Source organism: Bubalus bubalis, chromosome 2 (genome assembly GCF_019923935.1).
Source record: "Bubalus bubalis isolate 160015118507 breed Murrah chromosome 2, NDDB_SH_1, whole genome shotgun sequence".
Taxonomy (NCBI): domain Eukaryota; kingdom Metazoa; phylum Chordata; class Mammalia; order Artiodactyla; family Bovidae; genus Bubalus; species Bubalus bubalis.
The window spans coordinates 156198442-156320337 of record NC_059158.1 but is presented as its reverse complement, the minus strand read 5'-3'; the positions used below and the strand labels follow the sequence as shown (position 1 = coordinate 156320337).

Sequence of the window (121896 nt, the reverse complement as noted above, 5' to 3'; positions counted from 1 at the left end):
CCTATCCCCAGCGGCGCCCTCGGATTCTGCCATCCGGCGGTTGGAGTCCCGGCTTCCTCCTTAGAGGGCAGCAGCGGAGCGTCTCGGGGACGCATGCGCCCCAATTTGCGCCCGGGGAATTAAAGAGCGAGAAGAAAAGCCCCAACGAAACCCGCGCCCCAAACAAAACCCAAGTGGAGGAAAGCGCGCGGCTCCGCAGCTCCGGGGCAGCGCAGGCGCCTCCCGCCTCGCTCGCGTCCCCGGCCGCGGCGGGATGCGCACGGACCGGCCCGCGACGCCCCAGCCGCCACTGTCCCCGCACCTGGACGCCGGTCGGGTGGCCGCGCCCCAGTCGCGCTCGCTCGCCGCCGCGGCTCCCCCAGAGTCGCCCGGCGCCGGCGGGGCACCTCGCTCTCCATGGGGCTGAGGGACTGGCTGAGGACCGCGTGCTGCTGCTGCCCCTGCAAGTGCCTGGAGGAGCCCGCCGTGCCGGAGAAGGAGCCTCTGGTCAGGTGGGTGCCGCGCGCGCCCCGGCCGTAATCTGGGGCTCCCTGGCCGCCGCCGGGCACCACGGACTCGGGGTACCTGTGTGCTCCTCTGAGCTGGGGAGGTGCGTTTGTTTTAAGCTCACACGGAGGCACAGACTAAGCTCCTTGGTTCCTTAAAGAAGATCCTGGTCCTTGGGGGTTGTTCCTTGGGTAAAGTTTTTGCCGAAATACACAAATTCTTGGAGGCGCCTGAGACCCAAGAAGATGTGTGTGGGAAACGGCAAGAGCTCGGGTGCAGTTCCCAGGGCAGAGAACTACCGGAGAGAAGTTTGCACAGGGGTCCTATTAAATACAACTGTGATTGTCTGTTTCATAGGCATATTTCAGTGAAATGGGCGACTGAATTTCTTTCACCCAGGAAAAAAGTTATTCAATTTTATTAGGAAGAGAAGACATTTACAGTGACGGAGAGCAAGGAAATATTTTTTACATTAAAGTACATATTTTTCTCAGGGGACACTGGAACGTTGATTCATGACAGATTAAGCTATTAAGTGTGAGGAAATTAATGCACGTTAGCAATGCGCTAAGGGCCTTTGTGAAGGGACCATACAGCACGGCTTTGTTCAGGGCTGTGATTGTAAGCAATTATTTTATATCTTGACTGCTGAAATCAAGGTTTCATTTCGGCATGACTTGGGGGTAGGTAGGTTAGAAACAAAATATTTGAAATGAAATTAGGAAATAGTAGATGAGGCAAAATTTCAGGGTTTCGTAGGCAAAAACATGGAAGCCAGTGTTTCTTATGAAATATGCAACTAATATGATAAAGCTTTCACAACTTTTTAAAAACACGATTTACCTTTTCTTACTCTGTCAAGTCCAAACACTCCCCTTGACTTTTGAAATCTTACATAACCCCTTCCCTCCTGTCCACTCCTGTTTTCCGGTATATTACACGCTGTGCATTCTTTGATTTAATCAAACAGGCATCCTTACTGCTCTAGGAACAATCTAAGCTTCTTATTCCCTCCAAGCTTGTTCGAAGTGGTGACCTTTATTTTTCCTGCCCGTTCTTAAATGCTAGTTTTCAAGTCCCCCTCAGTCAGTCAGTCTTCCATTTTTTCGTCCTTATTCATCTTTCTCGCCTATGACTTAGGGTTTAGAACTTGCTATCTGCTCCTCATGGTTTAGTGAGCACATATATACGTAAACATGTATGTCCTGTTTGTTTTCTGTGTATAATATACACACCATACACAATGTTTTTGTTTGCTCCTGCAATGGTGTTCGCACTTCGATTATTAGATTGTTGTGGGCAGGGAGAAACCCAGTAATCTACCCTTAGTCTTAAAATAGTGGATCATTTCAGTTCCACCACTCAGTCATGTCCGACTCTTTGCGACCCCATGAATCGCAGCACGCCAGGCCTCCCTGTCCATCACCAACTCCCGGAGTTCACTCAGACTCGAAGTCTGGAATTTCAGGCTTGGATTATACCCTCAATTTGTCAATGTTCATAGTAACATGAAATAACAGCCTTCAGCTTGGTCTCATTCTCAGAGCCTTGGGTCTTTCCAATATTCTGTTGGGAATTGCTATTGAAGATAATAGTTTTGGTTGTCTTAAAAAATCTCAACCCTCTCCTGCCTTGGTTTACATTGTAAGTCAGCGAATTTTCAAGTGATTTTAAGGCTTTAGAGTCAGTTGGGGCAGAATAGCATGGTGCTCATGAGCCAGATTGCCTGGGGTTAAATTCCAGCCTGGGTGACCTGGCGCAAGTTATAAAACTTTTTGTGCTTTAATTTCCTCATATGTAAAATGGGAATGATAATAGTATGTGCCTCAGAAGGATGCAGTGTATAGATACCTGCATGTTCTTTCCTGCCCAAATCATTAGAAGGTCTAGATTGAAATCTTTTTTAAATGTGAAATTCAGTGCTTTTTAATACATTCACAGAGCTGTGCAGTCATCAACACTCTTAACTCCGGACATTTTTCATCACTCCAAAAAGAAGCACTATACTCATTGGCAGTCACTTGCTGCCCTCCCCTCCCTGCCCACTCCCTGCCATCCCCCAGGCCCACAGTCAACCACTAATCTACTTTTTGTCTTTAGAGATTTACTTCTTCTGGACATTTTGTATAAACGGAATCCTTCAATGTGTGGCCTTTTGCATCTGACTTCTTTCACTTAGCATAATGTTTTCAAGTTTCATCTATGTTGTAGGTTTATCAGCACTTAACTCTTTTTATCGTTGGATAATAGTCCAGTGTATAGATGTTTTACATTTTATTTATCAATTGATAGATACTTGGGTGATTTCCACTTTTTGGCTTTTAAAATAATGCTTCTGTGAACATTAGTGTACAAATTTTTGTGTGGACGTATGTTTTTGATTCTCTTGGGTATATACCTAGAAGTGGAATTGCTAGGTCACATAGTAAATTTTACATTTTAACTTTCTGAGTTGCTGTCAGGCTGTTTTCCAAAGTGACTGGTTTGAAATCTTGACGTGGTGAAGCCATATGGCCAGATGGTCTTAATTTTTATTTTATTAAGAACTTCATTCTTCATGTCATTTTTTTTCATTTATTAAAAAAAGATTTTATACAGACATTGCCTGCCCTCAACTGAATCCTTTATTCCGTCATAAAACAGTGGTTATCAAGCTTTATTTCATACCCCAAGGCAATAGTGCTGGAAGAGATATGGTTGAAAGGAAGACATTTGTCATTTGTGTCTGTGGTCACCTGCAGTCCTTTCCCAAAACAGACCAGGGAAACTCATTAGTTCAGCAAAACTAGTTTTTAATCTCAGCTCCTATGCCAATATGACATTGCCGCTTGTGGCTTTTAAGGAATATTTATTGATTTATTTAGCTGCGTTGAGTCTTGGTCGGGGCACACAGACTTGGGAGTTGTGGCAATGCATGGGTTTTGCTGCCCCGCAGCATGTGGGATTCCAGTTCCCTGACCAGGAACCCAACTGGTGTCGCCCACATTACAAGGCAAATTTTTAACCCCTAGACCACCAGGAAAGTCCCTGTGTTTTTGATCTTGCTTTGTTTGCTTTTTCTGGAATTTTGTACCTAAAGGGAATGGCTGTCAGTTGTCTGGCCTGCATCTATATTTTTCTCTGTCCCATGAGTTCTTTCTTTGCCCTTTCTCTTGAAGTATGCTGGGGCCTCCCCTGACTATAAATTCATCCCCATGTTGCTGTTTTCTTTAGCTGGCATCCTTTGCTTTCCCTTGTGTCAGGCGTAGATGTCTTTAAAGTGCAGTCAATTGTACCCCCACCTCCTCCTTCACCTCCCACTCATCATGAGATCTGGTTCCTTCCCCTGCATGACTACATAAGAACTCTTCTCTTGAAAGTTACAAGAGATAGAAATCTGCTGTTCTTTTCTCGGTGATACATGGAGTGCCCCTGTGCTGACCGTCCAGGCCTGATTTCCTATTTCCTCCTTCTCGGGCCTCTGATTTCGCATTCTCTCGTCTCTGTGCCTGTGATCCATCTAATCCTGCTGGTTTCCCTTCTGGTGTTGCTGTCAATGGCATAATTGTTAGGTAGACATCTTTTTGTTTGCTCTACTGCGGAAGATTCTACTTGGTTTTTAAGGTCCATTTCAGTTGCCGCCCATATGATGAAGTCTTAGAAAGTCTCCCCAGACAGTTATGGTGTCTCTTTTTTTTCTGTTTACCCCTCAAGTCCCTTACTGCACTCTCCCTGGTATTATTTTACTTGTAAGGTGGGGGCTGTGACCCCTGTCAGACTGTAGATTTTACTCTAGATTGGGGGGGATGACTCTTACTACTTTAGCATCCCCTGTTGTGTCCAGCACAGTCCTCCACGTGGAGTCAGAACTGAATAAATACTTTTTGATTAATAAAAATTATAATAGCTGTTAATTTATGAATTTCTTCCTATGTGTAATTTTAAAATATATATTTGGAACAAAATGTTATAAAGGATAACAGAACAGATACCCACATACCAGCACCCACCTTAAAAAAAAAATTAACAGTAGAGTGGAACCCCCCTGTGTATCCATCCATGACTGCATTGTCCTTGCCCTGCATAAGTAACCTCTACACTGAATCTGTATTTAGCATTCTTAAGCTTATATAAATGGCACATACTATACTGTGCTATTGTATAAGGTTTTTTACATGCATTCTGTCATTTGTTGATATGGGAAAGATTACAAGCCATGCATTCTATCCTCTGTCACTGTGGGAAAGATTGAAGGCAAAAGGAGAAGGGGGTGGCAGAAGATGAGATGGTTAGATAGCATCACTGACTCAGTGGACATTAATTTGAGCAAACTCCAGTTTTTTCCAGTAGTCATCTGTGGATGTGAGTTGGACCACAAAGAAGGCTGAACACTGAAGAATTGATGCTTTTGAACTATGGTGCTGGAGAAGACTCTTGAGAGTCCCTTGAACAGCAAAGGAGATCAAACCAGGATCTAAAGATTGAAATCAACCCTGAATATTCATTGGAAGTCCTGATGCTGAAGCGGAAGCTCCAATACTTTGGCCACCTGATGTGGAGAGCTGACTCATTGGAAAAGACCCTGATGCTGAAAGATTGAGGGCAGGAGGAGAAAGGGGCGACAGAGGGTGGGATGGTTGGATGGCATCATCGACTCAACGGACATGAGTTTGAGCAACCTCTGGGAGATAGTGGACAGGGAAGCCTGGCGTTCTGCAGTTAATTAGTTAATGAGGTCCCAAAGAGTCAGACACGACTTAGCCACTGAACAGCAATAGTGACCAGATAAAATAGGTGTTATTTATTCCCCATTTTATAGGTAAGGAACTCAGGGCTTAGAGTGTTTAAATAATTAGTTCACAGTCACAACTGGTAAGTTGGAGAGTCAGAATTTGAATCCGTGTCTGTTTGACTTCAGAGTTTATTCCTTGCATTGCAGAAAATTCAGAAAGCTACCAAACAGTTTCCAAATTTAACTGATGGTGTTTATATCCTAGACACTGGTAGATGTCACTAGCTTTAGCTCCTGCCCATTGTGACTCTTTGCTCCTTTTCCTTTCTTTTTTGTCCTTCCTTAGTTTAATTCTTCTACCTGGATGCAGGGGCAACCTGACCTTGAGAGCCAAGCCCAGGGGGAGTTAAGAAACCTGAGTCCTTGTCCCAGCTATTAATTGTCTGTGGGACTTTGCGGAAGTCTTGTAACTTCTTTGAATCTTAGTTTCTTCTTCTGTGCAGGGAAGGCATCTGACTTTAAGGTGCAGCCTTGAAGAGCTGTTCCAGGCTTGATGCAGACTGTCTTCTTTCTGTGGCCTTACGTCAGCTGAAATTCTGTTTGACATGGAATACAGGGGCAGCAAGGTTGTGTGTAGTCCTGGGAAGGAGCCTGAAGGCCTACGATGTATGAATCATGACTGTGATCCAGCTGCCAAAGTCGGCTTCACCAGCAAATATGTGAGTAGGCATTTCTAACACCAGGAAGCTTAGAACAAGTCTAGGCTTGGAGAAATGATCCATGGCCGGATGTGGGCTTGACACCAGGCTTCTGTGATAAAAAAGCCAAAGGTTTTATTCAGTCTCACTATTTCCTCATCTTCATCCCAGGTTTAGGAATGAATCATGGAATGTTCATCTTGTCCATCATCTATGTAAATTTTGAAGTTCTGAAAGCCATTCTTCTCCGCACTGTTTTTCTCAAGTAGAGTAAGTAATGATCACAGTGACAACAAAATATCCATATGCTCTGAGGACAGGATGATGATGCAAATGGATCATTTTGGAATGGCTGGATCATTGTTTATTTGTCTGTAAAATAGCGAATGATGTTTTGACCCAAGATTTCATGTTGCTAATTAAAAGAAACAGTGGGGTACCTGTTATTAGGTTCCAGGACTGCTGTGACAAGTTGCCACAAACTTGATAGCTGTATATTAAGGCATATATGTAGAATCTAGAAAAATGGAACAGATGAATCTGTTTGCAGAGTAGGAATAGAGACGTAGACATAGTAAGGAGATGTGTGGACACAGTGGGAGAAGGGGAGGGGGGCATCGTTTGGGAGATTGGGGATGACATATATACACTGCCATGTGTAAAGTAGACAGCTAGTGGGAACTGTAGTATAGCACAGGGAGCTCAGCTTGTTGCTCTGTGATGACCTAGAGGGTGGGATAGGGAGAGTGTGGGAGAGCGGTCCAAGAGGGAGGGGTTATATGTATACTTATAGCTGATGGCAGATGGTGACTGCAGCCATGAAATTAAAAGACGTTTGCTCCTTGGAAGCTATGATCAACCTAGACAGCATATTAAAAAGCAGAGACATTTCTTTGCCGACAAAGATCTGTCTAGTCAAAGCTATGGTTTTTCCAGTAGTCATGTGTGGACGTGAGAGTTGGACTATAAAGAAAGCCGTGCACCGAAGAAGCAATGCTTTTTAACTGTGGTGTTAGAGAAGACTGTTGAGAGTTCCTTGGACTGCAAGGAGATCAAACCAGTCAATCCTAAAGGAAATCAATCCTGAATAGTCATTGGAAGGACTGATGCTGAAGCTGAAACTCCAATACTTTGGCCACCTGATGCGAAGAACTGACTCACTGGAAAAGACCCTCATGCTGGGAAAGATTGAAGGCAGGAGGAGAACGGGTTGACAGAAGATGAGATGGTTGGATGGCATCACTGACTTGACTGGATGGCCATGAGTTTGAGCAAGCTCCGGGAGATAGTGAAGGACAGAGAAGTCTGGCATGCTGCAGTCCGTGGGGTTGTGAAGAGTCGGACACAACTGAGTGACTGAATAACAACAGTACATATTTATTTTGCAGCCAATAATAGGCCCTGCACTCTGTTCTTTGGTGTCTTTTTTTTTGGAAAATAATTTTGGTGAGACTGTATATATCTAAAGAACCCCTGTACTGCCTGGAAAGGAGTTAAGAGTTTGCTGTATTGCCTCTCATTATTTTTTTCTTAACTTTTAAAATCTTGTGTTTGTATATCAAAGACTGAAAATATACAAGCACATATACAGTGTAAAACACAACTACAGGGACTTCCCTGCTGGTCCAGTGGTTAAGACTTTGCCTTCCAATGCTGGGGGTGCAGGTTTAATCCCTAGTTGGGGAGCTAAGATCCCACATGCCTGGTGGCCAAAAACCAAAAACATAAAAAAGAAGCAATATTGAAACAAATTCAATAATGACTTTAAAAATGGTCCACATTAAAAAAAAAAAACAAAAAAAGCAAAAAACTTTTTTAAAAAAAGAACAACTATGAGATGGATACTCCTATAATCACCACCCAAGGCAAGAGATAGCTGTGGGCAACCCCACCCCCCCACTCCTGATTATATCTAGACTTTTGTGATAGTCATTTCCTTGCTTTTCTTGATAGCTTTTCCGCCTATGTATGCACCTTAAAAATGGACTTTAGTTTTGCCTGCTTTTAAACTTTACATACGTAGGATCAAACTGTGTGTGTGCTTGACTTTGTGAGCTCGGCCCCAGCTGGGGCATGCAGTCGGTGGTTCTCACTGCTTGATGGTGTATTCCCACTGATTGGCCCATTCTTCTGTTAGTGGATTTTATAGTGTATTCCCTTTGGTTCACCCATTCTTCTGTTGGTGGACTTTTGGGTGGTTTCCAGTTTGGAGCTATTACACACGGTATAGATTTTAAAGTCAGCACAAAGTGGCAAATTGTTCATTCTTCAGTCACATTGGCCTCCTCCGGTCCTCAGATACACTCTTAGTGCCCTCCCTGCCTAGCGTGTTCTTTCTTCACTTACCTGAGAAACTCCCTCCCTCGATTCAGGTCTCTATTTAAAGTTCTTTTATCAGAAAGATCTTCCCTGACCACACTCTTTCAAACAGTACTTTTCACCCTCACTCTGGCCCTTATTCCTTCAGAGGCTGATCACCACCAGACATGAATATATATGCTTACTGTCTCCTTCCTCTGGAAGACTGAGCCCCACCTTCATGAATTTAAACAGCTCAAAGATGTTAAGAGCTTGTCTGTGAGTCTGGAGAGTGGGATTCCAGCCTCGTTTCTGCCATTCAGAGCCCTTTGATGTTGGGAAGTCAGCATTCATTCATTCAGCAAATTGAGTATCCATTAAGTGTCAGGTCCTGTTCTAAGCACTCCACAAACATCATTGAGCAAAAGAGATACAGATTCTATCCTCAAGGGGCTTTTATTATGGTTTTAGGGGAGCACAACAAACAGTAAACATAGTATTGATAAATAAATCAGAAGGTAAACAAATACAGTCATCCCTAGGTATCTGCAGGGAGTTGATTCCAGAAACCACCATCTGCTCTGCACCTCCCCCAGCCCAGGGATGTAGACCCCATGAATCGAGTCGGGGCAGGAGAGCATGCATGCAGTTTTAAATAGATTGGTCAGAGTAAGCCTCATTGAAGAAGGGATATTTAAACAGTGATATGAAGGAGGGGAGGGAGCGAGGCATGTGGATATAGGGGTCGGGGTGGGGAGGGAGCACTATCATAGGTAGAAGGGTCAGCCAGTGCAAGGGCCTGGAGATGGCCACGTGACTGGTGGGTTCAGGGAACAGCAGAGAGACCAGAGTGGCTGGCATGTCATGTGGGGATTATAGACCACGGTGTGACCTGGGCTTATGTTCTATGTCAGATGGGAGCCCCTGGAGGGTTGTGAGGGAGGGGTGACAGGAATTGATTGACATATTGAAAAGATCACTTTAATTGTGTTAAGAAGAGAATTGGTAGAGACAGTGATTGAAAAAGGTGAAAGTGAAAGAAAGCGTTAGTCGCTCAGTCGTGTCCTACCGACTCTTTGCAAGCCCACGGACTGTAGCCCTCCAGACTTCTCTTGTCCATGGGATTTCTGAGGCAAGAATACTGGAGTGGGTAGCCATTCCCTTCTCCATGGGATCTTCCAGACCTGGAAAAAGGTAGATCAGTGGAAAAAAAAAATTGCAGGAATTCTTCTTTGACCTGAGGAGTGGTACTGGTAGAGATGGGCATTTGTTTAATGTATGGTCAATAGGATTTTCTGTTGGATTAGATGTTGGGAGTGAGAGAGCCAAGGATGACTTGAAGGGTTTGGCCTGAGGAAGGATAGGTTTCCCATCTTCTAGGTGGAGAGACTGTTGGTGGGGAGGTTTGGAGGGAAGGTCAGCGGCTTGGTGCACCATGTTGAACTTGAGCTGTGAACCAGGCATCCTCATGGAGAAGGGAAGAAGGCAGGCCATGCAGGAGTCTGGGACTTAAGAACGTGGTCTGAGCTGGGGATTCAGTTACAGGTTTGAGAATCTTCCTCAAGAAGATGGCATTTAAAGCCATGAGACGAGGAGTTAGTGTAAACAAGGCAGAGACCAAGGGCTGAGTCTAATCTTCCCGAGCCCCAGTGTTTCCTCATCTGGCAGAAAAATCAGGCTTCCCCTGCCTTCTTCACAGACTTCTTGTCAGAACCATCTTCAGGCTTTTAAAGCAGTGAATGAAACCCGTGATGATGTGAGACTCTGTTTCAGCCTTGGGATGGGAAGGCATGAAGGGTGAGAGCATGTCAGGGAGCAAGAGGGGCCAGAAAAGCACCCGGAGTTTTCTTCTTACATATTGAGAAGGTAGATACCTCTGCTGTTGAAGGATGTCATGAGACCAAGTGTTTAAACACTGAGAAAAGTGCCAGAATCCTTGGGACGATGTTTAGACTTGGGGTTCAATCATGTTCAAACATTGGATTAATACTGATGTTTCTAAGCCTGGAGTCTCCCTTAGCCCTATTGGTACTGGAAGAAAAGAATCCCGAGAGGATTGGCCTCACATCCTCAGTGGAGTTGGGGATGGAAGATGAAACTTTGCTTATCTTACCTTCTGGAAGAAAAAGCAGCCTTTGCTTCGTTTCGTGTGTAACTTCAGAGTCACCTCTCAGATGCCCGAAGTTCATAAAATATTTATCATCAGCAGATGGCGGCCAGGGGCAAAACGGGCTCTCTCACTTTCCTCAGAACCTTTAGAGATCATTTCACAGGGGACGGAGGGTGGGAGAATGAAGCTCCGATCCAGTGCCCTCTTCTCCCTGCCGTCTGTCATCCTGGGCTCTGTCCCAGACCCCAGGGCCTTCGCACGGAGTTCTGTTTACACAAAGATCCCACAGGCTTGCGTGCACAGAGGTTCCCGAGCTGCTGCTTTAGTTCGCTTTAGGTTTTTCTTCACTCTGGACTCTCCACACTAAGGGTACAAAGTTTTAAAACAAAGCAGATACTGCCTTGCCTGGGTGATGGAGCAGGATGAAAGGAATGGGGAGCAGGGATCTTGGGAACCAGGCTGGTCTGACAGGTCCTTCTCTATGAGTTCAAGCCCTCGTTCACTTTTACCTTGATTGGTGTTTTCGTGAAATTATTAACTTAATGATTTATTTAGTGGTGTGCCCCCACCTCTCTAGGCCTTCAAAGAAACCAGGTTTGTAACTTGAATAGATAAGAAGAAGGTGGTGGGAGTGAGGTCCAAGTGAGGGAGGCAGCCAGGTGGAGCTAGGGGGCTGCTCTGCAGAGGAGAACAACCGCCCAGATCCCGAGCTTGAGAGCATCACTCGGATGAGAGTCATTGCTCACCCTGGGGCAGAAGCCCTTGGTTCTCTCCCTTGTTTTATATTGTCCCCTGGGGAGAGGATCAGTGACTAGGCAGGCAGAGTCTGAGACTCTGGGGTTGTCAGGGGAGCACTGCTCCTAATTAGGGGATGCTGGAGAGGCACTGCCTGTCTGGAGACATCCAAGCAGGCCAGTGTTGACCTTCCTACACAGCTGCCTTCGGGATTTTAGGTTAAGGATGGGTGGTACTGTTAGATGTTGGCTGGAGTCATGTGTGTGTGTGTGTGTGTGTGTGTGTGTGTGCTTGTGGGGTGGGGAGAAGAGAGAGAAGACAGAGAAATATTGATTAACTGATGGTGAGAGGGTAGGACTGACTGGCCAAGGGGCTTCCCTGGTGGCTCGGTGGTAAAGAATCCACCTGCCAATACAGGAGACGTGGATTTGATCCCTGAGTTGGGAAGATTCCCTGGAGAATAAAATGGCAGCCTGCTCCAGTATTCTTGTCTGGGAAACCCCATGGACAGAGGAGCCTGGCAGGCTATAGTCCATGGGGTTGCAAAGAGAAGAACATGACTTAGCTACTAAACAACAGGGAGAGACTGGCCAAGAAGGCACTTGTCATAATCTTCTCAAAACAAGCCAGGAAATTGTGGCTTACGAAGCCAAAAGTGGCTAGATTATTCAAGGTCAGATGCTGTTTATCACCTTCCCAGGTGGCACAGTGGTAAAGAATCTGCCTGCCAGAGCAGACACAAGAGACTCAGGTTCGATCCCTGGATCAGGAAGATCCCCTGGAGAAGGGATGGCAACCCACTCCAGTATTCTTATCTGGAAATTTCCATTTGACAAAGGAGCCCTGTGGGCTAGAGTCCATGGGGTCGCAGAGAGTCGGATACAATTGAGTGATTAAGCACACACCCATTCAAGTGGATTCTGGCTAATGTCTAAACCTCCTGCATTAGGGAACTTGTAATGAGTTATGTCTGGGATTTCCTTTAGTACATCGGGGTCACAGCTCTGTAACTTTTAAAAGTACTTGTAAAGCAGCTTCTCTGTGCCCGCCCCCATCAGGTGATGTGGGTTGTGAAGAAATACTGAGTACATCCCGGTGACTCAGATGCTGAAGAATCTGCCTGCAATGTAGGAGACCCAGGTTTGATCTCTGGGTTGGGAAGATCCCCTGGAGAAGGAAATGGCAACCTGCTCCAGTATCCTTGCCTGGGAAATCCCATGGACAGATAGCCTGGCGGGCTACAGTCCATAGTTCGCAAAGAGTTGGACTCGACCCAGCAACACTTTCACTTTTCATCCCTACCTTAGAGGAGTGGAACCTTTCAACTTGTTGAGACAAACAAATGAAACAGATTTGGGGAAAAATGAAAGACTGAGTTTCTGGAATGTAACTCAGGTTTCAGGATCTGAGAGGGATGTGTACTGCCCTGGTGAAAACTGTGCCCCCGGGGTTTGGATGCCTTGAGAAGTCCCAGGGGAATTTGCTTCCCAGGGAAGTCGGGAACCACGTCACACCTGGAGTCAGTATCTGAGCCGCTATGTTTGAGGACCCATCCCATCACAGCACTTGGACGCACTCTATGAACTCTATGACTGTGGGTGCTTAGAGATGTCCCATCAAGGACCTTGTGCTGGAGGGTGGGGACCATTCTGTCCCGGGAGAAGTCAAACAACTGTGGAGTCTCGTCCCCATCTGCCAAGTGGGATAGTGTCACTGTCACCTGCCCCCCTGTGACCTCAGATGGTTGTACAGAGGGAGGGATAGAGTGTGGAGGGCCTGGAGTAAAGTGCTGTGTGGTTTTACTGGCCGCAAAATTGTTTGGGCATAAAGACGTTGGAGTTCATGCTCTTCACGCTCTGATGCTGTCCGGTGCCGCCTGCTCTGGAGAATTCCTCTTTGTCCAGCATTCTCGCTCCCTGGGCTCTCCTGCTCTCTGTAGTCTCCTTTTCCATTCCTTTGAGGTCCTTCTTCATTCCCTCCTTTTCCTTCCTCCTCATTCCCAGATGCTTCCTCTGGTCCCCTGGCTTCTGCGGTGATGGAGATGCATGAGCGTTTCTCCCACATCTAGGTTTCCTGCCCTGTCCTTGATCCTAAGCCCAGATCCTGAGTGCTCTCTGCGTGTCCTGCAGGTGTGCAGGTCAGCTGTGGCTCCTCCCGTCCTCCGTAAAGGCATCACCCTCACGTGGTCAGCACTGACTCCCCTCCTCCCACCTCCGTGTCACCCATCTGGGGTCAATAGGGCAGCCATGACTGAGTCTCTGATGCTGCAGGAACCCATGCTTGCTGTTCCCTCCTCTTGTTTCTCAAGCCCGCGCCCTCCTTCACTCGTGCCCCAACCAGTATCTCAAAATGTTTCGAATTAAACGTGGACTGATGTAGCAATAGAATACCACCTTTCCTATGCCCCAAAGGAATCTTCTCTGTAACTCTTACAAATTACAGATTGAACCAGCTGTTGTGGTTGTGCTTGGTTTATGAGCGTCTTCCTCTCTCTGCTGAGCAGCCCTGCTCATCTCCTGCCCCACCGCTCCCCCACAGTGGCCCCGAGGCCCCTGACACTAGGAACTCAAAGACCACGGCAGGAAAGCCACACCTACCCTCTTGTGACCGTTGATTATGACAGCCTCCTAAGCCCTGTTCCTTCTTTATCGAGAGTTGTTGCTGTAAAACTCAGACCTGACAAGGCTCAAAATCGCTTCGATAACTTGTCACCATTCCCAGAACAAAAGTTGAACTCCAGCAGACCCCAAATGTCCTTTTCTTCCTGTCTGTCCATTTCCCTCCTTGGGAGCCTGTGTGGTCAGCCCTGCGTGAACACTTGGGAGTTCCCCCACCCTGCGGACACTTTGAGTTTCCATACGCTGTAGGTGGTGTTCCCTCTGTCAGGAACACCATTCCCTTTGCTTCTCTTCCTGGAGAAAGGCTGTGTAGTCCTCAGGTCTGGGTTAGTATTTACTCCATGTAACCTGTCTTCAACTTCCTTCTCATCACACATAATGTGTCTCTCTTTCTTTGTTCCTACAACTTTCTGTTTGCACCTAAAATTCACTTGCCTCCTTGCATTATAGTCACACCAGCAACAGGGGCAATGCCCTGTTTATTTGTGAGTTTCTAGAGCATCCAGCCCAGTAGCAGTATACAGTTGTTGAATAAATGAATGAATGAATGAGATAGACATGCTTGGTAAAGCTCATATGGGCACCAAGACATCATTTGCCTCCCTGTTTGTTGGCTCATCATTCTTAAAAGGAGTTAGTAGTGAGTCTCTCTGTTCAGCTTTTGCGGTGTCAGGCAGCTAAGGGAAAACAGGGCATTTCTGACAATCTTGTGGCTGATCTGTGTCTTACTCCCTGAAAGTCGCTCCTTCTCTGTAGTTCTGATCGCTCTATCCAGTCTCAGCCCCTGCACTTCTGAACTGGAGAGACTTCAAGAGCACTTTTCAATATCTGTTCAGGTAGCTGGCCTCCTGTAGACCTTGGCTCCAAGCTCCCATCCCCTCTCTGTCCCAGTTTTCATGAGCGGGCCATGGTTGGCTCTCCCAAGCCTGACCCAGACCTCATCACTCAAGTGCTGGAGTCCATCCCTAGCTGGGAGGGTTCCTGTGCTGAACACCAGTTTGGAGATCCAAACTTTGCTTTCTGTTGCAACATCTCCTTAGTGCCAACTTCTGAATATTTCATGTTGGTTTAAGCCTTAACATTACCTTCAGCCCAGTTGTCGGTTACTCTTATCCTTCCTTCCCAGATGCTGTCTGCTTATCAGGCGCCCACTGTCTGTCCTCCTTTGCCATTCCCTCCCATCACACCTGCAGATGTGCTGGCCACCCTGTGGCTGTGGGGCACTGTAGCTCTGCCTCAGACGAGGGCATCACTCACCGTGCAGGTGAAAAGCCAGAGAGCTTCTACCCTCTCCTGCTCCTGGATTATGCGGGTAATACTTATCCTGTCTCACCTGAGTTGCTTCAGTTCCATCTTAATGAATCCCTCAGGTCCACTCTTCACCCCTCTGAAGCATTCTCCACACTGTAGCCAGAGAGATCTTTTTTTTTTTAATTGTGGTAAAAGTCACATAATATAAAGTATACTATGTTAACCATGGTCTTCCCTGATAGCTCAGTTAAAGAATCTGCCTGCAATGCATGAGACCCTGGTTCGATTCCTGGGTCAGGAAGATCTGCTGGAGAAGGGATAGGCTACCCACTCCAGTATTCTTGGGTTTCCCTTGTGGCTCAGCTGGTAAAGAATCTGCCTGCAATGCGGGAGACCTGGGTTTGATCCCTGGGTTGGAAAGATCCCCTGGAGAAGAGACAGGCTACCCACTCCAGTATTTTTGCCTGGAGAATTCCATGGGCTGTACAGTCCATGGGGCTGCAACGAGTTGGACATGACCGAGCGACTTTCACTTTCATGTTAAAGTGAAGTCGTTCAGTCGTGTCCAACTCTTTGTGACCCCATGGACTGTAGCCTATCAGGCTCCTCTGTCCATGGGATTTTCCAGGCAAGAGTGCTGGAGTGGATTGCCATTTCCTTCTTCACGGGATCTTCCCGACCCAGGAATCGAACCCGGGTCTCCCACATTACAGGCAGACGCTTTACCATCTGAGCCACCAGGGAAGCTGTGTTAACTATATCTAACTGTACAGTTCAGTGGCTCTAAGCACATTCACATTGTTGTACAACTCTCACCATCATCCATCTCTCGGATTTTTCACCTTCCTAAAGTGAAACTCTATCCCTATTAAACACTAAGACCCCCTTCCTGCTCCCCACCTCCTCCCACTCCTGGCCCTTCTCATCTACCAATGACTTTCTTTTATTAAAAAAAAAAAAATTATTATTTGGCTGGGCCGGGTCTTAGTTGCAGCATCTGAGATCTAGTTCCCTGACCAAGGATAGAACCTGAATCCCCTGAATTGAGAGTTGGGATTCTTAGCCAGTGGACCACCAGGAAAGTCCCCAGTGTACTTTCTGACTCGATGAATTTGAGTATTCTGTTGTTGTCATTGTTCAGTCGCTGAGTTGTGTCCGACTGTTTTCAGCCCCGTCGACTGCAGCATGCCAGGCTTCTCTGACCTCCACTGTCTCCCAGAGTTTGCTCAAATTCATGTCCTTTGAGTTGGTGATGCTATCTAACCATCTCATCGTCTGCCACCTCCTTTTCCTTTTGCCTCTAGTCTTTCCCAGCATCAGGGTCTTTTCCAATGAGTCGGCTCTCCACATAAGGTGGTTAAAGTACTGGAGCTTCAGCTTCAGCATCAGTCCTTCCAGTGAATATTCAGGATTGGTTTCCTTTAGGATTGACTGGTTTGATCTCCTTGCAGTCCAAGGGACTCTGAAGAGTCTTTTCCAACACCACAGTTCAAAAGCATCAATTCTTTGGTGCTCAGCTTTTTTTATGGTCCAACTCTCACATCCGTACATGACTACTGGAAAGACCATAGCTTTAACTATACTGACCTTTGTTGGCAAAGTAATATCTCTGCTTTTTAATATATTGTCTAGGTTTGTCATAACTTTTCTTCCAAGGAGCAAGTGTCTTTTAATTTCATGGCTGCAGTTACCGTCTGCAGTGATGGAGCCCAAGAAAAGAAAATCTGTCACTGTTTCCACTTTTTCCCCTGTATTTACCATGGAGTGATGGGATCAGATGCCATGTTCTTAGTTTTTTTTTGTGTAAGTTAGAAAAATCTTTAAAGGTGTAATGTTGTTCATGTCACATTGCAGTCCTGCTTTAAAGCCCTTCTGCATCTTACCTAGCTCCTAGGAATAAAGACCACATTTCTAAAGAATGTTAGAAAACACGGCCTACAGAGCCAAGAGTATCTGGCCCCAGCTGTCTCCTCAGCTTCTCTTTCACTCACGAGCCAACAGCCCCCTTCTTTTACTACCTTGGCCCTGCTTCAGTCTACCCCAGGGCCTTTGAACATGCCATTTCCTTTGTTTGGAACTCTGTTTCTTGTCTTTCAGCTTAAAACTCATTTAAATCCCTTTTTCACAACGCCTACCTAATGCCTACCCCCACTGCCTCTAACAGCTCCCTGAATTCCCGCTTTATAGCAGTTACCACTGTTTTTAATTATATTTTCATGTGATCATTCATTACTCTCTGTCCCTCCCTAGACTCCAAGGTCCAAGGATAGGGACCACGTCTGTGTTGTTCACAATTTTATAAGCCCTGTGAGTAATGTGGAGTCAGGGACTTGTACATATTATTAGCGTCAGATGAAGGGGATGACCCCAGCATGACCGACCTGACCAGTCCCACAGAAGTTAACCAGGTCTTTGTATAAGCATGTCCTAGGTATGACACTCTGCCACTCAGCTCCTCGTAAACATAGATACGGCCTCATCAAGGGTAAATCATGACACAAGTGTCAGCATGTGGCTCCTGAAATCCTTACTCAACATCCACTACTGCTTATTGAAAGTATTCAGATGTGCATGTTTATTCCTTAATTTTCTTGTTGTAAGGAATTTGATAGATAATATTAATACAAACCATTGTACTTTGAATTCACTCTTATTTCCTTGAATTCAGAACCAGTAAAAGTTTCATCTCTTTGTATGAATTGTTTGCTCCTTTTAATCACATGAGAATTGTATTCCTCATTGGAATTCCCTTTTTTTTTTTTTGTCTTAGCTGCCAGGGTATTCATGATAAATTTCATGTTTAACATGGTAAAATTACCTCTGCCAGGTATCCTATTTTAGTTGTCCTCTGTTGTTTTAAAAGTGACTTTTAATTGTTCTGTTGTGTTATGCTTCATTATTAAAATCAGTGCAGATTCTTTTGCTTGGAATATATGTTTATATGTTGTGTGTGCATGCTAACTTGCTTTAGTCGTGTCTGACTCTTTGCGACCCTGTGGACTGCATCCCACCAGGCTCCTCTGTCCGTGGGATTTTCCAGGCAAGAATACTGCTGTGCCCTCCTCCAGGGGATCTTCCTGATCCAGGGATCAAACCCCTATCTCTTAGCCTCCTGCATTGGCTGGCAAGTTCTTTATCATTAGCGCCACCGTGCTCCACAACAGGTGAACCCTCCCACCACAGCTATTATATGTTACTGAGAGAGTTCAGTTCAGTTCAGTTCAGTCACTCAGTCGTGTCTGACTCTTTGCCATCCCATGGACTGCAGCACACCAGGCTTCCCTGTCCATCACCAACTCCCGGAGCTTGCTCAGACTCATGTCCATTGAGTCAGTGATGCCATCCAACCACCTCATCCTCTCTCGTCCCTTTCTCCTCCAGCCTTCAATTTTTCCCAGCATCAGGGTCCTTTCCAATGAGTCAGTTCTCCACATCAGGCAGCCAAAGTATTGGAGCTTCAGCTTCAGCATCAGTCCTTCCATTGAATATTCAGGACTGATTTCCTTTAGGATTGACTGGTTTGAGAGTCCAAGGGACTCTCAAAAGTCTTCTCCAACACCACAGTTCAAAAGCATCAATTCTTCAGCACTCAGCTTTCTTAATGGTCCAACTCTCACATCCATACATGACTACTGGAAAAACCATAGCTTTGATTAGATAGACCTTTGTTGGCAAAGTAGTGTCTCTGCTTTTTAATATGCTGTCTAGGTTGGTTATAGCTTTTCTTCCAAGGAGCAAGCATTAAGGAGAGTTAACAGGCAGGTTGATAAGAAGTCCAAGCCTAAGGCCCCTTTAAGGAAGAGATAAACATTTTTTCTTTTTCACATTCTTTTGCCTTAGACAAGTAGGCCTCATAGGCAGCAGTATCTCTTGTTCAAGGACCTGCCTTTTTTTGAGCTTTGGATGTATGTTATGGGAGAAAATCTGGGTAAAAACTTTCACAGCCTTGAGCTCTGAGTTAACCTGTTTCTTCTGGCTAATCTCATGCTGATGTCATCCTAGGACGTATGTTATGGGAAACAGTCTGGACAAAATTCTCACAGCTTTGAGGGTTTTTTTTTTCTGTTCTCAGCAGCTAGCAGAAAAGTATATAATGCCCTGCTAAACTAGTGAGGTGGGTACTCTTTCTACCCACTTCTGATGTCTATGTCAGAAGCTTTCTTTGTCCTGTCACTTTAAATAAAATTGTGCATACAAAGCTCTGAGTGACTGAGACCTGTCTTTGGTCCCAGGGTTAAATCTACTCCTTTGGAGACCACGAATCCAGTGGCACTGTTCACCGTAAGCTATCATTACATTATGTAATACGTAATATATTTTAATTTATATGTTACTTACATGTGGCATATATATATATATATATTTAGTTGATTATTTTGGGTCTTTGTTGCTGCACAGCTTTTCTCTAGTTGTGGAAGTCAGGGGCTGCTCTCTAGTTGTGGTGTGCGGCTCCTCTTGTTGCAGAGCACAGGCTCCATAGTTGTGGCTCTTGGGCTTAGTTGCTTTGTGACATGTGTATCCTCCCAGACCAGAGATTGAACTCATGTCTCCTGCATTGACAGGTGGATTCTTTACCACTGAGCCATCAGGGAAGCCTGATGTATGTATTACATGTAATATGTATTACAAAGCCCTTATACCCCCTTTTCTTATCCCATAGTGGTAGCAATCCATATTCTTCGTTTGGAGCCACGCTGGCCAGGGATGATGAAAAGAATTTGTGGAGCATGCCTCACGATGTGTCCCACACAGAGGCAGACGACGACAGGATCCTGTACAACCTGATTGTCGTTCGTAATCAGCAGGCCAAAGATTCAGAGGTAAGCAGCTTTTGAGATCTTGCTATGTGCAGATGGTAATGCACAGCAAAAGAGCAATGACAGAGAAGAACAGCTTGAAGTAGAGAAAAGAATGAAGCGTGATATGTGTGAAATGAAGGGCAGGTCTTTTAGCAGCATCTAGTCACGAATTATAGCTGGTCTTGGTATACCTGCTTAATACACAGATAAGACTGATTTCTAATTGTTGCTTTAATGATATAAATTACAACTGTATGGAAAAAGCAAGGCAGTGCTGTTCAGATCATGAAGATACTTTATGGTCTTAAATAGCTTAACCAGTCCATGTCTAATCTTTCCAGTTGTTTGGCCAGCTGCAGTTCAGCATTCAAACTGAAGGTTGAAGGGTACTTTGCATTATCCCCAGTTTTGAATTAATGGAGCCTTAATTGTTTTTTTTTTTTTTTTTCTGTTTTATCTTCTTGAATTGTGCTTATTGATCAAATAGTGTGTCTGGCGTATTTGAGATGATTTGTGTAATAAGGCTTGAAATCACTCTTAATGGACTTTTAATCAAAGTTATTGATACAGGAACACTAGACTATTGAAAAGGAGATGACTTCATAAATTAAGAGAAAACAGCAAAAGGGATCATATTTTATTTTCTTTTTTTTTTTTCAAAAGTGGTATTATATACTATAACAATACAGTATAATGTTATATTATAGGTGTTTTTTTTTCATATAATACAGCCTGAGTTTTCTAACCTCTGTGTTCAACTGTTAGTTCTGAGTAGATACCTATATTAGATATGACTTTGTGTGTTCCTTTGTATTTTATAGTAATTGAGAAGAATAGGGAGATTTAAAACGTCAGGCTCTTGTTTTGAAGTAAAGTACCAGAGCGTGTGTGTATGGGGCAGTTATGGCAAGGGAGGTCTGTTTTTTATGTAGGTTTCTTTATATTTTTGATTATTGTTTTTTCTCCAAAACATGCTGTAGCAGGATATGATAACTTTTTTTGGGGGGCCACATGGCTTGTAGGATCTCAGCTCCCCAGCCCAGAGATCAGTCTCCTACCAGCAGCAGTGGAAGTGAGGAGTTGTAACCACTGGACTGCCAGGGAAGTCCCAATAACTTTTAGAAGAGCCACGTGTCCCAGTCCTTTTATTCTGGTGTGACCTGGAGTACCTTACGGGGATAGAGGTAGACTTAGAAGTGAGGAATCACAATTGCCTCTGGTTCTTAAGACCTTGGGGAAGGGTAGCTGAAGAGTCCCCCAGTGGCTTTGATGAGCATCCTTTATTGGCTGTGGGGTCTTGCTGAGGACCACTTCTACAAAATATTGGTCACAGGGCTTAAGTCAAAGACTAGGGGAAGGAAATGGCAACCCACTCTGGTATTCTTGCCTGGAAAATCCCATAGACAGAGGAACTGGCGGGCTACAGGCCATGGAGTCACAAAAGAGTCGGACATGTCTTAGCAACTAAACCACCACCACCAGCATCCTACTAGTGGCCGTGCATCTGCTACCCCCGGCTTCCCTTATCCCCGCTGCAATCCCCTCCTCCACTGGTAACGTTCGAAAGACATCGTACAGGCTGCTTAGGCCAGGAACAGCCGTCCTGGCTGCCCCTCCTAAGCATATGGACGGCAACGCATGCATGACCTAGTTTTTCCTTTAATGGGAAGAGATAGTCCTTACCCTACTGTATTGGGCTGACCAGCTAGGGTTTCTGCTGGTGAGAATGGAACCAGTTCTTTTGTTCCTTTTCTTTCCACACTCTTTTCAAAGCTGTGACTGTAATAGGGAAATGAAACATATAGTACTCCTCTCTCTCTTCCCCCACAGGGTCTCATTCCAACTAGAAAAGGGGCTTGAAGGGTGTTTGCACTGGGCCTGGCAGCTCTCTCAGAGAAGCTCCAGCTTCTCTGCCCTGTTTACCTTTGCTATTGAAGAATAGTGGAGGAGGCAATGTGAGCTGCAAATCGCTCTGAATAAGCACAGCTTCCAAAGAGGCCATTGTGTCATTCTGTGCTGCTCTGGAAGGCCTGTGTGAAGGGCCTTCCAGAAGGCTTGCCTAAGAAGTAAAGTCAAGTTTAACTCTAGAGAAAGAAACCCTGCAACCAGGACAGGCCATCAGGTCAACAACATGAAGATGTGATAATGATGATGAAATGGTGTGAAATGTCTATTCATAGTGCTTCCTTCTTTTTAGGTGTAAAATATATATACAAATATATTCCCTGGTGGCTCAGATGGTAAAGAGTCTGCCGGGAGTGCAGGAGACATGGGTTCAATCCCTTCGTCAGGAAAATCCCCTGGAGAAGGGAATAGCTATACACTCCAGTATTCTTGCCTGGAGAATTCCATGGACAGAGGAACCTGGCAGGCTATAGCTCATGGGATTACAAAGAGTCAAACATGACTGAAGTGACTAACACACTATATCTATGTGTATACATACATATATACACACATATACACATAAAGTGAAAGTCGCTCAGTCATGGCCGACTCTTTGTGACCCCACGGACTATAGAGTCCATGGAATTCTCCAAGCCAGAATACTGGAGTGGGTAGCCTTTCCCTTATCCAGGGGATCTTCCCAATCCAGGGATCAAACCCAGGTCTCCTGCATTGCAGGTGGATTCTTTATCAGCTGAGTCACCAGGGAGGCCCTACACATATAAAGGTGTTTATAAAGTATGTATTTTAAGGTATATGGGTTTCCCTGGTGGCTCAGTGGTAAAGAATCTGCCTGTAATGCAGGAGACCTGGGTTCGATCCCTGGGTCGGGAAGATCCCCGGGAGGAGGGCATGGCAACCCACTCTAGTACTGTAGTCTAGAGAATCCCATGGACAGAGAAGCCTGGAAGGCTGCAGTCCATAGGGTCGCATGGAGTCGGACACAACTGAAGTGACTAAGCAGCAGCAGCATCTGTACATACATACATAATATATGAAAAAGAAGGTGAAAGTGTTAGTTGTCCTGTCGTGTCCAACTCTTTGCGACCCATGGACTGTAGCCCGCCAGGTTCCTCTGTCCATGGAATTCTCCAGGCAAGAATATATATACACGTGGTTAAAAAAAGTTTATTTTCTCCCAAAAGTAAGATATGCATATAAAAGGATTGTTGTTCAGTTGCTAAGTCGTGTCTGACTCTTTGCAACCCTGTGAACTGCAGCACGCCAGGCTTTCCTGTCCTTCACTATCTCCCTGAGTTTGCTCAAACTCACGTCCACTGAGTCAGTGATGCCATCCAACCATCTCATCCTCTGTCGCCCCCTTCTCTTCTTACCCTCAGTCTTTCCCAGCATCATTCTCCACACAGATTGGATCATATATTACATACCATTCTGTACTTTGTTTTTTTTCCATTTAATAATATATTTTGGACATATTTCCATTTCACCAAGTGTAGATTTCCCTTATTGTTTTGAGGGGCTGTCTGTTCTCTTGCATTGATTTCCCATCATTTATTCAGACAGTCCCTGTTGTTATTTAGGTTGATTCAGGTTTTTTGTTGTTAGGAACAGAAGCAATGCCTCAGTGGGTATCCATATATACTTGTATGATCTTTAGTTGCTTTTTCAGGTATAGAATTACTGGATCAAAGAGTACACGTGTATTTAAATTGTAGGAATTGTCTTAGTGCTTCCTTTGTGGAAGAACCTAGGAAAAACACTTCAGGGTGCAGAACTGACTAGCACTGGAAATTCACACAGTGTTTAAGAGGAGCAGCTGCTGATCTCTAGATAGCGTTTGCCTTGCTGAGACTGTGGCTCTGAAGTGCCAGAACTCTGGATTTTTAAGAGAAACTAAAACCCTAAATTTACATATAAAATGTTCAGATTATTAAATGATAGCTCAGATTAAACATGTGTCGGCTAAACAAAATATGTTTATGGGCTATATATTTAATGTTTAAGATACAGACTGCTGCTGCCGAGTCGCTTCAGTCGTGTCTGACTCTGTGCAACCCCATAGATGGCCCGCCAGGCTCCTCTATCCCTAGGATTGTCCAGGCAAGAACACTGGATTGGATTGCCATTTCCTTCTCCAGTGCATGCATGCATGCATGCTAAGTTGCTTCAGTCGTGTCCAACTCTGTGTGAACCCATGGACAGCAGCCCACCAGGCTCCTCTGTCCACGGGATTCTCCAGACAAGAATATAGACTACTACTATTCAATATTATTGTTACTTTGTTCAATAGGATTGAAAAATGAACTAACTGTGAATTTAGAAGGTAGAAGTAGAAAGCTGGTGGTGGGTGTACCTATTGCTTATTTTTTTTTTTCATGCAGGATAAAATTGGCACAAATTTTAATAAAATAGAGCATTTTAGTTTTTTGAGAGAAAAACAGATTCCACCTATTAAGGAATAAGGAACCCTAGATATTTTTGCATGAGGACGATTTAGAAACTCAAGCAAGGCATTAAGGAAAATTGAACATTATGTTTTTCCTTGAGCAGCAATAGCGTGAAAAACCTAGGAATGTCTGTACTTGGAATTCTCTGAAAATTGAAGAGTAATTTCAAAACAGTGTAAGTACATTCCCTTACTGAATCTGGAGCTGGTGGGAGAAGGGCTATGAGTATAGTTAAGGCTAAATTTGCAGTGTTGTCCCAAAGTGGAAAAAAAATCAGAAAAGATGATATATAGGAGGGCAAATAATGAAACATGGCCTGAATTTAAAGTTACTTGCAGTGTCAGAAAATAAAATAGTAACATTATTTAATTCTAACACAATCCACTTTCATTTATGCAAACCTTCAAAAGCTTGAATACAGCAGAAGAACTGACACATTTACAGACCGCCAAGTAGTGGAAAAATTTTGCTCTTGTCTTTAATTTTGGAAAATATTTTATGCTTAACTAAGAAACAATAGGGACTTCCCTGGCGGTCCAGTGTGCTTTGAATGGAAGGGGCATGTGTTCAATCCCTGGTTGGGGGACTAACATCCCACATTTCAAACCACCAAAAAACTTTTTTAAATAGTAAACAACCACAAAATCATGTCAATAAATCATTGTCCTTATGTTCATTCTCATTAACCTAGCTGTATACTTCATATAACACTCTGTATTCTAGGGGGCCTAGTAATGGTTAATGAAATATCATTGCACCTTATTTATTTGTTTTCTATAAATAATTCTAATCATACTGACCCACCCTGCCCTCCAAGATAATAATGAAAACCGTGCCAAGCACTGTTCAGCTGCTTGACATACATTAAGTCCTCTACACAACAGCTGTGAGGTGGATGCCATTGTTACTTCTTTTTGAATCACCTTGTTCAAGGCCACACCATTGAAATGTGGAGCCAGGATCTGAATCTGGACTTTGTGAATCTAGAGACGTAAAATGTAATGAGCACCATGATTGAAGTTGTAAGAGTGTACTAGGTATTGTCTGTGATTCCATGAAGATTTCAGAATGCACGGGCGGAATCTATCCAGAGTCTATTTCTGTGACTTTTTGAAACCAGTGATGTGAAAAGCAGTCTCACATCAGTGGGATGAGAACTGTGTTTGGTTTGGGGATTGTGACCGAAGTTCAGAAAGTGGTCCCTGTCAAAATCCACCTTTCCCACATTATGGATCTACACACTGGTTAAGACTGGTTAAGTACAGCTGGTTAAGACTCCAGCCAAGTGTTTCGGTTTTATTAGTTCCAAGATTCTTCATCTTGTTTAGTGTTCTCTTGTCTTGTTATTTGGTGCCTCTTTCGATGGTTCAGTAATAGATCTTTTAGGAGTTTGTGCATGGCTTTAAGATTTTTACTCTGTTCAAAAATACTTACATTTTTTATTAAGAATGTGAGTGCTGAAAATCAAACCATTGTCATAAATAACAATTAAGGACTATTTTGGTTCAAAATAGGTAATGTTTATTTGGCACAATCGGTGATAGAAGTGCTAGGCTTGTTTTTAAATCTGTTAAATAATTATGCGCTCGGAAACGTACCTCGTTCTGATGATGAACTTCTATCACTGAGTGAAGTAGTGTTTATGCGCTGGCAGGAGCCACGTGAACACCAGATGCTATGTGGCTCAAGGAATCCTGTGAAAACTTGAAAATCTCCCTCTGCTGAGCCCCAGGGAATGGGCTATATGTTATTGTTTTTCAAAACTTTACAGGCAAAAACATAAAATGTTCCTGTTTACAATTTGTTTGTTCTTCCTGTGTATCAGGACTCCCTGCTGGCAGAGTGTTGCCAGGCATGTAAACAGTTCCTATAAAATGTTGAAAAGAGTGACAGATGTTCCCAGGGGTTTGTGTGCAACGTCTGGATTATACGCTCAGCCTGTCATATCCCTGGTACTGAAAGAAAGGACAAAAGAGAGTTAAGTGGAATATCTGGTCAGAGGATGTGAGGAGGTGGAGAGAGGGTTGAGTTGATTGGGTACCAGCCACATCACTTGGAAGCGCTTGGAGCGGGGATGTTCTGGTTGGGCTCTGCATGACTCCCTCCAAGTCTTCACTTGCTGAGTGGGGCTTGCTCTGGTCGGGCCCTCTGACTTCTCTGCAAGTGGGTGAACACTGGCTACAGTTGGTGATAGGACTGTAAGTTTTAAGTCAAGCGTCAAGGAGCAAAATAACAGTGGAAAATGGAAGTGATTCTCTAGATAATTCTGGGCTTCTCAAAAGGCCTCTTTGTTTAGGATGCAGATGATCCAGATTGTTTAATGTAACCATTCTTTTTTTTTTAACTTTTTATTTTGTATTAGGGTATAGCCGATTAATGAACAATGCTGGTAGTTTCAGGTGAACAGTGAAGGGACTCAGCCACACATATGCATATCCATTCTCCCCCAAACTCCCCTCCCATCCAGGCATACAAGCATTCTTTATTTGACTTTGCTAGTGACTGTTTGGGTTAGAGAGGGAGAGAATAAAAACACTCAGGATCTGAGAATCAAGCCGTCTTACCGTCTGTGTTCTAGGTAATAATATTTATGGGGGTTCATGCTGGGTGCTGAGCAGAAGCGCCCTTCTTAATGTGTGTGCTCCAGACAAAAACTCAAGCCTCACAGTAACCCTATGAAGAAGGGGTTTTGACACATAAGATCAGAGACTTTGACCATCTGTCCAAGGCATTGAGAGTGGGGCAATTGGGATGGTAGTTCAGTCTGTGTATATGACCTGGAGATCTCTGAACAGAAACACTTGCTGCCATCTCTCTCTTGAGCTTAGAAAGAGCTTCAGTGGAATCTTTTTGGTCAAAGACAAAGTGAATGGGTGTTAATCAAATGGGTGTTGAAGGGAAGGGAAGTGAAGTCGCTCAGTTGTGTCTGACTCTTTGTGACCCCACAGAATATAGCCCACCAGGCTCCTCAGTTCAGTTCAGTTCAGTTACTCAGTCGTGTCCGACTCTTTGCAACCCCATGAATCACAGCACGCCAGGCCTCCCTGTCCATCACCAGCTCCCGGAGTTCACCCAGACTCATGTCCATCAAGTCAGTGATGCCATCCAGCCATCTCATCCTCTGTCATCCCCTTCTCCTCCTGCCCCCAATCCCTCCCAGCATCAGTCTTTTCCAATGAGTCAACTCTTCTCATGAGGTGGCCAAAATACTGGAGTTTCAGCTTTAGCATCATTCCTTCCAAAGAAATCCCAGGGCTGATCTCCTTTAGGATGGACTGGTTGGATCTCCTTGCAGTCCAAGGGACTCTCAAGAGTCTTCTCCAACACCACAGTTCAAAAGCATCAATTCTTCGGCGCTCAGCTTTCTTCAGAGTCCAACTCTCACATCCATACATGACCACTGGAAAAACCATAGCCTTGACTAGACGAACCTTTGTTGGCAAAGTAATTAGTCTCTGCTTTTGAATATGCTATCTAGGTTGGTCATAACTTTCCTTCCAAGGAGTAAGCGTCTTTTAATTTCATGGCTGCAGTCACCATCTGCAGTGATTTTGGAGCCCCAAAGATAAAGTCTGACACTGTTTCCACTGTTTCTCCATCTATTTCCCATGAAGTGGTGGGACCGGATGCCATGATCTTCGTTTTCTGAATGTTGAGCTTTAAGCCAACTTTTTCACTCTCCACTTTCACTTTCATCAAGAGGCTTTTTAGTTCCTCTTCACTTTCTGCCATAAGGGTGGTGTCATCTGCATATCTGAGGTTATTGAGATTTCTCCGGCAATCTGGATTCCAGCTTGTGTTTCTTCCAGTCCAGCGTTTCTCATGATGTACTCTGCATATAAGTTAAATAAGCAAGGTGACAATATACAGCCTTGACATACTCCTTTTCCTATTTGGAACCAGTCTGTTGTTCCATGTCCAGTTCTAACTATTGCTTCCTGACCTGCATATAGGTTTCTCAAGAGGCAGGTCAGGTGTTCTGGTATTCCCATCTCTTTCAGAATTTTCCACAGTTTATTGTGATACAATTTTCCAGGCAAGAATACTGAAGTGGGTTGCCATTTCCTACTCCAGGGGATCTTCCCAACCCAGGGATCGAACCTGTGTCTCTTGAGTCTCCTACATTAGCAGGTGGATTCTTTACCACTGAGCCAAGTATGCCAGGCCAAAGATAGAAATTGAAACTGCTCTAGATAAGCTGGGATGTATGATCACTTTTTTAAAAAATTGTGGTAAAATATAAATAACATAAAATTTGCCATTTTAACCATATTTAAATGTCAGTTCAGTGGCAACTAAGTACATTCACATTTTTGGGCAGCCATCATCACCATCCACCCCCAGGACTTTTCATCTTCCCAAAGTAGAACTCTATATCCCTTACACGATAACTCCCTCCTACCCTTTCACAGCCCCTGAAACCTGCCTTTCTACTTTCTGTCTCTATGAATGAGACTATACTAGGTACCTCGTATTAAGGGAATCATACAGTATTTGTCTTTTGTGACTGGCTGACTTCACTTCGCCTAAGATCCTCAAAGTTCATCCATGTTGTAGCATGTGTTAGAATTTCCTTCCTTTTTAAAACTGAATAACATTCTATTGTGTGTATAGAATACACATGGACTGTAGCCTACCACACTCCTCCATCCATGGGATTTTCCAGGCAAGAGTACTGGAGTGGGTTGCCATTGCCTTCTCCAGAGGATCTTCCTGACCCAGGGATTGAACCCAGGTCTCCTGCATTGTAGGCAGACGCTTTACCATCTGAGCCACCGCAGAAGTCCTATTGTATGTATAAACCACATTTTGTTTATGCATTCTTCTGTCAGCAGGCATTTGGGTTGCTTCCAACTCTTGGCCAATGTGAGTAATGCTGCTATGAACATGGGTATACAAATATTTGCTGGAGTCCCTGATTTAAATTCTTTTGGGTGCATACCCAGAAGTGGAGTTATTGGATCATAGCATAATTCTGTGTTTAATTTTTGAGGAATCACCATACTCTTTCACAGCGTCTGTACCATTTTATTTTCTCAATAGCAAAGCATGAAAGTTCTAATTTATCCACAGCCTCACCAACACTTGTTAGTAAGATCACCTTTCTTAACCTCCACACTGATCAATGAAACAGCTGATGACTTCAGATTGATCAGTTTTCACATCCAGATAGAGACAGTTGCAGCTGTGGGCCACTCACCACCACTGAATATTAGCATTAGGGTTACAAGCCCAGAAGAAACTGATGTCTTAGCAGAGCCTCCTTCTGAGCCACTTGTCCACGGAAGAGAAATAGAGGATCAGAAGACTGGGAGAGCTCTTTGTATGTGAATTTAGTTCTGTTTTTTCTCCTGAGCATCCACATGCTAACGTGTAATGGCCAGGCCCTCTTTCTATTCCTGTTCCTTAGATTGTCCTTACTGGCCTCCTTTCCTTGGAGCTCCAGAAAGGTAGTAGCTAATACACCTTGGGAGTACTGACAGGTCAGTGACAGAGAAGATGGACAATGCCTTGGGGACCTCCAGGAAGATGCAGTGCCTGGAGGAGAAGGGCAGGGAGCTGTCCATCTCTTTCCATTACTAGAACTTCACTGTCGCAGTAACAAGTGGCTGCATTTTTGGGTTTCCTAAGTTACCGTGCTTGTGCTGGTGAATTTCCAGAAGGCAGACCACATGTTTATTGGTGCTCATGTGCAGGATCATTTGATGATAAGAGTTGTATCTCTCCATTAGTTTTTCTACAACTTGCATAAAGCAATTAGGCCTGAGAAGAAACAGAAACCATAAAGCTGCCTCAGTTGGCTTCAGTTCAGTTCAGGCGCTCAGTTGTGTCCAACTCTTTGTGACCACATGGACTGCAGCACTCCAGGCTTCCCTTTCCATCACTATTTCCCAGAGCTTACTCAAACTTATGTTCATGGAGTCAGTGATGCCATCCAACCATCTCATCCTCTGTCGTCCCCTTCTCCTCCCTTCTTCAATTTTTCCCAGCATCAGGGTCTTTTCCAGTGAGTCAGTTCTTCGCATCAGATGGCCAAAGTATTGGAGTTTCAGCTTCAGCATCAGTCCTTCCAATGAATATTCAGGACTGATTTCCTTTAGGATTGACTGGTTGGATCTCCTTGCAGTCCAAGGGACTCTCAAGAGTCTTCTCAAACACCACAGTTCAAAAGCATCAGTTCTTTGGCACTCAGCTTTCTTTATGGTCCAACTCTCACATCCATACGTGACTCCTAGAAAAACCATAGCTTTGACTAGACGTACCTTTGTTGGCAAGTAATGTCTCTGCTTTTCAATATGCTATCTAGGTTGGACATAACTTTCCTTCCAAGGAGTAAGTGTCTTTTAATTTCATGGCTGCAGTCACCATCTGCAGTGATTTTGGAGTCCAAGAAAATAGTCTCTCACTGTTTCCATTGTTTCCCCATCTATTCGCATGAAGTGATGGGACCAGATGCCAAGATCTTAGTTTTCTGAATGTTGAGCTTTAAGCCAACTTTTTCACTCTCCTCTTTCACTTTCATCAAGAGGTTCTTTAGTTCTTCTTCACTTTCTGCCATAAGGATGGTGTCATCTGCATATCTGAGGTTATTGATATTTCTCCCGGCAATCTTGATTCCAGCTTGTGCTTCACCCAGCCTGGCATTTTGCATGATGTACTCTGCATATAAGTTAAATAAGCAGGGTGACAATATACAGCCTTGACGTACTCCTTTCCCGATTTGGAACCAGTCTGTTGTTCCATGTCCAGTTCTAACTGTTGCTTCTTGACCTGCATTACAGATTTCTCAGGAGGCAGGTGAGGTAGTCTGGTATTCCTGTCTCTTGAAGAATTTTCCACAGTTTGTTGTGATCCAAGTGCCTCAAGTTGTATTTTTTAAAGTTATAGTTAACTAGTTATAAATTTGAAACATGAGGGATTATCAGCAAATTAAGCCTTCAGTGAACTACTTCTGTGATGACTTTGGTTTTTCCTTGAACAATTGAGATCATCAGAAATACCTGCCTGTGTAGAGTCAGGGAGACTCCTCCACAGAATACCTGGATTTTCACAGCAGTTTTTTGATATAGATGAGTTATTTATTTAAAAAAACTGAGAGAGGCTTCCCTGGTGGTTCAGTGGTTAAGACTCTGAGCTCCCCATGCATGGGGCCCCAGGTTCAATCCCTGGTCAGGGAACTAGATCCCACATGTCACAAGTAAAGATCCTGCATGCCACAACTAAGACCCTGTTCAGCCAAAAAAAAAAACAAAACAAAACAAACAGAATGTGAGAGAGAGACCCTAAGAGGTTTTCTTTTCCTGATAGCATCCCAGAAATGGGCTTGTGACTCAGGGTTCGATGCCCTTCCCTCTGGGGAGGAGAAGAAGAGCTACAAGATCTGAGGATTTAGGGCAGATAGCTATATGATTGTCTCTGTTCTATATTTTAAATGGGAGCAAAAATAATCATGTGGTAAAATAAGTCTATGGCCCTAGAACTTTATACAGAAGATTGTAAAACACTTTCCAGCTTATTTCCCTCTTCAAAAAATACCAGTGTGTCTAATTTTTCAAGGTATCTGCTATTTAGGGTTTGTTTCAACAAAATTCTGCCTAATGTGTCTAACCTATTTATTGGTTAATTTTATTAAAAACAATGTGTCTAATGTTCAGTTAGGCAAGCTTGATTTCAGATGAGTACTTTCGGTTCTTCATATCCCTGAGAGTCAAGTATTTTCTAGTCTTGATGTTTATTTAGTGTTAACAATGCAGAAAACTCCTTTATGCTCTTCCTGCGTCTCCTTCCTCTCAACTCAATACAAGGACAAACTGATTTCTATTTGCCATGCAGTTAGAATTTCTGCTTTCATCAAAGTAAGGACCCACTTTCAATTTCACAACTGTTCTTAGGTCAACATGATGGGCATGTACGCCAGGGGGCCTGGTTGCTTGCTCATGCAAATCTCACAGGCTTATGATACCCTGGGTGTGTCACTTCCGCCCCAGATCTAGTGATCAGCTTTGCAGGTCTGTGCACTTGATTTTCTCAGGGCACACAGAGCTGTTTCAACTTAGGGGGCATATTATTCAGAGAAACAGAAGCAGGAGGATGTGTGTGTGTGTATCTATATCTCTATATCTGTGTATTTACCCCTATATCTATTTCTCTCTACTTCTCTATTTTATTGTCTCTATCATTCTATCATATTTACCTATTTATTTACATTTTTTTGTTTAAAGGAAATGGTTCACACAATTGTGGAGGCTTGGTGAGTCAGCATCTGATGGGGGAGGCTGGAGATTTAGGGGTAGTTGCAATTCAAGTTCAAAGGCAGAATTCCTTCCTGCAGAGAGGAGGGTAATCTTTGTTTTAATCACTACCTTCAAGTGATTAGGTAGGGCCCACCCACATTGAGCTTCCTTCCTTAGCTGATAAAGAATCAGGCTGCAATGTGGGAGGCCTGGGTTCAGTCCCTGGGTTGGGAAGATCCCCTGGAGAAGGGAAAGGCTACCCATTCCAGTAGATTCTGGCCTGGAGAATTCCATGGACTGTATAGTCCATGTGGTTGCAGAGTCAGACACGACTGAGCGACTTTGACTTCACCCACATTATAGAGAGTAACCTGCTTTACTCCCAGTATGATAATTTAAATATTAATCTCTTACACAAAATACCTTCAGAGAAACAGCCAGAATATTTGACCAAATATCTGGGCACTGTGACTCAGCCAACTTGCCACACAGATGAACCATCATCGAGGATTTTACTAACACTAACCAAATTTGCAAGAGACTGCCATGTAAACCCGAATGTATGTAACCATTTGATGGGCCATAAAGCTGACTAATCTGTCCAGCCTCTCCCATATAATGAAGTACGTAAAGGAAACTAGTGACCACACTGGAAGGTGCCTGGGGAAGAGGGATCGGAGACCAGCGGTGCTGACATCAGTGGAGCACTTGCTGTGCACCCAGTGCTGCTCTCAGTACGTGACATTGTGCTCGAGCTCGGTCACTAAGTCGTGTCTGACTCTTCAACTCCGTGGACTGCAGCTCGACAGGCTCCTCCGTCCATAGGATTTCCCAGGCAGGAATACTGGAGTGGGTTGCCGTTTTCTTCTCCAGGCCAAGCCAAGTCAAGTTGCTCAGTCGTGCCCAACTCTTTGCGATCCCATGGACTGTAGCCTACCAGGCTCCTCCGTCCATGGAATTTTCCAGGCAAGAGTACTGGAGTGGGTTGCCATTTCCTTCTTCAGGGGTACTTCCCGGACCTGGGATTGAACCTCCTGTGTGTCTTTACAACTGAGTCTCCAGGGAAGCCATCCATATACCGTGTTGACAGCTGTTGTCCTCCAGATGTGATAACCTAGAACTTTCACCCCCGGTATAAAGTTATTCCTCTGATTTGGTTAGGACACCTGGCCCCTTGATGGTGGTGGATAGAGGTTTCTGAACATCACCTCCAGGTGATTGTAGCTTCAAGAACTGAACATAAGCAGGGATTTGGGAGGGCAGGCAATAGGATATGGCATCAAGGGAGATCCAGAATAATGTAATATTAGATGAATCTAGGCTGCCATCTATGGGGTCACACAGAGTTGGACACGACTGAAGTGACTTAGCAGCAGCAGCAGCAGCAGACTGAGAGCAGGGGCTGCTTGTTTAGTCACTAAGTCATGTCCAAGTCTTTGCAACCCCACAGATTGTAGCCCTCTAGGCTTCTCTATCCATGGGATTCTCCAGGCAGGAATACTGGAGTGGATTGCCATTTCCTTCTCCAGAGATCAAGGGAGATATTTCAGATATTTTAAACTGAAGAGGCTAGGCAGATACCCAACAGAGCCAGCAGATTAGTAATGGAAGGTAAGATCTCTAGACATTTCAGTTCCAGTGAAATAATCTATGTAGAATTATTGCAGATATGATTTAATGCATTGCCAAGGCTCGGCAAGTCCTCCCTATCCCATTTTCTCCCATAGAACCCCTTGACTCTTTTCTCAGTCCAATAGTGATGTCATGTGTGTTGCCTATGGACAGCTACACTTCTAAAATGGAAGACACATTCATTTTCTTAATTTGTTGTTTAATATATAAAGCTGGACTGAGAGCATAGAAATTGAGGAGGCTGTTGAGCTTTGAGGAATCTCTGCCTAAACAGACTGTGGCAGCCTTCAGCAAAGTATATGTTTTCCTCTTGGCAGAAAGGAGAGAGCCCAGGGGAAGTGGTGGCCTCTGAGTGGTATCCCTTGTGATCAAAATAGCTCCTTACTTCCTCATCAGTCCTTTTGGCCCCATTCATTGGCTTGAAATTCTTTTAAGGTGGAGTAGCCTAAGTATCAAATCCAAGTTACATCAACTCACTGGGCAGTTCTGCTGTTGGCAGTCCATCCTGTACATATTCTTTTACCGTTAAACAAAGATACGTGTTCTTTGCAGTAGTATTTTGAAAAGTAAACATCTGAAATAAAAATCTTTGATGGTTAAAAAATAATGAGGTTTAAAAAAAAAAAGAAAGCAGTGCTGTGATGAGCCAGTTTGAAGCTTGAGGCAAAAAGAAAGGTCAGTTATACTGTTTGTATTGAAAAATGTTATTATTTGTTCATTGTGTATTTTTTTGTTATTTAAAAAAATATTGCATTAAAATATTTATCTTGAGAAATAATGACGTAGGATTTACAGATCCTGGCTTGGAAAGATAGTTATGATCTATTGCCAAGTGGGTATGTATAATGAAAGGTTGTTGTTGAATCATGCGAATACACCGGGATTCTTGGCCCCCGGAGGAGAAGAATTCAATCCGGGGCCAGAGACGAGGCTTGATCGCTCAGAGCTTTTGTGTAATAAAGTTTTATTAAAGCATAAAGGAGATAGAGAAAGCTTCTGACATAGGCATCAGAAGGGGGCAGAAAGAGCACCCCCCTGCTAGTCTTCAGCTGGATGTTATATAGTCACTAGCAGTCTGTTAATGAAAGAAAGGAATGTCTTATAATTCAGAATAGCACCAGGCCCCTCGCCCATAAGATGCATTTTGGGATAATCTTGGGCCATAAAATAATTAACTTGAATCTTAAAGAAGGGCAGACCACCATACAAATAGTTTCATTTACATAGATTAGGGGAACAATATCTGAGTATAACAAACTGGTTTGTCAAGTAGGTTTTGGGCCAAGAGGCAGAACCGACTTGGAGACAGAGTTTGGGGTAAAGGCGTAGTACATTAGCATAGCTTAAGACAAACATTTCCATAAGAAAAAGGCATTGGTTATCTCTAGGCTCAAGAATAGCTAACTTCAGGTGAAACCAGGTGTCATTATGGCAACACAGTATTTTAAGAGAAACCTCTCTTTAAATTTGTATAGAGAAGGAAAAAAATATTGCTAGTTTGTTTCCTCCTGCTGCTTAAGAGAGATAAAAATGTCTGACACTTGCAGGCTATTTCCTCCATTTGGATACCCTTGGCCTTCCTGCCTGTTACCCTCTCAATAATATGTAGAAAAATGTCCCATTTGTATAAAAGTATATGTATGCTAATATATAACTAACAACTTCTTCGTAGGAAGGTCACCTATGAACTTTTTTTAAGTCTTGGTGACCTCTGGGGAGTAGAAGTGGGTGGAAAAAAGGATACATTCTCTTTGAATTCCATGATCTTCTGTACTGTCTGACGGCAGTGCATGCATGTGTGTTGCTTCTGTATACGTCTACTTGGTATAAAATAATTATTTCACAGCACACTTTGTGGAGGCTACTTCCCTGGGTCTTTCTGTCTTGTTTTAGTGTGGGTATGTTGAAGACAGGGGAAGAAGTGGGAAGAAGGAGAGAGAGAGGAAGGGAGAGAGACAAGAGATTAGAAGAGAAAATGAGAGAGCGCTTAGGAGGAACTGGAGCACGCTTTGAGGAATCCTGCCGGAATGGAGGGCAGAATGTGCATGAAGCTGTCAGTTGGTATTTATCTTTTTAACATTCTAAGATTCATCTGATAAAGCAGGCTCTTTCTCTGGAGCTTACCTCCCCTCCAACTGCCTGTGAATTCACATGGTAATTAACAGAGCTGTGGTTGTCCGCTGCCTCCCCACCCCCACCTTCTCCACTACCCCTCCCCCGCCGCTTCTTTTGATTGGTCTTGCTAGTCTTAGAGTAACTGAAAATGGCTCTTAATTGCACAGAGCCTGCCAGAGCCCTGGATACTGGTGCGCTGGGACTGCAGGGTGTGAATGTGCTCAGCTGGGGAATCTCGGAAGGCTTATGGGGAGTCCTCTGTAAGAACAGCTTTCTGGTTTTGAGTGGATGCAGGGATTGGGAGCTGGCGGGGAGGCGAGGTGGATGGCAGCATCTGCCCGGTTCTGTTGGGGGCCCAGATCTGTCATTTCTCCGCCCTAAAATCCCCAGAGTGTTCTGAAAGGAGATCATGTTTTTCTTGATATGAAACCACCCTTCCATTTAGGTATTCAGTCCCTGGGTAACTGTTGTTACATCATAATTAGACCATGTGACCATGCTGTCCCCCCACCCTGGAGAGAGCTGTGCCCTTTGATGGGTTTGCAATACAAAAGGCAGGTCAGGTGGCTTATGAATGAATACAAACTGGGTCTGCCCTCTTGAAATAATCCTTCTGTTTAATTAGAAATGAGGTGAGGTAAAGTCACTCCCAAGCTTGTTTACCACATTGCTGTTGTCATTATTAAATAACTTAGAGCCTAGACCTAGAGATTATCATACTAAGTGAAGGAAGACATACAGAGAAAGACAAATACCATATGATACTACTCATATGTGGAATCTAATTTTTAAAAAAGATACAAATGAACTCATTTACAAAACAGAAGCAGATTTAAAAATGTTGAAAAAAAATTTAACAGGTACCAAAGAGGAAATGTTGAGGGGTGTGTGGATAAATCAGGAGTTTGGGATGCACACACCAGTACTGCTATATATAAGGCAGATGACCGAAGGGCCCTACTGAATAGCACAGGGAACTCTATCCAGTATTATCTGATAACCTATGTGAGAAAAGAATCTAAAAAGTGATGACTATTTGCATAAGTGTAACTGACTCACTTTACAGTACACCTGAAACTAACAGAACATTGTAAATTAATTATACTCCAACAACATTAAAATATTTTTTGAAAATTAAATGTGTGTGTGTGTGTGTTAGTTGCTCAGTCGTGTCTGACTCTGTGTGACCCCATGGACTGTGGCCCACAAGGCTCTTCTGTCCATGGGATTCTCCAGGCAAGAGTACTGGAGTGGATCAGTCAGTTCAGTTGCTCAGTCATGTCCAACTCTTTGTGACCCCATGGACTGCAGCATGACAGGCCTCCCTGTCCATCACCAACTCCCAGAGTTTAATCAAACTCACGTCCATTGAGTCAGTGATGCCATCCAGCCATCTCATCCTCTGTCGTCCCCTTCTCCTCCTGCTCCCAATCCCTCCCAGCATCAGGGTCTTTTCCAATGAGTCAACTCTTCGCATGAGGTGGCCAAAGTATTGGAGTTTCAGCTTCAGATCAGTCCTTCCAAAGAACACCCAGGACTGATCTTTAGGATGGAGTGGTTTGATCTCCTTGCAGTCCAAGGCACTCTCAAGAGTCTTCTCCAGCACTATAGTTCAAAAGCATCAATTCTTCAGTGCTCAGCTTTCTTTAGAGTCCACCTCTCACATCCATGCATGACTACTGGAAAAACCATAGCCTTGACTAGACGGACCTTTGTTGGCAAAGTAATGTCCCTGCTTTTTAATATGCTATTTCTCACTTCCACTGTATAATCATTAGGGATTTGATTTAAGGCATAACTGGAGTAGGTAGGTAAGCATAAACAAGGATTTAAAAAGAAAAATCCACTGAAACTGGCTCCGAGTTATTATTATTATTATTATTAAGTAAACATAGACAAAACCTTAAAAAAGTAAATAACTTGGAACTAGTTTCAGTGGGCCTGAGTCAAGTTTACCTGGTTCCTGCTCCCATGGATGTGGTTTGCGGTAGGAGGCCACACGAAGTGAGCAGTGTGTGTTTGGGCCCCACGTCGTCTGTCCTGGCTGTGGATCCAAGAACCAGAAGATCCTGTGCTCCTGCCGCTTCCCCAGGCCCCGATGCTGGGCAGTCATCAGGGAGGGGCCAGGCAGGAGGAAGGGCTCACGGACCCACCAGGATACTTTTTGTTTCATTGTGCAGTTGAATGCACCTCAGTCTCTCGGAGTTTAGTTTTTCCTCTTACTTGTTTTTGCCAGCCTTGGTGAGTTTACCAGGAAGTTTTGAAACCATGTACAAGTGGTCGAAATAAAATGCCCCTGCGGTTGAATTTGTTGTTAAACACAGGACATGCTTCAGGCACACGAGCTTTTATCTGTTGGCTCTTTGCCAGCAGTCACTTAAAGCTTGGTGGACTCTGAGGAGAGCTATGGATGGGAGTGTCCACAGCCTGTAAGAAGAGAGAGACCCTCAGACCAAGGACTGGTCAGGGTGTCTGCTCTTCCAGCCCAGCCTTGGTAATGTGCGAAAATAAGTTTTAAAATGCTCTCTTGTCATCTTACACTGCATAGACTATCATCTGTCTAAAGTCAGTGCGGTTTCTGTATTTTTTCCTTCTGGGAAATGACTGTAGGCCATGCTCTTCAGCCATCATCCATTTGCCTCTAGGCAGAAGCCTGGAGGGAAGGGTGATGGGATGTGAGGGAAAAGGTGATGTGCAAACAGGAGACTGCTTGAAGTAAGACTGAGCTCAGGGATGTATTTGTCACCCCCAAGATGGGCAGACTTCGAGTGCAGAACTATTCTCCCTGCCTTTCTGGGGCCCCATTGACTTCTCGACCTCCCTGCCTCCACCCCCCGCCAGGATTCTTCTCATGGTACCCTCTGGCTGTGCCTCTTTTGTTAGCTCCTCATCAAGCCTGGGCCCCCTACCCCCCAGTTATCCCATCACTAACATTTTTTTCCTCCCATCTTTCCACCCAATTCAACATCCTTTTAATCTCTGTAGGCTCAGCTCAACTGCAAATTTAAAAAGAAACAGTATTAGGTCAAAGCTAGAGGAATTCAGGGAAGAGTATGAATGACTTGAAGGAGGAAATGTGTGATCCTGAACTCATCATCACTGGTGAAATGTGAGGAAGAGCGGAGGTTTTCTGAGCAGAGAGGTCCCTCAGTGTAGTGGTTTCTTGCTGGGCATCCAGATGTATTCATGCCTGTTGTCACTGTGGTTTTTGGTCCTGAACTGGGGTTGGAGCAACCTCATCACCTTGGAAACACTGCCAAGAAGCATGCCATGTGAGATTCCTGGGGTAGGGACAGAATCTTGTCTGAGGTCAGGGCACTGGATGAGCCAGTCTGCCTCTTATCCCAAAGGATTTTGTGGGGCCTACAGGCTGAATTGTTGAAAGGAGTGGACTTTGGCATGGACTGGCAGTCAGCATCAAGCACAGCAAGCACCAGCCTTGAGCTGCACAAGAATGTGGACAGTGAGCTGGGGGTGCCTGGATATGCTAGCCATCTGACTGAGGTCAGGTAAGGCAGGGACATTTGAACACCATCTCCCTTCGAGCTGGCAGATCTTCTGCTGATGTGGAAACACTGGCTGCCGTTCACATCACTCACTCTGCCTGTTCTGCCCTAGTTTGGAAAGGTCTTTCCTTCCTCTCTGGTTTCTCCTGCTCCTGGCTCTTCTTCCAGCCATGGAAAGCAGAGGGCAGGGCTTTGTAATGTGTCCCAGCAGGGAAACAAGCAGAACCTGATTTTTTTTGTCCATCCTTCTCTGCATTTTGCTTGCTCATATTTTCACCCCTGTCTGGGCTTGTATTTAAAGTGAACGTCTCGGCCGATGCGGGCTAAGATTTAGTCACTGAGAGGAACTGGCTCAAGCCCACATGTATCTAGGTTTTTCATTGCTGAGTGTTTTTGAACTCTCAGCATTTTCATTGATGCTTCAGTTCTCACCTTCGTATTTTGATCCATGACATGCTGTTTATCTTTTACCTGCTTTAAAGTGACATTTGGGGGATAGAAAGCATCTCCAAACATATTTGGGCTTCCCTGGTGGCTCAGACAGGAAAGAATCTGCCTGTAATGCAGGAGACCCAGGTTGGATCTCTGGGTGGGGAAGATTCCCTGGAGAAGGGAATGGCAACCCACTCCAGGATTCTCGCCTGGAGAATTCCATGGACAGAGAAGCCTGGGAGACTACAGTCCACGGGGTCGCTGTGAGTCAGACACAACTGAATGACTAACACTTTGAACAGAAAGCACTAGAAGGTACACGCTGAAATGTTTCAGAGGGACCATTCTCTATTGGGTGGAGAGTAGTTACTATTGCTTCTTCTTTTTTTCATTGCAGTGACTTGTTTTCTTCCTTCCTTCCTTTCTTTTTTAAAAGTGTTTATTTATTTGACTGTACCTGGTCTTTGTTGCCTCACGCACGACCTTTCATCTCTGTTGAGGCACATGACATCTTTAATTGTGGGGTGTGAGCTCTCAGCTGTGGTATGTGGGACTAGTCCCCTGACCAGCGATTGAACTCAGGCCTCTGGAACTGGGAGTGTGGAGTCTTAGCCATTGGATCACCAGGGACGTCTGGCGCTATCTGTCACCTTTTTAACCTATCGTGGCCGTGTACAGTGTGCTTCTGGCACATGTCGCCTTCCTTGCAAGCTCATCAGTCATGTTGGATTAGGGCTCACTTTAATGACTTCATTTTAACTTGATCACTTTTGTAGAGACACTGTTTCCCAATAAAGTCACACTCTGAGGCACTGGGGGTTAGGACTTGGCATACAAATTTTGTGGGGACACAGTTCAACCCATAATGGGGACCAAAAATAGTTACTTTGTTTGGTCATCAGATGTAGACCCTGTGGTTATAGCAGTGTTTAAAGAGCCTGCCCTCAGGGAGCTTACATTCTATTAAAAGGACACTGATAACAAATAATGTAGGTTTTGCTTGCTCCTTAGAAGGAAAGCTATGACAGACGTAGATAGTGTATTAAAAAGCAGAGACATCACTTTGCCTGCAAAGGTCTGGATAGTCAAAGCTATGGTCTTTCCATTAGTCATGTATGGATGTGAGAGTTGGACCGTAAAGAAAGCTGAACACCAAATAGTCGATGCTTTTGAATTGTGGTGTTGGAGAAGATTCTTGTGAGTCTCTTGGAAAGCAAGGAGATCAAATCAGTCAGTCCTAAAGATTAAAATTAACCCTGAATATTCATTGGAAGGACTGATGCTAAAGCTGAAACTCCAATATTTTGGCCACCTGATGCAAAGAGCTGACTTATTGGAAAAGAGCCTGATGCAGGGAAAGATTGAAGGCAGGAGTCGAGAAGGGAGCAACAGAGAATGAAGACGGTTGGATGGCATCACCGACTTATTAGACATGAGTTTGAGCAAACTCCAGGAATAGTGAAGGACAGGGAAGCCTGGCATGCTGCAGTCCATGGGGTCACAAAGAGTTGGACAGAACTTAGTGACTGAGCAACAACACAAGGTTATGTAGTGGTGGAAAAATTTTCCTTTCTTCCCTTCTTTGGCTGGACTGATAATTAAATTGATATAAGACAGATTAACAGGAGAAAAATAAACTTAATTATGTATATATGAGATTCCCATAAAGATATGAAGACTCAAAGGGCAACCACATAATTGAAGTTTATGTAACATCCTGAATGAAGAAAAGGGGTGTAGGAGTCTGGGGGTTCAAAGTTGGAGGAAAGTCATTCATGGGACGGCAGAGGAAATGTTTGAAAAACAAGTTTCCTTGTTATGCAGATAAGTTTTCTAGATAAAAAATAATTATGGGTACAGGCCACCTTTCCAATATAAATTTAGGTGGTTGACTTTTCTTAAATCTGATGGGTTTTGATTGCCTTTACCCTCAAATATTGGGTTGGCCAAAAAGTTCATTCAGGTTTTCCTGGAACATCTTATGGAAAAACCTGAATGAACTTCTTGGCCAACCCAATAATCCTTATGCCAAAGAGATATGTTTTAGGGTAACAAAACCTTCTCCCCTTTCAGTTGTGATAAGCATTTGGAAGAAAAATAAGATAATACGAGGGAACAGAAAGTGACTTTGGGCTCAGCGCAGAGACCTGATTGGGCTGGGAACTGAGCCTTGTAAAGGGCATTCCAGGCAGAGGGAACAGCACGTGCAGAGGCTCAGAGGCAGGAATGAGCACAGTGTGTGCCGGGGACAGCAAGGGGGCCAGTGTGGCTGCAGCAGAGGGAGCCAGGGGAGGATCTCTGCTGCATGACGCTGAGCAGACTGGCAAGGACCTGATAGGCACTGTGAGGATTTTGAATTCTAAGAGGGGTAGGGAGTGCTTTTGAATTAATCAAATAGGAAATGCTAATTTGTTCCTTTGCAAGATCTGTTCTTCTCTGGCCCCAGTTACTTCTAATCTGGGCAACTTGCACTCCCTGGGAGTCCTGAGCAGGCCTGGCCTTCCACTGTGCCTCTCCTCCGCGTTGCGAGATACATCTCCACGGGAATCCTGATCTCTGCACACACCCCGAGCAGAGACACTGTCTGCCCTTTGTCTGGACTGTCTTGTCAGGATGTTTTACAGTGAACAGCTTTGGGAGGTAGAGCCAGGTCTCCTCTGGAGCAAAGGGCGGGTGGGTCTTTCCCATTATAAAAGCTCAGGTTCCATGAGTTTAGGGTTCCTTTCCTGTAATGTAGCCTACTGCACGTGTAGGCATCATTTAGCTCTCTTCTCATTACTGGGTGGGATTTGGCATGAAGAATGCTGATCTGCTCCTGCTGGATTCTTTGTTTCTGACCCTGGAGTCTTGTGTCTTTTGCCAGCACTCGTGAAACTGTGGCAGGAGACCATATTAGTTTCTAAGCTTGTGAGTCTAGTCTCAGATGCTTGACAATTCTCAACACCCTTAAAATAGTTCTCATGTTGACATCGTGACTGAAAGTTTGACCATGGGTCAATGCTTTGGTGTATGTGTGTGGTTTTTAAACTTTTTTTCTGTTATTTTTGGAACTCTTCACACTTCCCTCTTCCATGAAACCTACCAGAAAACAGATCTATTGAAACTGCCCTGGTCTGAGGAAAGGCAAGAACTTAGAGGGCGAGGTGAGGACATGGTCTCAGAAGTGTCTGTGCTTAACGGCCTGTGAACCATGGAGCACTGATGCGGCTTTTAACGTAAGAAACGTTAAGTGCTGTCATCCTGCGTATCTGCATTTTTAAGGATTCAGACCTCCTTTGAGTGAGATGTGTGCACTGTGGAAATGGGGGTGGGAGTGTTTTTGAGAGTAAGTCAGGTGGACTGGATTCCTCCATGCCACGTCTCTCTCCACAGTCTAGATAAGCTGTGGTCCACGGGCCAAATTCCAGTTTTATTGGAACACAGACACTCCCACTTGTTTATATGTGTTTTCTGGATGCTTTGGTGCTTCAGTGACAAAGATGAGTAATTGTGATGAAGACCTTGTGTTCTGTCAGTTCAGTTCAGTTCAGTCGCTCAGTTGTGTCCGACTTTTCCAATGAGTCAGCTCTTCGCATCTGGTGGCCAAAGTATTGGCGTTTCAGCTTCAGCATCAGTCCTTCCAATGAATATTCAGGACTGATTTCCTTTAGGACTGACTGCTTTGATCTCCTTGCAGTCCAAGGGACTCTCAAAAGCCTTTTCCAACACCCCAGTTCAGAAGCATCAATTCTTTGGCACTCAGCTGTCTCTATGGTCCAACTCTGACATCCATACATGACTACTCAAAAAACCATTAAATACGTCTTGTAAACATATGAAATATGTTTTGTAAAATATGTGTTGTGAAATATGAAAAGCCATTAAATGTGTCTTGTAAACCCTAAAATATTTAGTATCTGGCTTGATGCCATCCAAGCTTTGCTTGTGGTTTGGTGCTCAGCAGAAGCTCCGATACTTTGGCCACCTGATGCAAAGAGCCAACTCATTGGAAAAGACCCTGATGCTGGGAAAGATTGAAGGCCAAAGGAGAAGAGCAGAAGAGGATGAGATGGTTAGATAGCATCACTGACTCAATGAACATGAATTTGAGCAAACTCTGGGAAATAGTGAAGGAGAGGGAAGCCTGGCATGCTGCAGTCATGGTGTCCCAGAGTAGGAAACGACTTAGCAACCAAACAACAGCAACACACTTGGCTCAAATGCTTGTGTGGCAGATATAATTTTTCAAACAACAAGGACACATAATCAACCCCCCTTGAGGAGGGCTCCCCACATCCACTGCTTGATGATACTTTGGAAGAAGACATCCTCTCTGGAACCTGAGAGACCCTTCGAGCCTTTTCATTTATGGGTGCAAAACAGCTTTCAATTCCTGATGCTTTTTTCTTTTGAAAAATGCCTAGAAATTATGTATCATGTTAGATTAGTCAACATTTTAAAAAACACCCTAGCATTTCTAAACATGTTAATTTTACCATGGATGGGTGCCACTGTTTTAACAATCTGAGAATTTTAAATGCAGAGGGATTGTTTTAGGGGCTTTGTTTGAATTAATTAAAGCCTGCCATGTTAATAAGGAAACAGGCAGGTGACTGACAAGGCAGAGGTCTGGAAAACTGGAAATGGCTGCGGAATTTAGGATTCATGAAGGCAGCTTCCTAATTGGCTTGACAAAGGGTCATCCATGTATCTATGACAGGCAGTGAAGACTGGAGTAATTATAAACCATGTGTTAACCAGTGTGTTTCCAGGCAATTACAGGACTGCTTCCACTTAAACCATTATTTTGCCTTGAGGCGGAGGCATTACATCAGGCTTGGGGCTTTGTCAGAGTCACCTTCAAACACTTGAGTAGGGGGAGCGGCATCTTTGGGTTCTGCTGAAGACAGTAGAGGGGTAAAACATGGACAGCAGGCGAGATACTGGCATTGTAAGGAAAAATATTTTACAAGGCTTGACTCTAAATAATAACTTCCGATTGTTATAGGAACCCTGTTATCATTGACAGGTGACAGAGCAAGCATTTTGTGTCTCTTTTGAAAGGGTCTGTGTGACTCCACGGTGTGCCCGTGGGGGTATAATATGCTGGAGATGTTCTTCTAGTGATTGGGCAGTGGTTCAGTTTACAGGTCCATGTCTTCAAAAGGACATACATAGATCACTTAGAGCAGGTCTGGAGTAGACAATGAAAATACAAAAAAATTAGAAAGTAGGAATCAAGTGAGGGGAGAGGTGGGGTGAACGTAGATTGTTAAATCAGATTCACATGGATCATAGATTTTACCCAGCGTCAAACTTTCCCTGAGAACTCAGTTGGTAAAGAATCTGCCTGTGATGCATGAGACCCAGGTTCGATCTCTGGGTCAGGAAGATCCCCTAGAAAAGGGAATGGCTGCCCACTCTAGTATTCTTGCCTGGGAAATCCCACGGACAGAGGAGCCTGGCAGGCTACAGTTTATGGGGTCGCAAAGAGTCGGACATGACCGAGCGACTAAACCACCACCTCTTCCAGGCTTTACTAGCACTTTCAATGACACAGACAGTTGAGAAGCTTGGGAGAAGTAGAGAGAAGTCTGGGACACTGAGAATGTCTCCCAGGGGTCCCTGCATCCCACAGGACATGTACCCCTGACTCAGAATACTAGGCGAGGTTCACGGGGTTACCTCACACAGTGCAAAGCATTTAAATTATGAAAGAGCTCTGGTGTACGCCCCCTCGTTATTCTGTAGAATATGTGACATTCTCCAGTGACTATACCCCAAAGATATTTGATGTCTTGAGTCCAAGTCATCCTATGGCTAGAGACATCCTGCTAAGGGTATTCTATAGTCAAACCTTCTTCCTAGCAAATATTGTTAGTCTAGTTACCTGGAGGTTCACTTGATAAGAAAATAAGATAGATTTACCTGCCTGCTTGGGCTTCCCAGCTGGTGTTCGTGGTAAAGAACCCACCTTCCAATGCAGCGAGTTCAGTCCCTGGGTTGGGAAGATCCCCTGGAGGAGGGCATGGCAACCCACTCCAGTATTCTTGCCTGGAGAATCCCCATGGACAGAGGAGCCTGGCACGCTACAGTCCATGGTATCAATTCAGTAGTGTCCGACTCTTTGTGACCCCATGGACTGTAGCCCGTCAGGCTCCTCTGTCCATGGGATTCTCCAGGCAAGAATATTGGAGTGGGTAGCCATTCCCTTCTCCAGGGGATCTTCCTGACCCTGGGTTCGAACCCGTGTCTCCTGTGGCTTGTGAACTGCAGGCAGAATCTGTACTCCTGAGCACCTGGGGAAGCCCATAGGGTTACGTAGAGTCGGAAATGACTGAAGCAACATAGCGTGCATGCACACACCTGCCTTCTTTCCTTTTTTGGGGAGGCTTACCCACGGCTACCCTCAACACACACACATACACACATAGCCAGTAAATGGACCACAGGCCAGCTATTTAACTCCTGAAGGTATAAAGAAGTGGAATTATTCAGGGTTAGGCAGAAATAAAAGCAATTTGGCAGCTTTCAAATAAAGGAAGGACAATTATAATTTGGGTTCCTGGTAATAAAGTGTGGAAAAAGAGTAATTACAGAAAGGGTTATCACTATAAACAGAATTATTTTCATTAAAAGAAGTAGAAAATGGTCAGATTTGGGGGGTTGTTAGTTTTTCAAAGCAAATGACAGCTTCCTCCTTTCTCTCCTTCCTCCTCTCTGCTGTCTCTTTGCCTGGCTCTGCTGAGTTTTGCATGTACCAGCCACCCCCTTCCGGGTTATCATATTGTCCTTGCTCCTTCCCCTTTTTCTTCCTCCTCTTTGAAGCTGGCAGAGATCCTGAATTCAGAGTAAATGCCCATGGAAGCAAGTGTTTTCAGCTAAATATTGTAACATGCACAGGGACTTGCAGACTTATTGACGGGCTTTTCACTTCAGCATCAGGTGACCTAAGGTCTGTGCATTGCAATCCAGAACATGGTAAATACTTTTTAAAATAAATTCGACTTACAGTAATACCCATAGCTAGATTTTTCTATTTTTGAAGCAGTTAGATATTTGGTTAGGTTAATAAAGGAAATCATTAAAAATAACAAAAATCAATAAAAATTATCCTTGGGGATTTTAAAGTTTTAAAATTTCTATCTGAATATAAAAGAAGTACATAATCATTATGGAAAATTTGGAACATATAGGGAAAAAAATCATCTACACATAATCTTATCCTTAGATTAAACACTATTATACTACTTTATTGCATTTTTCTTTTGCTTTTTTTGAGGCAAAATATACATATGTATAGATATGCACAGACATGTATGTAGTTATTCTCCTCTGTCCATGGAATTCTCCAGGCAAGAATATTTTCCATTCCCTTCTCCAGAAGGGAGAATATATATATGTATTATGTATATATGCTATATATAATATTACATATATACATAATATTATATATAGTGTATATATTATGTATATAGACTATACATACATATGTATATATGTATTATATATATCATGCATATACACTTGTATATTATGTGTGTGTATATATGTATATAATGTATATATACTAATGTGAATATATACACTATTGTTTCAAAAATATGTTATGATAAATATATATAGTCTGCTTTAACACTGATCACTAATGTATCATTTAAGTCTTTTTTCATCCATCATCTTTTAATTAGTGCTTTAAAGCACATTATTTGCATTGACCTTTTTTGCATTTGAGACTATTTCCTTAGGCTAGATTCTTCAAACTGTAATTCATAGATTAAAGATTTTATCCATTTTTATATACTCTGATATATACTGCCAAATAGTTTTCACCATCTGTGAAAAAAATAAAGTAACACCAGTTTCATAACTCTCAATGTTAATACAAAAGAGCGCCTCTCACCACATCCTTCCCAGCACTGGATGTTCTCATTTTCTTTTATTTTTAATAGATAATTTGGCTAATTGTAAGGGTTCATAAGGGTTGCTTAGTTGATCAGTTGTGTCTGACTCTTTGCAATCCCATGGACTGTAGCCCACCAGGCTCCTCTGTCCATGGGATTCTCCAGGCAAGAATACTGGAATGGGTTGCCATTCCCTTCTCCAGAGAATCTTCCCAACCCAGAGCTCGAACCTGGGTCTCTTGCATTGCAGGCAGATTCTTTACCATCTGAGCCACCAGGAAAGCCCTTATACAATTTGGCTAGACAACAACAAGACAAAATTTATTGTTTCATTGAGAATTCTTGAAGGGTAGATAATTATTTCCTGATTGATCCTTTCGTGAATTATCTATCCATGGCTTCTGTCCATGGGGTCACAAAGAGTCAGACACGACTGAGTGACTAAACACCATACTTGTATCAAATGCTTTTTCCACTATGTTACTTGTCTTTTTAATATAATTTTTTCTCCGTGACTAAGTTTCAGGTTTTTATTTAGTCAAATTATATGTTTTTCTGTTGCCTTGGAGGTCTTTCAAAATAGTATGACATTTGCCCAGGTATAGGAATCAGTTCAATGAGATTATGGTACAAAAGCATTTTTAGACAGTGAAAGACACACTACCAATGATAGGGGCAGTGACTTCTCCCCCGACTGTCACCTGGAAAGAACCTGCAGTTCTTACGGACCCGCATAGGAACGTTTTCTGGTAAGGGCTGGATAAAGAGGTGTCCTTTTGCAAACTGCCACTCTTCAGCATGTATTTACATTTATGGCATCTTTCCATTTGGGTGAGCCTTACTGGAGGTGCTGACTCGCCAGGCATGGTCAGCAGCTGCCATATTGCGCAGCCCAGGGCTAGAGGCTAGGGTGGGTGGCTGACCTTTGCGATGCCCTCTAGACTCTGCATGCACACAATCCATGGTTACATCCAGACTTGCCTAGATAATTTGAAGATGCTGCCTTCCTTGAAGGTACACACTTATGGTAATTGGCTGTTTCTGTCTTGCCAGAAATTCAAGCCCCTCTTTCTACTCCATGCACAGGAATTGACTTATTATCCTATGCCTTTAGTGACAACAACTAATTGTCTCTTTCTTGCTGTGGCTTGAGCAGCAGAACCGAGAATGGGTTCCAGTGAGTTATAGTGTCACAGGAAAACACCGAGGCCCAGTTCTTTGCACTGGCTGTGTTGGCCACATTGCCTCCTGAGTGGGGCCCTTCTACCATTGCTAAAATTGTGTGTAGGCTGGAACCACGCAAATTCGACAGGACTGACTTAAAATCTCTTTGCTTAACGGCCCCATCCGTGGCTTTGCTGGCATCCATCCACAGCTGGAGCTGCAAGCTATCCCTCGGCTTAATCTGGTTAAAACCAGATAAAGAATTAGGTCAGTGGCCACTGGCTGCAAGGCAGTCTGTTTCCAGAACTCCAGCCGAACTGCGGAATATAAATAAGCAGGGAGAGTTGGCAAAGCATTACTTGGTACTTGCATTTGACTTGTTCTGGGTCAGACTTCTAGTCCTGGTTCTAGGTCTTAACACAAGAGCTCGCAGAGGGCAGTGGATCTACATTAGCAACCAGGGGTGGTGGTGGTTCAATAGCTCAGTCGTGTCTGACTCTTGGCGACCACACAGACTGCAGTACACCAGGCTCTCCTGTCTTTCACCATCTCCTGGAGTTTGCTCAGACTCAATGTCCATTGAGTTGGTGATGCCACCCAACCATCTCAGGATGTACTTTTCCATGGTGCTTCAGGCAGAAACTGCAGGATGCTGTTTGGGGTTTGAGGCTCTGCCTGGTAGGTCGGGTCAAACTGCCCTATCTGCCAGACCTTGGGCAAGTTTCACTTTATTGTCTTTTAAGTATTAGAGCAGAGGTCCCCAACCTTTTTGGCACCAGGGACCGATTTCGTGGGAGACAATTTTTCCAAAGACCAGGGATGGGGGATGGTTTGGGGACGATTCAAGTGCATTACATTTACTGTGCACTTATTTCTAATCTAATGCCACCTCTGATCTGACAGGAGGTACTACTTTGCAGCCTGGAGCTTGGGGACTCCTGTTAACTAGAGCATCTGGGGTGGGGGTCTCAGAGCCTAGCAGTCAGTGCAGCAAGCTTACCCAACTAAGGCCCAGCTTTCTCTGGGATTCAGAGAGAAGGCAAGTAGATGGCTCTGGAAGGTCAGGAGGAAGGAGTTGTTCAGTCGCTCAGTCATGTCTGACTCTTTGCGATCCCATGGACTGCAGCATGCTAAGCTCCCCTGTCCTCCTTCACTATCTCTCAGAGTTTGCTCAGAGATGCAAACCTGTAAGTCAGAGGCTTGTTCTTTTTTTTTTTTTTTAATATGAGCTTTATTTTTTAAAAAGATTATTTTGATGCAGACCATTTTAAAAGTTTAAATTTTATTGAATTTGTTACAATTTTGCTTCTGTTCAATTTTTTCTTTGTTTGTTTTGGCCACAAGGCATGTGGGGTCTTAGCTCCCTGACCAGGGATTGAACCTGCACACCCTGCCTTGGAAACTGAGGTCTTAACTACTGGAATGCCGGGGAAATCCCCACAGGCTTGTTCTTATCTCCCTGGATTGGTGGGTCTGAGAAGACTAGGGGAGAGAGAACCTCATCAGAGTTTGACCTTCCCAACTGAAAGGGCTCGTTTCCATAGGCCTTAGTTACTGACCAATAGGTCTTGTGTGGAGCGGATGTTCAGAGTAGCGAGATGTCTGGGCTGAAGCAGTAATGAAACTACACACTTCAGATTGGGACCCGAACCCAGGCTCACCTCAGCTGGGACTCGAGCCCAAGTCTTCTAACTTCTCTCCTTTGGAAGGGACTGGAATTCAGCCGCACATGAGATGGGACTTGAACCCACAATCTCTGGCTTAGAAAGGGACTCAAACCCACAGTCTCCCAGTTGAAACAGTCTGGGACTTCCCTGGTGGTCCAGGGTTAAGACTTCATGCCCCCAATGCAGGGGATCTGGGTTTGATCCCTGGTCAGGGAACTAGATTCGGCAACAAAGAGTTGGCTAAAGATCCTGCAGACTGCAAACTAAGACCCGATGCAACCAAATAAATATTAAAAAAGGAAACCCCACATCTGATCACAGGCCTTAACGAAGCAGGTTCTTTATGTCTCAGCACAGAAGGAATTCAGCAAGAGGCCAAGTGATAGGCAAGAAGTAGATTTATTATTAATGATATAGAATGCTCGTGAAAGACACAAATGGGCAGGCAGGAGGGCTCTGCCCTGAGAGCTAAGTGGGAAAGCAGGTTCATTCAAGGAGAGACACGCTCCACAGACAGAGTGTGGGCCATCTTAGAAGTCCAGAGGCCATGAGGTATGAGGTTGGTTTGTTTTTATGGGCTGGGTAATTTCATAGGCTAATGAGTGGGGGGATTATCCCAACTATTTTGGGGCAGGGGCGAAGATTTCCAGGAATTGGGCAGGTGCCCACTTTTATGGTTGGCTTTGGAACTGTCATGGTGCTGTTGGGTGTGTCATTTAGCATATGCTAATGTATTATAATGAGCATATAATGAGGCCCAAGGTCTACTGGAAGTTGAATCTTTTGCCATCTTGGGCCAGTTAGGTTCTGACCGGTTCATGTTGCATCCTGAACAACTATGTCATTCTTTTTTTAAAAAACAATTTTATTTATTGATTTTGGCTGTTGCGGGTCTTCGTCACAGCAAGGGCTTTTCTCTAGTTGCGGTGAGGGGAGAGCTAGCCACTCTTCATTGAGGTGTGCGGGCTTCTCATTGCAGTGGCTTCTCTTGTGGTGGGGCACGGGCTCTAGGGCATACCAGCTTCAATAGTTGCGGCACATGGACTCCATAGCTGCAGTTCCCGGGCTCTAGAGCGCAGGCTCAATAGATGTGGCACACGGCTTATTTTGATGAATGTGGGATCTTCCCAGAACAGGAATCAAACCTGTGTCTCCTGCATTGACAGGAGGATTCTTTACCACTGAGCCACCCGGGAAGCCCCACTACGTCATTCATTTAAAGTTTGTGCCCTGTCCCCTTCTCTCCTGCCTCGATCAGGCCAAGCCTTGTTGGGAGCTGTTGGAGGGCCCTCCAAATTCTGGAGCCTCCAAGGACTGAGCGCCAGGGCCCCAGGCACTGGCTCCTCCTTGGCCTCCACTCCCTACCGCCACCTCCTGCAGTGTTCATCTGGTCTGCGGTTTCTCCTCTAACATACTGACTTTCTCATCTGATCTGTGCCACTTGGGCCGAGGTGGAAGCAGAAGCTGATGAGTGGAGCGGCAGTCTAGGAACAGTGAAATACAGTCCTGTCTTTGCTGCTCACACACCGTGGGGTGGAGGGTGAAGAGAATGGGCTTTTATAGTCCCCACAGAGGGTGCCTCTCTTGGGTGGGTGGCCTTGACTCTGTCCAGACCAAGTTCTGAGGTTCCTCTGCATAATCTCCTCTTTCCTCCTCTCCCCGCTGGCCCCTTGTGCTGGGACCTGGTTGCTGGGCAGTGAGGGGTGTGTGGTCAGGAGTGTGGAGAGCAGGGCAGGGCCTGTCTGTCCTCTGGATCCGAGTGGCCCTGCCAGAGCCGCTTCAGGAATGAAAGTCCCTGCATTATGTTCCCTTTCTTTCTCTGTGTCCCAGTTTCCACATTGGTGACAGAGAAGGGCCAAGGAGTGAGCTAAATTCGGGCCTAATTGGTGCAGCTTAGGATACTGGGAGAAGCCTGGGTTGAGGAGTCAAAGAGACTTGGGTTGAAATTTTAGGTTCCCTACTTAACAGCTGTGAGGTCGCAGCTGAGTTGTTTAACCTCCTAGGGTCTTACTTAACACACTTCTAGAAAAGGATCCACAAACCCAGCTCATCAGATTCGTTAATGAATACAAGGACACATGTGGACTGATCAGGACAGGGCCTGCCTCACCATCTAGCCTCAATATCTATTGTTATTTAAAGAGACTTATGTGAAAAGTACTTTTCAAATGTCAGCTGCTTGATCAGCACACAGCAGGAGAGGTGAATGGGTTATTTTGTTTTATTTCATCTTTCTTGAGTTTATTCTGCTTCCCCAAAATATGGGGATCAAAATATCTTGATTATATAAACCTGCCTGGTTCAGAATCCACATGGAGTAGAACTCATGTGGCTTTTTCTGATAAAATTTAGTGCTGCTTTCCAGATTCAAAGCAGGCACTCAGTCATCAGCAGAAGGTGGCCTTTCTGTGAATTGTCATTTTCATTTGGGTTCAGCCAGCCCACTGGGACACCTGCTGTGTGCAGAGGACTGTGTACGGCATGGATGAGTCCAGACTCTTGTGAACACAAAGCCCACAGTCTGGTAGTGAAAGAGATGTTACAGGTGCCTGGATGACAACGTGTGTGCTCAGTTGCATCAGACTCTTTGTAACCCCGTGGACTGTAGCCCACCAGACTCCTCTGTCCATGGAATTCTCTGGGCAGGGATACTAGAGTGGATTACCATTTCCTTCTCTAGGAGATCTTCCTGATTCAGGGATCGAACCCATGTCTCTTGTGTCTCCTGCATTGGCAGGTGGATTCTTTACCACTGAGCCACCTGGGAAACCCCTATATGACAATATCTTGACAGTAAATAACTCTACAGCAGTTCCCATAAAGGGGCTGAGGAATTTCAGAAGAAGCACCAGTTCCTTTGAGCTGGTAAGAAAGGCAAAGCCTTCTCAAGGTGGCGGCATTTGGCTGTGCCTGGAAGTTTAGTTCAGTTCAGTTGCTCAGTCGTGTCCGACTCTTTGCGACTCCATGAACCTCAGCACGCCAGGCCTCCCTCTCCATCACCATCTCCCGGAGTCCACCCAAATCCATGTCCATTGAGTTGGTGATGCCATCCAACCATTTTATCCTCTGTCATCCCCTTCTTCTCCTGCCCTCAATCTTTCCCAGCATCAGGGGCTTTTCCAATGAGTCAGCTCTTTGCATCAGGTGGCCACAGTATTGGAGTTTCAGCTTCAACATCACCCCTTCCAGTGAACATCCAGGACTGATCTCCTTTAGGATGGACTGATTGGATCTCCTTGCAGTCCAAGGGACTCTCAAGAGTCTTCTCCAACACCACAGTTCAAAAGCATCAATTCTTCGGCTCTCAGCTTTCTTTATAGTCCAACTCTCACATCCACACATGACCACTGGAAAAACCATAGCCTTGACTAGACAGACCTTTGTTGACAAAGTAATGTCTCAGCTTTCTAATATGCTGTCTAGGTTGGTCATAACTTTCCTTCCAAGGAGTAAGCATCTTTTAATTACATGGCTGCAGTCACCATCTGCAGTGATTTTGGTGCCCAGAAAAATAACGTCAGCCACTGTTTCCACTGTTTCCCCATCTATTTCCCATGAAGTGATGGGACCGGATGCCATGATCTTAGTTTTCTGAATGTTGAGCTTTAAGCCAACTTTTTCACTCTCCTCTTTCACTTTCATCAAGAGGCTTTTTAGTTCCTCTTCACTTTCTGCCATAAGAATGGTGTCATCTGCATATCTAAGGTTATTGATATTTCTCGTGGAAATCTTGATTCCAGCTTGTGCTTCCTCCAGCCCAGCATTTCTCATGATGTACTCTGCATGTAAGTTAAATAAGCAGGGTGACAATATACAGCCTTGGCGTACTCCTTTTCTATTTGGAACCAGTCTGTTGTTCCATCTCCAGTTCTAACTGTTACTTCCTGACCTGTATACAGGTTTCTCAAGAGGCCGGTCAGGTGGTCTGGTATTCCCATCTCTTTCAGAATTTTCCACAGTTTATTGTGATCCACACAGTCAAAGGCTTTGGCATAGTCAATAAAGCAGCAATAGATGTTTTTCTGGAACTCTCTTGCTTTTTCGATGATCCAGCGGATGTTGGCAATTTGATCTTTGGTTCCTCTGCCTTTTCTAAAACCAGCTTGAACATCTGGAAGTTCACTGTTCATGTATTGCTGAAGCCTGGCTTGGAGAATTTTGAGCATCACTTTACTAGTGTGTGAGATGAGTGCAATTGTGCAGTAGTTTGAGAATTCTTTGGCATTGCCTTTCTTTGGGATTGGAATGAAAACCGACCTTTTCCATTCCTGTGGCCACTGCTGAGTTTTTCCAAATTTGCTGGCATATTGAGTGCAGCACTTTCACAGCATCATCCTGGAAGACGGGGTAGGATTTAGATGACAGTGGAATGTGGTCAGAGGCAGACAGGGTCAAGATGGAGAGCCTGTCTGGGACTGACACTGCTTTCTCAGTAAGTGGTACCCACTGGAGTTCTCTGTGAGAGAAATGACCCAATCTGACCTTTAGGAAGATAGCTGGTTGGGAGGAGACTGGAGTAGTTAGCTTCTGGAAGCAGAGGGACCTTTACTGGAGCTGTTTAGGCCAATGAAGGCTGAGGCAGTGGGGACAGATACGAGAGGAATCTTGTGACAGAGGCAGAAGGACCAGGACTGGGTGACTGATTTGGATGTGATGTGAAGGTGGGCTGGAAGGGGAGTGAGCGGCAGACGGCCATGTTGGGAGTGTCAGAGGGCCGGCGCTGGCTTGGTGGAGGCCGGTGGGGAGTCAGACTGGGCTCTGTCCAGTGGCCGGGTCAGCCACCCATCCATGTGGAGGCATCTGACAGAAAGGGGACAATGGAAACCTGGACCTGAGGCTTGGGCTCAGGGCCCCAGAACGTGGCCTGGGAGTCACTGGCTGGGAAGTAGTGACAGCAGAGGTGGGGTGTTAGAGGAAATCATCCAGGCAGGTGGAAAGGAAAAGACCCGACACAGAGCCTTGGGAGAGGGCCACACAAGAAGAGGCAGAGGAGGAAGAGGACCTGCAGAGGGAGGGAGGAGAGTGAGGACGTGGAGCCGGAGGAGGCACTTTAGAGGCAGGAAGTCTGAACCTCCGACCTCCTGCTGGCTGACTCCAGGCGAGACCCAGACCTTTCTTCTGCCGTATGGGGGGACTAATGTCCACCCTACCCCACCAGGTGTCCTGAAGGGCACTTAGTAGATGCTTATTGCTTCTTTCCCGTAGAGACCTGGGGAGGCATGGAAAGAAGTAGGGTGGGGGGCACATCAGCATCCTATGCTTTAGGAAAGGACTCTCCTGTTGGGTTACTCTGGAGCTGAGGAGGTGGGGGACGGACCTTGGCACTTGCCGTGGGTAGCAGGTCTGAAAAGCTGATAGCCAGGTGCTGATGAGTAAAGGGATGAGGAGGAAGAGAGAAGGCTCTGGAAGCTCCCTTTGAAACCACATGGCCGAGAAGGGAGGGTGGAGAACCACGTGGCATTAGAGGAAGCAGGGTAAAGGGAAGGGCATCCTGGTAGTGCGTCACTGAAACCCTCTGACCTCTCAGGAAGAGGGAGCTAGTTCCTGGCAGAACTCCATTTCTTGGATTTGGCATCTGGGGTTGAAGCTTTCGGGTGTTTGTTCAGAGATGCCAGCCGATGCACTTTGGAAGGAAGAAGTCTGTCACGTGAGCCAGGGAAACTGTGGTTGGTCTTGTGAGCCTGTTGGGGCCCCGGCCGGGGTTCTGAATTAGATGTCCTGTGACCCAGTCATCTCGAAAGCCTGGGAGGAGAGGGCCGCCGGCTTTCCGGGGACTTTTCCAAGGGAAGGGAGACAGTGTGACCTGTCTCCTTCTGAAATGAGTGATGGGGCTTCAAGGGAAAGAGCAAAGGAAGTACCCAGTAGGTAGGTGAATCTAAGAACCTTGGGGCTTTTCTCAGTTCCGAAGCCTAGTTTCAGAAAAGTGTGGGCAGTTTCTCAGCTGTCTCTGCCTTGCAGACAAGCACAGCCCGATCCCAGACATTGACCTTTTCTCCTCTGTCCTTGGAATCTCAGACCTTGGCTTCTGCCACCCTTCACTGCCCACCCAGTCTGCATCTTGAAGGGAGTGGCTTTGCCTTTGTCTCACTCCTCAAAGATGACAGTAGCCAGGTGGACAGGAGGGTGGGGGAGAGGGGTAGTTGAGGGGGGTTGAGGTCCTTCCACCTGCTGTGAGGAGGGGATGTGGAACGGAAGTCCCCAAAGGAAGGACTCCCAGGGAGTCAACCCTTGAGAAGGATGTTCTTGCATGGCTGCATTCTGGCCTAAAGCCTGGTAATACTTTGCTTTTAGAAAAGTTCCTTTTTCTTCCATGATTTTAATTGTGTTTTCTTAGTTCCTCCTTCAGGTTGACTTCTGTTCTAATCATCTGCTCTTTCGTTTTTACCTCCCTTCTTCCCTTGCTCATGTGCCAACTCCTCCCCCGCCCCTCACCCCCCAGCACTTTCCTGTTTGAAGAGACAGGGTGGACAGTGGCTATGCATGTTGGCCCTACAACCAGACTGCCTGGGTCAGAAATCCCAGCTCCTTACCTACTGGTGTGTACACCTGGGCAAGTACTTCATCTCCCTGAGCCTCAGTTTCCTCATTTTTTAAATGTTATAATAATACCCATCTCATTGAGACTTCCCTGGTAGCCCAGTAGCTAAAGCTTTGCATTCCCAATACAGGGGGCCAGGGTTTTCATCCCTGGTCCAGGAGCTAAATCTCAGACGCTGCAACTAAGAGTTTGCCTGCCACAGCTAAAGATCCTGCTGCAAATAAGATCCAAATAAGTAAATAAAAATATTTTAGAAAATCCACCTCATACATGTCATATTATGAGAATTAACTAAATAAATACATATAAAGAGCTTAGAGTAGTACCTGGGAAGTTGTAAGTACTTTGTCAGTATTATCTATGTCTGTCTGTCTACTGTCTGTCTGACTCTCTTTTCTTTTTGTAAATGCCTTCAAATCCTTTTCTAATTTTTCCAGGTGACACAGAAGGAATATATTATGTTGAAAGAGCCTACAGAAGTTATATTTCTAGAAATGATAAATTATATAGTGTATTTTCACCGTGCTTTGTGCTTAGTCGTTCAGTCGTGTCTGACTCTTTGCGACCCCGTGGATTGTAGCCCACCAGGCTCCGCTGTCCATGGGGATCCTCGAGGCAAGAATACTGGAGTGGGTTGCCGTGCTTGCCTCTAGGGTTCTCTCAAACCCAGGGATCGAACCCAGGTCTCCTGCATTGCAGGTGGATTCTTTACTGTCTGAGCCACCAGGGAAGCCCCTAAAGTGTAGCAGCTATCACATGACGCTCCAGTGATGGAGCCCGTTCTCTTAGAAAACCTTCATCCTGGGTGGAAAGTCCCATCTAATATCGATCTTTCTGTGGCTTCCACTAACGCAAACAAGTCTTACTGGAACAAGGAATAAATAAAGTTATTAGTTCTTGTTCAGTTCAGTTCACTCACTATGCGACCCCATGAATCACAGCATGCCAGGCCTCCCTGTCTATCACCAACTCCTGGAGTTCACTCAGACTCAAGTCCATCGAGTCGGTGATGCCATCCTGCCGTCTCATCCTCTGTCAGAGCAAATAAAAATGCACCCAACTCTAAGGTTGAAAAAAGTCAACATAGCCAAAGGACCAGATGCCAGGACGTGTCTTTTGCATGAACTGCTGCTAATAAATTTCAGTTTGTAGATTTTATATCATAGGCCTTATTTGTTACAGGTTTCAAGCCTTGATTCTTACATTCCCTGTGTTAGTCATCTCTGCTACCTTTGTGACCTTTGACCCCATGCGGTACCTGATGAAAATGATGGCTAAGCTCAGAAACCAACCCCTTTCCTGTGTCACTAAAAACCTTCCTCCAGGCTGACGTCAACAGCTTTGAATGCTCTTCAGTAGCTGGGAGACTACCCTAGTCTGTGTTATCCACTGCACATTTCTCTGTGAAAAGCAAGCATGAGAGAATCTGTTAGAGGCTTGTTAAAATACAGATATTCCCCCACTCCCATATATCACTTGTCTTTTTCTTACTTATCTACCTGCAGAATGAAAGAAAATGAAATGGGAGAAGCAGTCAGTATATATATATATATTTTAAATATCTTTTGGAAACTCCATTTTGAATAGAAAGTAGCATAAGATGATACGAATTGGCAAAAGTTGAAAGGAAAGAGATAGCAGTTACAATGTTCAAAGAATTCATTTTATCAAAAAGCTATCACTTGCAAGTAAAAGTATTTGACTACTCTGCACCTTGTAGTTCCTTGAGTTAGATGTTTAATATTTGCAATATAATGTTATTATAGCCACAGTCATATGGAGTCTTCTTTTAATGTGGATGTTGAGTTGAAGTGGGAATTCCCATAGGGATGTACACAGTGTATGATACATGTGGGTACTTGGGCAATATAGCTCTTCCATCTTTCTCTCTCTCTCATTGCAAGGGAGGAGGACAAGTGGGGACACAGAGTCTCACTAGCATTTGCACAGATCACGATCTGTTCCCTGGGATTGGCACATTGCAGCCCCCAATGAAATCTGGGTTCCAGTAGCAAAAAAGAAAGACATAATACAGACCCTGGGGTAACTGATCTGTCTGCCACAAGCAGATGCTTGATGTTTGCTTCTCCAAGACCTGTTTTCCTCTTCTCTCATCAACCTATCAAGTTTGTCCCAAATTTCCTTTGGAGAGAACAGTTACATTCTCAGTTCTAAGAGTGGACACTGATTCAGTTCAGTTCAGTCGTTCAGTCGTGTCCGACTCTTTGTGACCCCATGGACTGCAGCATGCCAGGCTTACCTGTTCTTCACCAATTCCCAGAGCTTGCTCAAACTCATGTCCACTGAGTCGGTGATGCCATCCAACCATCTCATCCTCTGTCATTCCCTTCTCCTCCTGCCTTCAATCTTTCCCAGCATCAAGGTCTTTTCCAGTGGATCAGTTCTTTGCATCAGGTGGCCAAAGTATTGGAGTTTCAGCTTCAGCATCAGTCCTTCCAATCAATATTCAGTACTGATTTTGATGGGTTTGATCTCCTTGCTGTCCAAGGGACTCTCAAGAGTCTTCTCCAGCACCACAGCTCAAACAGGACACTGATTGGCTTAAGCTAATAAACTCAACCCTGGCTAGATATTAGAACCAATAAGGGACTATTTTAAAATATCTGCATTGGACCCACCTCTCAGAGCAACAAAATCAGAATCCTTTGAAGGGGTGCTTGGCTTGAAATCCAATAACATAAGCCAATCAGCATATCCCATCGGCTCAAGGATGGGCACGTAACCCAACTCAAGCCAAGTAGATGCAGCAAGTTTTCATTTTATGCCCTCTGTTCTCTTTGAATTTTTATTTCTTTGTGATTATATTAATTATATATTAATTATATTTGTATAGTTAAAAATAATCTCTTTTGAAGTTGCTCCTAAAAGTATAAGATGATTTTAAATTATATGTCATCTATTGTTAGAGTACATTTCTTTAAATGTACAAATCTCCATTTTAGGAAGAAGTAAGAAGTATATTTTAACTGTGCCATGTATCCACAACCTCCAAATAATACAGAATAGGTATGAATAAAATGTTTTAATTTTATGTCTGAGAAAATGACCCCTGGAGCTTACATCAGAGCTCAAGGTCAAGACCAGCTCATGGGATGGAGAAGCCGCAGGAGAGCTGGCTCCTGACTGTGGAAGCCGATTGCTCTTTGTTCTGCTTTTCATGTTTGACCTCAGCCTTCTTATCTAGCAGCTCTAATCTGATCTGGCCAACAACTAGAGAGGAGAAAATCCTCAAGGATTCAGCTAAGTATCTTCAGTTGCTCTTTTTCAATCAGATATTTTTCAGTTTGACTTGGTTCCCAGATACCTTATGAAATTAAATTTGCATGATTTCTTTGATTGCACCTCTGCTAAATGTTCAACTTTCAGGCCACAGCGACACAATGACTACATTGCATTACTTCAGAAATTATGAGTAAACAAAGATTGTTTTAGAAGATAAGAGTGTTAACTTTTGATGTCTAGTAGATTTGAGTGTCAAGTCATTTGTGAAGAAGATTTGAATTGTTATTTTCAAGTTATTTGTCTGAAGAAAATTGCTGCAATTTTTAAAATGTAGAAGGACATCATAAAACTTGTTTTTTTCTAATACTAAGGAATAAATGAGTTAGTTTCTTTAGTTGTGGGTAAGTTTTTGTTCATCATCGTTTCTTATTTGCTACATTTAGATTCTGTTCTTTGGGATCATATGCTAATAAAAACTTCAAATCCTCTCTTATCATCATTTATTTTTTCAAAAGCCAATTCTTTGTTAAAACTCTGCCCAAGCTACTTCTGGTTTTAGAGCTTTACGTTTTGCACAAAGCTTTCAGGATGCTTTCATGTATGGTTATCCATGACTATTGTGTCAAAAGAAGAAATGTGGATTTATGAAATGCTGAGTTTCATTCTGTTAATTTTAATAGGCACTTATCACATGCATCCATACTCAGCAGATTTTAAAACGTTGCATCGTTGCTTCTCCTTTGACAGTTTATCGGAGGAACAGACAGTAAAATGGAATGAGATTGTGTAGCATTGTTAGTATTTAGGAATAGCAAAATAACCAACATATGGACAGCAAGAAAAGATTTAAAAAATCTGAAGCCTGGATTACCCAATGATGAATGGGTGTCTGAAAAAGAGAGATTTGGCTACACTTAGTTCAGGACAGAAGTTCTGACCATCAGCCCAAGGAGCTAAAGGAAAATTAGCAGACTTTTCATCGCAAGGTAATGAAGCCACCTAGTGGTTTGTTAGATAATTTAAGGTTATGTGAATGTATAAAGTGTCTTGCGAATTGATTGAGCGGGTCTCTTATCAAGCATGAATAGGACTCTGATCACTTATCATTTAGTCCGGCAAGGAGGGTCAGTTTCATTGAGAAGAAGCACAGCGCTGCTCTGTGTAATCTTTTATATATTTATAATCTTTTTTAAAATCAGAAAGGACTTAAGTTAACTTATATGAAACTACAGTGAGAGAGCACAAACTAGAAGAGGGAAAAAAAAAAAAAGATGTAAAAAGTAGTAAAAACTTGTTAATTCAAAAATGTTTTCAAGATTCTGTACATTTTCCATGATAGGACTCTACGTTTTCAGGAAAGCATGGAAACTGATCAGTTATAAAAATTCAGTGTTCAGAACAGTGAAATAATTTTTGGGAAAAGCAAAATCCTACCTGATGTCAAGAACAGAGAAATGTTTCTTCTGAAGGTCCTCACTGATGAGATACTGCCTCATGCCATGTATAATGTCCTCAGTCCTTGTAACAGAAATCAATCCCGAGTCTTGGAATATTGTTTCGTAGCTGCGGCTGCACTGTTTTGGAGGAGAATGTGCACCAAGCTCTATTTTCAGGGCTTGCCTGAAAGCATTTAATCCTCATAATAAGTCCGAGAGGAAGGCAATATTATTATCCCATACTGCAGATTAGGCCAGTGACATGCTGTCACGTTATGAACCTGCCCAAAGTTAAGCTCTTAATGAGTAATGGAACTGGAATTCAACCCCTCTGTGCCCTTTTCCAAGATGCTGTGTATACTGAATGACACATCCAGTGAAAATGGCAATGCTGTACTGAATACTTAGACAGTCTGTAGGGCATTGGATAGGAGTGCTTTAACATGGTGCTAAGGACATGGTGAGGATTGCGCGTTTCTGAGACGACCCAGTTTACGTTGCCCTCCAGTGTCACAGGCTTCACCCTGACCCCAGTCACTGCACACTCATGCATATGCATGTGCATACACACCTTTGGTCAAAAACAGAGGACCAGGCAAGAGTACTCAGATTCACCACTTCCTGACTAATAAAAAACAGCTGAAATTCATGAACTTTTTAAAACAGTTCTATTTTATTGGAGTACACTTGATGTACAATGTTGTGTTAATTGCTGGTGTACAGCAAAGCAGTTCATTCATTTTATATATGAAATATATAATTTCATATATAATCCATCCCTTCCCACTCCCCTCCCCTTGGCAACCACCAATCTCGTATCTATGTCCACAGTTCGGTTTCTGTTTCATAGATAGGTTCATTTGTGCCATATTTTAGGTTCCACATGTAAGTGATACGAGAGAGTATTTGTCTTTCTTTCTGACTTATTTCACTTCATGTGATAATATTTAGGTCCATCCATGTTGCTGCAGATGGCATTATTTCATTCTCTTTTATGGCTGAGTAGTATTCTGTTGAGAAGGAAATGGCAACCCACTCTGGTGTTCTTGCCTGGAGAATCCCAGGGACGGGGGAGCCTGGTGGGCTACCGTCTATGGGGTCGTACAGAGTCGGACACGACTGAAGCGACTTAGCAGCAGCAGCAGCAGTATTCTGTTGTATATATGTACCACATCATCTTTATCCCTTCCTCTGTCAATAGCCATTTAGTTTGTTTCCATGTTTTGGCTATTGTGAATAGTGCTGCTGTTTATATAGGGGTGCATGTATCTTTTTGAATTATAGTTTTGTGAAACCCATGATCTTCTGATAACTTTGTACCTTCAGATACAAGATTTAAAATGCAATCATAACCAAATATGCTCTATTTTACTAGTTTTTCCTTCTTAGAGTGGTATCTATAAATGTTTGGGAATGGCAGCTAAATTGATTTCTCTTAACCAGTCATGAAAGTTGATTAGGGATGAGCAAGGCAAGCCTGGCATCACTGAAATGTTTTCAGTTAGAGGAGTCAAAATACCATATAATCTGAGTCTCAAATTGAGCATTTAGAATGATGCTCTTTTAAGCTGTACTTTAGCACAGAAAAGGTGTACTCTATAAAATGAATTTTTCATGTAGATAAGGCTCCTTGAAAACATATTTCCATGTTGTTTAAAAGACATCCGTAGCTCAGTAAAGATTCTGCTGCTGCTGCTGCCAAGATAATGTGAAGAGGTTAATTAGGATAGTTTCTGAGATGTGTTACGTCACCTGGTATATAGCTGATATCCCAGACATGGAGGTGATGTATTCCTGCTGACTTCATCTCACCCAGCTCCTTCTCTTCTTTTAGGATATGCCTTCAAGATTAGTGAAGAGGAGAACTGCATGCATTAACAACTTAACTTTGGGAATTAGAGATTTAGACCAAAGTGTAAAAATAAAACTGAAGTTTAATTTTTCCTACAGGAGTGGCAAAAACTCAATTATGATATCTACACCCTGCGACAGATTCGAAGGGAAGTGAGAAGTAGATGGAAACGCATTTTAGAAGATTTAGGTGAGTCTAAAAGTGATTATAAAATGGCAAAAATAACCAGTTGTGGTTATTCCTCTTTACTTTCTCCAGCCTGGTTTTTATAAAAGGAATGTTAGTAACTGACTGATTAAGGCTACTGTGTACTAATTGTTTTCCCAATGCCATCTTCTCTGTATCCTCCAGCATAAACATCTGATGTTTCTCTCATCAGCCCTTGTCTTGAGGACATATTTTGCCATGTGTTACCCCATCTGTCTTCAGTATCAAGTAGTACAGGGCAGTGAAACCATACAGGATATTCGTTCAATCAAGATCATTGAATTTGGGGGCATTGTACATTGATTGATTTAAATGGAGTGATTGGCCAATTACTCATAGCTTTATAAGATAGAGCAGATTAGGAGAAATGTTATTTGTAAGAGAGACAGCAAATACCTGTGGTATTAGAGTAGCTATTGGGTATTGATTTTTCTTAATTCTGCCAGGGTTGTAATTCAGTAAATATGGCCCTCACATTATAAAGAAGCTTGTTTTCATGTTCAGAAAAAATGAATTTATCAATTTTGAAGTCCTCCTTTGAAAGAGAACATTACACCTTGGCATTATAACTTTACAAATGTGGGTACCAAGTTGCTATCCCCTGTTGCTTATATTATGCTTGTATTAAATCTATGAGTCTTTTAGACCTTTGTATAAGTAATTTAGCCAGCCAACGATATTGCCCTGGGGGAGGGAACCTGGGCTTGGAGGAGTCTGGACTTGAAGATGACCATTTTGCAGGTTGAGGGGACAAGTAGGAATTCTGGGGACAGGGAGGAGGTAAAGAGTAGGGAATGGGAGGAGGGTTTCCAAACTGATAAAGTGGGTGGCAGGCAGTCAGTGGGTGAGCAGCAGAGGCTTAACTTGGAGGGAAAAGTTGACAAAGAAAATTTGATACGAAGAAACTGCAAAAGCATTTTAATTAAAGACCCGACCAACCTCACTGAGCTGCAGGGCAGCAAAGGGAGTGGTGCCTTGGGCTTCAGTTTTCTCGTATTTGCCCCAAAGCCATCGACGGTCCCCTCCTCCCTTGCAGGGCTCTTGTCTCCTTGTGACTGCTTCACATGAGGGTTTAATTTCTTTACACAGGTTTTCAAAGAGAAGCAGACTCTCTGTTGTCAGTGACAAAACTGAGCACCATCAGTGATTCTAAAAACACAAGGAAAGCTCGGGAAATACTGTTGAGACTGGCTGAAGAGACCAGTATTTTCCCAACCAGTTGGGAGCTCTCGGAGAGATATCTCTTTGTTATGGTAAGTGTCCATCTGCTTATTTTTTGGTAATTTTTAAAAATTAATTTTTATTAGAGTCTAGATGCTTTTGTCCTTTTGGAGGGTGTCTCAGATGGTAAAGAATCCGCCTGCAATCCAGAAGATTTCAGAGACCAGATTCTATCCTTGGGTTGGGAAGATCCCCTGGAGAAGAGAATGGCAACCCACTCCAGTATTCTTGCCTGGAGAATCCCATGGGCAGAGGAGCTGGTCAGACTATAGTCCATAGGGTTGCACAGAGTCAGACACGACTGAAGCAACTTATCTCACATAGTTGCTTTAAAATGTTGTGTTGGTAGAACACTGAGTCGAGTTTCCTGAGCTATACAGTAGGTTCTTATTAGTTCATCTATTTTATGAATAGTGTCACTAGCGTATATATGACAATCTCAGCCTGCCAATTCATCCCACTCACTCCCCTTTCCCTCTTGTTGGTGCCCATACACTTGCTTTCTATATCTTTGTCTCTATTTCTGTTTTGCAAATTAGACCATCTGTACCATTTTTCTAGATTCCACGTGTATGCATTCATATGTAATATTTGTTTCTCTCTTTCTGACTTAATTCCCTCTGAGTGACAGTCTCTAGGTCCATCCACATCTCTGCAAATGATCCAATTTTATTCTTTTTTATGGCTGAGTAATATTCCATTGTATAGATGTACTGCATCTTCTTTATCCATTCCTCTATTGATGGACATTTGGGTTCCTGATTTTGCTTTAAATTTTTGCTTCTCTATTAGTCCATATACTTATTCATCATTCTGACCCCATGAACTTCACCGTGGTATGAGGTGTGGGAGATGGTGCTGGCATCTTATGTCTTGGTGTTCGGTAGCCAGCACATCATCATCACTTGGAGGGCTTTAAAAATTCAGGTTTCTGGAATACACTTAGACCAGTTGAGACTTGGGTTGTAGTTCAAGAATCTGTATTTTTCAGCCAGTTTTGTTGGGCAGTCAGCTTTTTGAGCCATTTTTAGGTCAAAGATGTGAGAAATAGTGGGTATACAGCCTAAGATTGAAAAATGATTTGAAAGGACTCTTAAGAGCACGGGAATGTTTCCTGGAGAATGTAAGTGATTAAGGAGTGTCTCTAAGTTTGTTGAGAAAAATTGAATAAATGTTCTACTCACTCATTGTTATTTCTAGATGGATGTGATTTTTAGATGAATTTTTGCCACAGACATGGCTTTGTTTCCATTTTGACAACACTTTTGTTTTTAATTTTTTGGCAGGACCGTCTCATTGCACTTGATGCTGCAGAAGAGTTCTTTAAAATTGCCAGTCGAACTTACCCCAAGAAGGCTGGGGTCCCATGCCTGGCAGATGGCCAGAAAGAACTGCACTACTTTCCTTTTCCAAGTCCCTAAAGGAGAAGCTACGAGGCAGAATGGGAATTCTTCCACTGGACCTCAACAGCCAACCAAAGTTGGGCAAATGCGTGCAAACGAGAATGAGCAAGAAGAGAGCTAGCTAAGAGTAAAAGGATTTTGAATCCTACTAAAACCTAAGAGTTTGGGTAGCTGGTCATCATGAAACTCTATGAAATGTTGAGGTTGCATTGAAACATCCTGGTGATCTTGCATCAGAGAGTTGGTCAGTGGGCTGTTTTATCATGGGTGATTAGATTCTATTGCCCCCATTTTGGTTTTGGTTGTATAATGAGCTCTGACCACTGATCCTATTGGGAAAATGGGATATTCCAGTTAATAAGATTCCTGGAGCAGTCATTGAGCCTAAATATGGATTACCAATTTTTAAATAACAGTTATATAATATAGGCTAACACCAAAACACTACCAGGCATGATGTGACCTTCCTTGATTTTGGACCACCTACAGAACCTTGGAGGTGTTTAGAGCATCAATTGGAGAATATTCAGAAGTTTAGGTGTACCAGATAATAGAAGTATCTTGGAGTGCTGCTCAGAAGGGAGTCCTAAGTAGAATGATCCCAAGCAGAACTCCATGTAAAAAGCTCTGTCGTCAGTTGTGGTACAGGTATGTCAAATTCTTAACGTTATTGAGATCTGCTTACGTCATTTTTGCATAGTGTCCAGCTCTGGGCCACAAGCCCCTGCCTGATATTTTATCAGGCATATTTTACCTTCACTGTCTTCTCTACTCTTAAGCCTGTTTCCAGCTTATTGACTGAAAGTTACACCTGCCCAGAGTCCTCTCGTGCATATTTGCAACTCTGTAGACCGTGCTGCATTGAAGAAAGTCATTGCTGGACTTTCTTCCATCCTGAAGATGATTTTCAGAATGGAGCATTTCTGTCAATACAGTTTGCCACAGGTTGAGCAGCTCAGCTTCAAAAGTTAATAGCCCCTTAAGCAAGGAGCTTGTCATGAAATCAGGGTTCATTGTATTGAAAAGAGCTTTTCAGGTTTATCAGTAGATTGCTGAAAATAATCGCAATATTCTTTCTTTTACAGATTTTGCTTTTCTGACTTCAGGTTTAAAAGTAACTTGTATGTAGTCTGTGCAGGGGATTGTGACTTGAAGATTTCCCTACCCCAACTAACTCTTTTGGTAGTGAATACTTTGTTTAAAATATTTGTCAGAGGAGATCCATGTTATCCATTTATGAGTGCATTGCAGACCAATTAACTGACATGTTTCAGGAAAATTTTTTGTAGTTGAATAAATAAAAAGTTTTATTTTTTAAAATAACTAATACATTTTTATTTTGTTTTGTTTAGTTCTTAATACCTCTCTCATGTCGTTTAAATTAGCCTACAGATATTTTCTCTCACTTCTGTAGGCTCTTGCAAGATAAACATACAGTGAGACAGACAAACAAAACCAAAAAGAAACAATAAATTAACAAAATACATTTGAAGATCATACTGTTTTCATCCTTGTCCATGGAATTTGTGTTTTGTCTTTGCCTTTTTTGATGTCAAAATAGAGGAGATTGTTTGCATCTATAGAGAATAAGTTGTAACGATAAGTCTTTATTTTTGGTAATGAATAAGTAAGGTTAAAACTGTCTCTATGATTACAAAAACTCATGGAATTATCCAGGAAACTTTCATTGCAAAGAATTAAAAAGTTTCTATATTTACTTTTCAGTTGAATGTGTGTTATATTTCCGAGAATAAAGAGGAAACAGATATTCTTTCCTTAATCCCTTTAAATTCAAGGTAAAGAGGCTGAGAGAGATGGGCTTAAGGACCTCTGGTTATTCTAAAGCCAGTCAAGGGGCCAGTCTGAGCTCAAGTCCATTGAGAAGTATGTGAGAGGGGCTTGAGGGTGACGGAAGTGACCACTTCAGAAGTCACAAGGTGCTCAGCAGGAACAGAATCCAGGGGTTCATGTGTGTATGCAGGGCAGTTTCAGGTGACGGATGGAAAATTTTATATTAATAGTTATTTATTTTAACATGCACCAAGGAAGCAAGGGGGTGGGGACTTCCCTGGGAGCTCAGTGATAAAGAATCTGCCTTCAATGCAGGAGACCAGGGTTTGATCCCTGGGTCGGGAAGATCCCCTGGAGGAGGGCATGGTAACCCACTCTAGTACTCTTGCCTGGAGAATCCTATGGACAGAAGAGCCTGACAGGCTGCACCCCATACGGTTGCAGAGTTGGACACGACTGAAGTGACTAAGCAGCAGCAGCAGCAAGGGGGGTGGGGGGCTGTAATTTAGCAGATAGAACATGAGATTTCCTATTCCATGAATATAATTACAACCAACAATAAAAATATTACAACCATAAATAAAAATATTTATGTTTCCTTAAAGGGGTCCCCAGGAAGGCAGAGCGGGCACACTGACCACAGTGATAAAGAATGCTTTGGTGAGGAGTCACTAACATCACTGAAAGTTTGGTGTATCCCTGTAGGGCAGGGGCTGTTCCAGAAATGCACTCACTGGTAGCAATGGGGATGGAAGAAGAGGTGCTCAGTGGCAAGGCTTCACCGTCAGAAGCCAAGTGGCACAATTATAATGAGTGATCAGATCTGAAGAGTACCTGTAGAGAGATTTGGAGATGGTTGATGAAACATGGCCTCTCTAGGGGCAAAATAGATGGGCAGCCAATAAGAATACTCCTCACACTTTACCATCAAAAGATCTCAAGGACAAGGCTTCCCTGGTGATCAAGTGGTTAAGAATCCAGCTTGCAGTGCAAAGGACACCAGTTTGATCCCCAGTCCTGGAAGATCCCCACATGCCATGGGACAGTTGAGCCTGAGAGCCATAACTACTGAAGGTCATGCACCCTGGAGCCCGAGCTCCTCAACAAGAGAAGCCACTGCGGTGAGAATCCTTGTGCTACCAGCTAGGGGGTAGCCTCCGCTCATCGCGACTAGATAAAGCCCTTGCATAGCAACGAAGACCCAGCACAGCCAAAAATGTATGAATATTAAGAAAAAGATTTAAAAAAAAAATCTCAAGGATGGATGATCAAGAGATAAGTAGGGCACAGACACAGCCAGTTTAATAAAAAGTTATGATCTCTTGCTAGCTTTCCAGACTTTGGTATTTTCCAGACCCAGAAACTACAGACTGAAGGAAAGACTGGATCCCTAAGAAGGAAAACTTTGAAACACCACTGCAAGGGGACATGGCAATGCTTCCTCTATTCCTCCCTCAAAAGGAGGTTATTTACTGGGATAACTACACTAGAGAAAGGAGTCTACACAGACACACTCCAGACAGGGGACACTAGGTCCAAGTGGACATAGATACCCAGGGACAAGAGTATCATTACGGTGTGCTGTTTAGAGTGGGGCACATGGAATGCAGATAATAAATGGAGTCCTACCCCACATCTAACTCACAGTCAGTTAAGTGAGTTCATGGGTCTACCCAGTGGTCATCTCCCCAGTTCCAGATTAAATTCCGGGATGGAACATACTTGGGACTTGGCAGAACCAACATTTGTTTTTTGGCTGATGGGTTAAAAACCAACCTACTGAGAAAGCTAAGTAGAAGACTCTGAAACTGCTTCACTCCTTGGCCAAGATAGTAAACCCAAATTAACATTGGATTCCAGAAAGACAACAGAGATTAGCACCCTTAAAGACCTAAAGGATGCAGGAGTGTCGGTCCTAATTATAATTCCGTTCAATTCACCACTCCGACCCCGAAACTAGATGGATATTGGAGAATGAAAGTGAATTATTGAAAATTCAACTAATTAGAAGCCTTAATTGCAGCTGCTGAGCTAGATGTGGGATCTTGGTGAGAGTAAATTAACAAGTCTCAGCTACAATGTGGCTATTGATCTGGCAAATGCATTCTCTCCATACCCATCAGAAAGGAAGGTCAGAAACTGCATTCACTTGAGACGGACAGCAGTACACATTTTTGGTATTGCTCCAGAGCTAAGACTCTCCTACCCTTTGTTATAATAAAAAGGATCTGGACCCTCTGGATTTTGCAGAGTATCACTTCGGTTATTACATGGTAACATTAGATAAATTGGTAACATTAGATCTGATAAATGCAAAGTGGAAAATGCACCGGAGGCCTTGAAGAAAGACAGTTCAGAGGATGAGAGAGAAATTCTACAAAGTCTCAGGAACCTGTCAATTCATTGCAGTTCTTAGGGGTCCAGTGGTCTGCGGTGTGCTGAAACATCCCCTCAAAAGGAAGGTTGAGTTACTTCATTGTACACCTCTAAGGTGCCACCAGAATGCTAGATGGCCATCTCTATGTTGCCACCTGGAACTACCACTCCTCCCATTTAACTGGATGATGTGAAAAGCTGCCAGCTCTGAATGAGGTCCAGGGCAGGAAAGGGCTCCCAAGCAGGTCCAAGGCTGTGGCTAAGTGGCCTGACACTTGTAGCTTAGGACCCTACAGACCCGTTGGTATTGAAAGTTGGTGATAAAAAAAAAAAAAAAAAAAAAACAACAAAAAAACGATGCCATGTGGAATTTATGGACAGCTCAATAGGAAAATGACAATACAGACTCCAAAAGTCCTGGAGTAAGGCCATGCCATTTTCAAGGGATGATTACACATTACTTGAAAAACTGCTCATCATGAATTGGATTTTTGTCAGACGCATGAAAGTGTAAGGTCAAATCTAACAGCAATCAGTTTTTTCTGTTTTTCAATATAAGCTATTCAATTTTAGAATAGTTTTAGATTTACAGAAAAGTTGCAAAGGTAGTACAGAGCATCCCCATATGCTTCATGTCAAGTTTCTATTATTAACATAGTATAGTACCTGGGGCTTCCGTGGTGACAGTAAAGAATCCACCTGCAGTGCAGAAAACACAAAAGACGCAGGTTTGATCCCTGGGTCAGGAAGATCTGAAGTAGGGAATGGCAACCCACTCCAATATTCTTGTCTGGAGAATCCAATGGACAGAGGAGCCTGACAAGCTACAGTCCATGGGGTCTCAAAGAGTCAGGCATGAATAACCAACTAACAATAACAATAGTACCTAAGAATGGTACATTTGTTATATCTAATGAACCATTATCAGTGCATCATTAACTAAAGTCCAAGTTTACTCAGATACCTTAGTTTTTACCTAATGTCTCTCTTTCAGGATCCCATCCAGGACGTGGTATTGCATTTGAAAGAAAGTGAAAGTGTTAGTCGCTCAGTCGTGTCCAACTCTTTGAGATCCCATGGACTTAGCAAGCCAGTTTCCTCTGTCCATGGGATTTCCTAGGCAAGAATACTGGAGTGGATAACCATTTCCTTCTCCAGGGAATCTTCCCAAACCAGGGATTGAACCTTGGTCTCTTGCACAGCAGGCAGATTCTTTACCGTCTGAGCCACCAGGGAAGCCTGTGATAGTTTCTCAGACCTTCCTTGCTTTTGGTGATCTTGATGGTTTTGAGAAGTGCTGTTCATGCGTTGGAGAAGGAAATAGCAGCCCACTCCAGTGTTCTTGCCTGGAGAATCACAGGGACGGGGGAGCCTGTTGGGATGCCGTCTATGGGGTCGCACAGAGTCGGACACAACTGAAGTGACTTAGCAGCAGTAGCAGCAGTTCAGGAATCGAGGAGAGGAGAGATGATAAGTATTGGTGTGGTTTTGAGACCAACTGTGGCAATGGGGCTGTAAGTCATCCAATTAGCCTTTCTTCAGGAAAAGAAATACACCAGATTCCAGGAGGAGCCTCTCCCAGGACGTGCCATGAAAAGCAAGCACTTCAGGCAGCACAGAGATGCTGTAATCTGCCCGCTTTGGGACAGAAATATCCATCCCCTCTGCTGCTGGCAGTGTCTGAGATCTCAGCCAGGTTTCTCTGTAGGAATTGCCATCAACCAGTGAGAGCTGCCTTGTCCAAGGTTGTCCCCCCATTTGGCCCATCCTGCCTCTACGGATGAGTTAGCTGGTGCAGGGGTGGGAAGGGTTATCCTAGCTCTGGAGCTCCCCAATAGATTGACGGAGACTTTTGTTGTGACAACATCTCAGTAGCAGTTTTGCCAACCCTGCTGTACGTATTTGCTTGCAAACTTCTTGCAGGCCAATCTCCATTTCAGAATCTTTTTCTCAGGAAACCATATCCTGACAGTATCTGAGTCAACAATACAATATGCAAGTCTGCAATTGTAGCTAACACATTCATAGTGATTCTACATTAATTTTAGTGGAATTATACTGGAGCATTTATCTATTGAAACACATACTATTTCATTATGAGTCATTAAAATGTATTAAACAGGTATCTATCCTTGGTATTAAGGCATTGTTTTTTAAAAGGTTAATTAGGTAGTTATTTGTAAATTCACTTAACATAAATGGTTAAATTATTTATTTATTTTGGCTGTGCTGAGTCTTCGTTGCTGCGCCTGGGCTTTTCTCTAGTTGCACTGTGGGGGCTTCTCACTGCAGTGGTTCTCTTGTGGAGCACCGGCTCTAGGTGCATGGACTCAGTAGCTGCAGCTCTCAGGCTTAGAGCAGGGGCTCAGTAGTGTTGCATGGGCTTAGCTGCATGTGGGATCTTCCCAGACTAGGGATGTAACCAGTGTATCCTGCATTGCAAGGTGGATGGATTCTTAACCACTGGACCACCAGGGAAGCCCAGTTGAATCATTTTTAAAGATCATCATAAAAGTTAACTTTTCTTTACCTAAGACATTAAAGCCAATAACTTCTGAGAAAGGACTGCATTGACAGCCTCAGAAACCAGTTTATATGATTTCTTACACAGAAAATCTGTTTAAGTTGCATTAAGGAGCATACTCATAATTTCTAAATCATTACTGTGTATAGAGTGAAAATGGCCAGCCACTTTGAACTTTCTTTTACAATGTTTCAAAGAGTGTTATTATTAGCTTGCAGAGTATTATTCTATATTTTTCTTTTGACAGGAAACAACTGGACATATGGGATTTCAATTTTCAATTTCCTTATCAGATGTGTTTAGAACCCTGTATGGTTTTCTTGTAGTCTTAACCTGATTTTCATCATTTAATCATTTAGTAAGTAAATAAGGTTTATCTAATTTTGCTACTCATCTCTATTCTAAGTATTTAGTGATGTTAAATTTAGAAAGAGCAGTCTTTTGTACATATGTATGTGTACATATTAATATATTTATATGTTATATATTACAAAAAGAACAAAAATAAAATTGTGAGATTTATAAGAACTAAATAAAGCACGGACATATAGTACTATATGTACATATAGATCAGTACTCTTTCAAAAACCAACAGCAGTAGTTTTTAGGTAGCAATTTACTTTAAAAAATTCTTCCACGTTAATAGTGTGAAATGTGTAATTAAACTTTTCATCATATATCCTAGAGATATGTATTAAGCATTTGAAGTATCCTAATCAGGAAACTACTTTTCAATAGGGTTGTTTACTCATTTCAATCCTCTTTATCAAAATTTACACCAGAAAGTTCATCAAGTTGCATAAAGAGTGTTAGGCATGATTTCCCATTTAAAAACTGATTTTCCACTTATGAATTATGAAACCACTCAAGTGGTTAGCTAGAAAGACTGACTGACCTCTATCCTCTTTGCAGGATGAAGACATAGATACACATACACACTACTGACAGTGTGTATAAAGTAGACAGCTGATGACAGCAGACTGTGCAGCACAGGGAACTCTACCTAATGTGGTGTCCTGTTAAATGGGAGGAAAGTCCCAAAGGGAGGGGATGTATGTATACACATGGCTGATTCATTTTGTTGTGCGGTAGCAGCTAACATGACATTGTAAAGCAACTATACTGCTGCTGCTGCTGCTGCTAAGTCGCTTCAGTCGTGTCCGACTCTGTGCGACCCCATAGACGGCAGCCCACCAGGCTCCCGTGGGCCTGGGATTCTCCAGGCAAGAACACTGGAGTGGGTTGCCATTTCCTTCTCCAATGCAGGAAAATGAAAAGTCAAAGTGAAGTCGCTCAGTCGTGTCTGACTCTCAGCGACCCCATGGACTGCAGCCTACCAGGCTCCTCCGTCCATAGGATTTTCCAGGCAGGAGTACTAGAGTGGAGTGCCATTGCCTTCTCCAAACTATACTGCAATTAAAATTAATTAATAATAGTGAAAAAAGAATCCATTATAACCAACAGTGCTGAGGAGTAGAGCACCTTTTTGTCCTTTGTCTGTCTACTTCAAAATCTTCACACCAAGTTGTTCCACTTTGTTACTGGAATATTGTTGTGTCTGCCCAAGATCGAAACTTTCACTCAAGTGTCTTTCAAACATTTATTTCAATATTGTGGGTGTTAAGAAAAGAAAAAAGGGAGACTTCTTTGGGATTACAGGAAGCCGATCATAATTCCTGGTTAATGTGTGTTGTATCTTTAGAAGAGTTTGGGCTAAGATCTGCTTTCACTCAGTTGACCTACAGCCTTCATTTTCTTGTAATTGCTGGAGATCATTGGTATTTACTCAAAGACTGGACATCTGCTGAAAGGTTACAGTGATTTAACTCAACTTCTACTGTCTTTTAAAAATATAAATAATAGTACGATACTTTTTATATAAAAAATATAAAGGTAAATAGTAAAAAACAAAACCATGATACTCAAAATTCTAATGTGACTATTCAAAACATTTTGGGAGGGTTCACTTAAAAAAAAAAAGATTTATTTATTTTATTTTTTGACTGTGGTGGGTGTTTGCTGCAAGCTGGGTTTACTCTTCACTGTGGTGTGCAGGCCTCTCATCGTGGTGGCTTCTCTTGCTGCAGAGCAGTCTCTTAGGTTCTTGGGTTTCAATGGTTGCTGCACATGGGCTCGGTAGTTGTGGGGCTAGGGCTTAGTTGCTCTGAGACGTTTGGGATTTTCCTGGACTAGGGATCAAACCAGTGTCCCTTGCATTGCAAGGCAGATTCCCAACCATTAGACCACCAGGGAAGCCCAGGTTCATTTTTTATGGGCATATTAGAAACTTGTATATACTTATTTTCTGTCCTGATTATTAAATTTAGGTCAAGGATAATGAGCGCAAATGCTTCCAAGGGTAACTGCGTAGGAACTGTGGGTCAAGGAGAGTTATGTGTTCCTAACTCTAAAGCAGTGCTTCCCTGGTGGCTCAGACCCTGAAGAATCTGCCTGCAATGCAGGAGACCTGGGTTCGATCCCTGGGTCAGGGAGTGGCAATCCACTCCAGTATTCTTGCCTGAAGAATTCCATGAACAGAGGAGCCTGGTGGGCTACAGTCCATGGGGTCACAAAGAGTCACACACGACTAAGTGATTTTCACTTTTCACTTTAAAGGAAATACTTACAGTCTTTAGTCTCCTAAGACAGCCCACATACACTCTGTAGAGTGTTTCTCTCTAAATAAATTAACTTCTTACCTAAAAAAAGAAAAAGAAACAGCTACTACTTAGCTTAAAATGATTGTTGTCATTGAATAAGAGCTCAGTTCTGTTTGTAATTCTGATTTTTTGGCAAGATCCAAATAAGCATGATTTTTATGTAAATTTTATCCATCTTAAAATAAGGTTACTAAGTTTAAAATTTAAAAACATCATGTAAGCCAAAGATATATATGTATATATATATATGCATATATGAATGGACAGCTTACCACATTTCACAGATCGTAAATATTTTCTGTTACTAAGTACCTTCTGAAAGCATCATATTTACAAAGCTGCATATTGAGTAGATGTAAGCAATTTTACTGTTCATGGGGTTCTCAAGGCAAGAATACTGAAGTGGTTTGCCATTCCCTTCTCCAGTGGACCACGTTCTATCAGACCTCTCCACCATGACCCATCCGCCTTGGGTGGCCCCACATGGCATGGCTTAGTTTCATTGAGTTAGACAAGGCTGTGGTCCATGTGATCAGATTGGCTAGTTGTCTATGATTGTGATTTCAGTCTGTCTGCCCTCTGATGCCTGCTGTCAGCGCCTACCAACTTACTTGGGTTTCTCTTACCTTGGACGTGGGGTATCTCTTCATGGCTGCTCCAGCAAAGCACAGCTGCTGCTCCTGATTCTCCAAGCCAGGCTTCAGGAATATATGAACCATGAACTTCCAGATATTCAAGCTGGTTTTAGAAAATGCAGAGGAACCAGAGATCAAATTGCCAACATCTGCTGGATCATCAAAAAAGCAAGAGAGTTCCAGAAAAACATCTATTGCTGCTTTATTGACTATGCCAAAGCCTTTGACTGTGTGGATCACAATAAACTGTGGAAAGTTCTGAAAGAGATGGGAATCCCAGACCACCTGACCTGCTTCTTGAGAAACCTATATGCAGGTCAGGAAGCAACAGTTAGAACTGGACATGGAACAACAGACTGGTTCCAAACAGGAAAAGGAGTATGTCAAGGCTGTATATTGTCACCCTGCTTATTTAGCTTATATGCAGAATACATCATGAGAAACGCTGGGCTGGAAGAAGCACAAGCTGGAATCAAGATTGCCAGGAGAAATCTCAATAACCTCAGATAGGCAGATGACACCACCCTTATGGCAGAAAGTGAAGAGGAACTAAAGAGCCTTTTGATGAAAGTGAAGAGGAGAGTGAAAAAGCTGGCTTAAAGCTCAACATTCAGAAAACTAAGATCATGGCATCCGGTCCCATCTCTTCACGACAAATAGATGGGGAAACAGTGGAAACAGTGGAAACAGTTGCTGACTTTATTTTTTTGTGCTCCAAAATCACTGCAGATGGTGATTGCAGCCATGAAATTAAAAGACGTTTGCTCCTTGGAAGGAAAGTTATGACCAACCTAGACAGCATATTAAAAAACAGAGACATTACTTTGTCAACAAAGGTCTATCTAGTCAAGGCTATGGTTTTTCCAGTGGTCATGTATGGATGTGAGAGTTGGACTGTGAAGAAGACTGAGTGCTGAAGAATTGATGCTTTTGAACTGTGGCGTTGGAGAAGACTCTTGAGAGTCCCTTGGACTGCAAGGAGATCCAACCAGTCCATTCTAAATGAGATCAATCCTGGGTGTTCATTGGAAGGAGTGGTGTTGAAGCTGAAACTCCAATTCTTTGGAGCTAACTCTTGTGAAGAGCTGACTCATTGGAAAAGACCCTGATTCTGGGAAAGATTGAGGGCAGGAGGAGAAGGGGATGATAGAGGATGAGATGGTTGGATGGTATCACCGACTCAGTGAACATGAGTTTGGGTGAACTCCGGGAGTTGGTGATGGATAGAGAGGCCTGGCATGCTGTGGTTCATGGGGCACAGAGTTGGACACTGACTAAAGCAATTTTGCAATCTTTCATCTATTTTTGGATATGTAGTGGTTTTTTGCAATTTTTCTCTACAATAAATGTCTTCATATGCATTGCTTTCTCCTGTGTTCTTAGTGGAATTACAGAATCAGAACAGGAATACCTAAATTCTATTTTATATACATCATTAAATATTTTCCACAAAGTTTGTACCAGTTTATGCTTTTTCCAGCAATGATGTATGAGAATATAGTTTCAGCATATCGTCATCATTCAGGGATGTACCAAGAAAAAAATGGCAAAGGAAAATAACGGCACCTCCTTGTTAATTTAATTTGAATGTCTGTTTGTTAGAGTGAGCATTATTCCATATGCTTCTTTACCACTTTTATTTCTTTTGTGATTGGTCTATTTGCTTCTGTTGCCCTTTGTCTACAGGGTGAACTCCTATTTTGAAATTGTAACAATGTCAAGCTATAAAGCAAGGTATAAATAAACATCAACACCTGGCTCATGTTTAAAACATCTGTTTTACGGGGCTTTTCTTTTCTTTCCTTGTTGTCAGCTTTCATCCTGGGCGTTTTCACTGTCTCACATGGCAGCCTCCGTAACAGTGGCAAAATGAACTGAAAGGCATCTTTAAATCGGCTTTGATATTGGCTGTATCTCTTTCTTGTGTGGAATATAAATCTCAAGGATTAAGACTGCTGAAGTTTGACACCTATATTTTGGGATTGGTTTCTGAATTATTAGTTATGAATTGTTTTGAGTTTATAAATGCAGGTTTTAATACTGTGTTATTAGGCATTAGACTAACTCTTGGTTTTGAGAGTCCATACTCAAAATTTCAGAGTTCAGAAGGGTCTTAAAAGTCATCCATTCTAAACTGCTCACTTTGTTGATGTGAAATTGAGTCCAGATTGCTTCTCCAAAACCACACAACTGGCCAGAACAGCACCACTGTCTACTACTTAGGCCTCTGACCCCTGGTTTAATTTCCTTTCCATTTCACCACGCCGCCTTCCTCTTCTGTTGTTGCTTGTGTTGCTACAGTTTGCAATATAATTTGATCCTGATATATCTGAATTCAACTAATGAATGACTGCATATCTGTATGCTCACGTCAGCAATCCATTACAGTAAGTAATTATTTCGCTCTTTCAAGCCTGTTGAAAAATTTTCACAGAGTCATGGAAAACCTTTATAAATATTGGTTCTATTACTCTTTTATTCCAAGAGATTATGCAGGTAAGAGTAGGAGCCAAGAAGTAAGAAAAATTAAATCTCCAAATGCTTGCTTTACTAATCATAGAAGCACAAAACTGCAGCCTAGATATTTTATTAGGGGTAACTCTATTAGCATCATTATGGCAGAGGTTCAAATTCAATCTGGGGGCAAAACACTGCACTTGTGATTTCTATCCAAAGGCATTTGATGTTAATAAAATACACACAAAAAAGGAATTGCCAGCATTGTTCTAGAAGCTGAACGTTTACTTTGGGTATCGAGACTATTCCTGTGTGTGGAAGGGTCTGCAACTTTCTTTGTGGCAGCCAAGGAGGTGGCCTATAGGGTCTTGCCTCTCAAATGTAGCAGGGATCTCAGATTAGGCCTAAATTAGTACTTTTCAAACTTAAGGGTCTTGTTAAGTACAAAGGCGGTTGAATTCCACTCATGATAGTGTGATTCTGTAGGATTAGCATGGAGACTGGGAATATTAATATACTTTTAACTTTAGAATAGTTTTATTTATTTATTTTTAATATTTATTTTTGACTGTGTTGGGTGTTCACTGCCATAAGGGCTTTTCTCTAGTTGCACCGAGTGGGGGCCACTCTCTAGTTGCAGTATGCGGGTTTCTCATTGCAGTGGCTTCTCTTGTTGTGGGGCGCAGGCTCTAGGCCATGTGGGCTTCAGTAGTCGTGGCACACAGGCTCTAACAGGCTCAGTAGATGTGGTGGACGGGCTTAGGTGCTTCGTAGCTTGTGGAATCTTCCTGGATCGGGGAATCGAACCTGTGTCTCCTACGTTGGCAGGCAGATTCTTTACCACTGAGCCACCAGGGAAGCCCTAGAATAATTTTAGATTTATAGGAAAATTGTAAAGATAGTCCAGAAAGTTTTCATATACCCAACTCCCATTTTTGCTATTTTATTAACATCTGACACATGGTACATTTATCACATCCAGTGAACTAATACTGATACATTATTATCTACTAAAGTCCATACTTTATTCATATTTCCCCATTTTTTTAACCTAATTCCCCAACTGTGAGTTACAGAGACCCCTAACAGAAAGTCATATTTGTATTATGCAACAGAAAAGTCTGGGGTGGGGCAGTCCATGGACCAACTGAGTCATCTATAGCTTACTTCCAGCTCTTCATCCTTAACTATGACTTTAATCCTCATGGCTCCAAGAGGGCTGCTACCTCAAGAGTTAGTGTCTACATCCAGGGAAGCAGAAGGTACAAGAGCAAAGGAATAAAGGGCATGTTATCTGTACCTGTTACTCTAAAAGAGTTTGCTTATAAAATGGGATTGTCCAGAACTGGGTCATTGGGCCAGCCATGAATACAGGGGAAACTGAGAAGGTGAGTAATTTTAACTGGGCACCTTGAAAAAAACTATAATTCTGTGAGTGAGCAAGAAGGGGAGTGTGGCTGGTAGGTGGGCAATCAGCAGTACCTGCTTCCCAGAGCTGCCACCAACAATGTATTTATATTCTGCAGATTGTTCATACCCTTTCTTTCCATTCTTCCATAGCAAAGTGATTTTCTGAAAAATGCAAAGAGGTTCATGTCCTCTCCTGCTTAAAGCAACGTCCTTTGGAAAAAGTTCAAACTCCTAAACATGTCCTTGAGGTTCTGCGGTTTTGGAGCTTGCTTGCTTTTCAGCTCCACTCTGCAAGCTGGCTACAGTGGCCTCCTTCTAATGGCAGAGACTCCTTTGCTCTCTCTTCCCTCTTAGCTTGAGCAGCTAGTGTTCTTTCTTTGGAAAGAACACTTTAAAATTCAGAGATGAATTTTTAAGTGTTCTTTAAACACTCTCCAGCTCCCTGCAGGCATCTCCCTCTCAGCTTGTTAACTGCTCCTAACTTCCATTCATTCTTTAGATCTTTAGATCTTCATGTTTCAGTTCAATCCAAGTTCATCAACACAACCTTCCCTAACCTTAGAGATTAACTTAGACCCCACTGTAAATGTCCTCTTCGGATAACATGCACTTTTTTTCATGGTTCTTAGCCCAGTCATCATCTTGAATTTGGCTATGTGATTATTAAATCGGTGGTTGCCTACTCCATAAAATGCTAGCCCCACAACGCTGGTGGGCACCACATCTATCTTTACTCATTGATATGTTCCTTGTGCCTAGTAGGATGGCTGGCATATGGAAGATATTAAGTTAATGTCAGTGGAGAGAATGAAGGAGGGAAGCTTGCATTCTGAGGGATGAGAGAGTCGAGAGGCAGAGTTTGCTTCAAGAACAAAGGGTTAATGATAGAGGAGAGGCACTCTGAGCCCCGCTAGGTTTGCCACTGACATGTGCCTTCTCCTTCCTCACTCTGGCCTCATCTCTGAAGGTTAAAGTGAGAAGATGCAAAAACTAGAGAAGAAGCTACACAAGCTAGTTTCTGTGTCCCCCATGGGTCACTGGGCGGTATCTGCAGCGTTGGTACCAGTGGCATGGATGGCTCATAAGCATGAGCTGTGTGTGCAAGGTCGGTGCCTTCTACAGCAATGGTCATAGCCTTAGCGTGTTGGCTGTGGCTTTGCAGAGGCAGAAGGGGTGGGAGAGAGCTGTAATTTCACCACAAAGATTGGTGATACCCTAGGTGGTCAAAGGGACCACCACATCTTAAGGGTTAAGATTATTTTAAGGGTTAAGGGTTATTTTACCTAATTTATCTATTCTTTGTAAATTGCCTTTCCAAATATTTTATTTTTCTCAGAAATGGTTCCACTGTGAGTTAAAAAAATATTGAAAATCACTGGCCTTGTCACAAGGAAAAATAGTTTTTCTATTTCTTTAATGTTGTATCTATATGAGACGTGCACTAAACCTATGGTGGTAATCATTTCATAAGGTATGTAAGTCAATCATTATGTTGTACACCTTAAACTTATGCAGTGCTGGATGTCAATTATATTTCAAAAAACGTGGAAAAAGAGGAAAACCACTCCATGCATAGATAAAAAATAACCCCTTATTTATAGAATGCAATAGGTTAAATGAGTCCCCTCAGAATTTGCTATTTATTGAGGAGTTCAAGATGTCAAGAAAAAGTTAATGGAAAACCAAGATTATTTCCCAAAGTTAAACAAGATCTATTCCATTTACTCCAAGACAAGTCTGTTAAGCAATGGCCCTGGGCTCTTACCCCTGGGCCTCTCTCATCATCCTGTCTTTGAATACAAACAGAGAAGGCTGAGGTAGAAGGGATGAACCAACTCCTTAGCTCCAGGTGTGCGCCAAGGCTTCCAGGTGCTGGGTGTCTCTGGAATTAGGACAACCTGCCTGCTTTCCCTGTGAACGTCTGTAGAAACAGCACCGTAAATACTCAGGTGAGTGCCTCTGGATGGTCTCTGTTGGTTGGTTGGTTAAAAGTAACAAATTTGCATCTTACAGTAACATGCGGATCCTCCACCGATCCTCCAGTCGCTATTCAAAGGCTTTGCTGGAATAATCTGGGTGAACACTAGATGCCGCTGTTGACTCACTCTGTTGTCTGTTAACGTCGAGTTTTACTCTGGTCTCTGCCAGGAGATGCAATTAAAGAAAAAAAAAAAGCCTGAGTAAATATGCAAAGTTCTGTTAATTTTCTTCTCTTTTAATGACTGATTTAGAGGGTTTTTTTTCTCTTAATAAATTCCAGAGGTGGTCTTTTTCTACAGAACATTTGACAATTGGCAGAAAATGGAGAGACGTAGATGCATGAATGTCAATTAGCTCACACTTGGGGTTTGTAAATAAGATCATTTTTGAATCAGTTTCTTTCTTTTAAGAGTTAATTTTACTTCTTTATTTCCAATTTGAATGCCTGTATAATTTTTTCCTGCCTGATTGATCTGACTAGGAATCCCATAATATATGGGATATGGAAATAATATGTTGAATAGTAATGGTGAGAGTAGGCATCTTTGCTCTGTTCCTGATCTTAGGAGAAAAGTTTTCAGACGTTCAAAGTTGAATATGATGTTTTCTATAGGCTTTTTATACACGTCTTTTAAATCATGTTGAGATACATGCATGTGTGCTCAGTTGCATCTCACTCTTTTCATGCCATGGTCTTATAAGCTCCTCTGTTTGTAGGATTTTCCAGGCAAGAATACTGGAGTGGGTTGCCATTTCCTTCTCCAGGGTGTATCTAACAGCTTCTGATGAAGAAAACACTCCACTTCTCCTAAAGTCTACTTGTTTCTTTTTTCTTTAATATTATTTAGGCTTTTTTTTGGCTGTGCTGGGTCTTTGTTGCTGCACAGGCTTTTCTCTAGTTGCAGTATGAGGGTTTCTCATTACGCTGGCTTCTGTTGTTGCAGAGCACAGGTTCTAAGATACCAGTGCTTCAATAGTCACGGTTCCCAGAGAGCACAGACTCAGTAGTTGTGGCACATAGGCTTAGCTGTTCCACGTTATGTGGGATCTTCCTGGATCAGGGATCGAACCTGAGTCTCCTGCATTGGCAGGAGGATTCTTTACAACTGAGCCACCAGGGAAGCCCCAATCCTCCTTGTTTCTTTATCTAGTTCTCTGATGCACTATATTGTTTCCCCCTTTGGAATTTATTTGAATATTATAATAGAATATCTGCTTAATGGTTGCATTTATTACTCAGCAGTCCAGATTGTTATCTCCATTACTGGTTTTTCACTATAACCCTCCAAACTTTTCACTTTAAAAAAAGTTTTATCACAAAAGTAGAAAGACTAGTAGAGCGAACCCCACCAACTATCTCATCACTTTAAAAACCACCAAACTTTACATAATTATCTACTTCATCTTCCTCTTAGGTAGGTTTTATAATTCTACTTTTTTTGGCAAATGTTGTGACTCCTTGCCTTTTAAAATTTTAATTAATTAATTAATTTCTATTTTCACTGCATTGGGTCTTTGTTGTGGTTCATGGGCTTAGTTGCCCTGTAACCTGTGAGATCTTAATTCCCAACTTGCATCCTCTGCAATGGAAGGTGGATTCTTAAGTACTGGACCACCAGGGAAGTCCCCAGGTACATTTTATAGATAGTGAAATTGAGGATCAGAGAGGCTAGGGAACTGCCCAAATTGATGCAGCTAATTCATGGTACAGTCCCATTCAAACCCAGTTCTCTTTCCAAAAAGTATTTTTAGGATGGGACTCTTCAATTCGATTTCTGCCAGTTCGGCTTGCATATCTCTTTTGAAGACTACCCCTGCGTATACATTTTCAAAAACTTTTGAAATGTATTTTCAGGAATCATCTAAAGAGAGAAAAATTTACCATTAAATTCAAAAGACAGATTTACAATAGCTGTGTGTTTTGTAAATGTGTATATATATTTAGGCATTTTATTCTATAAAAAATTCAAAACTATCAAGATATACTTGTGATCCCATGGGCATACAACTGTAGGTTGCCCATGCCAAGGACAGTACAAAATCCTTTCCAGCTTGCATTTCCAACTTGAAAATACCCCTATAAGAATTTCCTTATACATCTCACTATATTCACAGAGCCCAAATATTTTAAAATAAAATCTATGCTAACTCTTATTGTCTATCATTGGTCATCATCCATCTTCAAAACTACTCATCACTCCCTACTTTTAATAAAGTCTCTGACCCCTCCTGTAGCAACCCCAGGCAACACTCACATGCCAACCCTGGCAAGTTGGTTTATCTTCCTTCACATAGCGTAAAGTCTGGGATGCCATTTGACAAAACTTATGAAGTTTTTACAGCTTCCTTTCATTATCACTATAATTTTAGCAAAAGTGAGTGAAATCACTCAGTCGTGTCCAACTTTTTGTGACCCCATGGACTGTAGCCTACCAGCCTCCTCTGTCCATAGGATTTTCCAGACAAGAGTACTGGAGTGGGTTGCCACTTCCTTCTCCAGGAGATCTTCCTGACCCAGGGATTGAACCCAGGTCTCCCGCACTGTAGGCAGAAGCTTTACCATCTGAGCCACCGGGGAAGTAATTTAGCAAACCGAGCACTAAAGGTACATGGGCCTCTTAAGACCAGTTTTGAATTCTCTATGATCTGTTGATGGATGGTAAAGAGGTGTCTCTCTCAAAGGCAGATCACTAAAAGTTATTTGGAAACATAGAACATTGCACATAATATTGGAGAGCGCTTGCTTCATATTAATGCTCAGAATTCCCTCATTCTTCAGCACAAATATGACTCCGAGACAGCTCCCGCTCTGTACTTTCAGAACAATGTGCTCAGAACGTTTATCATATTGCATTGGAATACTTGTTTGCATAACTTGCTCCCAAAAGAGAATTCCTATAGGATAGCATCTGGTCATTTTTGTGCTTCTGTGACCCAAATTTTTCACAGTGCCTGGCTTAAAATGGTATTTTCCAACCCTGACTCCGTGTCAGAATGTCTTCGGAGTTACAAATATAGAGCTCTCTAAAGCTCCCTGCATACCTCTCGAGTCAGAATCTTAAGACAGTGTGAAACAGTATGGTTCCGCATGGTTTGGCATGGTGGAAGGATAAAAAACAGGGCCATGGGCAGTCATGGATCTGAATCTTCCAGGACATCTACCAACTACTTCTGGTCCTCCAATGTTGGTTCTTTGCCTCTCATTTAATTGAAGTATGGACACCCTTTCTCATCCTTAAACAATTGATGCTGCTACAAAACTCTATCCTTTTTCTGCAAAAGTAAGAACTTTGGAAGAATATGCATGAGTGGCTAGCGTCTTTGAGTCATAACTTGGGAACAGAGACTCATTGACTCTGAGATATTCAATATTAGAAAACCATCCAACCTTTGCATGGAGAACCACACCCAGAAGAAAAGTGCTTCTTTAATCCATATTATATTAACACCAAACAGAAGAACTGTATAAGATTCTCTTTAGAATTATGTGAGGGAAATCCCAAAATGTTGAATCCAAACTAGGATAGTAAGTGGGGAAATTAATTGTGCCAATATTATACCCAATATTATGAATTTCAGTTCTGCAAAATGTTACTGATAATCTTTTGTATGCTATTGTTATTGTTTTAGTTCAGTAAATATTAAAAAAAATCATTGTAAGATTTTTTAGTTTCACAGGCATCCAATAATCCTGATTTTCCCATTAAATTTTTATTTTGCTGATGGTGTTTTCAGGAATATAGCTCTTTCTCAGTCTCCTTTGCTGGATCCCTTTCTAATAAACCTCAAAATGTAGGGATTTCTATGGGCTTCATTCGAACTCCTTCATTACAAACAAATGTTCAATTAATTATAAATATACTGTAAAGAAAACATTAAACTTAGTCTCTAAGAGAGAAGAGAAGAGCAGACAAACAAAGTAACTACAAATGACAATAAGACTGTGAAACTGAACATGGGTAAGATAACTTGGAAGCTGGTGAGACTGTCCTCTGTAAGTTAATCAGCAACATCTCCGAGCAAGGACATTTGAGACCTGAAGGATGAGTGGCAGCCAGCCATGCAAAAATTTGAAGGACAACTGGTCCCGTCAGAGGGAACAGCAATTGTAGAGTCCTGAAGTTAATAAAGGGTTTGGTATAATTGAAGGACAGAGGGGAAGACAAGCTAGAAAAATAATGCACTTTTTGTTATGATTGCATTTTTTTATGAATACTGAATTTAAAAAGTTTTATTTGGACAAGAATCTGTGTATCTATGAGGATATAGAGAGACAGATACAGAGATTTTATATAAAATCAAAGGAGATAATTTCAGCAGTTTTATATGTTCACCTTTTCAGTAATGAAAGTTTTAAATATTAAAATGTCTTGTTTCTGAGAGAGCATCGCTGACTAACCAGTACTTGAATCGTTACCAAAAAAGTGATACATCCCAATGGTACAAGCCATTGTAGAATACACACTGGCCACAATCTTTTCTTAAGGACACACAGAAATATATCCAACAAGTATCACCCAATTAAAGAGGAAGATTCTCTTTTCTCTGTTAGTTGTGCAATCCTGCATAGGAGGATTCTTGAAATTTGGTCTTGACTTAATTTTTAAAATTGAAATACAGTTGACTCACAATGTTGTGTTAAGGACACAATGTTGTTGTTAAGGCGGACACAAGAGCCACCTGCACTGTGGCCTCAGCATCTCACTGCTTATGAGGAAGCGTGCCCAGAGCATCCTAAGGGGTGGAGTGCTGAGACCACAGTGCAGGTGGATGTTGTGTCCCAGCAGTAGGGAAATTGCTGAAGGAGTCTGCAGGAGGGACAGCCACAATCTGATTTCCACTCTAAGACAATCACTCTGGCAATTTGTAGGGAATGGATTGGAGGATGGCAAGAATGGAAGCAAGATCAGTTGAAAGCAAGGAGACTGATGATTTGGATTAGAGTGGAGGTTGTAAGGATGGGGATAAATGGGCCAAATTTAAGATATAATTTAGAGATAATATAACGAACAATAATTCATGATGAACTTGGATTTTGGAAATGGTACAGGAAAAGGAGATGTCCAGGATTACTCATAGCTTTCTGGCTATGCATGAGTGTGCTGCCATTTCTGAGATAAGGAAGACTGGAGGAAGGCGCTAGCTTAGGTCTCATGGAGCACCAGAAGTTTTTTTCCCTCAATAATTAAATAGATCATTTTGTCTTGAAGTGCATATAGAATATAGTTTTTTGGTAATAGCTTTATTGAGACATAATTCACATACCATGCAATCCACCCATTGAAAGTGTATAATTCAATGGTTTTTCTTAATAGTATATCCACAGACTTGTCCAACTATCACTAGAATCATTTTAGGATATTCTCTTTCCTCCGTAGGAAAACCTGTTCCCTTTAGCAGTCACTCCCTCCTAGTTCTTCACGTCAGAACCTCCTCTCCCACCCCAAACACTGTGCATGTGTGCTTAATCATGTCCAACTCTAGCCTGGCAGGCTCCTCTGTGCAGAGGATTCTCCAGGTAAGGATACTGGAGTGGGTTGCCATTTCCTCCTTTAGGCGATCTTCCCAACACGGGGATCAAACCCACATCTCCTGTGTCTCCTGCAATGGCAGACGGAATCTTTACCACTGATTCTTTAACAATTTGGCAACCACTAATGTAGTTTCTGTCTCTTCTGTCTAGTTTTATGTCTAATCTTCTGTCTAGATTTATGCCTCTGGGACATTTGGTGTAAGTAGAGTAATTTAATATGTAGCCTTTGTGTCTGACTTTTTTCACTTAGGATAATGTTTTCAAGGTTCATTCATGTTGTACAGTGTACCAGTATTTCACTCCTTTTTATTGTTGACTAAGATTCTAAGAGAGTTCCAGAAAAACATCTATTTCTGCTTTATTGACTATGCCAAAGCCTTTGACTGTGTGGATCACAATAAACTGTGGACAATTCTGAAAGAGATGGGAATACCAGATCACCTGGCCTGCCTCTTGAGAAATCTGTATGCAGGTCAGGAAGCAACAGTTAGAACTGGACATGGAACAACAGACTGGTTCCAAATAGGAAAAGGAGTACGTCAAGGCTGTATATTGTCACCCTGCTTATTTAACTTATATGCAGAGTACATCATGAGAAATGCTGGACTGGAAGAAGCACAGGCTGGAATCCAGATTACTGGGAGAAATATCAATAACCTCAGATATGCAGATGACACCACCCTTATGGCAGAAAGTGAAGAGGAACTAAAGAGCCTCTTGATGAAAGTGAAAGTGGAGAGTGAAAAAGTTGGCTTAAAGCTCAACATTCAGAAAACAAAGATTATGGCATCCGGTCCCATCACTTCATGGGAAATAGATGGGGAAACAGTGGAAACAGTGTCAGACTTTATTTTTCTGGGCTCCAAAATCACTGCAGATGGTGATTGCAGCCATGAAATTAAAAGACGCTTACTCCTTGGAAGGAAAGTTATGACCAACCTAGATAGCATATTGAAAAGCAGAGACATTACTTTGCCAACAAAGGTCCATCTAGTCAAGGCTATGGTTTTTCCTGTGGTCATGTATGGGTGTGAGAGTTGGACTGTGAAGAAAGCCGAGTGCTGAAGAATTGATGCTTTTGAACTGTGGTGTTGGAGAAGACTCTTGAGAGTCCCTTGGACTACAAGGAGATCCAACCAGTCCATTCTAAAGGAGATCAGCCCTGGGATTTCTTTGGAAGGAATGATGAAACTCCAGTACTTTGGCCACCTCATGGGAAGAGTTGACTCATTGGAAAAGACTCTGATGCTGGGAGGGACTGGGGGCAGGAGGAGAAGGGGACGACAGAGGATGAGATGGCTGGATGGCATCACTGACTCGATGGACGTGAGTCTGAGTGAACTCCGGGAGTTGGTGATGGACAGGGAGGCCTGGCATGCTGCGATTCATGGGGTCGCAAAGAGTCGGACACGACTGAGCGATTGAACTGATTGAACTGAACTGAAGATGCTACTGTATCAATATACTGTATAGTATTTAACCACTCATCAACTGTTGGGCACTTGGATCATTTCTACTTTTTGATGACTATGAATAATTCTGCTATAAATATTTGCATACAAGTTTTAGTGTGGGTATCCATGAGTTTTGTTTAAATTTATGAAATTTGCAGTGTTCCCAGACTGCAGAAGTCCAGTTGCTGCCATGGTCTGTGCTTTCTTCCTCTAGCCTTTTGACCTTCATCATTGTACTAAGGAGACTCCATTCCCCAGTAAACCAACCAACCTGAGTCCTCAGAACTGCCACCTCTCAGGACTCTTTCTATTCTTTATCCTGGCTTCTAAAGTTGGGGGGAAGTAGTATCTTACAGTGAGTCAGCTGGTGAGAATTCCATGTAGGAGATGGCTCATGTTTTTGTTACTTTCACGAGTGACATCCTGGAGGAAGGTGTGCAGCCCAGTGTGTATCCTGAGAGTCAGGATATGTTGGTGAGGCAGTCCTGGGTCGAGTCCCGACAAAGTGCTCAACTTTCTGATCCTCTTCTCTAAATGGCGCCATCCAGATATATTTAGCTCACTGAGTGGTTCTTAGGAGTAAATAAGATTAATGCTGAGCACCATCCTGGCATGCTTTACAATGTGGTGTTAGTTTCTGCTGTACAGCAAGTGTATCAGCTATATGTATGCATATATCCAGGGCTTCCCAGGTGGCTCAGTGGTAAAGAACGTGCCTGCCAATTCAGGAGATTAGAGTTTGATCCCTGAGTTGGGAAGATCCCCTGGAGAAGGAAATGGCATCCCACTCCTATGTGCTTGCCTGGAAAATTCCATGCACAGAGGAGACTGGAGGGCTACAGTTCATGGGGTCTTGAAGAGTCAGACATGACTTAGCGACTAAACAGCAACAACAGCATACATGTATCTCCTCTCTCTTGGACCTCTCTCCCACCCCATCCCCATCCCACCCTACCCTCCATCCCACCCATCTAGGTCACCACAGAGCACCGAGGTGAGCTTTCTGTGCTATACAGCAGGTTCCCATGATGATTTTACACATGGAAGCATGTATATATTGATCTCAATCTCCTAATTCATCCCACCCTCCTCTGCCCTCATCGTGTGTCCACACATCCATTTTCTACATCTGTGTCTCTATTCCTGCCCTGCAAGTACGTTCATCTGTACCATCTCTCTAGTTTCCATATATATGCATTAATAGATGACATCTGTTTTTCTTTGTGACTTTACTTCACTCTCTATGCCAGACTACAGGTCCATTTGCATCTCTACGAATGACCCAGTTTTGTTCCTTTTTAATGGCCAGGTAATATTCCTTTGTCTATATGTACATCTTCTTAACCCATTCATCTATTGATGAGCATATAGGTTGCTTCCATGTCCTGGCTATTGAAGATAATGCTACAATTTTATTATTCTTATGCAGTCATCTCTTTGTGGGCTACTGGTAATATAATATGAATTTTCCCTCTGTTCTGTCTGGCTATTACCAAATCTGCTTAATATTGCTTTCTGCATCAATAATGAAAGGATAGTAATACATATCTCATAGGTTATTATGAAGATGAAATAAGAATGGTAAAGGACTGGGCATAAAATATGGCATTCAATAAATGATAGCTATGACCATTTTTTTTTAATTTACATGTAGATACATGTTTTAAGCACCTTCTATGAACCGTTGTTCCAGTCCTAGAAATACAGCAGTGGGTGGAATCAAGTCCGTATCTGTGTGGAATCTACATCATTGTCACTATTACTATTACTGCAAATCTGGTCTGGGTTGCTGTGTACAAAGGGAAAGGAGAGTGAGGTATGTCTTAGGCGATGGACCATATTTCTACTTTGCCTGGAAAAGTGGGCTCATGGCTTTTCATCTTTTCTGCTTCATAGCAGCAGACAAACAAAAACCTCTAAAGACCTTGAGCTGCTATGATCAGAGCCTGTGGACTCTCCCTGGGCTTTCCCCTCTGTCCTGGTGTGGGTCCTCTGGAGTCCAGGCTGCCTGCTCACAGACCACAGGGTTGAGCTCTGCTCTGTTTGTGCGGTTTTAAGTCAGATTGCCTGCGAATCTGGACATTGTTATTGATGTTCTCAACTGTTTACTAATGTGGCAGCGACTGTGATTTGTGCTTTAATATTTTTTCAAAGCCCATTTGCTCTGTAAGTGCAGCTCTTAAGTGCTCAGGTGGAGTCCCCGAGTGGCAGTTCCTAATGGACACTGGATGTGTGACCAGACGATGGCAGCAGAGGCACACTGCGCGGGTCCCCGCGAAGGGACCCGGACCCTGAGGCGGGCTTCCTCAGCCTGGCCCGGCGACAAACACTGAATTCCTTGCTGCTCTTGTTGTTCTTGGTTTTTTCCATGTAAGCATCACAGATAATCCCACAAACAGGACCTTGTAAAGGATCCATTTGGAAAAGTGAACAAGACTACTTGTGGACAGGATCTTCCGCCCCCTTCACAGCTGCTCTGTAAATTGTTGCTGGTAGACCTATGGGAGTAGGATAAACGCAATTAACGAGAAACAAAGAGATGTTTCTTATCTCACTGGGGTTTTTCATAGTGTGTTTTAAGCACATTCAAAGGTTTGTTAACAATGGAGACCATGATATGTTCTATGACTCACGGGGTTTCCCAGATAGCTCAGATGGTAATGAATCTCCCAGGGGATCTGGGTTTGATCCCTGGATTGGGCAGATCCTTTGAAGAAGGGAATGGCAACCCATTCCAATATTCTTGCCTGGAGAATTCCATGGGCAGAGAAGCCTGGTGGGCTACAGCCTGTGGGGTTGCAAAGAGTCAGACACGACTGAAGCGACTAACACACACATATATTCATACATACAGGACCCACAGGAGGAGGATAGATGTGAAAGCTGATTTTGATTACAGGTATTGAGATGCCTGCCCAGGATGGATGGTTTTTGTCATCTCTACAAGGGTTATTGGAGCAGAGCCCTCTGGCTCTTGCAGGAAAGAACATCCTCTCTAGTTCCTACAGCTTCTCTTCCTTGAGAAAATGTCTGTTTATGTCACACAATTCGCTGCCTGGCCCTGGATGCCTTGTGTGCATTTCCTAGACAGTTTGATGTGAGAGAGGGCAATCTGCAGGCATTTTGAAATCCATGGCACAGGGATATTTTCCAGCTTCAGCTCCACCATAATCCAAAAAGAGGTCTTAAATACAGAATAACACACACTGCAATGTTGAAGAAGAATGTTGGGGGTGCAAAAGGGGTGCCGTGGAGAACACATGGTTCTGCTGCAGTAAAGCATCGCTCAGGGTAAAATGAAAATGTGGGACTTACTCAAAATTATTAAGAATTTCAAGATGGCAGCAGGGTGCGTGTGTGTTCAGTTGAGCTTTGCTGCTGCTGCTAAGTCGCTTTAGTCGTGTCCGACTTTGTGCGACCCCAGAGATGGCAGCCCACCAGGCTCCCCCATCCCTGGGATTCTCCAGGCAAGAACACTGGAGTGGGGTGCCATTTCCTTCTCCAATGCATGAGAGTGAAAAGTGAAAGCGAAGTCGCTCAGTCGTGTTTGACTCTTTGCGACCCCATGGACTGCAGCCTACCAGGCTCTTCCATCCATGGGATTTTCCAGGCAAGAGTACTGGAGTGGGGTGCCATTGCCTTCTTTAGTTGTGTCTGATTCTTTGCGACCCCATGGACTGCAGCCCATCAGGCTCATTTGTCCATGGGATTCTCCAGGCAAGAATTTTGGAGTGGGTTGCCATTTCCTCCTCCAGGGGATCTTCCTGACCCAGGGATCGAACCCGCATCACTTATGTCTCCTGCATTGGCAGGCGGGTTCTTTACTTCTAGTGCCACCTGAGAAGCCCTGGCAGCAGCATTGGATTCTAACAAGCATAGTGGCTCTTCTGAGTGTGGGGGCCTGTGCATCTTCACATGGGTGAAGTGTGTGTGTGTGTGTGTGTGAGAGAGAGAGAGAGGAAGTGGGAGAGAAGCTTTTTAAAAATTCTATTTTCACTGCTTAGTCTTTTTAAGGCAGAGTTCTAAACCTCATCACTATTGAAACGTGGACTGGATCATTCTTGACTGTGGGGGCCGCCCTGGACGTTAAAGGGTGCTTGGCTGCATCCTCTTTGTTGTCTACCCTCTAGATGCCAAAGCACCTCCTGCCCCCCTGTTTTCACAATCCAAAATATCTTGAGACATTGCCAAGGGTTTCTTTTGGGGAGGCAAGATCACCCCCATTGAGAATCACTGCTTTAAGATAAGGTTTTACAACTCACCCAAAGAGAGCTTAATGGCTTGTCTTTCTTCTTTTTTCTGGTCTTTCCTTTCATTTCCTTTCTTCCTATCTAAGCATGAAGGACACTATGAACTGTGCTTTTTGGCTTGTTGCTGGTGGGTGCAGAATACTAAACTTTCACGCCAGGCTAATCCAGCGTAGAGACTCCTGCAGAGCTGAAGGCACACCCTGGTTCTGTAGATGTGCGATTTGTCTTGGTCGCCTTGGGTGGATATACATTTCAGAATCTGTTCTCTGAATCCTGAAAATGTATCCTTTAATCTTCGACTCAGAAAACCCCTTGACTCTAGGAGGAGACACCAAAGGCCTTCTCTGTGACAGGCAGGGAGAGGGCTGTTTGGATTGCTAATTTGTTTTCACTCCCTGGTCTGTTTTCCCTTCATGCTCCCTTTCCACTTTAGACCTTGAGTATGAATAATTCCGCATAGCCTGAGGGGAGAAGCAGGAGGCCGGCTAGTAGTGTTGTTTGTACTGTAACGAAATAGAAAGTTTAAAAGCCCTGTGAAGCCTGAGACCTTGGAAAGGGAGGGAGGTCTAGAATGTACTCTAAAACGGACTCATAAAACATGACAAACTCTGGAAGCCTCTTGGAGGTCAGCAGAATATATTGCCCGCTTACTTTAGGAGGGGATCCCCAACCAGAACTGCCCCCTCCCCCGCCGCCCCACCAAATGTGGAGTCTCAATGCAGAGTGTCCCTTTCACTCACAGGCCCTGTGAGATAGCGTTCTTAACCCTGTATTTCACAAACTGTCATCCTGAAAGGCAAGCTAAGCAGTGACATTTTTTGGATTGTTAGTCAGTTCAGTTACTCAGTTGTGTCCGACTCTTTGCGACCCCATGGACTGCAGCACGCCAGGCTTCCCTGTCCATCACCAACTCCTGGAGCTTGCTCAAACTCATGGCCATTGAGTTGGTGATGTCATTCAACCGTCTCATTCTCTGTCGTCCCCTTCTCCTTCTGCCTTCAATCTTTCCCAGCATCAGAGTCTTTTCCAATGAGTCATTTCTTCACATCGGGTGGCCAAAGTATTGGAGTTTCAGCTTCAGCATCAGTCCTTCCAATGAATATTCAGGACTGATGTTCTTTAGGATGGACTGGTTGGTTCTCCTTGCAGTCCAAGGAACTCTCAAGAGTCTTCTCCAATACCACAGTTGAAAAGCATCAATTCTTTGGAGCTCAGCTTTCTTTACAGTCCATCTTTCACATCCATAAATGACTACTGGTAAAACCATAGCTTTGACTACATGGCAAAGTAACATCTCTGCTTTTTAATATGCTGTCTAGATTGGTCATAGTTTTTCTTCCAAGAAGCAAGCGTCTTTTAATTTCATGGCTGCAGTCACCATCTGCAGTGATTTTGGAGCCCCCAAAAATAGTCTGTCACTGTTTCCACTGCTTCCCCATCTATTTGCCATGAAGTGATGGGACCAGATGCCATGATCTTAGTTTTCTGAATGTTGAGTTTTAAGCCAACTTTTTCACTCTCCTTTTTCACTTTCATCAAGAGGCTCTTTAGTTCTTCTTTGATCTCTGCCATATGTGTGGGGTCATCTGCATATCTGAGGTTATTTATATTTCTCTCAGCAATCTTGATTCCAGCTTGTGCTTCATCCAATGTGGCATTTCACAAGATGTACTCTGCATATAAGTTAAATAAGTAGGGTGACAATATACAGCCTTGATGTACTCCTTTCCCAATTTGGAACCAAACTGATGTTCCATGTTCAGTTGTAACTGTTGCTTCTTGACCTGCATATAGATTTCACAGGAGGCAAGTCAGGTGGTCTGGTATTCCCATTTCTTTAAGAATTTTCCACAGTTTGTTGTGATCCACGCAGTCAATAGTAGTCAATAAAGCAGAAGTAGTCAATAAAGCGTAGTCAATAAAGTAGAAGTAGATATTTTTCTGGAACTCTCTTGCTTTTTCGATGATCCAAAGGATGTTGGCAATTTGATTTCTGGTTCCTATGCTTTTTCTAAATCCAACTTCAACATCTGGAAGTTCACAGTTCACATACTGTTGAAGCCTGGCTTGGAGGATTTTGAGCATTGTGAGAAGAGTGCAATTGTGTGGTAGTCTGAGCATTCTTTGGCATTGCCTTTCTTTGAGATTGTAATGAAAACTGACTTTTTCCAGTCCTGTGGCCACTGCTGAGTTTTCCAAATTTGCTGGCATTTTGAGTGCAATACTTTAAAAACATCATCTTTTAGGATTTGAAATAGCTCAACTGGAATTCCATTACCTCCTCTAGCTTTGTTCGTAGTGATGCTTCAAAGGTCAAAGGCTAACAGAGTTTTGACAAGAAAATGCACTGGTCATAGCAAACACCGTCTTCCAACAACACAAGAGAAGACTCTACACATGGACATCACCAGAGAGTCAATACCGAAATCAGATTGATTATATTCTTTGCAGCCAAAGATGGAGAAACTCTTTGTCAGCAAAAACAAGACCAGGAGCTGACTGTGGCTTAGATCATGAACTCCTTATTGCCAATGGACTTAAATTGAAGAAAGTGGGGAAAACCACTAGAACATTCAGGTATGACCTAAATCAAATCCCTTACAATTTTACAGTGGAAGTGAGAAATAGATTCAAGGGATTAGATCTGATAGACAGAGTGCCTGAAAAACTATGGATGGAAGTTCGTGACATTGTACAGGAGGCAGTGACCAAGACCATCCCCAGGAAAAACAAACACAAAGAGGCAAAATGGTTGTCTGAGGAGTCCTTACAAATAGCTGAGAAGAGAAGCAAAAGGCAAAGGAGAAAAGTAAAGCTATACCCATTTGAATGCAGAGTTCCAAAGAATAGCAAGGAGAGATAAGAAAGACTTCCTCAGTGATCAATGCAAAGAAATAGAGGAAAACAATAGAATGGGAAAGACTAGAGATCTGTTCAAGAAAATTAGAGATACCAAAGGAACATTTCATACAAAGATGGGCACAATAAAAGGATTGTTAGTAGTAACTTGATAATTAGCCATCAGAAGTACCTGATCTCTACTGTCCTGTGTTCAGATTGGATCTGGTCTGAGATTGTCAGTCGTCTCATTTTAGTTACTCAATCATGTTTGACTCTTTGCAACTCTATGAGCTGTAACTCAGCAGCCTTTCTAGGCAAGAATACTGGAGTGGGTTGCTGTCCCCTTCTCTAGGGGATCTTCCTGACCTAGGGATTGAACCCAGGTCTCCTGCATTGTGGGCAGATTCTTTACCAGTCTGAGCCACAAGGGAAGCCTGAAATTGTTGGGTTTATTCAAATCTTTCTCAAAGAAGTCAAGAACCTTAGGCTTGAGTGCTCTGCTGAGCCTTTGGTTGTGTGATTTTGCCACAGGCTGGACATTGTCTTCAAGATAGAGACCCTAAAAGTGTGCAGGTTTCTTAGTGGCTGCATGTCTCTATTGTGTTAAGTCTCTTAGTTCATGTGGAGGTGATTCTGTCAAAATTGGGACCCCTTTGAGATCTGTGAACTTCTAGTAGATAGGACAATCCTGCCATCCAGCAAACACTCAGTGTTTCACAGAACTGGTTAACATCCATGAAAGAAACAGAATGAAAGTGTAGAGTGGAGCCGCAGAAACCTTCTTCATTAATGGGAAGACTAATTAGCAACAGACCTTTCTTCCCCACTTTTAAATTGTGGTCTAGTTGATTTGCAGTGTTGTGTTAGTTTCAGGTGTTCAGGAAAATGATTCGGTATATGCATACGGTGCAGATGGTGACTGCAGCCGTGAAATTAAGAGATGATTGCTCCTTGAAAGAAGAGCTATGACCAACCTAGACAGCATATTAAAAAGCAGAGACATTACTTTGCTGACAAAGGTCCATATAGTCAAAGCTATAGTATTTCTAGTAGTCATGTATGGATGTGAGAGTTGGACCATAAAGAAGGCTGAGCACCGAAGAATTGATGCTTTTGAACTGTGATGCTGGAGAAGACTTGAGAGTCCCTTGGACTGCAAGATCAAACCAGTCAATGCTAAAGGAGATCAGTCCTGAGTATTCATTGGAAGGACTGACACTGAAGCTCCAATACTTTGGCCACCTGATGCGAAGAACTGACTCGTTAGAAAAGATCCTGATGCTGGGAAAGATTGAAGGCAGGAGGAGAAGGGCATGACAGAGAATGAGTTGGTTGGGATGGCATCACCGACTCAATGAACATGAGTTTGAGCAGGCTCCAGGAGTTGGTGATGGACAGGGAAGCCTGGCATGCTGCAGTCCATGGGGCTGCAAAGATTTGGACACAACTGAGCAACTAAACTGAACTGATATGTTTGTTTCAGATTCTTTTCCCTTACGAGTTATTAGAGCAACATACCTTTTTAACAGGAAAAGAAAGGTAATACAGAGTAATACAGTGGAGTTTTAGGCCCTTCCTTCCTACCCTCTTTCTTGGAGGGAATTTCTAAAAATTGGAATTAGTATAATCCACTGGAGTTTAGGTCTCATTAACACTAGCAATAGGAAAGTTTGTTTTTTTCTGTAGCTGTAATATGTTGAGGAAACTGAAGCATCAGAATATTCTTCTCTCCTGCCTTCAATGGAACTTACTGGCTGGGAGCCCATTGTGGGGGTAAATGACTAAAAATAAGGAGAAGTCTTTAGGGATGAGGGTGGCAGAGAACAAGCATAGAGACCAGAGTCGGGGGGTGGCCATTGCTGCCTCCCTGAGGTGAGCTCCATAGATTATCACTCAATGAGAAAAATAAAGGAAAGTTTTGTATTGTCCTCTGGATTCCTCCTGTTAAAGAATAATTTTCAAAATAGAATATCATTATAAACCTCAGATACAAAATGAACATGAGTTAGTGATGTTATTTAAATCATTAATGAATGAGGGCATGAGTAAGATATTATAACTGATTCAAAGGAAGATTCAAAGACCAGGCAATAATGCAGCAATAAATTTACAAGTAGATGCAAAAGGAGCTCATTCCACAGAAGGAAAGAACAACCAATTGTATTTTCAGGGAACAAAATTCATTTGAATGTCTATGGACAAGAATACTTTGCATTACCATCTATTATCCACAACTTACAAAATTACAAAATAGCTCAAAATTAAAGACAGCCTTATGGCTCAGAAAGTAAAGAATCCGCCTGCAATGCAGGAGATACAGTAAACTCAGGCTCAACCCCTGGGTTGGGAAGATCCCCTGGAGGAAGAAATGGCAACCTACTTACTCCAGTATTCTTACCTGAAAAATCCCATGGACGGTGGAGCCTGGTGGGCTACAGTCCAAAGGGTTGTTTGGCACCGTTACAATGTCTTTTACAATTTTTTCCTACACCTATATATGTTTGATTATCTAAAGTGATATTTTGTTTTGGGAAATAGACTATATACTTTCAGGAAAAGAAGCTGTTGAGTAGCTTCCTCTTTGGACAACTCCAACAAGTCAGAATGAAACGTCCATGGAGAGCCTTAAGGATGAGTGGGAAGGAATGAAGAGAGGCCATTGTTGAACCACAGGTGTGCGCGGCATACTGCCTCAGAGAAAAGAGTTACAGCTAAGCTTTAGACTAAGTGTTTTTACTCTGGATGTCATCTTATCTAGCCTCTGCCTCACCTTGAGCTCATCCTGTGGGGACATGAAAGCCATGAGAGACTGTGATTTAGAGCTCCCTCCAGAGCAGAAAAGCACAGCATCACCCCTCACAGTCCTATTTGTGCTCATGTGGGGTTGCTTCTTTGCTAGGTCTTAGGGGACAAAGGGGGCTTCCCAGGTGGCACAGTGGTAAAGAATCTGCTCGCCAATGCAGGAGACGCAAGAGATGCAGGTTCGATCCCTGGTTGGGGAAGATCCCCTGGAGTAGGAAATCGCAACCCACTCCAGTATTCTTGCCTGGAAAATTCCATGGACAGAGGAGCCTGGCAGGCTACAGTCCATGGGGTCACAAAGAGTCAGACATGACTGTGGCTGAGCACACACATAAGGGGAACAAATGTCATTAGAACCATCCTTAATGTAATTTGGAGGGTGGGAAGGACTTGGACATGTGGAGGGAGCACCATCTAAGGTAAAAGGAGCATTCTGGGAGGAGGACCACAAAATTTTTGAATGATTTTCAGAGGCCATGTGTTTTTCCTTTTTATCAGAGCATCCTCACAAAGATAAGAAGAAAAAAAAATTAAAACATCTGAAAAGTCTGTTCTGACCAGTTTTTGTTGATCTTGTAGCTCAGACCAAAAGAGGGCATTTGAAGTTGAGTGGTAAAAATAAGAAAGAAATGTATGCTTTTTAAAAGATGGAGACGTAGATATGGATGCGGGAAAGCAATGTGACTGAAGCAGGCTGGTATTTCTGAGTCATGGGATCACGAACTTCTAGTTGTGGGGTTAAAAGGTGATCCTTGAGAATTTACCTGTTTATGAGGAATTTAGTACATGCCATTGTTTTGAATCATAAAGCTCTGACTGCTTATTTGTTTCTCCTCTTCCTTCAATAGGCAAACACTGGAGAGCTTTTATTCTCTTCTTGCACTTGAATTTTTCAAAGTCCATTATGAATAATATAGTATCAATATTTCACTTAACTCCAGGTCTCAGCACCACAGAACTTGAACAAGTCAGTCGGAATAAAAGGAAAGAAAAGACACAAACCCTCTTTTAAAAATCATTAAAATTCTTTTAACACAAAGTGTGGCTAAATTATATCTGTGCAATGGAGATAGTTTAAAAGCCAGACATAATTTATGGTTATAACAAGTTTTCATAATTTTAGCTTCAATTCAGAATAACTAGGATTTTTGGATTGGCTTGGAATCATCCTCTGGCTATTAATGTAAAATATGAAAATGAAACTGTAGGCTTGGACTCTTTTCTGAGTAAACATACGAAGAAAAATATGTCTGTGAAACTTGAGCACATTTGAGGGGTTTTGTTTTCTTATGTGAATAGTTAGGACAACAACAAAGTGAAACCAGAAATGGAGAACTACTTCTTACTGCACATCTCAAAAAGAAGTTGGCTCTGAAGCATTAACTTGAAAATAGTTTGTCAGTGAATGAATAGAACCTAACATCACCGATTCTCAGCTGAATTAAATAAATAACCCAGTCAAGCCCATGGTAGCTATACATGTCTAGTTTAGATCTCCCAAGTTACTAAGAGAGTGATTACCAATCAGGGGAAAAGGGCAGAGTTTGACACATATAGTGATTTATAAGCCCCTGTTCATGGAAAAATCTGGCTAAAATCAATTCAGGTTTGACTTGCATTGTGTTCTCTTTCATACTGCAGGAGGGCTCAGGAATAGTCAGTAGATCAGGTATGTAAAGACATAATTCACGTCGTGTGCCTGCGAGTATTTCTCCTCCCATAGGTGTGTTTGGACGGCATATAACAAGATTGAGGAGGGCATATGAGGTGGTCTCTTTTCTTGATGGGTGCAGAAGCTCTGGTGAAGAAGCAACAGTTAAAGCATCTTAGCATGCTAAGACTGCTTGGTGCCCGGAGAAAATGTGTTACTGTTTCTGAGACCTATGCATTTGGATTTACCATACCTACAGGGAAGTTGGAAAGAAAGACTAGTGAGAAAGACAGAGACACTGAGAAACCTCTCAATTCCTCAGTGGTCACTCACTCACAGGTTACCTGGCCTTGGCTACCTTGGGTTACCTCAGCTGCTATTGGTTCTCAAGTTGATTGCTCCTTGCAAGAGATTAAGGGCTGAACTGTTCCCCGGTGGGGTGGAAATATCAATTCTGGCTTTAACAGAGAACACTTTAAGGCTGGAATATCCCTGGACGGCTGCTCTGGAAGAGCCGAAGTATCAATCCACTGCTGCTATTCTTATTATTAAAAATTTATTTCCACTTGACTACAGTGGCTGCGGTAAACTTGCCTCCCGGTCACTCCCGTGACGAGGACCGGAACTACCCGAGGTCCCAGGATGTCCGCGGATGGAGGACCGGAACTACCCGAGGTCCCAGGATGTCTGCGGATGGAGGACCGGAACCACCCGAGGTCCCAGGATGTCTGCGGATGGCCGTCTTCTGGTGCCTCCTGGGTGGCTCAGGGGGTCCTGGCCTCCGGAATTCCCCCTTCTTTCCTGGGGTGTGAGGTTGATTGCTGAGAAGATGTTGTATTAGAGGGACCCTGAGGGAGGATAGCAAAGTTATTCTGAGCCAGAAACGGAAGGTCTGGACTTGTCCTGGTGCCATAAACTTGCGATTGAGTGTTGGGAATAGAGAGAGCTTGAAGACATAGCTGAAATGATGGAGTGATACTGACTTGAGCCTTATTGACCTTAAGATGCCTCCTTCTACCTGCTCTAAAGACAGGTTGGCCTATGGCTGGTAGATGTTATTGCTTAAATCCTGAGAACCAGAACCTGTAAGACAGAAATGTGTTTCATGGAACAGTGAGATTGTCTCTAGAAACATCTCTCAAGTATAGCCGATGATCACTGTTATGACCAAAGTGACATGAATGTGAACTAGTGAGACTGGCTTTTGCCTCTGGATTAAGTAATTTTTGCCTTCTTATAGTAACACTTCATCGAAAAGTTCTGTAAACAGTGAAGCTCAAAACCAACGGGAGGCAACAGGAAATTCTCTTTCATCTTAGATTCGTGGCTGGCGCACCTCAACTCAGAGCTGGCCCAAGCATGCCTTTCAAATTTTACAGCAACTCTTCACACTTAACTGCAAATGTTTAAATTACAGCCATTCTTAACACCAAATTGGAGATTAAAACAAGTCATGTTAACTCAAGCTTTAAAAATTTTTTTAAAACAATTCTTTTCGCTTAAAAAAAAAACAACACTTTAATTCCGGCGCAAAGAAATATTTTAAGTCACCACATAAAAATGTAGAAGGAAACAAAGTTTCCTCCCACCCCAGGTCTCCAGTTCCTGATTCCTCTCTCCAAGGGCAAACACTAAGAGAATATTCTGGTATAAGCTGCCAGAGACAGTCTTTTCAAGTCCAAATGTGTATGTGTGTGTTCATGGGTTTACAGTTTTTTCAAATGCAGCTCTGTGTGTGTGTGTGTGTGTCTTACCTTCACAATCATTAGTACCTTATACACACGTTCTGCATATTCCTTTTTTGCACACCTTATCTTGGAGATTATTTCATATGATATTAAGCTGCCTCATTTTTTAAATGCTGCAATATTACAGAATGCCTTTCTGTGTGAAAAGATATGAGTAAACCTGTGGAATTAGTTTTAAATGAGTAGAACTGCTAGGTCAAAGAATATATGCATTTTTTATTTTAACATATAGATTAATACATTTTTTCCCCTGAAAATGTGTTAGTAATTTACACTCATGCCAGCAATGCACCTGAGTGTTTTGCCCTCTATATTCCTGCTAACACAGTTACCTCAAGTTTTTAACAGAGTTTAAAATTTGAAATTTCTTCTTTTCATCTCTCCTCTATCTGTGGAAAGTGGGGCTTCTATGGCTCAGGCAGTAAACAATCTGCCTGCAATACAGGAGACCCAGGTTCAATCCCTGGGTTGGAAAGATCCCCTGGAGGAGGAGGAAATGACTACCCACTCCAGTATTCTTGCCTGGAGAATTCCATGGACAGAGGAGCCTGGTGGGCTACAGTCCATAGGGTCGCAGAGTCGGATGTGGCTGAGCAACTAAAACTTTCAATTTCACATGTAACCTTAGCCAACTTGCAAAATAATTTTTTGTTTCCTAAATAACATCACTCTTCTTCTGTTCTCTGATGTTATGGGAGCTTTGGTATTTGGAGAGCAAGTGCATTTGATTTTGTTTTGTAAAAGTGGTTTGAATTCTAGTTCTTGTTTAATTCTGATTTGATTGCCTGCATGTCCTGCGCTCACTACTGGAAGCAAGAGGACATAATTCTTACTTCGAGGTAGCTTGAATAGTTTAACAATTAAAAGGGAAACAAAAGACCTGGAAAAATATTTAGTAAGCTGCTTTAAATAATTTGAGGATAAGAGTGTATATCTGGATATATTGCCTCTTGGCACACAGATCAGCATATGCTTGTCTGGCTCAAATCTGGATGGAATCAGAACATGGTAAAAATAAAGGAAAAGACCAGCAGTGAATTGAAACTGTCTTTCTGGTGGGCAATTTTAAGGGAGAGAGTAGCAGGTAGGAATCGAACAATGTGGTTTTTTTAGGAATCTGACTGCAATAGAAAAGGAGATGGAGGAGTCAGTGGAAAGGAGGAAACATGAGCTACAGGGAAGACAGGTCCTGCAGGAGCCCGGTGAGGTTGGACTTCTAAGCATGGATGGAAAAAAGAGAGAACCCTTCCTACAGAGAGGAGAGTAAGTACCTCGTGATGTTGGTTGAGGTAGCTCAGAGCAGAGGGAAGAGGAGCTGAAGTTCTCTATTTAACACAGAGTGTGTGGGACTTGGAGAAGACCTGGAAGTATGTCCTGGCTCAGCCACTGCAAGGTCGGTTTCCCCCACCTGCCTGGGTTTTCCTGCTTGTGCAATGGGGACATTCTGCTTATCTTAAAACTTTGGGGATCAAATGAGGGAGTGCATGCGGAGACATCTAACACAGCACCGGAAGCAGAATCCCTTGTAAATAAAGGTGGACTGAATCTAAAGCCTGAAGGTTTTAGGGACAGGATGCTCTCTAGGGCCATAGCCTGGGAATATAAACCACAGTAGCAAAAAGGGGGTGTGTGGGGGGAGTGAAAAAATGAGTGATATTGGGTGATATGAAGGGTAGTTCACATTTTAAAAAGATTTTTTAATTGAAGTATAGTTGATTTGCAATGTTAAGTTCTGCTGTACAGCAAAGTGACTCAGTTATACACATTCTTCTGTAAAATATTCTTTTCCATTATGATTTATCCCAGGAGATTGGTTATAGTTCCCTGTGCTATACAGTAGGACCTTGTTGTTTATCCATTCTGTATGTAAATTATAGTTTGCATCTCCTAGCTCCAAACTCCCCGTCCATCCCTCTCCCACTTCCCCTCTTCCCTCCCACTTAGTAACCACAGTCTATTCTCTATGTCTGTGGGTCTATTTCTGTTTCATAGATATTAGGTTCATCTGTGCCATGTTTTAGATTCCCCATGTAAGTGCTGTATCATAAGGTATTCGTCTTTCTCTTTCTGATTTGCTTCACTTAGTATGACAATCTCTAGCTGCATCCATGTTCCTGCAGTATCTCATTCTTTTTAATGGCTGGGTAGTATTCCACTGTATCTATATAAAGACAGACCCGTTTTTTTTTTTTTTTTCAGAGTAATCATTTTTTATTGGAGTATAATTGCTTTACAAGACTCGTTTTTTTAAAAAAATTATTTGGCTGTGCCAGGTCTTAGTTGTAGCATGTGGGATCTAGTTTGCTGACCAGGGATTGAATCTGGGACCCCTATACTGGGATCATGGGGTTTTAGCCACTGGACACCACTGGACACCACTGGAGAACTTCCTGGACAGGTCACATTTTTGAAGCCAATTTTAAAAATCCAGTTTTAATTTATCTCAGCAATAAAGGGACAATTGAAGAAGAAATCCCATGCAGTTAAATGAATAGAGTTATTAATAGTCAACCAGGACCATTAAAAAAATGATCTGTTCTCATGACAATGGAGGAGTTTGAGGACAGTTCTTTACAGGACCTGACTGAATGCAGGACAGAGCTGCATCAGACAGGCAGTACCCTGTACACGAATCTCTTTCGGGAGAGAATGTAAGCTTGCACTCTTGGTCCATTTTCCATTTGTACCACCATCCTTTGAGACGTTATCAAACCATGAAGGTCCCTGTGTTATTAAATAAAATGCTGTGAAGGGCTGTGCCTGGGGTATCAGTGTGTTGGTATAGCTGCAACACATTTTGAATCATTTTTTAAATAAGCTCTAGTACGATCCAGATTGTTTCAGTAAGAGAATCGCTGTCTTTGCATGTTGGGAGGCTCCGGTTTGACAGATGGACGCACAGGGACAAGCCAGGTGGAATTTAGGAGATGTTTCCTCTGTGTGTATCTTGCCTCTCATTCACGGTGATCAGTTATCAGGTGAAGCTCTCTGTTATACAGAGACGTGCTCCGCATAGTGAGAATGGACACAGGACTCAAATCTTTTGATACTGACGGGTTGTTGCAATCAGGTAGGAGACCCCCGTGGACCCCCCAAAGACATCCATAATGTCAGGTTTCGTTGATTCATCACATATAACTGTTCCTGCCAAGATATCAAAACACCCCATGAGCATCACCTTCCTTATCTCACTTCGTATGGATCATGAGGAGGAGCAGAAGGAACAGAGATGAGACCCCGTCTACTCTTGCAGGTTGCATCTAGGAAACACATTCCACCCAGGATGAGGACATCAGGAATTTTTAAGTTGTAGGAGCTCCCAAAGAAGGAAAAACTGAAGTTCCCTCACTGAAGTTTATACTCATATCCATCTTTCCAGATGGCCACAGCTCCAACCTGGCTGAAAATGTGAGAATGCAACCTTCTTCAGCCCTGCCTGCTACCTTCAAAAAAATGTCACGGCTGTTGATTGAGGGTAATGACGCCCAGCTGCAGTGTCTCCCTCATCACCAGCTCTTGTGGGGGAAATGGGACTATAAACCAGACCCCGCTTGAGGCAACGAGGGAAGAAAATGTCTGGGTCCTCGCCTGACACCTGGACCTCACCATGGTGCAAAGTGAAACTCATCAACTCAGGTGGCCAAGAAAAGCAGATGTTTAGCACGGTGAAGTGTAAAGTGTGGGGGAAGTGGCTTTATGGACCTTTGGCTGAGATGCTCGTATTTGAATGTTATACACAGGAAGTCATCAGGTAGTGGGATAATATAAGCAGACCTTACTTCATGAAGTAATTTATTTTGGATTCGCAGCAGCAGCAACAGCCTCTACAGCACAAAGGAAACGTAAGGATCTACTTTTTTATTCGAAAGATTTTTCAACCAGCAGGGGCTGCTTGTAGTGAAAAAGTAGGGGCACCATTTCCTTAATTTTAAACATTTCTTCATCATTAGAGGGGATGATGTTGACTTGCAGCCATAATGTTTCCCAAAGCATTTGCAGTGGCATGATTTCTTCAGTCTCTACAACCACCAGTGAGAGAAGTAGGAATTCCTATCTAAGGTCCCCATGGGGGGATACTGAGGCTTACACTGGTCAGGAAGTTTGCTCAGGGCTACAAAGCAAGTAAGGAGTGAAAAGGGAATTGAAATCAAGTCTTCTCTGAATCCAGAATTCTTTTACACTCAGCTGGTATTTCTCCAAGTGTTGATGTAAAATTGAGTGGTCTATGAGATGATTTGAGACAGTATATGAATTAAAATGAAAACTTTCTAATAGCTTAAAATCTTTGTATTAAAAAAGGATATAGCAGAATAGCATAGGAATTAACTTAAACTCAGGTGAAACTCAAGTTCTAGAGCCCTTCTACCTGGAGTCCAATCCCAGTCCTACTAACTACTGTGATTTCCTGCTCATCAGTCTAAGCCTCAATTTCCTCATCTGTAAAATGGGAGTAATAGTAGCTTCTACCTCAGAGGGTTGTTGTGAAAATTCAATAAGCTAATATTGATAAAGTATTTAGAGAGGGACCTGATATACAGTGAGAAATCTTCAAGTGTTAGGGAAATAATAAAAATAGTACATTAAACTCATGACTGCATGAATCTTTTGAATTTGGAGAAAGTAAGGAAGAATATATGTTTTAAAAGGATAGATGATAATTTTGGAATACAATATTAATATTATATTACAATATTAATACAATTAATATTATTAATTAATATTAATATTATAATATAATATTATAATACAATATTAATACACTATTAATAGGTAACTAATAGAACAGATAGCAATTTGTATCTGGGGGTTCTGTATCCACAGATTCAACCAACCTCAGATCAAAAGTATCTGGGAGCTCTTTGAGGAAAACACGGTTTCCGCTGCAGTGGAACGCTGGGCCACCCACTCCTGCTCCTGACTCACCGCTGTTCACTCTTGCAGAAGAACGAGTTGGTCAGGAAACCAGAGCATCCATGGCCATTAAAGACAAGAGCAAGACTCCCATGGAGCCAGAGGTGGCCATTCACCAGATTAGATCACCATCACCAGCTGCAACGTGAAATCTCTGGAGAAGGTATGTGCTGACCTGATCAGAGGCGCAAAAGAAAGGGATCTCCAAGTGAAAGGACCTGTTCTGATGCCTACCAAGACTGAGAATAACTACAAGGAAAACTCCGTGTGATGAAGGTTCTAAGACTTGGTGTCGATTCCAGGTGAGGATCCACAAGTGACCCATGGGCCTGCACAGTCCTTCTGAGATTGTCAAGCAGATCACTTCCATCAGTACTGAGCCAGGAGGAGGTGGAAGTCACCATTGCTGATGCCTAAATCAACCTTTTTAATAAGTTGAGAACCAGCTGTTATCTCTCTCTCTCTCTCTGGGAAAACATTCCAGAAAGTTCCCCAAAGTAAAACTCAAATTTGTTGTGTACTTGCAACTGTTTACTTAGCATTTGCATTGTATTATTACATGTGAAATAAATACAAATACAATAAATACATTGTGTTTATTAAATGTGAACGTGAAAGTGCTAGTCACTCAGTCATGTCTGACTCTTTTCGACCCCGTGGACTGACTGTAGCCCATCAGGCTCCTCTGTCCATTGGGTTCTTCAGACAAGAATACTGAAGTTGGTTGCCATTCCCTTTTCCAGGGGATTTTCTTGACCCAGGGATGGAGCCTGGGTCTCCAGTGTTGCAGGCAAATTCTTTACCATCTGAGCCAAAGTGATCCATATATATACATATCTGGGAAAAAATTCCAGAAAGTTGCCAAAAGCAAAACTTGAATTTGCTGTGTACTTGCAACTGTTTACATAGCATTTACATTGTATTTACCAGAACTATTTAAATAACATTTATATTGTGTTAGGTATTATAAGTAATCTAGAGCTGATTTAAAGTAGAGTGGAGATTATATGCGAATTCTATGTCATTTTATATAAGAAACTTGAGCATCCATGGATTTTGGTACGTGCCCGGGGGTCCAGAAACCAATCCCCTGTGGATACTGAAAGAGATCTGTGTGAAGAAAATGTGTGGCACTTATGAAGCACCAGTGTCTACCAGGAAGGACAGTGTGACAATGAAGAAGTCTGAGCCCAATAGGTGGGCTGCACAGGTGGGCTGCCTCTGGTTGACTTTCTGAAGGGAAAGGTGGTGATGGAGACTCAGCCTGTATTAAGACACATGCTAGTTTTCTACATCATTTTGTCCTCTCACCTTTTCTAAATAGGTCATCAGGCAATGTTCCTTAGACTCAGAGAGCAGGCATGAAAACTTGCTTTAATAAGAAATACCCTTCTGTCACCCAACCTGACAGGAGAGGAAAGCTGCAGTGGTTTCTCGCCCTGTTTGTTTGAGTCAGAGGGGCAGAGGCAGGAAGATGGAAGCCAGACCTGACGCCGGGTGTCAGGTAAGGGACATGGGGATGCTGGGGCCAGGGGAGGAATTATCAGTTCCAAACCCAGACACCATGACTGTGAAAAGGAGACAGAGGAGAAATGCTTTCAAGTGAGTCATGCTGCTTCGGTTACTTCATTGAAATGGAGGGGTCACAGGTCTGTTGATTCGTTCATTCCTGTCCTCTGAGTGGCAGGAGAAAGAAATGGACCTGGTGTGTGTGTTGTGTCTCCTCTAGGGACAGGTTTACTGTAACGGACCTCTCCCTGGACTGCGGTTTTTGCTCTGCCCAAAGGACACCAGGGGGAGCATCTTGGGCTCCTTTGCCTGAGTTTTCACTTCCTGCTCCTTAGTGAGCTGCTCCAACAACTCACCCACCCAGAGTGACTCTCTCCTGAGACTTGTGCTCTCTGATAACATCCTGCCTCCAAGTCACTAAGAAACACAATGGCCTGAAACCTCAGAGGGAGGGAAGCCCAGTAAGGCGCTTCTACCTTTCTCATCCTCGATGACAAAGGCGCCTTATGCTCTGGTTCTGTCTCTTTGGACCAGCACGACATTGGATGTTTCAGGCTCTCATGCGGTGTTTTTTATTTTTTCAAACTGCATGTATATATACATACATATACACACACACACGCACACACATGGCTGCACCGGCTCTTGGTTGTGACATGCAGGATCTTCAATCTTTGTTGTCACATGCAGGATCTTTAGCTGCGCCGTGTAAACTCTTAGTTGCAGGATGTGGGATCTACTTCCCTGATCAGAAATAGAAACTGGGCTCCCTGCATTGGGAGCGTGGAGTCGTAGCCACGGGATGACCAGGGAAGTCCCTCATGTGGTCATTTTAGAAATCTGGCACTTAGGAGAGGGCCTGAGAGTCAGGTCACACTAGACCACCTGGTTCAGACAGGCTCATTTTTGTCTGGTTCCTCTGGGGTAACCAGAGTTGATCACAGTAGAAAGTTATGCTGATCAACTGAGGCAAAATGTTAGCTTACTGGAAGGATTACTGCTGTCTAAAAGAACAAAAAAATGGAATAATCATGTTTTGGAAAAGAGAGAAACTCAAGCAGATACCCAAATCTACAGTAATAGAAGCTTTTTTTGTTTGTTTGTTTTGAGAGCTTATTATGTTCCAGCCCTTATTAAGCCCCAGGCATGTACTAATTCATCTGACCCTCCCTACAATGCTGTAAGGTGGGTACTGTTATTATTGTTTGGGTGAAAGTTTTCAGAAAACCAAATTCCCACACAATGTGACAATCTGACCTTTGCTTAACTGCCACTCTGAAGACCAGATACAATGATTTGTGTCAAGCCTAATGCCAGGCAGCATCACTTCAGGTAAAAATGACCCCTGATTGGTAAATGGCCCCCAGACTGGGAGAACTGTGTGTACCTGTTAGGAAGCTCTCGTTTTGGGTTTCTCTGAATTCTCACAACTGGCATGTCTCTCTGTGGAGACTTGTAAGCTATGCCTAAGGAATTGTTACAGAAACTACTAGCTTCCAAAGGGGAGGTCATGATATTTTCAAGCCAGAGAAATTCCTGCCTGGAGTAGTTGTTGGCTCCTTGTACTTGAAACTCTCTGTGTGGATTATTGTCAGGGCTTCTGGGCTGAAGAAAAACATCTGATATGGTTCTGAGTAAACCGATGCAAACTATAGAGCCTATGGCTGTCTTGTGAGTTTGAATCTATATTTTCACTATGGGCATTGCATATTGCTTTTATACAGAAGAGGAAACTGAGGCAGTGAGGAGTTAAGTAACTCTAAACCAAAGACACATGGATAATAAGTGGTAGATCCTTGTTTGATCCAGGGCACGTGATGCCACCTGGTCTCTTAAACAACTGGCCAGTCTCTACAGGGTACAGACTTCTGGAGCAATTTGCTCCAATTATTTCCAGTCTTGGGTCAGTGCAAGTAGGGAGAACCTGGACAGCCAAACTGGACCATCAGCTCATCTCTTGGTCATGGTGCCACAGAGAAGCCCTTGCCTTGATTGCGCATCCCTGAGGAAAATCAGAAGAAAGAGAATGGATGCCAACTGGACAAAAATAATGAATGTCCATAGTTCTTGAGTCAGATAGGGCTCCAAGGATGGCTACATAATGGGCGTTAACCTCATTAGATATTTTCTGTTGTTGTTGTTGCTACTGTTGAACACTTGTGTCACTCAAGGGAACCTCTATTTGGTAGTTTTTACAACATCCCCTGCCCGATTTTGTAAAGCATTCAATGATTCATTCATTTATTCATGCACTCATTTATTCTCATATTTTTTCTCATTTATTCATAATTCATTTACTCACTCACTCAGTGAACACATTTAGAGAACCCTGGGGATGAAAGGATGCAGCAGTGGGGTTTGGTGATGTTCGGCAGAGAAGGTATCCCTGGGCAAACTACTCAGTAGCTAAAGTTCGTCGGAGGCTGAGGACAAGAGGTCTAGTGATGAGGGACAATTAGAGACCGGTGGGAGAGGATGAAGGCTGGTCGAGGGGAAAGTCTCAGGAGAGCCAGAGTACTGGGCATGGATGTAGTCTGCCTGGGTCAGGACAAGGCCCTGAAGCCCACCAGGGGGTGCAGCAGGTGGGAGCGGGAGACAGACCAGGGATAACAGGGTGGGGCGGTGTTTGGAAGCAGGTGAGGAGGGGGCAGGCGGGGTTGTTAGAGGAGAAGAGAGAAGAGTTGGTGTGTTCGCTGAAGCATTTGCTGAGGACAGGCCCACAGGAAGTTCTTCACTCGAAAGTATACCTGGTGCAGCCATTGTGGAGACCATGATGGAGGTTTCTCAAAAAAGTAAAGCTAAAACTACCATGCGTGTATGTGTGTACTAAGTCGCTTCAGTCATGTCTGACTCTTCGTGACCCCATGCACTGTAGCCCGCCAGGCTCCTCTGTCCACGGGATTATCCAGGTTAGTATACTGGAGAGGATTGCCACGCCCTCCTCCAGGGGACCTTCCTGACCCAGGGATCGAACCTGCATCTCTTACATCTCCTGCATTAGCAAGTGTGTTCTTTACCACTAGTGCCCCCTGGGAAGTCCAGAGCGACCATATGACCCAGTAATTCCACTCCTGGGTATATACCCCCCGCCAAAAAAAAAAATCCCAAACATTAATTCCTAAAGATCTACACACCCCAGTGTTCATAGCAGTATGATTTACAATTACCAAGATATGGGAGCACCCTAAGTATCAGTCAACAGATGAATGAATAAGGAAGATGTGGTACATTATTACACAGTGTAATACTCAGTCCAAGAGAGGAATGAAACATTGCCTCTTGCAGCAAAATGGAGGGTATTAACCTTAGTGAAATAAGTCAGACAGAGAAAGGCAAATATGATATGATACCATTTACATATGGAGTCTAAGAAAATACAACAAACTAGTGAATATAACAGAAATGAAGTAGACTCAGATATGGAGAACCAACTGGTAGTTACCAGTGGTGGGGGGCAGGCAATAAAGGGTTGGGGGAGGTAAAAACTATTGCATGTAAAATAGGCTCAAAGATATATTGTACAACATGAGGAATATACCCAATATAATAGCTATAGCTAGAAAATAACCTCTCAAAATTGTATAAAAAATTAAAGAAAAAAAAAGCACACCTGGATCTGTAGTGTCGCCTAATAATGAGAGCTCAAGGCTCCTGGGGTGGTCGTGTCTGGTGGGTCAGGCCTTTGCTCTGGGGGCTGGGGCTCGGGCTGGGGTCTCTCACGTGGCCCATCTCTGGATCACTCCTTTCCCACTGCTCCAGGCCCTCCACTTTGCTGTGCGTTCTCTCTGGGCTTTGCCTCCTGGTCACCTCACACTTTGGAATCTTTGCCTTCTTCACGCTTCACATAATGCCTCGGGGCATGGCTGCTTGCCTGGTTAGCTAAATTAAGAACTGAGTTCAGAGAATGAGGTTGGTGTCAGCGACTGAAGGTTTTACCTGTTTTAGGGAATATATTTATATTTACCCAGTCTTTGGGAAGTCAGTGCGGGAACATTAGACTGGTGACATTTCTGCTGGTTGATGGGGAGAAATATTTTGAAGCAGAAAGAGCTTTGGCCAGACCTCAAACCCTGCCAAAAATCTGGCTAAGGAAGGCCTTCCATAAATAAAAACTGGCCCCAAATTATGCATATTGCTTTGTGAAGTAATAAACTCCTTGTCACTGAATGTATAGAGGAGAGTGCTTACCTGTTAGAGTTTTGTCCCAGAGGCTCCATTTAGAATGGACAAGATCAGTGGCATCCTTTTAAAAATGAATTTTTCTGTGGGGCCTTGAAACAAAAAAGAAAACAAAAACAAAAAAACACACTGTATTGTAATTCGTAGTCTGTGTCCATTTCCCCTGCCTTTTAAGGAAGAAGGATTCATACTTATTGCACTAGTGTCTGGGCTTTCCTGTATAGTGCAAGGGGAAAACCCCAAGTGCCAGCCAGTGGAGCTGGAGACTAAGCTGAGATGCGGAGTGGTGAACTGAGCTGCAAGAGCGAGGGGAGAGGGGGGTGAACCATGCAGGCTGCGTGTCGTGGAAAGTTTTTGGCCTGGCTTTAGGACTAGGAAGGACAGTAAGATTTCAGAAAGCAGCTGCTATCTGTGTTGAGGATGTTGAGGATATTGAACATGGCAGAGATAAGGAATAATGGATTTTAAAGGCATCCTGGTGTTCGTTGGAGAAGGAAATGGCAACCCACTCCAGCACTCTTGCCTGGAAAATCCCATGGACGGAGAAGCCTGATAGGCTACAGTCCTTGGGGTCGCAAAGAGTCGGACACGACTGAGCGACTTCATTTGGTGTTTGTTAAGAATGCACTTTGCCCCTTTGGCTTTTTCTTTAGAGGCTGAGTAGAGATTTTGGATTGCTTTGGATTATATGTATTTTTTTGATGGACAGTTGTTTCTTTGAACACGACTCCATGTGAGGCTGGACTGCAAGGCAGGCTGGCATTTACAGGGGAGAAGTCAGATAGAAAACAGGTAAAATAGTGATCGGCCTTCGATGAAGCCAAAACAGGCAGCCCAGAGCACCCCTTGGCTTCACCCTTGTCCCCTGAGATACCTGCTCTGACCCCTGGGCCTCTGTGGAGCCCAGTTTGAAATCCCCCTTTGACTCCACCTCATAGTCGCCTCCAGTTCTGGAAGTCATTGTGCAATGCCAGTCTTGCCTCCTTCTCAGTCACAGACACTGACCACAGGGAAATGCAGACTCCTTCTGGTTACATGTCTGAGTTGCCACACTTTGGAAAAGGTGCCCTCAGCACGGAGGCTTTGGGCCGTGGGGTGTGGCTTTGTGAATGGGGCCCGCTGTGGTTCTGTGGAGCCCAGGTAGCCCAGCCCCGTCCCCCGCCTGGCCCCGGGGCAGACGTCTAGTTCCACGCCACAGCCAGCCCCTGGAGGAGGCTGCTTCTATGACCCACATTTTCCTGTTGCCTCCAGACACGACTTCTCATAAATTGCTTTGCTATATCCCATTGGAATGAGACTTGAGGGCTTAAACCAGTTTGTTCAGCAGATCTGGGTGTCCTGCAAACAAGGGATCATTTGAGATAGACTGGGAGTAGCCCCGCTCCTGGGCAGGCCGACTGGCAGAGGACACAGTAGGCTGCCTTCTGGGGTAGAATTGTTTGAGGAGTGGATAGGGACAGGGTTCGTTGAGGCTTAAGACACACAGAAGAATCCCAGGTGTGCAGCTCCATCTGAGAGGTGAGACACTGGTTCCTGGGATGATGTGGCTCCGGGGTCCCCCAGTGGATGAGATTTGTATTTTCCATGCTACCCACCGGAGCAGGCTGGAGCCGCCTCTCACTGAGAATTTCCATACGGTCATGGCACTTCTGTCTACTTTTATCCTCCCATATATAACCCCTAAAAAAAGAGACTTGTGATGGATTTTTTTAAATTACAGAAGTAATACAGACTTGCTCCATTAATCCTCATACTCACTACCTCCACCCTAATATTTACTTATTTTGACACCTTTGTAAAATTCAGAAATGCATGAGTTTAAAAGCAGTCCTTCTGTGGAATATTATATGACATCCCTTATATGTGGAACCTAAAAAGAAATGATACAAATGAACTTAAAAAACAGAAATAGACTCACAGACTTGAGAACAAGCTTATGGTTGGGTGAGGGGGGAGGGATAGTTAGGGGGTTTGGGATGGACAGGTACACACTGCTGTATTTAAAATGGATAACCCATATGGACCTACTCTACAGCACAGGGAACTCTGTTTAGTGTTATGTGGCAGCCTGGATGGGAACGGGTTTTGGGGGAGAATGGATCCATGTGTATGTATGGCTGAGTCTCTTAGCTGTTCACTGGAAACTGTGACAACATTGTTTGTTAATCAGCTATGAAAAGAAAGTGAAAGGGAAAGTTGCTCAGCCGTGTCCAACTCTTTGCGTCCCCATGGATTATACAGTTCATGGAATTCTCCAGGTCAGAATGCTGGAGTGGGTAGCCTTTCCCTTCCCCAGTACAAAATAAAAAGTTAAAAATAAAAAAGTCAGCCCCTAAGCTTCTCCTGGGAGCTCTTGTCTCAGGGGCAACTGTTGTTAATGATTGAGTGTATGCTCTTCCAGAGTTTTTTCCAGGAGAGGCTGCCTTCTATCTCAGAAGAAGGGAGGATCCTAAGTGCTGAGGCTACCATTTTAGATTTTAGGAGACAAGTAGGATTTGAATGATTGGGGCTGACGAAGGCCTGGTAAGATGCACCGGCCAAACCCAGTCCCTTGTTCTGAGTCAATGACTTTTCCAGCAACCCTGCTCTTGTCTCATGGGCTCCATTTGCCCATATATATTGTTTTTAATGCAGTTTTAACTGTCCAGACCACAGTGGATTTATTTACTTTATGGCAGGTGGTGATGGACTTGTTAGTGGCGTCCAGGACTGCTGCAGGGCCCTCGGTGAGGAGACAGCAGCTCCCCAAGGCTTCCCGACCAAGAGCTGCTTGAGTTTCTGAACACCTTGAAGGTTTTCTTAGTGAACGGAGTGCAGTGGTGGAGGAGAGCCTATGGGGTGTAAGTCCACTGGAGAAGTATGTCTTTATTCCTGTAGAGATTTCCAGGGGTCTTAGGGAGGAGGTGTGTTAGTTTGCTACCACTCAGACCAAACTTTAAGATTAACTGTTAGGTTATGTCTTGTCAGTTAAAGGTCTTTGTTCTAGAAGTTCTGTGGGGATGGGGAGCTCTGTATTAGTAAACATGGGTATCCATGCAGTCCTAAAAGAAATCAACCCTCAATATTTATTGAAAACACTGATGCTGAAGCTAAAGCTCCAATACTTTGGCCACCTGATGCAAGAACCAACTCACTGGAAAAGACCCTGATGCTGGGAAAGACTGATGGCAGAAGGTGAGAGGGGTGACTAAGGATGAGATGCTTGGATGGCATCACTGACTGAATGGACATGAGTTTGAGCGAACCCCGGAAGATAGTGAAAGACAAGGAAGCCACAAAGAGTCAGACACAATATAGTGACTGAGCAGTAACAAGAAAATTTGTGCAGTGCCCAGCACAGGGTGGTCGTCCCTGCCCCTTCGGCTCTCCAGTTTACACCTGTGCTTTTAAGATTACTTATTATCCATTGGGACCCCATGGACTGTGCTAGGCTTCTCTCTCCATGGAATTCTCCAGGAAAGAATAGTCTAGTGGGGAGCCAATCCATTCTTCAGAGGATCTTCCCAACTCAAGGATCAAACCCAGGACTCCTGCATTGCAGGCAGATTCTTTACAATCTGAGCCACCGGGGAAGCCCCATCAATAACATACAACCATTATTATTATTAGCAACCTAAATTATATCATTACAGTTGACACTTAAACAACACCAAGTTTGGGTCACCAACACTACACATAGTCAAAGATCCATGTATAACTTGTAGTCACCCCTTCATGTCCAAGGTTCCATATCTATAGATTCATCCAACCATAGATGGTGTTCAGTTCAATTCAGTCGCTCAGTCGTGTCTGACTCTTTGCGACCCCATGAACGGCAGCATGCCAGGCCTCCCTGGGCATCACCGACTCCCAAAGTCTACCCAAACCCATGTCCATTGATTCGGTGATACCATCCAGCCATCTCATCCTCTGTCACCCCCCTCTCCTCTTGCCCTCAATCTTTCCCAGCATCAGGGTCTTTTCAAATGACTCAGCTCTTCGTATCAGATGGCCAAAGTATTGGAGTTTCAGCTTCAGCATAAGTCCTTCCAAAGAACACCCAGGGCTGATCTCCTTCAGAATGGACTGGTTGGATCTCCTTGCAGTCCAAGGGACTCTTAAGAGCCTTCTCCAACACCACAGTTCAAAAGCATCAACTCTTCGGCACTCAGCCTTCTTCACAGTCCAACTCTCACATCCATACACCACAGATGGTGTGGTACTATAGTATTTACTATTAAGTAAAATCTGTGTATATGTAAACCCACACATTTCAAACCTGTGCTTTTCATGGGTCAACTGTAATTCAGTGATAAAGAATCGTCCTGACGATGCAAGAGACGCAGGAGATAGGGGTTTGATCCCTGAGTTTGGAAGATTCCCTGGAAGAGGAAATGGCAACCCGCTCCAGCATTCTTGCCTGAAAAACCCTATCAGCAGACAGCCTGGTTGGCTATAGTCTGTGGAGCTGCAAAGAGTTGGACACAATTGAGCACACATGCATATTATTAGATTATTAGTATTAACTGCAAGCATACCTCCTGTGTGTTAGGCACACTTGGCATACACTGATGGACAAAAGAAATATTCCTGCCTTCATAAAGCTTATGGGCTTCCCTGGTGGCTCAGTCAGTAAAGAGTCCACCTGAAAATACAGGAGACTGACTGCAATGTAGGAGACCTGGGTTCGATCCCTTGGTTGGGAAGATTTCCTGCAGAAGGAAATGGCAACCCACCCCAATATTCTTTCCCAGGAAATCCCATGGGCCTGGTAGGCTACTTTCCATTGGGTCTACAAGAATTGAACACAACTTAGTGACTAAACCACATAAAGCTTACAACCGTTGGGAAAAGAAAGATGTGAACAATATACAGAATGTGCAAGTAGATTTTGCTGTGTTTTGAATACTGGTAAATGTTATGGCAGAAAGGAAAGAGAAATTGGGAGTGTGGGCAAGGGGTGAGAAACAGGTGTGGTTTTCATTAAGATTGCTCTGGGTAGACCCCATGAGAAGATAAGATTTGAGTCAAGATAAGATTTGAGTCAGTCTTAAAAAAGATATGGGAATTAGAGAAATTCTTCAGTTCAGTTCAGTTGCTCAGTCATGTCCAACTCTTTATGACCCCATGAACCACAGCACGCCAGGCCTCCCTGTCATCACCAACTCCCGGAGTTCACTCAAACTCATGTCCATCGTGTTGGTGATGCCATCCAGCCACCTCATCCTCTGTCGTCCCCTTCTCCTCCTGCCCCCAATCCCTCCCAGCATCAGAGTCTTTTCCAATGAGTCAACTCTTCGCATGAGGTGGCCAAAGTACAGGAGCTTCAGCTTTAGCATCATTCCTTCTTAGGGAGTAAGAAAATTTGGCCATAGTCCCTGAATAAGGACTTACGTTCTCAGTGCTTCCCTTCCCTGCACCAAGCCAAATATATTTATGTCACTCTTAATAATTTTAGGAAGCCAAAAGTGAATTCTTCAACAGGAAACAGTTGAGGGGCGGGGCAGAGATGGGAAGGCTCCAGAGTAGATGGTGAGAGTGGGCTCTTTCTGAAAGAAGAAATGACCAGAGGTCAACAATGACAGAGCCCTGCCTGGCTGGATAGAATGGTGGGGATGCTGAGTGCCATGCACGGCCATGGAGTGAGACTGGAACAGCATGGTTCTGAGTTCTGGGGTCTGAGAATACTAACTCACTGATGTGATTGGGGACCATCTCTCCCCTTCCCCCATCCCTGGACATTCCCTCCTTAAATCCCATTATGGGCAATACAGATGGTCCTCGACTTATGATAGTTTGACGTTTTCTATTTTACAGTGGTGTAAAAGCACTTCTCATTCTGTAAAGACCAGACTTCAAATTTTGAGTTTTGACATTTTCCAGGGTTAGCCACCTTGGCTATGTGGTACCACCTTGTGATGCTGAGCAGGGTAGCTGCTGCAGCTACCAGTCAGCTCCCAATCAGCCCTGTGATCATCAGGGTAAACAACCAATACACTTACAACCATCCTGCATCTGCTCAGGCATTCTGGTTTTCACTTTAAGTACAGTATTCAATAAATTACATGAGATATTCAGCACTTTATTATAAAGTTGGCTTTTTGTTCAATGATTCTGTCCAACTGTAGGCAAGTGTAATTGTTCTGAGCATGTTTAAGCTAGGCTAGGCTAAGCTCGGAGAAGGCAATGGCACCTCACTCCAGTACTCTTGCCTGGAAAATCCCACGGATGGAGGAGCCTGGTGGGCTACAGTCCATGGGGTTGCACAGCGTCGGACACGACTGAGTGACTTCACTTTCACTTTTCACTTTCATGCACTGGAGAAGGAAATGGCAACCCACTCCAGTGTTCTTGCCTGGAGAATCCCAGGGACGGCGGAGCCTGGTGGGCTGCCGTCTATGAGGTCGCACAGAGTCAGACATGACTGAAGCGACTTAGCAGCAGCAGCAGGCTAAACTAGGAGGTTTGGTAGGTTAGGTGTATTGAAGGTGTTTTCAACTTATGATCTTTTCCATTTATGAAGGGTTTATCTGACACGAACCCATTGTAAGTCAAAGAAGATCTGTACATTATTTTGGTTTCCTCTTTTAAATCATACACAGAGCCAAGAGGAGTAACACACTAAACTAAATCAACATCATATTAGCGATTTATCAGTTTTTGCTCTCTGCACAAAGAAACTAGGAATATAGGACTTTGAGAAAAGGGAGAAGGAGAGGTGGGAAAGGATTTGGGGAAAGGGGAGGTCCAGGCACTGCAGCGAACCAAGCAGACCTGTCTGAGTCTACCCTGCTCAGTTATATCCACTTCCCAATGGAGGGAAGTCGCTTCACCGACACAGATGGGTCCCTGATTGAAATAGAGTTGACATTTGAAGAACAAGGGTTTGGATTGCTTGGTCCACTTATACATGGATTTTTTTCCCACAAATATGTACCACAGTATGGACAATTCTCAGGTTGTTTGAAGCCACTGATGCAGACAGGGGATATGGAGGAAGCAAGTGTAGAGATGACTGTAAGTTCAGACTTCTGACTTTGCGAGGGAGCAGCACACCAACTCCTGCACTGTTTAAGGGTCAACTGTATAAGGCAGTTTTTGAAAAGTCAAGAAAAGCCTGCTGATTGAGAACTGATGAGGAGAGAGTGCCTTCTTTTCAATACCTGAGCTAAGGAGAAAAATACCCTCTCTTCTTCTGGTTACTTGCTGAGTTAAAAGTTGGATCCCTACAGTCTCTACAAGTAGAGATCTTGACCCAGAGTTTTCCACAGGATTCTGCGTCCTGAGGATAAGTAATTTTGGGGGGCTGATTATTCTGTATTGACTGTCCTCCCCATGGGATGTACTGAGCAAATGTAACATTCAATTTGTCCCTCTCCCAGCTCAATAATTCTTTCTATTGTCCTTTTCAAAAACCCCCTTTGGAGGGAGGATCCCTCCCTGCCTATCACGGTCACATAAGTACTACGTTTGATGTATTTGAATGACAATAGCCCAGTGTCTACCAGCAGAATCTGCAGGGAGGAGATGGTTTGTATTAGTTACATGGCTGAATCCTGTCAGATGAATGGATAATTATAACAGTTTATGCTCTGTTGATACTTGTGTGTGCATGTTAAGTCGCTTCAGTCGTGTCTGACTCTGTGCAACCCTATGGATCATAGCCCATCAGGCTCCTCTGTCCAGGGGATTCTCCAGGAAAGAATACTGGAGGGGGTTGCCATGCCCTCCTGCAGGGGATCTTCCCAACCTAGGGATCGAACTTGTGTCTTTTATGCTTCCTGCACTGGAAGGCAGGTTATTTATCACCAGCGCCACCTGGGAAACCCCAATTGATGTTCAGGAGATTTCAAAAGGCTTTCCACACAGTGCTCACTTAATCTTCATAACATCTTGGTAAACATTTTCCTTGTTCTCAATTTAAACATAAAGAACATAATCAGTAAGGTTAGGTGACCCATCTAAAGCCACACATCTGAGGAGTGGAACTTGTGTCCTGCTCTAGATTCTTGCTAGGTCTCACTAATCTGAGCTAGGGTTCAAGTCTGTCCATACTAGGCAACATGAAAGCCCTCTTGGATGTTTGAATCCTTGTTTGAATATACTCTCTACCATAGATAATTAATACAACTGATTGGTCAGGATGTGCTGCAATGAAAATGAACTCTTAACCTGGATGACTCAAAGAGTAGAATGACAAGAAGTCATTCTTCTAGTCAGGGAATCAGGGAGAATCTCCGTCCCTGAATAACCCCCAAACCTTACTCCCATCCTCTCACCAAATTTTATGGCTTTGAGATACGTTATTAAAAATGGCATCAAACATACTTTTCATAAAGAAAAAGTGATGAGACTTTGCTTCTGCTCTTGGGCATTTTGCTCTCTGGAATAACATTCACTGATCAAACCTGGTCTAATGTAATGGCTTTCAAATTTTAATGGTCATGAAAAGCCACACAGAGGGCTTGTTAAAAGTGGAGTTTCCTTAGTCATGCTTGCCATTCTGATTTAGGGGGTGTGTATTCAGCATCACTTCAAGGTGATTCTGATGCCCACTAAACATATCTGCAGGGACACTGGCTTGGAGTCACTCAGAAAACTGCTCCTTTCGT

The 121896-nt window shown here is 43.3% G+C and overlaps 1 protein-coding gene and 1 pseudogene across 3 annotated transcripts; both read left to right on the top strand.

Annotated features, from left to right (window-relative positions):
- The first annotated feature begins 257 nt into the window (after window positions 1–257).
- On the top strand, window positions 258–68311 carry MREG (melanoregulin). Of its 3 annotated transcripts, XM_044937775.2 has the most exons (7): window positions 380–491; window positions 5701–5916; window positions 6067–6165; window positions 19568–19727; window positions 63862–63952; window positions 65060–65223; window positions 66478–68311. In XM_044937775.2, the coding sequence occupies exons 4-7, from the start codon at window positions 19635–19637 to the stop codon at window positions 66610–66612; spliced, it is 483 nt and encodes a 160-aa protein (XP_044793710.1). In that variant the 5' UTR covers window positions 380–491; window positions 5701–5916; window positions 6067–6165; window positions 19568–19634; the 3' UTR covers window positions 66613–68311. The 3 variants fall into 3 exon arrangements, with proteins under 3 accessions (XP_025134005.1, XP_044793710.1, XP_006076529.1); XM_006076467.4 differs by lacking the exon at window positions 6067–6165; XM_025278220.3 differs by lacking the exons at window positions 5701–5916; window positions 6067–6165 and having other exon boundaries at window positions 258–491.
- A 39222-nt stretch (window positions 68312–107533) lies between these two features.
- LOC102409938 lies at window positions 107534–108174 on the top strand (annotated as a pseudogene).
- The last annotated feature ends 13722 nt before the right edge of the window (window positions 108175–121896 follow it).

Excerpts from the sequence above, each read along its gene's own strand:
- MREG (XM_025278220.3), top strand. The coding sequence starts at position 397 with ATGGGGCTGAGGGACTGGCTGAGGACCGCGTGCTGCTGCTGCCCCTGC. Across the intron at positions 63,953-65,059 it reads ACGCATTTTAGAAGATTTAG|GTTTTCAAAGAGAAGCAGAC; the intron begins GTGAGTCTAAAA and ends TTCTTTACACAG. Across the intron at positions 65,224-66,477 it reads AGAGATATCTCTTTGTTATG|GACCGTCTCATTGCACTTGA; the intron begins GTAAGTGTCCAT and ends ATTTTTTGGCAG.